Raw genomic sequence first — 127,360 nt, forward strand, 5'->3', positions numbered from 1 at the left:
AAAAAGAGGAAGACAGATAACACAATCAAAAAAATGACAAAGGTTCTGAATAGGCATTTCTCCAAGGAAGATATACAATGTTCAAACAAGCATATGCCAAAGTGATTAACATCCTTAAGCAACAGGGAAAGGTAAGAAAAAACCACAATGAGGTGTGATTCCACTGTGAGATATGACTTCACCCCTGCTATCTTGGCTATAATCAAAGAGAAAGATAATACTGTGCTGGCAAGGATATGGATAAATTGAGACCATGATAAATTGCTAGGGGGAATGGAAAATGGTGCAGTCACTTTGGAGAAGAGTCGGCCAATTTGTCAATGATGAAGCATAGAGTTACCATATGATGCAGTAGTTCCACTTCTAGGTACATACCCAAGAGAAAGGAAAACATGTTCATTCATAGCTTACACATGAATGTTAATAAACATTATTCATAAAAGCCAAAAAATTTTTAAAAACACAAATGTCCATCAACTGCTGGACATATAAATAAAGTGTAGTGCATCCATATTATGAACTATTATCTGGTAATAAAATAGAATGAAGCCCTGATATATGCTACAATATGGATGAATCTTTAAAATATTATGTGAAGATTACAGGAAATACTCAGAAAAGACAAATCTATAGAGACAGAAACTAGATTAATGATTGGATAGGATTTGAGGAGTCAGAGATTAGACTGTTCTATCTAAAGGGTAAAGGTTTCTTTCAGTGTAAGAAAATGATCTTCATTTGATCCTCATGGTGGTAGCACAATTCTTCAAATATACCATGAATCATTGAATCATACATTTCAAACTCATCAATTGAATGTTATGAGAATTACATATGGAACAAAGTTTTATAAAAAAAAATAACATCTATTGAACCATCATCCAGGAAATTTTGAGTCATATATATGTATAATACATACATTTTGTCTAATACATGTCTATACATGTATAATAACTTTCTCTATTTCTTCAGAGACTTACAGACACAGTTAACCTCTTGCTTCCTATAGTTCTCAACTCATCTACAGTATATTACATTACATAGGTGTCTTGCACATGCAAGGTCACCATCTCTTAGCTGGATGACAGCACTTGTAGACAATAAACACATTTGTATAAAAATAAGGTCATTTACTTTTTGTTTTTTCAACTTGCCAAAAAAATGCTCTGACTGTTCGTGTAATATATTTACTTTGAGGTGGAGGGTCATATGTTAAGTTCCTGATTGATATCTCCTTGGATAGAAGTGTGAACAATGGTAGAAAGGCTTACCAATTTTTAAAAAAGCATTGCATTCCACCAGCATGTCTATGAAATGGATTTCAGTTCTTCTGCTGCTACAGCTGAGCTGTTACTTTAGCCCTGGGAGTGCTGGAAAGTTGTTGATGTGGCCCACAGAATATAGCCTTTGGATCAATATGAAGACAATCCTGGAAGAGCTAGTCCAGAGTTTGAAGTAGATTAGTTGTTCATAGTTCACTTCATGAAGTGATTGTTCCGAGATCTTCAGTTTCTATTCTTGTTGATTCCAATAAAACATCTGCTATTAAATTTGAGATTAATCCTACATCTTTAACAAAATGTGATCTTAAGTTTTCTTTCAGAAAAGTGATCGACAAATGGACACATGATCTGCCACAAGTTACAATTTGGACATAGGAGTCCAAGAACTCCTTTGGGAATTTTCTGATTGTATTGAAAAGCTCTGTAAAGATGCAGTTTTGCACAAGAAACTTGTAACAAAACTATATGAATCAAGGTTTGATCTCATTCTCTCAGATGCCATTGTACACTGTGGAGAGCTGCTGGCTGAGTTGCTGAAAATATCTTTAGTGTACAGTCTCTGCTTCATTTCAGGCTATATTACTGAAAAGTATAGTGAAAGACTTCCACTCCTACCATCCTACATACTTACTTTGTCTGACTTAAGTGATCAAATGATATTCATGGAGAGAGTACAAAATATGATATATGTGCTATATTTTGACTTTTAGTTCCAAACATTTAATAAGAAGAAGTAGGATCAGATTTACAGTGAACTACTCGGTAAGTCATGCTTTTAGTTGGTAACTTGAAGTCCTGATTCTCTTACTGTCTTAGAAGGTGAGTTTGTATAAATATGAAGCCAGAGAAATGTGTCTCTTATAAGTTAAATAATGAAATGAAATTATAAAATGATCTCTCAATCTGATAAATATTATGGAAATGCTTAAATTTTAGGGTGCTGAGGAATTGTTTCCTCTTGCATAGTTTAGTTTCATTTAAATATTAAACTTTTTTATCATATTACTTGAAGGGTTCCGTTACAATAGAGGCATACAGTGGGTCTATCCCAGATTCAGGAACCTATAATTGGAAGTTTCTAATAATTTCATATTCCTTCACCAAGTACTTATAAATCATCTTTATAAAGACCTAGAATTTTGTTGAAGGGCAAGCATATAAGTTATTAAACTATATTTTTTGAAAACTATCTTTTCATTAAAGACAAAATGAGCCAAAATTGAGTGACCATGTCTATTACCATGGTTTATGAAAAATTTCCAGCTGTTATTTGCAAATATTTTTATTTAATAAACAAATATTATTAAGCTTCTAACATGAACCAAATGCAAGAGTAGCTATATACTCAAACCCCTCACAGTTTGCCCAGAAAATCTAGGATCAAGGGAACAGCTTGCTAAATTGTAGAACCAAGACTGAGTACTCTACAGTAAGGTGTTTCCATGGGTATGGTAGGGCTAACTGATTGAGCAATCGAAGTAGTTGTTTATATTTGCATCTGTTCACTTTGCAACTTATAAAGTAAACAAATGTATGTTTATTCTATAGTGGTTTAGGTTTAATAATTCTTTATGATTGCAAATGTACTGATGTGATGTTAGGGATGAAAGTCTCTAACACTTTATGTTTTATATGTACATAAACAACATATATATAAAACATGTGTGTGAGTGTGTATATATATATATATATATACATATACACATATATACACACATTTGTATTTTCACACCACAGACACGTTTAAACATCTTTGGCTGTGCCATTTCAACTTTCTTCTAGAAAATTACCTAGTATATCCACATTACGATACTCTCATTTCCTCTACTTTTGTTTGCATTTTTGCCTTCAGGAAGATCCACTACATTATCTGAGTTAATAAGGAAAGTTGAAATGTGGCCCATTCGAATCATTGGGATTTTGAATTTCCTTGCCCACTCTTACCACATTTTGAATTTGTTGGAGCACTCCACTGCAAACCTGCCAAAACTCTACCTCACGTAACTTATTCCTGGGATATTTTTGGTTTTGTTTACTTTACATTTTCAATAGAAACGATTCTCTTTCTTCATTTAGAATGTTTGATCACAGTGAGAGAGATATGGAAAGCTGGAGAAAATGGCCTGCCAATTAGAAACTCATATATTTCAATAACATTACACGAATCTGAATTTCATTATCACTGCAGAGCAAAGTATTATACCTGGGAGACTTTTGGAATAGGGTCAGTTAAATTAAGGCCTCATTATGCAACATATAAAAGGTATCAGCCATTCATTCAGAGAACGATTTTAAAGTAACTGGCATAGTCCAGGCATACGTGCTGGATAAGGAGAGAAACAGAGTAGACACAGTTTTTGCCCCAAAACACCAGACACTCTACTTTGAAAGACAGAATATAAGAAAGTAACAACAACTGGGTTAAAAGTATTATAATAAGGACGAAATGTAACGCTACTATAATGCTAGTAAACATCCCATGGGGATGGACCATAGTACCTCAGGTGTGACATAAGCAAGCCGGTGGCATAAGAAATCCCTTGTGTTTGCCCCCCCTTCAACAGCAAAAATTGGCAGCTATCCATGAACGAAAGTGCCTTAGTGGGGGTTTGGGATCCAGCACCATAGCCAGGGCATGCTGGAAAGGTCTCGCTCACCTACGCTTCTGGTAATAGGCAGACAAATTCCAGTACCAGCTGTAGTATCAACAGGAGATTGTGAGTTGGTTCCAGCTCCTTGTAGCCACAGTCCAGGAGCACCTAGAGAACACTGATTTAGGCAGTCACCTATGGATTAGGGAGATTTTGTAGAAGTTCAGATATCCAGAGGGGAAGTCCCAAAGCTCTGCTGGAGCACAAAATATGAGTTTAGATGCATTGGAAAGGGTAAGAGCAGCTGGATTTTGCTAGCATCACCCTCCCCTAAGGCAGCACAATTTAAGGCTAAAAGAAACCCAAGGATTTCCCCTTCAGGGGAAAGGGAGAGCCAGTGAGTGAATACTCAGCTTCTTCACGTGTGCAGGATGCTACCAAAAGACTAATTTCTTTCACAGCATCCAGAGTATTAAATTAGGTGCTCAGTGATTTGTGGAAGGGAGCAGATCAGGAGAGTTGCATATAAGATTTCCAGAGGATATTAAAGGGACTTAGTTCCTCCTGACCGTGTTCTGGACTCTATCCGGAAGCCTGTCCACAAACTTCTCCTGCAGATACTCCAGATGGCCTGTGGGCACCCACAGAACACTGCATTCCAAACCCACAACTCCCCCTCTCTGTGGTAAGCTCCCTGTACATGCTGCCAAGGGCAGTGACAAGAGAAAGATTTGCTAGAAGCCTAAAGAGCAGGAGCAGAAATCAGTTAAGGGTCTGGGATAGGAGGGAAACCACAAACTTGACCTGTAGTGAGAGCTTCAGGAAAACAAAAGGGAAGCTATCAGCCTCTGGTCCTGCCCTTTATAGGATGGAGAGAAGACATACAGACTTAAAAATTCTGCCACAAGAGAGAGCAATAAGCATGAAACAGCTGTATTCACACAAGATCTGACAGAGCCTCATCTATAGAAGGACTGACAAAAGCATTTCTACCCTAAAGGCAGTTAGTAGACTAAGGTAGGTGACTGCAACTTCAAATGTGAAAAACAGCAACACAAAAATCCCAAGAATGTGAACAATCAAGGAAACATGAGATCACTAAAAGTTCACATTAATCCTCCAGTAACCAAACACCTAGACACGGAGATATATGATTTACCTGATAAAGAAGTAAAAATAGTTGTTTTAAGGAAACTCAATGATCTACCAGAAAATACCGAACCCTTGTGTGCTGTCGTGAGGAATATAAGTTGGTGCAGCCACTGTGGAAAACAGTATGGAAGTTCTTCAAGAAGTTAAAAATAGAACTTATATATGACCTAGCAATCCCACTTCTGAGTATATATCCAAAAAAACAGGATATCAAAAATATATCCACAATACCATGTTTATTGCAGCATCATTCACAATAGCCAACATATGGGAAAAATTTAAGTGTCTGTCAATGGATGGAATGAGTAAAGAAGATGTGATACAAACAACACACACACACACAATTGAATATTATTCAGCCATGATAAAGAAGGAAATCCTGCCATTTGGGACCACATAGATGGGCCTTGAGGGCATTATGCTAAGTGAGATAACTCAGACTGAAAAAGAAAAATAATGCATGATATCACTTATATGTGGAATGCAAAAAAGCCAAACTCATAAGAACAGAGAGAAGAATAGTGGTTACATGGGTTGGTGAAGTGAGTGGATTGAGAAGATGTTAGTCAAATGGTACAGACTTGCAACATTAAGATGAATAAGTTGTAGAGATATAATGCACAGCATTGTGATTATAGTCAACAATATTCTATTATATACTTGAAAGATTCTGGAGACTAGATTTAAGTGTTCTCACCACAAAAATGGTAATTATGTGAACTGAGAAAGGTGTTAGCTAATATTATAATGGTAATCATATTGCAATATATAAAGGTATCAAAACAACACATTGGACACCTTAAACTTACGCAATGCTATATGTCAATTATATCCCAATTTATTAAAAAAAAGAGCTTTAAATAATGATTAGGAAGAGACAGTAAACTTTTTATATTGGTAGGGTTCCTTTATAATGTTATATGTCAATTATATCCCAATTTAAAAAGGAGCTTTAAACAATGATTAGGATAAGACAGTAAACTTTTTATGTTGGAAAGGTTAGGTCATTATTTTCCAGGGAGAAAAAGCAAATAATCAATTTAAAACAAAAAGTTGAAAAAAAAGATGACCATGAAGTTTTCACCAGATATCCAGGAAACTTTTGGATTCTTACATTTCTTTTTGTAGGGGGGTGAACTGGAGTAGGAAGTACACTGAGCAATAAGGATTTTATCTAGTATAGAAAGTAATACAATTTGGAAACTGGCAAGGATCTCAATAGTGTTGCTATGATGTTGATCTTTTATGATGGAGCAAATCTTCCTCCACAATAAATGGAAGAGTTTTCCCAGAGTTCTGGAGAAAATGGTATTGTGTTTACTCTGGGGTCAGTGGTCATAAAAATGATAGAAGAAAGGTCCAATGTGATTTTATCAGCCCTTGCTCAGCTTCCACAGTTAGACCAACTACCTTATAGGGGACAACTAAGTAATGAGTCTTTTAACTCTGTATAGAAATTTCTGATGAAAGAAATTTCCTGCATAAAAGGTAAACTCTTATGATCACTTCAGTTTATCTCAGATATCACGTTAAAAACCAAAATATACATGGCTGGAGCTAAAGTAGTACAAAGGGTATCTTTGATTAACAATGACGTTGGCATTAACATTGTGGTCAAAAAGAAATATACTTTAGAGTTGGAGTGGAAAATTTTAACATTATAATGATATTGCAGGCAGGTACAAAAATTACCAAATTCTGCCCTGTCATTTACTTGTTTCTCTTGCAGAACTCCTGAGGGCACTGTACACACTACAAATGTTATCAGAAAGAAATTAACTTTAAAATAAACATTAGGCAGTAATTGATAACAGTCTGAAAGGCATCATGCAGTTTAGGCTTGGCAGGTTTAGGCTTTGCTTCCCCTAAATTTTGAAATAGGCCTATTCAGTGTGCTTTTCAGGAAGCTACTGAGAAAAAGGATGGCCAGGGATGACCAAGCTATCTCCAGGTACCCAAGCCAGTCATTATTATTTAGAGAAAGAGAAAACCAAGCTGAAAAAAAGAAAGAGAATAAATATTCCTGGTGGACTGGACTCTGCTAAACGTCTGAAGCAAGAAGATGAAAGAGAAAGGGTGGAAGTGGCACCAGCCCTTAAGATGACTCTGTGCTTTATAAAATGTGGCCTCAAAAAGACTCTGATCCTAACCTATCAGAATGTTAGCTCCTCCTGATTGAAGAAGGATAAGGGACTATAAAGAGATGTCAATCAGAAGCAGGCCTAGCATCGAAAGGTTTCAGATGCCCCATATTTCATAGAACATGGTAGTAAGTTATTTCTAGTATATATAGAATACACTTTGAGTCTCTGGGTATTCATGAATTACTTTTTAGTCTCCTAACTGATATAGCTTTCTCCTCATCAACTAAGCTAATTTTTAGAGAAACTGAAATTAATGTTCACATAGCAAATAGTAATTAACCACTTGTAAATTAAAATCTAATTTATGAAGATTGCTTTAGAATTGCAAAATAAGTACCTAAATTTGATACTGGACTTGGAAATGATTTAGATATAAGAAACCATATTAATCAAAAGACAACAATACTAGAAATATTTATCTCCATGATAAGAGGTTAAGGAATACACACAAACAAAAAAGAGGTAATATGATATCAAAAACATAAAATATGAGGGGAAGTAAAAGTGTAGGGGTTTTAGTAAGAGGTCAAACCTAAGAGACCATCAACTTAATATAGATTGATACTTATGTCTTAGGTTATTACTGACAAATTGAAACGGCAAGCAATAGGATATATTGGAGTATATGAGGAAGCCATTTGGTATAAACCTAATTAGGCCTGACTTTGTTTTTTCCAAAAGGGCCTGACTGTGGCCATTGAGCATGCATTGTATATCTGCTTAGACATTTTGAGATAAAGGTGCAACTTCCCTCCCCCTCCCAACGTTGGCATCTCCTTAAAGATTAAGCATCTTTCCTTAGGCTGGGAACTGATTGCAGCACTCATCTGTGACCACCCAGCTTGAGGCAACAGACCTGCCAACCTGCTGTGTTCACAGAGACAGCAAACCTATCTGCTGTTTCCATTGATTGCTGTGCCTACAGAGCAGCCTCGTGACTATTGGAAAAGGGACATTTCAATCATATGTGAAACATCCTCTCTGAGGGTATATAACCACCCTGTATACCCCCACTTCTTTGGAGTGCTCTGTTCCTTTGTGGAAAGACTCGCCCAGGTTATAATACTCAGATTTCAGCTCAGAATAAACTCACCCAAATTTTCATTTATAGATTGGTTATGGATTATTTTCATTGAAATTATATATATATGAACTCCATGGTAATCACAAATCAGAAACCCATAATAAATATGCAAAAAATAAACAGAAAGGCCTTCCAACATAATACTAAAGATAGCCATCAAATAAAAAAAGAAGAGAATAAGAGAAGAAAAAGGGAAGAGAAGGAATACTAAAACACCCAGAAAAAAGTAACAAAATGGCAATAAGTACAAACTTATCAATAGCTGCTTTAGAGAGGGGTCAAGATGTCTGATTGAACAGACTCTGAACTCACCACCTCCCACAGAACCAAACAATTTACAACTACAATGGGGACAATTACCCATGAGAGAGAACTGAAAATTGTATAAAAAGAACCTGCACACCAAGGGATAGTCCTGACTGAGGTAGAAGAGGCAGAAATTCATTTCTGGAAAGAAAAAGAGCAACTTTCACAAGCCACAGCACTTCATGGCCAGCCAGGGGCAATCCTAAGCTATGAAGCCTTCCCAGGAAGAGTTGGGGATCTGAGCAGGGGACCATTACTGCTATAAGCATCCTTTGGGCTCAGCACAACTGAGATGAAGCTCATAATATCTGGCTTTGCTATCTAGTAATAACAATAAGGAATACCACAGAAAAGCTATTGAACATAAGGGGACAACAGTCGGCTCTTAAAGGACCCAAACACAAGTTCACCCATTTCAGAAAGCAATCTAAAATCACCAGAAAAAAAGGTTCATGGTCCTTTGGTGAAAAGAGACTTACCTGATAGGCTCTGGGTGAATCTTGGTGAGAGGTGAGACTGCTACAAGGACTGAGACATTGGCAGCAGCCATTATTGTGACTTAGTATAGATGTGCTGACACAGATGCTGACAGACACCATTGGAGTCTTCCCCTGGCCTGTTAGTCCAGAGTCTACTCCAATCACCAGATCACCAACTTAATCCAGCTCACCCAGGGCATGCACCCCACCCTAGGGTATAGGCCACACCCAACAGTAAGCCCTTCAGCAACTTGTGGACCTGAAAACGTGGAGTGCCAGGAACCTCTGTTGCTGGGGCAAGTGAGTCTGCCTCTGCAGAGCAGGGCATGTATGAAGAGCAGGTGGAGCATGTGAGGTGTTAGTGTAGTGTATGGGGCCTCTGCAGTGGGGCAATTGGTTCCACTTCAGGAGGTCATGGCCTGAAAATGGGACAGGACTCTGTTGATGGTGTGTGTGGACAGGTGGGAAGTGTGGCTTGTCAGCTGCAGAAGACTTGTACTTGTCAAACAGCCACATAGAGGATCAGCCCAACCTTCCAAAGCCTGAAACAATTGGGTACCTTTAAGGCCAGAGGCTTATGGAAAGTGTAAGCCCCTGAGCCTAACAACCACCCATGCTGAGGGCCTCTTCACTTAACAGAAAAACTGCAACAAGAAGGTTCTATTAGACATTGCAGCTGACTCTACTGGGCCTCCTCAAGCCTGATAAAGTGACTGAAGAGTCCATAGCAGCCACACACAGCTGAGAATTACAACCAGCCAGACAGTGGACAGCATATCTTCCCTGGACACCTTCAGCAAGAGCAAACCTGCCACAACAGAAGAACACACTTAGCCCACACAGGGGTCAATCCTGGAACATTTGGAACTGGTGATATGATAGAAATACACTGCTGATGCTCATAAGGCATCCCTTACATAAAGCCACCTCTACTAGGTCAGGAGACATAGGTGACCCACCTAATATATAAATACAAGCACATAGAGATAAGCAAAGTGAAGAGGCCAAGTACATTCCAAGTGAGGAAGCATGACAAAATCCCAGAAAAAGGACTAAATGAAACAGAAATAAACAATCTACCTGACAAAGTGTTCAAACAAAGTCATAAAGATGCTCATAGATCTTGGGAGAAGAGTGGATGAACTCAGTAAGAACGTCCATAAAGAATTGGAAAATATAAAAAACAACCAATCAGAAATGAAAAATACAATACTCGAAATGAAAGATTCACTAAAGGGACGCAATAGCAGAATAGATGATATAGGAGAACAGATCAGCAAGCTGGATGAAAGACTAAAGGAAATCACCCAAGTTAAACAGATAAAAGAAAAAAATAAAGAATTAAAGAGAATGAGAACAGTCTAAGGGACATCTGGGACAACATCAAGCACACTAAATTCATGTTGTAGGTGTCCCAGAAGGAGAAAAGAGAGACAAAGGGGCATAGAATCTATTTGAAGAAATGATAGCTGAATATTTTCCTAACCTAAGGAAGGAAATAGACATACAGGTACAGGAAGCACAGAGAGCACCAAACAAGATAAACCCAAAGCAGCCCACACCAAGACACAGTGTAATTAAAATGTCCACAATTAAAGATAAGGAGGGAATCCTAAAAGCCACAAGAGAAAGGAAAAAAGTTGCATACAATGGAATCCCCATAAGGCTATCAGCTGACTTCTCAGCAGAAAATTTACAAGCTAGAAGGGAGTGGCACAACATATTTAAAGTGATGAAAGGAAAAATCCTACAGCCAAGAATATACTACCTGGCAAGGTTATCATTCTGAATGAGAGGAGAGATAAAGAGTTTCCCAGACAAGCAAAAATTAAAGGAGTTTGTCAACAAAAATCTAGTTTTACAAGAAATGCTAAAGGGACTTATTTAAGTGGGAAAGAAAAGACCACAAATAAGAATGAGAAAATTATTTTTAAAAAGGCAATAAAAATACTAATAATGGCAAAAATACAGTAAAGCTACCAGATAAACCACCTATGGTGGTTGAAAGACAAAAGTACTAAAATTACCTATTTCAATGATAAAAGGGTAACAGATTCTCACACACACACAAAGGAGGTCAGACATGATACCAAAACATAAAATGTGGGAGGAAGGGATTAAAAGAGTAGAGCTTTTAGAAAGAGCTCAAACTAAAGGAACCATCAACTAAATATATATTGTTATATACTTAGATTATCATATATGAACTTTATGGTAATCACAAACCAGAAAGCTATAATGAATACACAAAAAATTAAGAGAAAAAAACCCAAACCTAATACTAAAAAAAGCTATCAAACCACAAGGGAAGAGAGTAAGAGAGGAAGAAAGGAACAGAGAAGAACTACTGAAACAGCCAGAAAAAAGTAATAAAATGTCAATAAGTGCATATTTATCAATAGCTAATTCAAGTGTCAATAGATTAAATGCTCCAATCAAAAGGCATAGGGTGGCCAACTTGATAAAAAAAAAATAAGACCAATATATATGCTGCATACAAGTAACATACTTCAGACCTAAAGACACTCACAGACTGAAAATGAAGAGTTGGATAAATGTACTCAAAGCAAATGGCAATGAAAAGAAAACTGAGGTAACAATACTTACGTCAGACAAAATTGGCTTTAAAACAAAAACTATAACAAGAGACAAAGAAGGACACCACATAAAGATAAAGGGAGCAATCCAACAAAAGGATATAAGAATTGTAACTATATATGTATCCAAGATAGGTGCACATAAATATATAAAGCAATGATTAACAGACTTAAAAGGAAAAATAGACAGTAACACAATAATAGTAGGGAACTTTAACTCCCTTCTTACACCAATGGATAAATCATTCAAACAAAAGATCAATAAGGAAACTTTGGCCTTAAAAGCTACATTAGAACAAATGGACTTAGTACATATACACAGAAAATTCAATCCAAAAACCACAAAATACACATTCTTTTCAAATGCAGATGGAGCATTCCCCAGGATTCATTACATATTGGGTCACAAAACAAGTCTCAATAAATTTAAGAAGATTGAAATAACGCCAAGCATCTTTTTTTTTAATTTTATTTTCTTCCTTTTTCTCCCCAAAGCCGCCCCGTACACAGTTGTATATTCTTCATTGTGGGTCCTTCTAGTTGTGGCATGTGGGACGCTGCCTCAGTGTGGTTTGATGAGCAGTGCCATGTCTGCGCCCAGGATTCAAACCAACGAAACACTGGGCCCCCTGCAGTGGAGCACGCGAACTTAACCACTCGGCCACTGGGCCAGCCCCACACCAAGCATCTTTTAAGACAACAAAAGTATGAAACTAGACATCAACTACAGGAAGAAAATCAGAAAAGCCATAAATATGTGGAGATTGGACAAAATACTATTGAACAATGATTGGGTCAATAAGGAAGTAAAAGGGGAAATCAAAAAATACCTGGAGACCAGTGAAAATGAAAACATGACATGCCAAAATTTATAGGATATAGCAAAAACAGTTCTAAAAGGGAAGTTTATAGAAATACTGGCCTACATCAACAAACAAGATAAATCTCAAATAAACTATTTAACAGTGCACCTAAAGGAAATAGACAAAGAAGAAATAAAGCCCAAAGTCAGTAGAAGGAAAGAAATAATAAAAATCAGAGCAGAAGTAAATGAAACAGAGACTAAAAATTAATAGAAAAATTCAATAAAACTAAGAGCTGGTTCTTTGAAAAGATAAACAAAAGTGACAATCTCTTAGCTAGACTCACCAAGAGAAAAGAGAGATGGCCCAAATGAGTAAAATCTGAAATAAATTAAAGAGGACAATTTACAATGGACAACTCAGAAATATGAGATTATAAGAGAAGAGTATGAAAGGTTATACAAAAAAAGTTGGATAATCTAGAAGAAATGGATAAATTCTTAGAATCATACACCCTTCCAAAACTGAATCATGAAGAAACAGAGAATTTGAAAAGATCAATCGCCAGTAAGGGATAAAAACAGTAATCTAAAACTTCCCAAAAAATAAGAGTCCAGGACAGATTGCATCCCTGGTGAGCACCACCAAACATTCAAAAAAGACTTAATACCTATCCTTCTCAAGCTCTTCCAAAAATTTGAAGAAGAGGGTAAGCTTTCTAACTCATTCCCCAAGTCCAGCACTACCCTGATACCACAACCAGACAAGGAGAAGACACACCTCGAAAATTATAAGCCAATATCACTGATGAACATTGATGCAAAAATCCTCAACAAAATACTAGCAAATTGAATACAACAATAAGTTAAAAAGGTCATACACCATGAGCAAGTTGGATTTATTCCAGGGATCCAGGCATGGTTGAACATCCCAAATCAATCAACGTGATAAACCACAGTAGCAAAATAAAGAATAAAAATCACATGATCATCTCAATAGATGCAGAGAAAGTATTTGACAAGATACAGCATCCATTTGTGATAAAAACTCTGAATAAAATGGATATAGAAGGAAAGTACCTCAACATAATAAAGGCCATATATGATAAATCCACAGCTATAACATTCTTAATGGAGAAAAATTGAAAGCTATCCCTCTAAGAACAGGTCTCAGACAAGGATGCCCACTTCCACTTCTCTTATTTAACATAGTATTGGAAGTCCTAGCCAGAGAAATCCAGCAAGAAAAAAAAAATAAAATGGATCCAAATTGGAATGGAAAAAATTAAACTGTCACTATTTGCAGGTGACATGATTTAATTTATAGAAAACCTTGAAGAATCCATCAAAAACATTTTAGAAATAATAAACGAATATGGGGAAGTTCCAGGATACAAAATCCACATACAATGATCAGCTGCATTTCTATACACTAACAATGAAGTAGCAGAAAGAGAAATTAAGACTACAATCCCATTCACAGTTGCAAAAAAAAGAATAAAATACCTAGGAACAAATCTACTCAAAGATCCGTACACTGAAAACCATAAAACATTGCTGAAAGAAATTGAAGAAGACACAAAGAAATGAAAATATATTCCGTGTTTTTGGATCGGAAGAATTAACGTAGTTTTAGTGTCCATACTTCTTAAATCAATCCACAGATTCAACGCAATTCCTATGAAAGTTCCAACAACATTTTTCACAGAAATGCAACAAAGAAACTTAAAATTTGTATGGAACAACAAAAGATCCCAAATAACCAACACAATCCTGAGAAAGAAGAAGAAAGCTGGAGGCATCACAATACTAGATTTCAAAATATACTACAAAGCTATAGTAACCTAAACAGCGTGGTACTGGCACAAAAAGAGACACAAAGATCAATAGCCCAGAATCAAGAGCCCAGAATTAAACCCACACACCTATGGATAGCCAATTTTTGACAAGGGAGCCAAGAACATACAATGGAGATAGGAAATTCTCTTGAATAAATGATGTTGGGGAAACTGGCCAACCACATGCAAAAGAATGAAAGTATACCATTATCTTACACCATACACAAAAATTAATTCAAAATGGATTAAAGACTTGAATGTGAGACATGAAATCACGAAAATTTTACAAGCAAACATAGAAAGTTCCCTCTTTGACATCAGTCTTAGCAGGATACTTTGAATTTCCATGTCTGACCGGGCAAGAGAAATAATAAAAAAAATAAATAGGACTACATCAAACTAAAAATCTTCTGCACAGTAAAGGAAACCATCAAGAAGACGAAAAGGCAATCTAACATTTGGGAGTATATATTTACACACCACATATCTGATAAGGGGTTAATATCCAAAATATGTAAAGAACTTATACATCTCAACAACAACAAAAAACTAACAACCCAATTAAAAAGTGGGCAAAAGTTCCAAACAAACATTTCTCCAAAGAAGATATACAGATGGCCAACAGGTACATGAGAGGATTTTCAACTTCATTAACTATCAGTGAAATGCAAATCAAAACTACAATCAGATATCACCTCACTCTCATCTCAATGGCTATAATTAACAAGACAAGAAACAATAAGTGTCAGAGAGAATGTGGAGAGAAGGGAACTCTCATATCCTGCTGTTGGGAGTTCAAACTGGTGCAGCCACTATGGAAAATAGCATGGAGATTCCTCAAAAAATTAAGAATAGAGCTACCACATGATCCAGGTATTCCATTGCTGCATGTTTAGCCAAAGAATATGAAAACATGAATGTGTAAAGATGCATGCAGCCCTATGTTCACTGCAGCATTATTCACAATAGTGAAGACTGGGAAGCAACCTAGGTACCCATGAAGGGGTGAAAGAATAAAGATGTGGCATATATACACAATGGAATACTACTCAACCATAAGAAATAATGACATCCAGTCATTGTGACAACATGTATGGACCTCAAGAATATTATGCTAAATGAAATAAGTCAGAGGGAAAAAGTCAAGTACCATATGATCTCAGTCATAAGTAGAAGGTAATACAACAAGAAATAGTCACATAAAGACAGAAATTGGATTGCTGATTATCAGAGGAAAGCAGGGAGGGAGGAAGGTGAAAGGGAGTGATTAGGCACATGAGTGTGGTGATGGATTGTAATTAGTTGTGTGGTGAACGTGATGTAATCTACACAGGAATTGAAATATAATTATGTACACCTGACATTTATATAATGTTATAAATAAATGTTACCACAATACAAAAAGAAAAATAAATAAAATAATTTTTAAAAAGCAAAAAAATAGCTACTTTAAATGTAAATGGACTAAATGCTCCAATCAAAAGGCATAGGGTGGCTGACTGGATTAAAATTACAAAACACCTACATGCTGCCAAGAACTCAGCTCAGAACTAAAGGTATTCACAAACAGAAAGTGAAGGGAATAGATACTCCCTGGAAACTAAAGGAAAGTTGGGGTATCAATACATATGTGAGACATATAGATGTTAAAACAGAAACTGTTACAAGAGACAAAGAAGAGCATTACATAATGATAAATAGAACAATCCAAGACAAGGACATAAAATTGGTAAATATCTACGCACCCAAGATAAGAACACCTAAATATATAAAGCAAATATCAACAGACACAAAAGGAGAAATTGACAGTATTACAATAATCGTAGGGGACTTTAACACTCCATTTGCATCAATAAGTAGATCATCCAAACAGTAGATTAACAAGGAAATATTGGCCTTAAATGAAACACTAGACCAGATGGACTTAATAGCTGCATATAGAGAGACAACCTTCCATCCCCAAATTGCAGAGTGCACATTCTTTTCAAGTGCACATAGAACATTCTCAAAGATAGACTGTACGTTGAGAAACAAGGTATGCCTCAATAAATTTAAGAATGAAATCATGTCAAGCATCTTTTCTGACCACAATGCTATGAAACTAGAACTAAACTGCAAGAAAAAAAAACTGGCAAAGGCACAAATGTGGAGATTAAACAGCATGTGACTGAACAACCATTGGATGAATGATGAAATCAAAGGAGAAATCAAAACACCTGGAGACAAATGGAAATGAAAACAAAACATACCAACTCTTATAGCATTCAGCAAAAGTGGTGCTAAGAGGAAAATTTATAGCAATAGAGGCCTACTTCAACAAACAAGAAAAATCACAAATAAATAATCTTAAACTACACCTAACAGAAATAGAAAAAGAAAACAAAGCCCAAAGTAAGGAGGAGGGAAATAATAAAAATTCGAGCAGAAATAAATGAAATTGAGACTAAAACAGCAATAGATAGGATCAATGAAACTAAGAGCTGCTTCTTTCAGAAGATAATCAAAGTTGACAAACCATTAGCCAGACTGTAAATAAAAGAAGAAAGTGAAAAAAATAGTAAAAATTAGAAATGAGACATTACAGTGGATGCCACAGAAATACAAAGGATCATAAGAGAATACTATGAGAAACTATATGTCAACAAATTGGATAAACTAGAAGCAATGGTTAAATTCTAGACTCATACAACCTCCCAAAACTAAATCAAGGAGAAATAGAAAATCTGAATAGACCAATCACAGGTAAAGAGAGAGAAACAGCAATCAAAACCTCCCAAAAAACAAAAGACCAGGACCAGATGATGGCTTCTCTGGAAAATTCTACCAAATATTCAAAGAGTTAATACCTATCCTTCTCAAACTCTTCCAAAAAATTTAAGAAGACATAATGCTTCCTAACTCATTCTATGAAGCTAATATTACTCTGATACCAAAATCAGATAAAGACAACACAAAGAAGGAAAATTACAAGGCAATATTTTTGCTGAACATAGATGAAAAATCCTCAAGAAAATATTGGTAAATCAAATACACCAATACATTAAAAGGATCATACCATGACCATGTGGGATTTATACTAGGAAGACAGGAATGGCTCAATATATGTAAATCAATCAGTATGACACACCACGTTAGAAAATGGGGAATAAAAATCACATGATCATCTTAAGAGATGCAGAGGAAGAATTTGACAGTACCCAACATGGATTTATGATAAAAATTCTCAATAAAATGGGCTTATAAGCAAAGTACCTCAACACAATAAATGCTGTATATTACAAACCCACAGCCAACATCATGCTTAATGGTGAAAAACTGAAAGCCATCCCTCTGAGAACAGGAACAAGAGAAGGGTGTCCATTCTCACCACTCCAATTCAAGATAGCAGTGGAAGTTTTTGCCAGAGCCATTAGGCAAGAGAAAGGAATAAAAGGTGACCAAATTGGAAAGAAAGAAGTAAAACTCTCACTATTTGTGGAAGACACGATTCTATTTATAAATAAACCTGAAGGAATCCACCATAAAAGTATTAGAAATAATCAACAACTACAGAAAAGTATCAGGGTACCAAATCATCCTACAAAAATAAATTTCATTTCTAGAATATATTCAAGAATACAATCTGATTCACTATCACAAAAAATAGAATAAAATATCTAGGAATAAATTTAACCAAGGAAGTGAAAGACTTCTACATTGAAAACTATAAGACATTATTGAAATAAATTGAAGAAGACATAAGGATCTGGAAAGATATTCCATTATCATGGATACAAAGAATAAACATAATTAAAATGTCCATTTTAAATAGAGCTATTTACAGATTCACTGCAATCCCAATCAGAATCCCAATAACATTCTTCACAGAAATAGAACAAAAAACCCTAAAATTTACATGGAACAACAAAAGACTCTGAATAGCCAAAGCAACCCTCAGGGAAAAAAAACAAATCTGGAGGCATCATAGTCCCTGATGTCAAAATATTCTAAAAAGATATAGTAATCAAAACAGCATGGTACTGGAACAAAAACAGACATATAGACCAATGGAAGAGAATTGAAAGCCCATAGGACCACACATTTATGGACAGCTAATCTTCAACAAGGAGCTAAGAACATACAATTGAGAATGGAAATTCTCTTCAATAAATGGTGTTCAGAAAAATGGACAGTCACGTGGAAAAGAATGAAAGTAGACTATTATCTTACACCATACACAAAAATTAACTCAAAATGGATTAAAGATTTGAATTTAAGACTTGAAACTATAAAACTCCTATAATAAAATACAGACAGTACACTCTTTTACATAAATCTTAGCAGCACCTTTTCAAAAACCATGACTACTCAGGCAAGGGAAAAAAGAAAAAAGAAACAAATGGGGCTACATCAGGCTAAAAAGCTTCTTCAAGGCAAACGAAACTATGAATAAAATGAAAAGAGAACTCACTAACTGGGATAAATTATTTCCAAATCATATATCTAACCAAGGGGTTAATTTCCAAAATATATATAAAACTCATACAACTCAACAACAAAAAATAAACAACCTGATTAAAAAAATGAGCAGAGGATATGAACAGACATTTCTCCAAAGAAGTTATACAGGTGTCCAACAGACAAATGAAAAGATGTTCAACATCACTAATTATTAGGGAAATGCAAACCAAAAGTACAATGAGATATCACTTTACACCTGTCAGAATGGATACCAAGATAAAAAATAACAAATGTAGAGCGTGTAGAGAAAAGGGAACCTTCATACACTGCTGGTAGGAATGCAAACTGGTGCAGCCACTATGGAAAACAGTATAGATATTTTTCAAATAATTAAAAATAGAAATACCATATGATCCAGCTATCCCACTACTGGATATTTATCCAGAGAACATGAAATCAACAATATAAAGAGATTTCTGCACTCTCATGTTCATTGCAGCATTATTAACAAGTGCTAAATGTGAAAGCAAACCACATACCCATCAACTGATGAATGGATAAAGGAGAGGTCACACACATATATATATGAAATGGAATACTACTCAGCCATAAAAAAGACAAAGTCATCCCATCTGTAACAATGTAGATGGACCTTGAGGATATTATGTTAAGTGAGATAAGTCAGACAGAGGAAGACAAATACCATATGTGGAAGATAAACAAACATGGGAATAAAGAGAACAGATTAGTAGTTACCAAAGATGAAGCGGGTGGGCAAAGAGGTAAAGCGTCACATATGTATGGTGACAGATACAAGGTAGGCTAATGGTAGTGAGCACTATGTAGTCTATACAGAAACTGTTATATAATAATATACACCTGGGGGCCACCCAGTGGTGTAGTGGTCGAGTTCATGTACTCTGCTTCAGCAGCCTGGTTTGGATCCCGGGTGCAGACTCACACCCTGCTCATCAAGCCATGCCGTGGTGGCATCCCATATACAAAGTAGAGGAAAATTAGCATGGATGTTAACTCAGGAACCATCTTCCTCAAGTGAAAAAGGGAAGATTGGCAACAGTTGCTAGCTCAGGGCCAATCTTCCTCACCAAAAAAAGAAAAAAAAACAGAGAGAGCGAGAGAGAGATAATTATGTACACCTGAAATTATAGAATGTTATAAACCATTATGACCTCAATAAAATATTTTTTTAAAAAACACGTCTGCCAACTGCACAGACTTCACAGGCCCTCCTGGTGTCCTGCAGCCTCAGGCTGGCACCACTCTGAGTTGGCCAAAGGAAACTGGGGGCCTCTTGCTCTAATTTATCCCCCGACTACAGGTCATGTAAGATGGATTCAACATGAACTTCCTGAATGTGTGAATGAATAAATGCAAGTTCTGTCTTAAAAAATACATAAAATTGACAAACCTTTAGCTAGACTCACCAAGAAACAAAAGAGAGACGGCTCAGATAAATAAGATCAGAAATGAAAGAAGATAAATTACAATAAACACCACAGAAGTACAAAGGATTATAAGAGAATACTATGAAAAGCTATATGCCAACAAATTGGATAATGTAGAAGAAATGAATAAATTCCAAGAACAATTCAACCTTCCAAAACTAAATCAAAGCTGCTGGCATTAACTAGGCAGCTTGAGTGTGTAGTGGGCCAGGCTTGCTCTCTGGCTTCAGAAAAGGCAGTGATGAAAAATGATTTGAATGTGGGTGCCCACAGGTTTCAGCAGTGAAACAGCAGAGTGCCTTGTCTGAGCTCTTGCCTGGATTTTAGGCTGAGAGTAAGAGAATATTTATTGATCGCACTCTTTAGCCCCAACCAGGCAGAGGGGAATTGTCATAGGTGACTGCCTCTCAGACTTTAGCTAAAGAGTAGGAAAATGCCCTGTTTTCTCACCCTCCCACCCCAGCCAGAGAGCATGGGAGTGCTGCAACTGCCATATTTCTCCAGGTTCAGCAAAGTGGTGGGATTGTGCCACAACTGCTTGTCCCGACATCTGAGCTCCCCTGTGCATGTCTGGTATGTTAGGTGGGGAGAACAAAAATGATGCCTCCCAGCACTCCCATCCCCAGGGAGTGTTTCCACTGTCCAGTCCTTCCAGCCAGTGCTTTTAGATTCACAAATGACTCTCCTTCACACATAGTCTTAGCACTTTTCACATTGCTATTGTTTTGCTGTGTTTCTGGGAGTGTGAGACCAAACACAGGCCCTTTAAGAAAGGAATCTCAGTTTCTTATAGCACTTTGAGATGCTTGGGTGGTGTCAGCCCCGTTGGCTTTCTACGCCACAAGTTTGGGAGTCTCATGTCTCTGGTGCAGATCCCAGAGGCTGAGGTTCCTACTGCGGGATGCCAACCCCTTGTTCCTCCAGGAGAAGTGCCCATCTGGTGAGATCCTTCCCCATAGTTGTATGTCATTTCAGATGAGGATACATTCTGAGAAATGAATTGTGATGTGGTTTCACCATTGTGTGGTCAACACAGAGCGTACTTAAAAAACCTACATGGTATGGCCTACTGCACACCTGGGCTATATGCTACTAATCATATGGGAACAGCATTATACATGCAGTTTGTTGTTGACCGAAACATCAATATGAGGTACACAACTATTGTGTGCCTCGTTGACAGGAGTGGGGTGTTTGGTAAAAGGCTTTCTCTGCCTCTCCTACCCATCTCAATGTCCTTTTCATCCTTCATCATGGAGAAGGTGTTCCTTTAGCTCTCAGTTTCTCTTCAGGGGGAAAGGATTCAGATGTAGCTGTATATTTGTTATGGCTATAGGAGGAAGTAAGTTCAAACTCTTCCTACACTGTCATCTTGAATCCACCTCATTTAGTGCTCCTCCCCTCTTGTTTTAGCAATCTTCGGGCAATAAAATAGACAACATTTTGTGATGATAAATATAGCATTTGCCACACGGGTCAGCAGGAACCAAATTGAATCCAAGGATTGGTACTGGAATCATGTGAGGTCAGGAGAGGCTGGCTGAAAGTGTTTGGTTTCTTTGTGGCTCATGACAAACCCTCCAGAAAACTGCTTGATCTAGAGGTTTTATTGGTTGATCATGATGAATTTTTGACAATTTAATAGCATTCATTTTATATATAAAAAAGAAGCACAGCAACATCGACTTTAAAGTGAAGTTAATTTGCCCAAGCATATTATTCCCATGAAGGGTTTGAAAAATGTCATACATACGATTTGAAATAAATGGCAAAGAATGAGTATATTTTTTATTTGGGTCTCATAAAAATTTGGCTTTTAAATTTGAGTTTTCTACTTGACAAATATTTTAAAAAGTGAAGATGAAATATATGGTGGGAAAGGTAAATTTTCTTTTAGCAGAGGAAATAGTAGGAGCCATTCTAAGCGCTGTAACTTGGATGGTAGAAATGCATATGAAGGATGGCTCTCTTGAAGTTTTTAAAGAGGAACTGTGTCATCGTAGATGAAATGCCTCCTCATCAGTCCCTGTGCTTCTATACTCCTCTTCACAACTCTACTGTTTATTTTCCGCTCAGTAGCTAGAATGATATTTTTGAAAACACATCAGATCATGACATGGTTGTAGGTTTTTTCTTTGCAGCACTTTATATATATCATGCTACTCACTTCTAGCCTGTAAGGTTTCTGCTGAGAAGTCAGTTTACAGTTTTCTGGGGTTTCCTTTGCATGTAACTTGTTGGCTTTCTCTTGTGGCTTTTAAGATTCTTTCTTTATCTCTAATTTTGGACACTTTAATTATAATGAGTCTTGGTGTGGCCTTCTTTGCATTTATGTTGTTTGCTCCTCTCTTTTCCTCCTGTACTTGTGTGTCTGTTTCCTTCTTTAGGTTAGGAAAGTTTTCGGCTATCATTTCTTCAAATAAATTCTCTTCCCCTCTGTCTCTCTTTTCTCCTTCTGGGACACATATAACATGAATTTAGTGCGCTTGATGATTTCCCAGATGTCTCATAGACTGTTCTTGTTCTTTTAAATTCTTTTTTATTTCATCTGTTCAGCATGGGTGATTTCCTCTAGTCATTCATCCGGCATGCTGATCTGTTCTTCTACATCATCTATACTGTGATTGAGGCCCTCTAGTGAAGTTTTCATTTCCAATATTGTATTCTTCATTTCTGATTCATTCTTTTTTATATTTTCCAATTCTTTGTTGATGTTCTCACTGAATTTATCCATTCTTCTCCCAAGATCAGTGAGCAACCTTATGACTTTTTGTTAGAACTCTCTGTTTGGTAGATTGTTCATTTCTGTTTCATTTAGCTCTTTTTCTGGAGTTTTGTCCTGTTCCCTTGCTTGGAATGTATTCCTTTTCCTCCTCATTTTATCTCTTTCTCTGGGCTTCTATCAATGTTTTAGGTGGGCAGTTATGTCTCCTGATCTTGGAGAACTGGCCTTATGTAAGACATGCATTTTGAGGCTCAGTAGTGTGCTTCTCTCTCATCACCAGTTCCAAATGTTCCAGGAGTGACCCCTGTGTGGACTACATGTATCCTTCTGTTGTGGAAGGGTTGCTTTTCCTACAGGTGCCCATAGAGTCTAGGCCATGCCCCTGTCTGGCGGGTTGTAATACTCAGCTATCTGTGGCAGCTATGGACCCTTTAGTCACTTTATCAGGTTTGAAGGGGGCCCCAGCACAGTACACTGCAAGGTCTAATAGCACATTACTGTTGAAATTTTTCTGTTAAGTGAGTTGGCCCCCAGCGTGGCTGGTTCCTAGGCTCAGTGGCTTACAATTGTTGTAGACAACCAGCCTGTAAGGCTGTTGTCAGCTATCAGGATAGAGGCCGACAGGGGCATGCCCCAGAAGCCAGAGAACCCAATTGTTTCAGGCTATGGAAGGCAGGACTGATCCCCTATGTGACTTTGAGAAACACTGGTATTCTGCCACTGATAAGCCCTGTGGCCCACATGTCCACACACACCATCAACACAGTCCTGGCCCATGCACACATCCTGACCCTCTGGAGTGGTCTCAGTCACCCCACTGCAGAGGCTGACACACACTCCACCCACTCCTCATGCAAGCCCTGCCCTGTAGAGTTGGACCTACTCACCTGCCTGCACAGGACCCAGACACTCAGTCTATGCAGGCCAAAAAGTTGCCTGAGGGCTTGCTGTTTGGTGAGACTAGTCTCCAGAGTGCACTTCCTGCCCTGGCTGAGCTGGATTAAATCAGCACCCTAGTGGGTGTTGCTAACTCTGGGCAAATAGACCAGGGTAAGAGCTCCAATGGCATCTGCCAGAGTCTGTGCCAGCATACCTGCACTAAGCCACAATAATGGCTGCTTGCCATATTTCAGTCCCTGGAGAGGTCTCACCTCTCATGAAAATGTACCCAGAGCCTATCAAGTGAGTCTCTTTTCACCAAAGGACTGTGCATTTTTCTTTCTGCTCATTTTAGGTGGCTTTCCGAAATGGGTGAATTTGCACATGGGCTCTTTAAGAGCTGTTTTGTTTCTGCTTATGTACGATAGCTTTTCTAGGAGTATTCCCTGTTGTAGTTAACAGTTGGCAAGCCAAACATTATCACACTCATCTCAGTTGTGCTGAATCCAAAGGATGCTCATAGTGGTAATGCTCCCCCATTCAGTTCCCCTACTCCTCCACAGAAGGCTGCATACCTTAAGGTTGCTGGGCATGAAGCTCTGAGACTTAGAGGTGACTTTTGTCTCTCCAGAAAGGAATTTATGCCTCTCTAACTCAACAAGCATTGTCCCTTGTTGTGGGGGTTCTCTTTATCCAGTTTTCAGTTGTCTCTCAGGGGTAATTATCCCAAGAAGAGTTGCAACTTGGTTGTGATCATGGGAGGCAGTGAGTTCAGAGTCCAGCTATGCAACTATCTTGATAACAACCTCAATACCATTCATTTTTAAACTATTCCCAAAATGGAAGAGGAAGAAATGCTCCCAAACTCATGTTATGAGACTAGAATTACCATGATATCAAAACCAGATGAAGATATTAAAAAAATTACAGGACAATATTCCTAATGAATATAGATGGAAAAACCAACAAAATATTAGAAAATCAAAGTCTACTATACATTAAAAGGGTAATGCAGCATGGTCAAATAGGATTCATCCCAGATTTGCCGGGATGGTTCAGCACCAACAAATCAATCAACATGATACACTAGGTTATCAAACAAAGGATAAAAATCATATGATCATCCCAGAGATGCAGAAAAAGCATTTGACACAATTCAACATATACTTATGATAAAACCTCTCAAAATAAAGTTGCATAGAGTGAGCATATTTCAACATAATAAAGACCATGTAACAAAAACACAGCTAACATCCTACTTAATGATGAAAGCTGAAACTTTTTTCTCTAAGATAAGCAATAAGACAAGGATTCCCACTATACCCAGTTTTATTCAATAATATATTAAAGGTTCTTGCCACAGCAATAATGCAAGAAAAACAAATAAAAGGAATCCTAATTGGACAGAAAGAAGCCAAGCTGTCATTATTTGAAGATGACATAATAGTATATACAGTCATGTCTGCATAATGATATTTTAGTCAGTGACAAACCACATATATGACAGTGGTCCCATAAGACTAGTGCATAAGATATAATTTAGGTATGTAGTAGGCTATAAATATAGGTTTGTGTAAGTATACTCTATAATGTTTTCACAATGACAAAATAACCTAACATCATATTTCTTGGAACATACCCTTGTTGTTAAGCAATGCGTGATGGGTATAAAAAGGACAGGTTATACAAAATCCTAAAGACTCCATCAAAAATCTATTAGAACTAATAAATGAACTTGTTATACTTGCAGGATATGAAATTAACAAGCAAAAATTGATTGTGTTTCTATACACTAACAATGAACTATCTGAAAGAGGAATTAAGAAAGCAATCTTACTTACAATTGCATCATTAAGAACAAAATACAGGATTGATGCCAGCATCATGGTGTAGTGAGTTATTCTCTTTGTCTCTCCTCTCTAATTTACAATGAGTTGCATATCCATTGACCAACAGAGGATTCCCTATACAGCACAACAGAACACCTAAGAGATTCATGCACCTATATATGTGAAGGTGGGTGGACTGGACCCTGAGGAGGCAGTGGAACTAGGGATGCAGCCCACTCCACCTCACCCAGCAGCAGCAATACGGGACATGGATCCTCACCCTGGCACACATGACTGCAAGGAGATGCTGTGGGAGCAAAAATAATATGCATGACTTGATCTCCACCCAATCCCCTAGCATATCCACCATGCATGCCTGTGAACAGAGACTGTGGGAGCCAAAACAGCAAGCATAACCCTCCACAAGTGGATCCAGTGCATGTGCATCCTCCCACTCCCATGGCAGTGGCACCAATTTTTCCAGCAGTGGAAACTACATCCAAGGTGTGAAATTTCCTGATGGTGGTGAGGTCACCTGATCTGAGGTTCCAAAGCTGATCGTTAGTGTGTGCACATGCCAGCACTGACAATGAGAGGCTGCCCCCAATGCCTCTCCAAGTGATGATGAGTGCTGCACACATCCTGAGGCTCCAGAACACAGAGCAAAGCTGGAAACCCAGCCCCCTCTCCCTCACCTGGCAGTGGCACCAGGCTTTACAGCAGTGGAGAGTACATCAAGGTGTAAATGTCTTCAGCAGGGGCAGAAAGCCTTGATCAGAAGTCTCAAAAAACACACCAGTGTATGCCAGTTACCAGAGACTGCAGGGCAAGAGAAAAACTTGCACCTTAGCCCCAGTCCTCCCCAAACAGTGACAGGTGGTACCTGAGACCCGATGCTTCAGTAACCACAGAACCTCAGATCCAGCCAACACTGGCAGCACCCCTGAAACTGGCTATACCAGAAGTAGGGGCTACATAAAAGAAATACAAGAATCTGGGTCCCCAACAGCATCAGTGACACCTGTGAACCAAGTCCTTCTGGCAACAGTGCTGCCAACAGCCCCCAGATAACACAAAAGCAGCAGCAAGCACAGGTGTGGCATGAGGCAGCAACACCCAAGCCTGTGGAGAGTCCATGGAAAGCAAGTAGGGAAACATGAGACCCAGGTAACCCTGGAAGCAACATAAGTGCTCACAGCTTGATAATCTTGGTGGCAACAGCTGAGACTGATGCAACATCAGAAAGCAGCAAGGTATCAGCAAGCTTAGAGGTACAAGCAGCACAAGGAGGGCACTGATGATGCCTCTAGCAGAGAAAGCAGAGGGTGGAAAGCACATCTTCTCAAATACAACCAGAAACAGCTGAGAACCAAGGTAATCAGGGCCATACACAAATAAGAATGGTAGCTATTACTACAAATTCATGAGAAACTATCTTTTCATCAAGTACCATGAAGAACTACAGTAACACAGAAGAACAGAAAGAGAATAAAAGCTCTCCAGAAACAAAACTTGAAGTCATAAAATATTACAATCTAACCGACTGAGGATTCAAAGTAGGTGTCATAAAGACATTCAACAAGTTAAATGAAAACTCAGAAAGATAGTTCAGTGAGCTCAGGAATGAAGTTAATGAACAGAAGTAGTATTCACCAAAGAGATTGAAACTCTAAGAAAAAGAGACAGGAATTATGGAGACAAAGAACACAATTAATGAGATGAAAAATAAAGTAGAAAGAATTAAAAATAAAGCAGACCATATGGAAGAGAGAAGTAGTGAGCTCAAAGATAGAAATCCAGAAATGATTCAGGTAGGAAAGGAGAGAGAAATAAAATTTAAAGAAATAATTAAGAAATTCTATGAGAAGTATTTGACTCAATCAGGAAAAGTAAGATAAGGATCACACTTATCACAGAAGGAGAAGAGAGGGAGAAAGGAGTAGAGAGCTTATTCTAAGAAACAACAGGTGAGAACTTCTCAAACCTGAGGAAGAAGCTAAACATACAAATACATGAAGCTAATAGAACTCCTAATTACCACAATCAAAAAGACCTTCTCCAAGGCATATGATATTAAAACTGTCAAAACTCAATGAAAAAACATATATATTAAGGGCAGCCAGAGAGAAGAAAGTAACCTACAGGGGAAATTCCATCAAGACTTCAGCTGATTTCTTAGCAGAAACCCTACATTCTTGGAGAGAGTGGAATGATATAGTCAAAATACTGAAAGACAAGGGCTGGGCTCATGGCCGAGGGGTGAAGTTCACATGCTCTGCTTGGGCAGCCCTGGATTTTGCTGCTTTCGGATCCTTGGTGTGGATATGGCACCACTCATCAAGCCATGTTGAGGCAGCATCCTGTATAGCACAACGAGAAGGACCAACAGCTATAATATACAACTATGTACTGGGGGGCTTTGTGGAGAAGAAGAAGAAGGAGAAGAAGAAGGAGGAGGAACAAGAAGAAGAACAAGAAGAAGAAGAAGAAATATAGGCAACAGATGTTAGCTCAGGCACCAATCTTTTTAAAAAAAGACAATAAATATCAGCCAAGTATATTCTATCAAGTGAAATTTTCCTTCAGATATGATGGAGAAATGAAAGCTTTCCCAGAAAAAGAAAAACTGAGGGAGTTCATCACCAATAAACCTGCTTTACAAGAAATGTTGAAAGGAGCCTTCTGAACTGAAACAAAAAAGTGAAGATTTACAAAGCTTTGAGGAACGTGATAAATAGACAGACAGAATCAGAAAATTTCAGTACTACATCAGACTACGTTACAAAACAATTATAACATAAAGGATAAAAGGAATTAAATCATCAAAAATAACTACAACCACTTCAGTTTGGTCACAAACTCACAAAACGTTTCTTTTTAGAAGAATTTGTGACAACAAAAACATACACGAGGAAGAGGAAAAGGACAGAACCTGCATAGGCTAATCTAGATAAGAGACTATCAGAAAAAGGACTAGAACATCTACAATATCTTTTATCCAAACATCATGGTAACCATAAAACAAACAGAGGAGAGTCACAAATAATAAACAATGAAAAAACTAAGAAGAACATAACAGAAAACCACCAAATTGAAATGGACAGACAGGAATACAAAGAAAAAGAAACAATGGAAATATAGAACAATCAAAAAACAAAGTATAAAATGACAGTGTTAAGCCCTTGTATATCAATAATCGCTCTAAATGTAAATGGATTGAATTCACCAATCAAGAGAAACAGAGTGTCTAGATAGACGAAAAATCACTACCCAAAAATATGCTGCCTCCTAGAAACATGTGGCAGGTCTAAAGACACATATAGGCTCAGAAGCAAGAGATAGAAGATGATACTGCAAGCAAATGTCAACTGAAAGAAAGCAGGTGTAGGCATACTTAGACAAAATAGACTTCAAGACAGAAGAGCTAATAAGAAACGAAGATGACATTATATAATGGAGAAAGGGACATTCCACCAAGAAGACATAATACTTATTAATATATATGTACCTAATACAGGAGCATCAACTTATATAAGGTGACTATTAACAGACCTAAAATGAGAAATTGACAGCAATTGTAGAGGACTAAAACACCCCCCTTATGTCAATTAATAGATAATGCAGACAAGAAGTGAACTAGGAAACAGTGGCCTTAAATGAAACAATATACCAGATGGATTAATAGATATCTATAGAACATTCCATTCAAAAGCAGCAAAATATGCATTCTTCTCAAGTGCACATGGAACATTCTCAAAGATACGCCATATGTTGGGAAACAAAGCAAGCCTCAAAATATGTAAGAAAGTTGAAATCATATCAACCAACTTTTCTGACCACAATACTATGAAACTAGAAATCAACTGCAAGAAGAAAGCTGGAAAAAAATCACAAATAAATAGCAAATGAAGACTAAACAACAGACTACTGAATAGTTATTGGAGCAATGGAAAAATCAAAAGAGAAATCAAAATATACCAGGAGACAAGTGAAAATGAAAACACAACATACCACAACTTGTGGGATGCAGCAAAAGCAAGACTTCTGTGGTATCTGTTGTAATTTCTCCTTTTTCCTTTCTGATTTTATTTATATGAGTCTTCCTTCTTTTGTGTCTTCTTTTCTTGTTTGTCTTTTTTGTCTTTTCTTTTTTATCTTTTTCAGTCTTAGCCTAGGTAAAGGTTTTCAATTTTGTCTGTCTTTTCAAAGAACCAGCTCTTAGTTTCATTGATCCTTTCTGTTGTCTTTTTAGTTTCTATTTCATTTATCTCTACATCAATTTCTTTACTTTTATTGACTTTGGGCTTCATTTGTTCTGCTTTTTCTAGTTCCTTAGGTGTAGTGTCAGATTTTTTATTTGACTAAGAGGGAAATTTATAGCAGTAGAGGCCTACCTTAACAAACAAGAAAAATCTCAAATAAACAACCTTACACTATACTAAAAAAGAGCTAGAAAAATAAGAACAAGTCCAAAAACCAGCAGAAGGAAGGAAAGAATAAAAATCAACTAGAAATAAATGAAATAGAGATTAAAGAAAACAATGGATAGAATCAATGAAACCAAGAGCTGGTTCTTTGAGAAGATAAACAAAATTGACACGCATTAGCCAGACTCAGTAAGAAAAAAAGAAAATACTCAAATAAATAAAATCAGAAATGAAAGAAAAGAAATTTACAACAAATATCACAGAAATACAAACTATTATAAGAGAATATTGTGAAAATACAACAAACTGTATTACCTGGAAGAAATTTATATTCTTAGAATTGAGTAACCTCTCAAAACTGAGCCAAGAAGAAATAGAGAATCTGAATATTCTAATGACAAAAAAAGAGATTGAAACAGTAATCAAAAATCTCCCAAACAGTAAAAGTCCAGGATCAGATAGCTTGTATGAGAATTCTACCAACATGCAGAGATTCGATTCCTATCCTCAAACTTTTCCAAAAATATGAAGAGGATGGAATTCTTCCTAAATTATTTAATGAGGCCAACATTACCTTCATACCAAACCTAGACAAGAACAACACATAAAAGGTAAATTACAGGCCAGTATTGCTGATGAACATAGATGCAAAAATCATCAACAAAATATTAGCAAATCAAATTCAACAAGACATTAAAAGGATCAAACACCGCAGTCAAGTGGGATTTATTCCATGGATGCAGGGATGGTTCAACATCCACAAATCAGTAAACCTGATACACCACATCAACAAAATGAAGGATAAAAATTACACGATCATCTCAATAGATGTAGAGAAAGCATTGGACAGATGCAATACCGATTTATGACAAAAATGCTAACAAAATGGGTATAGAAGGAAAGTACCTCAATATGATAAAGCCCATATATGACAAACACACAGCCAACATCATAGTCAATGGAAAAAAATGAAAGCCATAACTCTGAGAACAGGAGCAAGAGAAGGATGACCACTTGCACCACTCTTATTCAGCATAGTATTGGAAGTTTTAGCCTAAACAATTAGGCAAAAAAGGGAAGTGATAATTATCCAAATTGGAAAGAAAGAAGGAAAACTGTCACTATTTGCAAATGAAAAGTTTCTATAAATAGAAAATCCTATAGATTCCACCAAAAAACTACTGGAAATAATTAACAAATACAATAAATTTGCAGGATACAAAACCAACATACAAAAATCAGTTGCATGTCCACACATTAATAATGAATTAGCCAAAAGAGAAATCAAGAATGCAATTCCATTTACAATGGCAAAAAAGGAATGAAATAGATAGGAATAATTTTAACCAAGGAGGTGAAAGATCTATATGCTAAAAACTATGAGACATTATTTAAAGAAATAGAAGACATAACGAAATAGAAAGATATTCCATGCTCACTAATTGGAAGAATAAACATGGTTAAAACGTTCATTTTACCTAAGGCCATCTACTGATTTAATTCAATCCCAATCAGAATACCAGTAACATTCTTTATGGAAATAGAACAAAGAATCTTAAAATTTATATGGAACAAAAAAAGACCCTGAATGGCCAAACCGATCCTAAGAAAAATAGAACAAAGCTGGGATTATCACACTACCTGAATTCAAATTATACTACAAATCCATACGAATCAAAACATCATGTTACTGGCATAAAAACAGAAACACAGATCAATGGAATACAATAGAGAGCCAAGAAACAAAATAACACATCTATGGACAGATAATCTTTGCCAAAGAAGTCAAGAACATAGAATGGAAAAAGGAAATATCTTCAATAAATATTGCTGGGAAAACTGGACAGCCAAATGCAAAAGAAAAAAGTAGACCATAATCTTATACCATACAAAAAAATTACTTCAAAATGGATTAAAGACTTGAATGGAGGACCTGAAACCATAAAACTCCTAGAACAAAACAGTCAGTATGCTCTTTGACATCAGTCTTAGTGGCATTTTCCCTTTACCCTGTATACCCAGGAAAGGAGATCAAAAGAAAAAATAAACAAGTGGGACTATATTAGATTAAAAAGCTTCTGCAAGGCAAAAGAAACTATTAATAAAGAGAAAATACAACTCACCAACTAGGAGAAAATATTTGCAAATCATAAATCCAATAAGGAGTTAATTTTGAAAATATTTAAAGAAATCATACAATTCAACAATAAAAACATAAACAACCTGATCAAAAAATGGGCACAGGAGAGCCAGCCCCAGTGGCTTAGTCATTAAGTTTGGTGCAGTCTGCTTCAGTGACCCAGGCTCAGTCTCCAGGCATGGACCTACACCACTCATCTATCAGTGGCCATGTAGCAGCTCACATACAAAAAGAGGAAGATTGGCAGCAGATGTTAGCTCAGGGCTAATCTTCAGCAAAGTAAAAAAAAAAAAATGGGCACAGGATATGAATAGACATTTCTCCAAAGAAGATATACAGATGACCAACAGACACGTGAAAAGATATAAAGCATCACCAATTACTAGGGAAACGCGAATCACAATTACAATTAAATATCACCTCACACTCATCAGAATGGCTCTAATTAACAAGACAGAGAATGACAAGTGTTGAAGAGGATATGGAGAAAAGGGAACACTCATACACTGCTGGTGGAATGCAAACTAGAGCAACCACTATCTAAAATAGTATGGAGATTTCTCAAAAAATTAAAAATAAAACTACAATATGATCCAGCTATTCCACTACCAAGTATTTATCCAAAGAACAAGAAATTGATAATTCAAAAGATATATGTACCCCTATGTTCATTGCAGCATTGTTCACAATAGCCAAGATGTGGCAGCAACGCAAGCGCCCATCAATGAAAGAATAGATAAAGAAGATGTGGTATATATATATATACACACACACAATGGAATACTACTCAGCCATAAAAAGGACACAATCATGCCATTTGCAACAAAATGGATGGACCTGGAGGGGATTATGCTAAGGGTACTATGTGAAATAAGTCACACAGACAAAGACAAATGCCATATAATTTCACTCATAAGTGGAAGATAGAAAAACAAATGCATAGATAAAGAGAACAAATTGGTTGTTACCAGAGGGGGAGGGGGGGGTGAAAGGGGTAAAAGGGGCACATATGTATGGTGATGGATAAAAACAAAACTGTTAGTGATGCACAAGTTCAGTCTATACAGAAACTGAAATACATTAACGTACATCTGAAATTTACCCAATGTTATAACCTAATATGAACTCAATAAAATATTTTTTTAAAAAAGAATAAAATATCTAGGAGTAAATTTAACTAAGAGCTGTACTTGGAAAATTATAAGACATTGTTAAAATAGGAGATGACACAAATAAATGGAAGAAGATACTGTACTCATAGATTTGAAGAATTAATACCATTAAAATTCCCATACCACACAAAGCAATCTACAGATTCAATGCAATCCCACCAAAATACCAATGGAATTTTCACAGAACTACAGCAAAGAATCCTAAAATTTGTAAGGAATTACAAATGACCTGAAATAGCCATAGCAATCTTGAGAAAGAATAATAAAGCTGGAGATATCATACTGCCTGATTCAAACTATATTCCAAGACTATAGTAATAAAAAGTATGGCACTGGCACAAAAGCAAACACATAGATCAATGGAACAAAATAGAGGGCCCAGAAATAAACTCAAGCCTTCATGGTCACTAAATCAACGACAAAGGAGGCAAGAATAACAATGAAAAAAAGACAGTTGTTTCAATAAATGGTGTTAGGAAAACCAGACAACTACATGCAAAAGAATGAAAGTAGATCATAATCTTACACCATACACAAAAACGAATTCAAAGTGGGTTAAAGAGTTGAATGTAAGACCTGAAACCATAAAACTCCTAGAAGAAAACATAGGCAGTACATTCTTTGACATTGGTCTTAGTAATAGTTTTTTGGACCTGTCTCCTTAGGCAATAGCAACGAAAGAAAAAATATACAAACAGAAATAGTCAAACTAAAAAGCTCTTTCACAGTGAAGAAAATCAACAATAAAACAAAGAGACAAACTACTGAATGAGAAAATAGTTTTGCAAATCATATATTTGATATGGGATTAATATTCAAAATAGATAAAGAATATATACAAATTAACATCAAAAAAACAAACAGCTCTAGCAAAAAATTCGCAGAGGACCTAAATAGACATTTTTCCAAAGAAGACATACAGACAGCCAACAAGCACTTGAAAACATACTCAACAGCTCTAATGATCAGGGAAATCAAATGAAAACCACAATGAGATGTCAACTCACACCAATAAGAATGGCTATTAGCAAAAAGACAAACAGTAACTAGTGTTAGTGAGGATGTGGAGAGATGGGAACCCTTGTTCACTGTTGTGGGAGTGTAAATTAGTGCAGGCACTATGGAAAACAGTAGGAAGTTTCCTCAAAAATTTCGAAGTAGAACTGGTATATGATCCAGCAATAATACTTCTAGATTTTATGCAAAAGAAATGAAAACATTAACTTGAAAAGATATATACACTCTTATGTTCATGGCAGCATTATTTACAGTAGCCAAAATATAGAAGAAATCAACATATCCTTCAAAAGATGAATGGATAGAGATGTGAGAGAGATAAATATACAAATAATATTATTCAGCCATAAAAAAGAATAAAATCTTTCCATTTGCAACAACATGGATGGAAAAAAGTGTATTAATGTAAATGAAATAAGTCAGAGAAAGACAACTACTGTATGGCTTCACTAATCTGTGAAATCTAAAACACAAAACAAATGAACAAACAAAACAAAACAAAACAAACTCATAGATACAGAAAACAAATGGGTGATTGTCAGAGGGGAGGGGGCTTGGCGGGCAGGCAAAATTGGTGAAGTGGATTAAGAGGTACAAACTTGTAGTTATAAAATAAGCCATGGGGATGTAATGAACAGTGTAGGAAATATAATCAATAATATTGTATTAACTTATATGATAAAAGATGGTAACTAGACTTATCGTGGTGATCATTTTTTATATATATATAAATAAATATCAAATCACTATGATGTATGGCTGAAACTAATATGACACTGTATGTGAATTATACTTCGATTTTAAAAAAAGAAACTCCAGTACTAGTAGGTGAAGACAAGATCAACTATTAAACTCAAAAAGAAAGAGAAAATCTGTATAGAACTGTAACCAAAAAAAGATTGAATTAGTAATCAAAAACCTATCTACCAAGAAATCTCAAGCCAAGATGGCTTCACTGATGAAATTGACCAAGAATTAACATCAATTCTTCAAAAAGATGCTCCAAAAAATAGAAAAGGGGGAAACACTTGTCAACATATTCAATAAGGCCTTGATGTTGAAAATACACGAAGCCATCACAAGAAAAGAAAACTATAGACCAATATCTCCTATGAATGTAGGCAGAAAAGTCCTCAACATTATGTGAGCAAACCAAAATCAGGAATATACAAAAGGGGTGATACACCTAGGAAAACTGGAATTTATCCCAGAAATGCAAAGTTGCTCTAGCAACTAAAATTCATTAATGTAATATACCATTATCAATAAAATGAAGGACAAAAATTGCATGATTAGATCAATAAATGCAGAAAAATCATTTGGCAAAATTCAATACCTTTGATGACAAAAATACTCAGTAAAGTAGGAATAGGGGGAAACATCCTCATGTAGGTAAACCATATCTACAAAAAATCCACAGCTGACATCACACTTGATGGTGAAAGAGTAAATTTTTTTCTAAGATAAGGAACAAAATAAAGAGATCCACTCCCATCACTTGTATTCAACATTTTATTGGAGGATCAAGCCAAGACATTTGGCAAGAACATAAAATAGAGATATCCACATCAGAAAGGAAGGCATAAAACTACCTCTATTGGCAGCTAAAATGATTTTAAACAAAGAAAACATTTGGCAATTCACTAATAAATATACAATATACAATTGAAATAAACAACCCAAAATGAAATTAAGAAAACAATTCCACCACAGTCATAACGTCACTTAATAATAGGGATACATTCTGAGAAATGCATCATTAAGAAATTTCAGCATTGTACACACATCATAGAGTGCACTTACACAAACCTAGGTTGTATAGCCTATTAAACACCTAGGCTGTATGGTAACACGTTATGGGATCACCATCATGTAAGCAGTTCATCATTGACTGAAATGTCAATATGCAGCACATGACTATACAGTAGCACCAAAAGAATAACATTCATAGGAATAAGTTTAACAAGAAAATTGCAAAACTTATACTGCAGGAACTAGAAAACATTGTGGAAATGTATTCAAAAAGATCTGAATAAAAGGAAAGACAGCTCATATTCTGGGATCAAAACACTTGATATTGTTGTAATGGTAGTTGTCCTCAAACTGATACTCAGATTCATCACAATCTCTATCAAAATCCCAGCTGACTTCTTCACATGAATTGATAAACCAATCCTAAAATTCATATGGATATTCAAGGGACCTCAAAACTGTCAATCTTGAAAAAAAAGAACAAAGTGGGAGGAATAATCCTAATTGATTTCAAAGCCAACTACAAACTACTCTCTTCCAGAGACTATGATATAGATGTGCAGAAAAGCAAATAAGTCAATAAAATATTACTAGAATCCAGAAATATAGTCACACATTGATGGTCAATTGATTTTCTCTTTTTTTGAGGAAGATTAGCCCTGAACTAACATCTGCCACCAATACTCCTCTTTTTGCTGGAGAAGACTGGCCCTGAGCTAACATTCATGCCTATCTTCCTCTACTTTATATGTGGGACACCTGCCACTGCATGGCTTGACAAGCAGTGCATAGGTCCGCACCTCGGATCCAAACCAGTGAATCTTAGGACGCCAAAGAGGAACGTGAGAACTTAACTGCTGGCCACTGGGCTAGCCATCATGGTCAATTGATTATTGACAAAGGAATGAACACTCTCTTAAATAAATTATTCGGAAGAAACTGATTACCCATGTATAAAAAATGAAGTTGGACTGCTTACTTCAAACCATATGCAAAAATCACTCAAAATGGATCAAAAACCTAATTTACAAATAGAACGATAAGTCTCAAGGAAAAAGACAGGTAAAACTTTGTGATAATGGGTTTGGCAATGGTTTCTTAGACATGACACCAAGAGCACAGCAATCAAATTAAAAATTGAGAAACTGGACTTCATCAAAATTTAAAACTTTTCTTCTATAAAGGACACCGCCAAGAAACTGAAGACAACCCACATAACTGAATAATATATTAAGTAACCATGTATTTCATAAGGGATTTATATCCAAAATATATTTTTGAAAACACTTATGATGAGTAAGGAGACAAATAATTCGATTAAAAATCAACAAAATTTCTGAATAGATATTTTTCCAAGGAAGATATACAAGTGTTAACAAGCATATGCCAAGATGATGAACACTAATAAGATCAGAGAAAAACAACTCAAACTACAATGAGATACGACTTCACTCCCACTTACGTACCTATCATTACAGAGACAAATAATATAATAAGTGTTGGCAAGACTACGTTGCTAGAAGGAATGGAAAATGGTGCAGCCATTTTGGAAAATGGTACACCATATCCTCAAAGGTGAAAGAGACTTACCCTATGACCCAGCAATTGTACGTCTAGGTATATAAGCAAGAGAAGGAAAACATGTCCACCCAAACATTTTATATGAATATTAATAAATAACATTATATATAATAGCAAAAAAAGGCAAAAACAAATGTCACTCAACCAATGAATGAATAAACAAAATATGTGATATCCATTACTATGGAATATTATTTGCCAATAAAAAGGAATCAAGCCCTGACATGTTACAGCATGGATGAACCTTTAAAACACTATGCTAAATAAAAGGAGCCAGTCACAAAAGATCACATGTCTCATGATTCTGTTTAAAGAAAATGCTCAGAATAGGCATTCTAAACACAGAATAGTTTCTAAACACAGAAACTAGATTAATGGTTGAATGAGGCTTGAGGGCAGCAAAGATTAGGGAGTTCCACCTAAAGCGTAAAGGTGTATTTATAGATGATGAAAATGCTCTTCATTTGATCATTGTGGTGGTTGCACAATTCTGTAAATATACTATGAACTATTGAACTGTATACTTTAAAGTTCAAAAACACTGCGCTCACAGTTGCCTCTCATTTGCCACTGTTCTTGACAATCTTCCAAATACAGCTAACTTACATATAGAAGGACATCACCTGTTAGCACCTTTATTCTTAAAAGTTATTAAACGCATGTATACAAACAAAGTCATCTAACTTGCTTTTTCCACTTCCCATCCAAATGCTCTGAGTATTCATATAATGCATTTACTTTGGGCTGTAGGAGTTATATTTTAACTTCCTGATTGATTTTTCTATGATTTTAAGCCTGAACAATGGTAGGAGAGATCACCAATCTCAAAAGAAGCATTGCATTCCACCAAGATGTCTCTGAAATGGATTTCAGTTCTTCTGCTGCTACAGCTGAGTTGTTACTTTAGCCCTGGGAGTGCTGGAAAGGTGCTGGTGTGGCCCACAGAATACAGCCATTGGATAAATATGAAGACAATCCTGGATGAACTTGTCCAGAGAGGTCATGAAGTGAGCGTTCTGACGTCTTCAGCTTCCATTCTTGTTGATCCCAACAAACCCTCTGCTATTAAATTTGAGATGTACCCTACATATTTAAAAAAACATGATTTTGAGATTTTTTTTGGGAAAGTGATTGATAAATGGACGTATGATCTGCCAAAATCCACATTTTGGACATATTTTTCACAATTGCAAGAATTATTTTGGGAATATTCTGATTGTATTGAAAAGCTCTGTAAAGATGCAGTTTTGAACAAGAAACTTATAACAAAACTACAAGATTCCAGGTTTGATGTTGTTCTTGCAGATGCCGTTGGGCCCTGTGGTGAACTGCTGGCTGAGATACTGAAAATACCTTTAGTGTACAGTCTCCGCTTCATTCCAGGCCATAAAACTGAAAAATATAGTGGAGGACTTCCATTCCCACCTTCCTATGTACCTGTTGTTATGTCAGAATTAAGTGATCAAATGACATTCATGGAGAGGGTAAAAAATATGATATATGTGATTTATTTTGACTTTTGGTTCCAAACATTTAATGAGAAGAAGTGGGATCAGTTCTACAGCAAAGTACTAGGTAAGTCATGCTTTCAGTTGCTAGCTTGAAGTCAAAACTTCTTACTGTATATTTGTACAAAGTCACCTTGAGTTTGTATAAAGTCTTCTATAAGTGAAATGTTGAAATGAAAATATAAAATCTCTCAATTTCACAAATATTATGGAAATGCTTAAATTATAGGGTCAGATAGAATCCTGTGCTCCATTACTAATACAGGACACTCCAGGGAATCATTAACCAAAAGTTGAAGCAATGTGGAGTTCATTAAGTAATCACATATCTATTCTTGTTTATTTGTTTGTTTGTAATAGGCCCTATTTCACAGAGGAGTTTTAGGTTTACAGCAGTATTGAGTAGAGATTTTCCCTATATACCTTGCTCCTTCACATGCATTACCTCCTCTGTTATCAACATTCCCCACCAGAGAAGTATATTTCTTGCAACTGGTGAAACTATATTGACACATCATTATCATCCAAAGTCCATATTTTATATTAGGGTTCTATCTTGGTTGTGTACATGCTATGAGTTTGGACAAAAGTATAATATCATGTCTCCACCATTATAATATCATAATTGTAGTTTCACTTCCCTCAAAATCCTCTGTGCTCTGCCTAATCATCCTACACATCAGTTTTACTTTAAATTTTCTTCATCTTCAAAAAACGTCATTAGAAATTTCACTGAATATCTTGATCAAAGCAGACATATAGAGTAAGGAGTAACATATTTTTAACACAACAGTGTATGGAGCTGTGAGGAAATTGTTTCCTCTTATTTAATGCAGATTCATTTAAAGAATAAACTATTTTGCCATATGACCTAAAGTATTCCTGCACAACTGAAAGATATAATGGCTCTATCTCAGACACATGAAACTAAAATTTGAATTTCTAGTGATTACATATTCCTTCACTAAGTACATACAAATCATCTGTTTTAAAGGCCTAAAATTTTGTTAAAAAGTAGACACACAAGTTACTAGTCTATATTTTTTGAAAACAATGTCTCTCTATTAAATTTAAAATGAGCCAAAATTGAGTGAGCACATCTATTTCCATACTTTATGAAAACTTTCAAGGTGTTTTTTAGAAAGACATTTATTTAATATTCAAATATCATTAAGCTCCTATCATGAACCAAACACAAGAGTAGCCATACTTTCAAAAACTCACAGTTTACTCGGAAAAATCTAGGGTCGTGGAAATAGCTTGGTAAACTGTAGAAACTAGACTGAGTACTCTGGGGAAACGTGTTTCTATGGGTATGATAGGGTTAACTGATTGAGCAGTTGACATCATTGTTAACATTTGCATTTGTTACTTTTACAGCTTTACAGAGCAAACAAATGCTTAATTCTTTACTGGCTTATGTTTAATATTGTGAAACTACAGACACATTTAAAGATGTTTGCATACGTCATTCCAAGGTCTTTTCAGAAAATTGCCTTCTATATTCACATTACAATACTCTCATTTCCTTTACTTTTATTTGCCTTTTTCCTTTCAGGAAGACCCACTACATTATTTGAGTTAATGGGGAAAGCTGAAATGTGGCTCATTCGAACCTATTGGGATTTTGAATTTCCTCGCCCTCTCTTACCAAATTTTGAATTTGTTGGAGGACTTCACTGCAAACCTACCAAACCTCTGCCTAAGGTGAACTATTCCTGTTTGTTTGTTTTGTTAACTTAGCATTTTCTGTAGAAATGATTCTGTGTTCTTCAACTAGAATGTATGATTACAGTGAGAGAGATATGGGAAGCTGGGTAAAGTGAGCTGCTAATTATATATTTCAATACCATTATAAGAATCTGAATTTCATTATCATTACAGAATAAAGTATTACACCAGGAAGATTTTACGTTATCATTATCATTACAGAATAAAGTATTACACCAGGAATGGGGTGGGTTAAATTAAGTCCTCACTATTCAACACATAAGAAAGTATCAGTCACTCATTCAAGGAATATTCTTAAATTGACCAGCATACTCCAGAGATAAATGCTAGATATGCAGAGAAGCAGTGTAGACACTTTCTCCCCATACACACTTGACATTCTACTTGGAAAGATATGTTATAAGCATGTAATACAAACTATGTGAAAAGTATTATAATAAGAAAAGACTACAACGCTAAAAAATATCGAGCAGAGATTGTCAAAAAACAATGATTGGGATCAGAAAGTATACTCTTAATATTGGAAAAGTTATGTCATTATTTTCCAGAGACAAGGACAAATAATGAATTTAAAACAGAAGTACTGAAAAATAAAATGATAATTATGCAGTTATGAAGATATATTTGAGGAACTATTGGCACTTCTACATTTGTTTTTTTGTTGTTAAGTACACTGAGTAATAAGGAATTATTCCAGAACAGAAGGTAATAAATTGTTTTTAAATTAGCAAGAATATGGGACTACAAGTCAGAATAATTCTGAAACAATTCTAGACAAGAGGGTGACCAGCTCTCTGCTGCAGCAAGCCTGCTGTATCTCTCCCACGGTGGGCCAGCTGCTCCCTGGGGACCTCAGGGAGGTGATGATGAGGGCCCCTCACAGCCAGTTACACAAAGCACATTCTACTAGGACATCCATTTTACAATATAAGTTCAGGGCAAAAGTTGTCATACATAAACAAACCAGAAATATGGTCACTCAGATAAGTAACTATGCATGTATATTGCTGGATTGTAAATAGGAATCTTAGGTTTACTTCATCGATATTCCAAACAGTATTACCACATATATGAATGAGAATAATTCTTCAGCCTTTAAAGAGTGATTTAGGGGGAGCTTGGGAAATACCCACAAAGGTAAAGGTGAGGTATTAATTATTATAGAGCTGAGAGAAAAACATGTTAAGTCATCCCAATCATAACAAAATTTTCATAGTGCTCATAGTCAGAGAAAGGAAATACTAATGACTAAACTAATATTTCTCCAGAAAACCTGCCTTGAATAAAAACAAGTGATTTAGTAGAATGATAATAATAAAGAATCAAAGGTGAGTTAATAGCCTGCTGTGTGGCCTCCTTCCAAGAATCTATATTAGTAATTAATAACAGTGTAAATGAAGAGTCTAGGTATAACTGTGTAAGAGCATTTCCTCTACACTACTGTATACTGGCTCTATTTCATTTCTTGCTTATACACACACAAATACGTACACAAATATACACAATAAAGGAAATCAACCTCACATCAATTGTATCTTTCCAAAGGAACTGAGGGATTAGATCTATTATAAACAGCCACTGAGGAAAACAGAATGGAAGTCCCTCACATAATTAAAAACAGAATTACCATAAGATCCAGCAATTCCATTTCTTGGTATTTATCAAGCACAATTGACATTAGGATCCCACTGAGATATATGCACACCCTTCTTCATAGCAACATTTATTCACAAGAGCCAAAACATGGAAGCAACCCAAGTGTCCATCGACAGCTGAATTAATAAACAAAATGTGGTATTTACACACAATGGAATATGACTCAGCCTTAAAATTGAAGGAAATTCTAACACCTGCTACAATGTGACTGAACCTTAAGGAAGTTATTCAAAGTTAAATGAGCCACTCAAAAACTGAAAAATATTATATGATTCACTTACATAAATTATCTAGACTAGTCAAATTCATAGAAATAGAAAGTAGAATGACAGTTGCCAGGGAATTATTGTATAATGGGTATAGTTTCAATTTGCAAAATGAAAAGTTCCGAAGATTGGTTGAACAACAACGAGAATATACGTGCTACTGAATTGTACACCTAAGAATGGTTAAAACAGTAAAATTTGTGTTACGTATATTTTACCACAATTAAAAGTAAAGAGAAAACACTATAATAATTCCAGATAATAGATAATTTTCTATCTTTAGTTGTTTGCAGCAATCCTTTCAATAATGTTTGCTATGCTGTTCTTTTGTGATGGAACAAATTATTTCTTCACAGGAAATGGAAGAGTTTGCCCAGAGCTCCGGAGAAAATGGTATTGTGGTGTTTACTCTGGGGTCGATGGTCAGGAACATGACAGAAGAAAGAGCCAATGTAATTGCATCAGCCCTTGCCCAGATTCCACAAAAGGTTAGATAAAGTACCTTATAGGGGACAACTATTTACTGCATCTGTTAAAATTTTAAAAAGATCTGATTACAGAAATTTCGTTCATGAAAGGTAAATTACACTGTATTATGATAGATCCCATTTATCCCAGATAGTTTAAAAACCAAAGTATACATGGAAGGTGCCAACAGTACAGAGGGTGTTTTTGGTTGACAATACTTTTGGCATTAACATTGAGATCAGAGATAAATATATTTAAGAGCTGCAGTGTGAATTTTTGGTATTATAGTGGCATTGAGGAAAGGTACAGATGTCATCAACTACTGCCCTCTCATTTGCTTCTTTTCCTTGCAGGATTCATAAGGGCACTGTACATGCTACAGATGTTCTCAGACAGAGATTAAATTTTAAGAGTAACATTAAGCAAGAAATGATAACAATCTGAAAAGCATCCTGAAGTTTAGGCTTGCCAGTTAATCCAGACCTGTTTTACTTCCCCTAGATTCCAGAATAGGCATATTCAGGTGTGCTTTTCAGGGAGCTATACAGAGAAAGGATGGCCAAGGCTCACCAAGCTGCATCTGGGTACCTATCCGGCCACAATGATTTAAAGGAACAGAAAAACCAACCTGAAAAAAATGAAGAGGAAAAACTGCCCTTGTGGACTGGGCTGTGCTAAAGCCTGAGGCGGAAAGATGAAAGAGAAAGGGTGGAGATAGGTCCAGCCTTCACGTTGACCCTGTGCTTTATAAAATGTGTCCCCATAGGCACTCTGCTTCAAATCCATCCAAATAATAACTCCCCTGATTGAAGAAGGAGAAGGGAATATAAAAATGAGTCAACTAGAAGCAAGCATAGCACGGGAAAGTTTCAGATGTTTTCTTCTCCATAAAATATAGTTTAAATTATTTCTAATATATAGAACAAACCTAGAGTCTCTGTGTATTTGTGAACTACTCTTTGGTTTCATAACTGATACAGTTTTCTGCTTATAATCTATATTAATTTGCTGAGAAATGAAGTTACTTTAAGGTTCACATAGCAAATAGATGTTAACCACTGGTAAATTAGAAGCTAGCATGTAAGGATAGCTTGGGAATTCCAAAATCTGCACCTAATTTTGGTACTAGACTTGGAAATGGCTTGCCTATAAGAAATCATATTAATCAATGCTGTCAATGTTTGGAGTGCATCCTTAAAGTGTTAACAGTCATTTGAATAAAATTTAGCATCATCATGATATTTGATTTTTTTCCATAGCTATACTGTTATTTATGAAGTACCAACAGGCTCTTCTTTTCAACATTTAAAGAATTTTCAAACCTAGGAATAGTGGTAATACTCTGGAGTCATACAAAAAAATTACTACTTGAAATTTTTCTTGGAAGTATTGATTAATAATTAGTATTTTAAAAGAAGCTAAATATACTTACCAAGCATAAATTGTTTATTATTAATAACAAATTACTAATAATCAGAATTATTTTGTCCTCCCAAATAGCTGATTGCATATGTTTCCCTTTTTGTAAATCAAAAGATGTAAAACTCTACTAAAATAACAGAACAAGTGGATATAAGTAAGCCACTTCTCCCAATGCTCAAAAAGAAATAAATACACTAATATTAAATTTGGAAGCTGACAGCTAGTATAATAAATAGTTAAAATAAATTAGCATATCAATAATACTTTGAAATTTTTGCAAGAGAATTATAATGACTGCCTAAAAAATTTGTATGAATTTGAATTGGTCATCGAAAAACTCATTTGTCTAATCCAAGTGTGAATCATTAGGATTGCATTCATACTTTATGAAATACAAAATAAGTACATGAATGATGAGTATTCCTGTTGTATCAGTGGTTTAGTAGTTCTTATTACTTAGCATCTCTTCTCCTCATTTACTCATCCATCATAACAAATGGGTTTAACTAGCTGCTTCGTAATCTATTCAGATTCTGACGTGCTATTTCTTAGAAGTTAAGAAATAACTTCTTAACCTACTCTAACAGGTTATATGGAGATTTGATGGCAAGAAACCTGATGCCTTAGGGCCAAATATTCGGCTCTATAAGTGGATTCCCCAAAATGATCTTCTTGGTAAGACTCTGAAAAACAAACACTGAAATGATAGTAACTCCAACCAGATGATAATAGTTCACCAGGAAACAAATTTATTGTACATTTATTATTGGAACCTTCAAAAATAAAACTTAACTTTCTTGTATTTATTTCCCAGTCCTATGGAGAAAGGATAAGTATAACCTTTCCTTTCTCTGATTCCTGCACCACCGCCATCAACTTACTGCTGCCTTGACATGTTACTTGTGAGACTCAGTGACTCCATTATTTCATTAAGAGAATATATTCTAACATATCCTCTCCCCCTTTTTCCCTACATATTCTTTTTTTATCCAGCAAGTTCTCTTTTTTATTTTTCTCTTTAAGACTGGCACTGAGCTAACATCTTTTACCAATCTTGTTTTTTTTTCTTCTTCTCCCCAAAGCCCCCCCAGTACAGTTGTATATTCCAATTGTAGGCCTTTCTAGTTCTGCTACGTGTAATGCTGCTTCAGCATGGCTTGATGAGCGGTGCTAGGTCTGCGCCCAGTATTCAAACCATCAAAAGTCTGGGCCACCGAAGCAGGGCATGCAAACTTAACCACTCTGCCACAGGATCAGCCTCCAGCATGTTCTCTTTCAATTTTGCCCACCTGGTAATCTTCTATTCATTTTTCTAGTCTCAAGTCATATACCAATCTTCTATGTAGCTTTCACTTACCTCTATAGCAAATTTAAGTGCTTCTTCAAGTTGAAAGATATTTTAATGTAGTTTCATGTGTATAATAATCTATCTAGAATACTATGCCTCTTTCATGTCTTATATTGCCCTACTCTCATTTTATTCTAAGACTTATACTTAACAGTTTGCTGAAATTCACTCAATCCTAGGTCATCCAAAAACCAAAGCCTTTATAACTCATGGTGGAACCAATGGCATCTATGAGGCGATCTACCATGGGATCCCTATGGTGGGCATTCCTTTGTTTGCGGATCAACCTGATAACATTGTTCACATGAAGGCCAAGGGAGCAGCTGTTAGCTTGGACTTCAGTACAATGTCAAGTACAGATTTGCTCAATGCTTTGAAGACAGTCATTAATGACCCATCGTAAGTACCACAATTATTTTAATAAATAATATTTACAGATAGGTTCTTTTGCCAAAGGTGAGTATGAGTTTCAACCCATTTTTAAGAAGCTATTTATGAAATTATTAGCATAATTTAACCATTCTTAAATCTTCTTTTATTTTCACTAGGATATTTATTTCAAAGCTGTGTTTTAACCACATAGATTTAATAGGTGACCAGCTGGTGCAACAATTTTCTCCTCAAATAATGTAAAGGAGCATAGATAATTGTGAGAAGGACACATTTTTAAAAATACAATAGAACCTGAGAAGAAAAAAATGGTAAACTAGAAGAAATGTCATAAATTCTTTCAGTTCAGTAGCTAAAATTCCTCAAACTGTAAGTCTCTTTTTATCAAAAATTGATTTCATCCTTGTTAACACGTTTTATGAGATATAACTTACATACTATGATTCATCATCATAATTATAAAATATAAATATATGTAAAATGTTTACAGAGCTATGAAACCATCACAATAACCCAAATTTCGGACATTTTCATCACCATGAAAAGAAGCCTGACGTGGCTTGGAAGTCACTTCTCATTTCCCCATGCCCAATTAACCATTAGTCAGCTTTCAGTCTCTATAGATTAGCTCTTCTAGACATTTCATATACATGGAATCATACAATATATGGTCTTTTGCAATTGGCCTCTTTCATATAGGATAAAGTTTTTGACTTTCTTCCCTATTGTAGCTTTGTATTGCTGAGTAATATTCTTTGATAAGGACATAGCATATTTTATTTACCCATTTATCAGTTCATGGATATTTTGGTTCTTCCACATTTGGCTACTATAAATATTGCTATATATGCTTTTGTGTGAATATATGTAAAGATATCAGTACTTACAGTAAATTTAAACAAACTAAATCATTTAAAGAAAAAGATCATCAGAATGGATTTTAAAAACTAACTGTATAAACTATTTACAAGACATGCTTAAAAAGAAGAGTACAAGAAAATTCTGAGTACAAAGATAGGAAAATATCTATTGCAATAGTAACCAGAGGAAGATGTATGTAGCTATACTAATGTCAGACACAGTAGACGAGAAACACTACTAAAATAAAAGATAAATACTTCATAATAATAAATAGGTTAATCTGTGGTATTGTCAGACATTGGATACTATACAGAAATGGAATTCATCAACAACTGCTACAGAAAAGACAAAAACTAATGAGGATTACCACATGAATCCATAGATAAACCAGAAAAACTAATCTACAATGTTAAAAGTAATGATAGCAGTTAATTTGTAGAAGGGATTAGTGACTAAAAGGTCCAGAAGAATTGGGGACTTCTAGTAGCTTGTGGTTTCCAATTCCAATACATAGGTGGTAGGTACATTTTGTATTCACTTTAGGACAATTTTCTGGCTGATTATAAATTTTGAGCTGTTCACTTATGATGTGTGCATTTTTCTTATGTATTTCATACTTAAAGATATACTTTACAAAATGTATTTAGAAATCTAGAAATCAAATAGGAAAAAAATGAAAAATATAGAGGAAATGCCATGAGTTCCATTAGTTTGGCCAGGAAAAGCCTCTCTAAGATGTGACAGTGAAGTCAAAGCCCCCATCAGAATTTAGAAGCAAGCCTTGGGGTGTTGCAGGGAAGAGTGCTCCAGGAGAGAGACAGAAGGGACAGAAATGCAAAGGTGCTGAGGTAGGAACACATTTGGGAGCTTCAACAAACACCTAGAAGGTGTCCACAACAGAGTGTGCAAGGGGTAAAGTGATAGGAAAAGAGGTTGTCAAGGGTCTACTCAAGTCAGTCCTGCAGGCCAAAGCACAGACTTGGAATTTGATAAAAATGGGATGAGAAGGCAGATGGAAATGAGCAAGAAGGCGTCATAATCGGATATATACTTGAAAAAAATCATTCTGCCTACCAGGTAGAAAATAGAGAGTACAGTTAAGAAGAGAGGTGTAGAAGCATAGGGAAGGTAAGGAGGCATTTCATTCACAATGACACAATTGTTCTTTAAAAATTTCGAGAGCATCAACCTGAAATTGCCGTCACAATCTGACTTAAAGCCCTTAGAATGACTCTTATCATCACCTCTGCTGGAAAACATTTACCTCTCCCACCTTATGTTCATCTTCACTTTTTAAAATATTGGTCGTCATAAAATTCCAATTTAAAAAGCAAAATATCTATGAAGATCCAAAAAGGTACATATCTTCTGCAATCCTGTGACATTTATTTTGAAACATGTGTGACACTTCAAAAACCTTTCAAGGGAATGATACACTTAAGCAAATTAACCTCCTTTCAATGTTGCTATCTTTGTGCTTCTCCTTTAGATATAAAGAGAATGCCATGAAATTATCAAGAATTCATCATGATCAACCAGTGAAGCCTCTAGATCGAGCAGTCTTCTGGATCGAGTTTGTCATGCGCCACAAAGGAGCCAAACACCTGCGGCCAGCCTCCCATGACCTCAACTGGTTCCAGTACCACTCTTTGGATGTGATTGGGTTCCTGCTGGCCTGTGTGGCAACTGCTATATTTACCATCACAAAATGTTGTCTGATTTGTTGCCAGAAGTTTTCTAGAACAGAAAAGAAGGAAAAAAGGGAGTAGCTATACCCGAGGCCTAAAATTGGTATGCCTCATAGGTGGGACTCCTCCAGTTTATTCCAGCAAGAGGTTGTGATGTAAGGGTCCCTTTTTCTTGTGACGAAACAACTTTTCACAATTTACCTTCTCAGATTAAAATTTGTTTTCGAGTAATTTACTGCCTCTTTAAGAGTTAGAAATATGTTAAGCCAAAGAGAAAAAGAGGTGGAAAATAAAATAAAACTATATGGGTATATTGATATTTATTATTCTAAAGCAAAAGTTATACCAAAATGAATTTATTGAGCTATCTCTGTTTCAAACATTGCATATAGACACAAGAACATTAAGTAGTTTATTCACAATATCAATATTATTGTGTGAATACTCAGAATATTTTAAATTTCATGTTGGTGCAGATTTTGTAGTTTTATCTTCTGCTAAAGAAACTATTACATAGTTAGGACTGTGTAAAAAGATTCACCCTTCCAGTTCCTTTTGAGAGACCACTAATGCTGCTCGGCTTTAACCGTGCGTCTAGTCTCAGCATCACATCTCGCCTAAAGACATGGAAAGATGTCTGCCTTCATTCAGTTTAACTTCTTTCCCAGTGGAATGTATGTGGATTTAGAAATATAACAACTGCTACCCACTTACTATTATACAACTGAGCTATTTAAGAAGGACTTTGGTTTCACTAGCTTATTCTCTTTGCCTCACAGCCATTTAAAAAGATTCACCTTGTTGCTTTCACTCTCATTTTAGCCTTTGGTAAAGAAGGTAAGGTCCCCATTGTAGGTTTGATAATATAGAAACTGTACTCTAAAGGAATTCTTATTATTTTCAATTTTTTTTTAGGAAGATTATCCCTGAGCAAACATCTGCTGCCAAATCCTCCTCTTTTTACTGAGGAAGACTGGCCCTGAGCTAACATCCGTGCCCATCTTCCTCTACTTTATATGTGGGACGCCTACCACAGCATGGCTTGCCAAGTGTTGCCATGTCTGCACCCGGAATCTGAAACAGGGAACCCTGGGCTGCCAAAGTGGAACGTGCAAAATTAACCTTTGCACCACCGGGCCAGCCCCTCTAAAGGAATTCTTGAATTTTCATTCTCTCCAAATGTATGTGTACATTCTCTCCAAATGTAGATATAGATATATCTATATGTATCTATAGATATATGTCCACTCTTCAAAACAACCCACAACATCACTCAGTTACTTACTGATATGGCGAGCAATTCAATGTATTTGTTGAAGGCAGTTTGAAACGATGATTCTTATTCTATATAACCACACCAGGTCAGCATGTCTCATTTCTTCTCTCTTTCCTCAGAAGCCTAGTGTTTCAACTCTCTCATTAACCTAATATGGAAACATTAAATCCTTTGGCATGAAAACAGGAGAATACAATCACCAATTTCTGTTAAGCCTAGCCACACTATGACTGATCAGAATCAGCAACAATGCAAAGAATACAAAATTATGTAAATTTTTGAAAACACGTAAATCAAACCACAAGGATGCTCAAGGCCTTCCTGAAACATACACATCAGGGAATCAATTTAGGACTCAAGCGGACCATGGGAGAAAAACATACCTACCTTTATTGGTCAAGAAGTCCATCATCAAAGTCTCACAACAAACGTAATCCAGCATCAGGCATGAATTTATTTTAAAAACACACTAAAACTTTGAAGCTAGGAGATCTACAGGAAGAGTCCACCATACGTATTTCCATACCACTCATATAGATAATTGACACATATTTATAGAAATAATATGGTGCCATGGTGGATAATATTGTCAAATCATGCATATAGGCTTAATTACTTTTCCTCATATCTATCCTGTATTATACATAACAGATAAAAGTTAGTAATCATTATATAGTGAGAAACATCAGAAACCACAAACAGAAAGACGAACAGTCCAACATGAAAATAGATGGAACATGTGAACAGGCAATTCACAGAAGTAAAAATGCCCACTAACATACAAAAGATGGCAAAAGGCACTGATTTTAGGAGAAGATAAATTAAGTCAATAAATCGATTCCCACTGAATATATATCAAACATAAGAATCTGAGAGGACAGTGGCCAGCATGGCTGCCAAGGAGGAAGTCCTGGCCTTGCAGGCTGAAACTGCCCAGCATGAGGAGGAGCTGAGCTCCCTGAAGCAGAGGCTGGTGGCAGCTCTTCTGGTGGAGCAGGAGCCACAGCAGCTGGTCGTGTTGTCAACCTGCCCCGGAAAGCCACTCAGTCCAGAGATGAGTTTCTGCGGAGAGCTGGCAAGTGGTGCTCGGACAGCTGTGCCTGGCGACTGTGTCCGTGCTGCTAGTGGGCTGTGGTGGGCTCGGCTGCCCTGTGCTCTTCCCCTGGCGGCAGCTGATGTAGCTGCCCTGGCCTCGTGGACCACGAGCTAGTAGAAATGAGCAACCTGGCGCACCAAGCGCTGCATGGGGATGCACTGGCTGCCCAGGCCAAAGTGTTTTTGGCTGCTGCCTCGCTGCTCTGGCCTTGATTCGGCCCTGGATTGCCTGCGCTACTCTCAGGCACTCACATCACCCAAGGCCCTGGACCTGGTTCGCTGCTGTCACTTAGTGGCTGATTGCTGGGATAACAAGGTGCCCACTCGCTACCCGGTTAACCAGGCCTGTGTGCTGGCCAGCCGGCCTCCAGTATTGGCCAGCGCCATGAATTTCCAAGGCCAAATCACAATCTACCACTATGACATTGGGCCTGGCATTCGCTGTGTTTTCCCCAACCACCCGCAGGGGAGATGGTGACCAACTGCACAGAGGACAGGGTGCTCGGTGTACTAACTGGAGTCCTGTGTGGCCTGCGGAGGCTGGAAGTGTTGAATATCGCTGCAGGACTGGGCCTGTGTTACAGTGGCAGTGGCAGCCTGCTGCTCTTTGATGCCTTCGGAGGACTTTCTGCTGTATTAGGCTGAGAAGCCTGTTACCGGGCATCAGGCCTAAGGGAATGTGCACATCAGGCCTCAAGTGAATGTAGACACTTGTCATGTGCCTCATGCCTTACACTTCCTTTTGAAATATTTGGAAGGGAGGGATGCAGAGAAGCTGAAATTCTTAGGAGAGACAATCCAGAGAGGGAAGCAGGGCACACAGGAAGGGGCAGCAATCCCCATTTATATCATTTGCAATCCAGGCAATGACCCCTAGAAAGCCTTGAAGATCCTTCAGTCCTTGACAGCAGCCCAAGAGTTAGTCTCTTTAACACTCCTGGGTGTTGTTGGGCACCTCACGCTAAAATGGATGGCACATTTCTGAACTTCTGAGGTGGCTGGTATAATCTGACCTGAGAAATCTGTGGATTGTCATATAATGCACGATTTAGATAATTTTTTATTTGGGGAAGTTGGGAAAAAAGCAGGAGAGGTAAATTATCTGCAGTTTAAAACAAAATCTTGTCAGTATCGTGATAGCTCAGATGTTTGACACATCTTCAAGTGTCGAAAACTCGAGGCAGTTCTAATAAACAATATTAGAGATACATTTACTTGCTTTTTTTTCAGTAATGTACAGAAGAGCCTGGAATTCTAAAATATCTGTGAATACCTGTACTCCTTTTTACAAGGGGTTTTTTATTGTAATTTGTTGGCTGATGTAGTTATGAATGGTTTATAATACTGCCTCTGAGAAGTGCCTTCTGATTCATCATTTGAAAAGTTGTCTTGAACATGTGAGATATAACGTAAGTGACAGAACTTTGTGTTTTACTAGGAGTGGAATTGCTGGGTTACATGGTAACAGTTAGTTTAACATTTGAGGACTGCCAGACTGTATTCCAAAGTGGTCATACCATTTTATGTTCTTAGCAGCAACTTGTGAGATTTCCAATTTCTTCATATCTTTGCCGAATTTGGATTTTTCTACTTTTCTAATTATCACCATCCTAGTGGTTGCAAAGTGATATCTCATTGTGGTTTTGACTTACATTTCACTGATGCTTAATGATATTGAACACCTTTTCATTTGTTTTTTGACAACTTTATCTTCCTTGGAGAAATGTGTATTCAGAATCTTTGCTCACCTTTTCATTGGGTTGTTTTGTCTTTTTATTGTTGAGTTGTAAGAGTTCCTCATATATTCATGACACATTCCCTTATCGGATACATGATTTGCAAATATATTCTCTAGTTCTGTGGGTTCTCTTTTCACTTTCTTGATAGTGTCCTTTGATGCAGAAATTTTTTAATCTTCATGAGTTCTAATTATAACTATTTCTACTTTGGTTGCTTGTGCTTTTGTGTCATAGCCAAGAAACTGTTGTCAAAGGCAAGATCCAGGTTTACTCCTACGTTCCACTTTAGCAAAAAGGCCATTGGAATTTTGATAAGGATTGCATTGAATCTGTGGATTGTGTGGAGGTTATTGTCATCTTAACAATATTAAACCTTCTAGTCTGTGAATATGGGATGTCTTTCCATTTATTTGTCTTCTTTAATTACTTTCAGCAATATTTTTAAGTTTTATGATACAAGAATTGAACCTCCATAGTTTAATCCTAAATATTTTATTCTTTTTTAAGCTCATGTAAATGGAATTATTTTATTTTTGTAATTTTCATTGCTAGTGTAGAGAAATACATGGACTTTTGTGTGTTACCAGTGTAGCCAGAAAATTTTTGAATCTCTATATTAACTCTATTACTGTTTTTTGTGGATTCTTCAGGATTTTCTCTATATAAGATCATATCCTCTGTGAACAGACAAAGTTTTAGTTCTTCGTTTCCACCCTGGATGACTTTTGTTTCTTTCTCTTGTCTAATTGCTTGGGCTAGAACTTCCAGTACAATTGTAGAGTAGAAGTAATGAAAGCAGCTATCATTGTTTCATTCCTCATCTTAGGGAGAAAGTTGTCAGTCTTTTCTAATTAAGTATGATGTTAGCTATGACGTGGCTCTCATATATACCCTAATCATGTTGAAGAAATTACCTTTAATAATAGTTTGTTGACTATTTTCACAATGACAGGATGTTGGATATTGTTAAGTGTTTTTCTGTGTCTATTGAGATGACCATGTGCTTTTTTTCTCTTCATTCTCTTTATGTGGTGTATTACATGGATATTTTCTCTTGAACTCCCCTTGCATTTCTGAGATAAATCCCATTTTAAAATTTTGTATAATTTTTATATGCTGCTAGATTCAGTTGGCTAGTATTTTGTTGAGTACTTTTGCATTATAATCATTCGTCTATGTTACTTGGAGGAAAGTCTGTTTCAATTCTTTGCCAATTTATTAATTGGATTATTTGTCTTCTCATTATTGGACTTAAAAATTTTTATGGATACAAGTAAATTATCAGACATTTGATTTGCAAATATATTTTCCCATTCTCTGGGTTGATTTCTCACTCACTGGTGTACTTTCAAGAACAAAACTTTTTAATTTTGATAAAATAAATCTTTAATAATTAATTTTTTTCATATTCCACAGGAAAATAATGTGGAATTTGTAGTTCCTAGCATAGAGACCATCAAATCAGCATTTATTACTAGCATCAGCATTATTATTTTATCAGGAGGGTATTCCCCAGGAATATTTTTAATATGTATTATCAAGAAGAAAACAGTAGTAAAACTGAATTTGAAAATACATTTAATGGAACTAAGAAAGAATAGGAAAAAAAACTATAAAGCAGATTGGGCAAATAGAGAAGAAATTACAGGATAAAGTAGTGAATGAAAATGTACAGATGTCAGTACTTACAGTAAATTTAAAAAGACCAAATCATTTAAACACAAATTACCAAACAAGATTTCAAAAACTAACTCTATATACTGTTTACAAGACATGCTTACACAAAGGCGTATAAGAAAATTGTAAGAACAAAGGAAGGAAAAGATCTATTTCAACCATAGCCATAGAAAGATGCTTCACCTATACTACTATCAGACACAGTTGGACAGAAGCACTACTACAAATACAGATAGATACTTATAATGACAAATAGGTTAGTCTTGCAAAACAATTCAAATTATTAATTGGTAACATCTACAAATAAATCCTTCAAATAAGCAAAGCAAAAGTAGACAAAAAGAAAAACCAAAATATACAAATCTATAGTCATAATAGGATATTTTTAAAGACTTTTCTCAATAATATAGAAAAAATTGACAAAATAATGAATAGAAATGAAGAACACATAAAAAACGTTATGAAGAACACATTTGTAAAATGTAACCTATGTTATTTATAGGACAATGAGGAAAGCACATTTTTAAAGAGCATACAGAATTATTAATGGAATTGGCCATATATGCTGTGGCATAAACCAAAATGCAGTACTTGAAAATTTTCATATCATATGGAGTATATTGTCTGGACAGATTAGAATTGTTAGAAGTGATCAAAAGAAAAATAACTGAAAGATCTCTAAATTTTGGAAATCAAGCAATACTTTTCTAAATAATTCAGAGTCCACAAATAAATCATAATCACACATGCACTTTCTCATCAAATCTACTTCTACGTATTATGCAATAGAAATGAATAAATATATAAACTAAAAGACATACAAGAATGCTTATGACAGCATTAGCAGTAATGGCCAATAAATTAATAACAATCTAAATGGTCATCAATCATTAAATGAAGAGATAATTTGTGGTGTTGTCATACAATCAAATATAATGCAACAAAGTTATTAACCAAAACCTGCTACAGAAAAGACAAAAACAAATGAGTACATACTATGATTCCAATATGTAAACAAGAAAAACTAAACTATTGTATTAAAAGTTAAGAGGTAGTTAATTCAGGAAAAGGAGTAGTGAAAGGCTCCAGGAAACTGAGGTGCTTCTATGTAGCTTGTGGAATCCTATATCAATATCTGAGAGTGCGGACATTGTTTGTATGCATTTCAAAACAATTTTCTAGCTACGTTGGAAATTTTAAGCTGATTGCTTAGGTTATGTGCATTTTTCTTATGTATCTCATATTTAAAATGAATATTTTACAAAATGTTTTGTATTTAGAAAGTCTAGGAATCAAGTAGTGAAAAAAAAAAACCCCAAAACTCAAAGAAATGAGGGGGATGCTATAATAGCATGGCCAGGAAAAGTCCCTCTGAGATTTGACTACCTCTACTATAAGGAGGTTGAAGCAAGCCTTGGTGTGTTGCAGGGAATAGTGCTCCAGGAAAGGGACAGAGGAGACAGAAAACGTAAAGGTGCTGAGGTGAGAACATGTTTGGCAGCTTCAACGAACAGCTAGAAGGCCAAGGTACATACAGCAAGTTCTGCATGGGACATATGATACAAGATGTTGCCAGGGATATAAATGTGTAGGATGATGTAGGGCAAAGAATAGATTTGGAATTTATTCTAAATGAAATGAGAAGCCAGATGGAAATTTTGAGCAGACGAGTGTCATAATCTCATGTCTGTGTCAAAATGATTCTGGCCACAGAAGAAAAGTAAATAGTAGAGGGTAGAAGAGAAGAGTAGAAGTACAGGGACTGGTGAGGAGGCATTTCACCCATGATGAGACCATTTCTCTTTGAATACTTCGTGAGGACGATTTGAAAACTGCATTTCCACCATCTCATATATAGCTCTTACAATGACTCATCATTTCCTCTGCTGGGAAAGATTAAACTAGGCTAGGAAGGTATGCCAACTTACCTTCACTTTTTAAAATATTTGTCATTAAGAAAATTCCAATTTAAAAGCCAAACCGTCTATGAACAGCCAAATAAAAATATATTATTACTTCTACAATTCTATGACATTTATTTTAGAACATATGTATGACACATTTTAAAAGACTTTCTTGGGAATGATATGCATAGGTAATATAACTTCCTTTCAGGGCTGCTATCTTTGTATTTCTCCTTTCAACATAAAGAGAATGCTATGAAATGATCAAAAATTCACCACAATCAGCCAATGAAGCCGTTAGATTGAGCAGTCTTCTGAATGAAGTTTGTCATGCTCTACAAAGGAGTCAAACACCTGCAACCAGCCTCCCACAAACTCATCTGCTTTCCAGTACCACTCTGTGGATGTGATTGGGTTCCTACTGGCCTGTGTGGCAACAGCTGTATTTGTCATCTCAAAATGTCTGCTTTGTTGCTGGAAGTTTGCTAAAACAGGAAAGAAGGAATAAAGGGAGTAGTTGTATGTGAGGTCTGGAGCTGGTATGCCTAATAGATGGGACTCCTCCAGTTTCTTCCAGAAAGAAATTCTGATGTAAAGATCTCTTCCTCTTATGACAAAACAACCTTTCACAATTTACCTCCTCAGACAAAAACTTGTTTTCAAGGAATTTACTCCCTGTTTAAGAGTTAGAAGTACGTCATTCAAGGACAAAAAGTTTTGAGAAAAATAAAATAGAAATAAAACTAAATGAGTACCTACTGAAGTTTATTATTCCAATTCAAAAGTTATACCAAAAAAATTATTGAGATTAATTGTGTTTCAAACTTCACATACAGACACAAGTACATTAAGTAGTCCATTGACAATATCAATATTATTGTGCAAATACTCAGAATATTTTAACTTCATTTTGAGGCATAATTTTGTAGTTCTATCTTTTGCTAAAGAAAGTATTTCATAGTTAGAATTGTGTAAAAAATATTCAGCCTTGCATTTCCTTTTGGGAGACCACTAATGCTGCTTGGTTTTTACTGTGCATCCAGCTTCAGCATCACACCTTGCCTAAAGACATGCCAAGATGTTTGCCTTCATCCAGTTTAACTCCTTTCCCAGTGGAATGCATGTGGATTCAGAAGTATAAAAACTGCTAATTGCTTCCTGTTATACAATTGAGTTATTTATGAAACATTGTGCTTTCACTAGCTTATTCTCTTCAAATCACAGCCCTTTAAAAAACATTCACCTAGTTGCTTTTTCTTTCATTTTAGCCTTTGATAACGCATGTAAGGTCCTAATTGTAGGTTTGCTAATATAAAACCTGTACTCTAAAGGAATTCTTGAATTTTCATTCTCTCCAAATGTATGTGAATGTGTGTGAGTGTGCGTGTGTGTGTGTGTGTGTGTCTCCACTTCTTCAAAAGAAGGCACATCACTTGGCTAATTACAAATATGTTGAGCAATTCAATGTGTTTGTTGAAGGCAGTTTGAAATAATGATTCTTATTCTATATAATCATATTAGATCAGTATGTTTCATTCTTTCTCTCTTTCCTCAGAAGCTTTCTCTCATCTCTCCCATTAACCTAATATGGAAACATTAAATCCTTTGTCATGACAAGAAATGAATACAATCACCAACTTCTTTTAAACCTAGGAACACTATGACACCCCATAATCAACGACAATGCAAAGAATATGAAATTACGTACATTTTTGAAAATATCTAAATCAAAAACAAGGATTCTCAAGGGCTTTCTGAACTCATACAACAAGGATTCACTTTATGATCAAAATGATCCAGGTTGAGAAATATATCTCCGTACTCCCTCATCAAGAGGCCATCATCAAAGTCTCAAAACAAATATTCCTCAGTGTATTGCATGAATTTATTTTAAAAGCAAGTTAAAACTTTGATTCTGAGGGAATAATTGGATAAATTTATCACAGATTTTCCCATATGACTCCTCTACATGATCAGCATATTTAAAAAATATAAAGTTCCATAATAAATAAATTAATAAAGAATAAATTGCCATAGTGAATAATATTGTTCAATCATGCATAGGGCCAAATCAGTTTTTCCTCAAATCTATCATGCAGCACGTATAATAGGAAAATGATTTTTTGGTATCCGTTTTATGATGGAAATCTTACAAATCACAAACAGAAAGACAAACAGTCCAATATGAAAATATGAAGAGTTGAACAGGCGATTCATAGGAGTAAAAATGACCTATAATGTATTAGAAACAGCATTAGCACTGACACTTCAGGAAATATAAATTAAATCAATAAAATATTTTCACAGAGAACATTTATGAAACATGAGTCTGAAAAAAATATTTTTTTAGGGAGTACAATGTGGAATAACCCTTTCAAATAAAATTAAAACATACTGTTTAAACTTGTGATTCTATATCTGGGAAACTGTCTGCAGATACACTTGCACCTCCACATATTATGTGCAGAATTCCCTCCAGCACTTAAATAGCTATCCATCAAGGAACATATTCACTTTCTATGAAAGTTATATCATATACAGCAATTATAGAGAAGAGGTAGATTATAAGCATTATTGTTGAGTGCTCTCCACCTCACACGGATAAATAAAAATTAGTTCCAGCTTAAAAAAAAAAAGCATTATGTTCTTCTCTGGAAATAAAATTAAATACATGTAAATCTCTATATACACAAAGGAAATCATTTGGATAAAATAGAGAATTTCCAATGATGAGAATTTAAATGTTTACTCTATGTATGTCTTCATTGCTGACTTTCACAATATTGTCTTCGAGTGTTAATTATGTAGTATAAAAATGATTAGTTAAATAAATATATTGTTTCAAGGTAAGTTCCAAGATTCTGATATTATGTTAAAATTCATTAGTGTCATACAGAATACTTGAATTGACCAGAAATCTGATGTACTATTTTATTGAATTGGAGCCCTATTTAGGACACCTATTTTATGTTTCAAATATCTAGAAATAAATATAATACAATGTTTGTTAAAAATATCAACAGTTGTAAAAATATAACACAATTCTTAATGATTTTACTGTTTTTATAGTAGATATTTAATAAATCTTATAGTAGCTTTCTGACCCAGGCTGGCTTATTTCAAAAGGTTATATTTATGGTGATTGAAGATATGACTATAGGAGTTGTCCAAGATGGCAGCATAGGAAGACACTGAACTCACCTCCACCCACAGATACATTGAATCTACACTTATGCATAGAGCAATTCCCGCTGAAGAAGAACTGAGGTCTGACAATTGCTGCTGCATAGAAAACAGAGAAAAGACATATAAAAGTATAGGAAAGAAGGAGATATAGCATCAAGGGGAAACCACCTCCAATGTGGCAACTAGCAGCAGGGAGGGATATCACAGGAGAGTTGCACAGGCTTTCCTGCCCTAGGGTACAGCAAAATAACAGTGAGTTAGAGAGCATATAGACTATATGAGAAGGAAGTGCAATTTACTAGCCCCAAAGCATCTATAAAATAGGCAGGTTGCTGTCGGAACTCTCTCCAGGGTGGGAGCTTCCAATAAGTCTCATTTTTCACATTCCTTTCCACCAGATAACACTTAGGACAGCAGGATACATATGCTCTAGCCAGGTTAGTAAGGCTGCCCCACTGAGCCATGAGACCCTGGTCAACACCAGCTTCAGCTGGCCCTCAAAGGCAATCCCAGCAAGGTGAGTCCTGAACTCACTAAGACAGTCCCCACTCTGCCTCTAGCCATCTCTAGGTGCAGTCTTGAGGCAAGGTACCTCTCCCAGTTCCAGGCATCCCCCAAAGCCAGGCCAGCATGGCTCACCCCAAGAAACACCCAACTACATACAATCATACCACAGCTATCTTGCCAATATGGCCGAGGAACAGTGCTCTAAGACTCTTCCAGCCTGTGCCCACTCAAGCTTCAGCTGGTATATGAAGGCAGCTGAGACTCAGCATGCTTCAGGAATCCCTTGGACTTTGACCCTGCCAGCTACAGCCTGCCTACCAAGCTCATCTGGCACACGCAGTCTACAAGGGGATGTTCCAATACAGGACCACTGCTTCAAGACTAGGAGAGGGAGCTGTTTCACCTAATATGTAGAAAAAAATCATTGAAAGGCAAACAAAATGAAGAAAAAAGAATAATATTCCAAAAACAAGATAAATCTCAAGAAAAAAATCCTAATGAAATGGAGAAAAGTAATTTACTTTATCATGAGTTCAAAAGAATGATGATAAAAATGGTCACTAAACTCATCGGAAGCATTGAGGAGCACAGTGAGAACTTCAAGAAAGAGTTAGAAAATATAAGAAAGAACTAATCTGAGCTGAAGAATACAATAACTGAAATGAAAAATACACTAGAAGGAATCAATGGCAGATTAGATGATACAGAAGAACAGATCAGCAATCTGAAAGATAAAATAGTGAAGATCACGGTAGCAGACAGAAAAAGGAAAAGAGAATTTGAAAAAACATAATAGCTTAAGGATTTCTTGGACAACATAAATCATACTAACATTTGCATTATATGTGGCCCAGAAGGAGAAGGGAGAGAGAAAGAGATAGAAAACTTATTTGAATAATTAATGACTGAAAACTTCCTGAACCAGAGGAAGGAAATGGAGATCCAGGTTCAGGAAGCACAGAGACTCCCAAATAAGATGACTTCTTGGAGATCTACAGTAAGACATATTATAATTAAAATGACAAAATTTAAAGAGATAATGTTAAAAGCAGCAAGAGAAAGACAGGAGCCCACATACAAGAAAATACCCAGAAGACTATAAGATGATTCATCAGCAGAAACTTTTCTGGTTAGAAAGATTTGGCAGGATTTAATTAAGTGCTGAAGGAAAACACTTACATCCAAGAATATTCTACCCAGCAGGTTATTATTCAGAATTGACAGAGAAATAAAGAATTTCTCAGAAAATCAAAAGCTGAAGGAGACCATCACCACTAATGTAAACCAGCCTTGCAAATCAGCCTTACAAGAAATGTTAAAACACCTTCTTTAAGGAAGGGATTCACTAGAAATAGGAAAATATATGAAAAATAAATCTCAGTGGTAAAGACAAATATTTAGTAAAGGCAATGGATGAGCCACTTAAAATGCTATAATTGGGGGGCAAACTGGTGGTGTAGTGGTGAAGTTCATGCACTTCACTCTGGCAGCCTGAGATTCACAGGGTCAGATCCTGGGCACTGACCTACACACCAACTGTCAAGCCATGCTGTGGAAGTGTCCCATGTGCAAGACAAAGGAGTTTTACCACTGATGCTACCACAGGGTCAATTTTCCTCAAACAAAAAACAAAAGAGGAAGATTGGCAATGGATGTTAGCTCCAGGCCTATCTTCTTCACACATAGAGATAAAAGCCATTATGAACATTAAAAGGCAAAAGTAGTAAAAATTAAGTATAACTAGTCTAAGTAGTTGAAGGACACACAGAATAGAAAGATGTGAAATATGTGGTCAAATCTTAAGACATGTGAAGTCATAAAATGGTAGAATTTTCAGAAAGCACTAAACATTAAGCAATTAGCCCCTGAAAATACATTGCCATGTATAAACAGATTGATATATAGGAACCTCATGGTAATCACAAATCAGAAACCTACCATACTTTGAAAAAATATAAATAGAAAGAAACACAAACATAGCAATATAAAAATGAATCAAAACACAAGGGAAGAGACAAAGCTGAGAAGAAAGAAGAAGAATTACAAAGACAACTGGAAAACAATTAACAAAATGGAAATCAGTACATACCTATTAAATATTACTTTAAATTTAAATGGACAAAATGCTTCAATCCGAAGACATGGGGAGAAAACCAAGAATTATCAATAGGCTGCCTCTAAGAACTCACTTTGGATTTAAAAATGCACACAGACTGAAAGCAAAGGGATGGAAAAAGATCTTCCATGCAAATGGAAATGAAAAGAAAGCGGGAGTAGGAATACTCACATCAGAAAAAAATAGACTTCAAAACAAAGAGTGTAACAAAAGACAGAGGACACTACATAGTAATTAGAAGGCAATCCAGGAAGAAATATAAAGTTTGCAAATATTTATGCACCCGTGTAGGAGTACATAAATATATAAAGAAAATATTAACAGATATAAATGGAGAAATTGACAGTAATACAACAGTATTAGGAATATTTCATATCCCACTTATATCAACACATAGGTAATCCAGACAGAAAATCAGTAAGGAGACATTGGCCTTAAATGAAACACTAGGCCAGATGGGCGTAATAGATAGAAATAGAATATTCCATCCATAAGCTGCAGAATACACATTCTTTTCAAGTGAACATGGAACATTCCCCACAATAGACCACAGATTAGGCCACCAAATAAGTCTCCATAAATATAAGAAGACTGAAATTATATAAAGCATCATTTCTGACCACAACAGTATGAAACTAGATATCACTTTAAGAAAACTGGAAAAAGCAAAAACATGTGGAGACTAAGCAACTTTCCAATAAACAACTGATGAGTGAATGAAGAAATCAAAGAGGAAATTAAAAAATAGCAGGAGAAAAAGTAAAATATGCCATATAAAAATCTATAGGATACACAAAGTGGTACTAACAGGGAAGTTTATAGCAATAGAAGCTAAACTCAAGCAAGAAGAAAAATTTCAACTAAACCATCTAACAATAAATCTAAAGGAACTAAAAATAGAAGAACAAAGACCAAAATGTGTAGAAGTAGAGAAATAATACAAATCAGAGTGGAAATAAATGAAATAAAGATTAAGAAAAGCCATAGAAAAAACTAATGAAGTGAAGACCTAATTCCTTGAAAAGATTAACAAAATTGACAAACTTTTAAGCTAGATGCACCAAGAAAAAAAGAGACAAGGTGCAAATAGATAAAATCAGAAATGAAAGAGGAGAAATTCCAACAAAGGCCACAAAGATAAAAGGATTATAAGAACTGCTAAAAGCTATATGCCAACAAATTGAATAATCTAGAAATGGATAAATTTTTGGAACCATAAAATCTTCCCAAACTGAATCGAGAAGAGATAAAGAATGTGAATAGACTGATCACTAGTAAGGAGATGGAAACACTGATCAAAAACCTCCTAAAAAACTAAAGCCCAGAACCAGACAGCTTCCCTGGTGAATGCTACCAAAGAAAGAAGACTTAACACCTAGCCTTCTAAAACTCTTCCAAACAAAGAGGAATGGAAACTTCCTAACTCATTCTACAACTCAATGTTCCCCTGATACCAAAACAAGACAAGGACAACATAACAAATGAAAATTACAGGCTAATGTTGCTGATGAACATAGAGGGAAAAATCCTCAACAAAATACTGGAAAATCTAATACAACGATCCATTAAAAAGATCATACGCCATGGTTAAGTGGGATTTATTCCAGGGATGCAAAGATGTTTCAGCTTATGGATATCAATCAATGTGATACATCACATTGTAAAAATTAAGGTAAAAATCATATGATCATCTCAAGAGCTGCAGAGAAAGCATTCAACAAGATATAGCATCCATTTGTGATAAAATCTCTGAATAAAATAGGTCTAGAAAAAAGTAATCCAACATAATAAAGGCCATATATGACAAACTCATGGCTAACATCATACTCAATGGTGAAAAAGTAAAAGCTATCCCATGATGAACAGGAACCAGACAAGGATGCCTACTGTCACCACTCTTATTTAACATAGTATTGGACATTCTAGCCAAAGCAATCAGGAAAGACAAATAAATAAAACAGATACAAATTGGAAAGAAAGAAGCAAAACTATCACAATTTGCACAGGGTATGATTTTTATAGAGAAAGCCCTAAAGAATCCACAAAAAATTAATAGAAATGATGAAAGAATATGGTAAAGTGACAGGGTACAAAATCAGCACACAAAAATCGGTTATGTTTCCATACATTAAGAACAAAATAGCACAAACATAAATTAAGAATACAATTCCATTTACAATTGCAACAAAAGTGTAAAACCCCTAGAAATAAATTTCACCAGAATATGTGAAAGATCTGTACACTGAAAACCAGAAGATGTTGTTCAAGGAAATCGAAGAAGACATAAAGAAATGGAAAAATGTTCCATGCATATGGATTAACATAGCTAAAATGTCCATACTTCCTAAAGCAATCTGCAGATTCAATGTAATCCCTATGAAAAGCCCAATGACATTGTTCACAAAAAAAGAACAAAGAATCCTAAAATTTATATGGAACTAAAAAAGGCCCCAACTAGCCAAAAGAATCTTGAGAAAAAAGAACAAAGCTGGAGGTATCACATTCCCTGATTTTCAATTATACTGCAAATCTATAGTAATCAGACAGCATTGTAGTGGCACAAAAACAGACACGTGGATCAATAAAACAGAATCAAGAGCCCAGAAATAAACCCCTGCATCTATGGGCAGCTAACTTTCCACAAGGGAAGGGAGCCAAGAACACAAAATGGAGGAAGAAAAGTCTGTTCAATAAATCATGCTGGGAAAACTGGATGGTCACATGCAAAAGAATGAAAGTAGACCACTATCTTACAGCATACACAAAAATTGACTCAAAATGGATTAAAAACTTGAGTGTAAGACTTGAAATGATAAAACTTCTAGAAGAAAGCATAGGCAATATGCTCTTTGACATGAGTCTTAGCAGCATCTTTTTGAATACAATGTCTCACCGGGCAAAGGAAGCAAAAGAAAGAATAAACAAATGGGACTACACCACCTAAAAACTTCTGCACATCAAAGAAAACCCTCAACAAAACAAACAGACAATTTAATAATTGGGAGAATATATTTTCAAATAATATACATGATAAAGGATTAATATCCAAAATATGTAAAGAACTCATACAACTCAACAAGAACCAAAAAATGAACAACCCAATAAAAGAATGAGCAGAGGGAGGCCGGCCCAGTGGCACAGCAATTAAGTTCGCATGATCTGTTTTGGAGGCCCAGGTGTGGACCTCTGCACCACTTGTCAAGCCATGCTATGGTAGGTGTCCTACACATAAAGTAGAGTAGCAGGAGAACAGATGTTAGCTCAGGCTCAGTCTTCCTCAGCAAAAAAGAGGAGGATTGGCTGCAGATGTTAGTTCAGGGTTAATTTTCCTTAAAAAAAAAAAAAAACATAGATGAGTAGAGGATTTGAAAAGACATTTTTCCAAAGAAGATATACAGATGGCCAACAGACACATGAAAAGATGTTCAACATCACTAATTATTAGGGAAATACAAATCAAAATTACCATGTGATATCATCTTGTGCCCATCAGAATGGCTACAATTAACAAGACATGAAATAACCAATATTGGATTGGATGTGGAGAAAAGAGAACCCTCATATGCTGCTGATGGGAATATAAACTGGTGCAGTCACTATGGAAAACAATATGGAGATTCTTCAAAAATTCAGAATAGAACTACCACATGTTCCAGCTATTCCACTTCTAGTTATTCATCCAAACAATACAAAACACTGTGTCAAAAAGATATTTGCACTCCTATGTTCATTGCAGCACTATTTATAGTAGCCAAGATTTACAACCTAAGTGCCCATCAATGAGTGAATGGATAAAAGAGATGTGGTGTACGTATACAATGGAATACTACTCAGCCATAACAAACAACGAAATCCAGTCATTGGTGACAACATGGATGGACCCTCAGGGTATTATTCTAAGTGAAATAAGTTAGATGGTGAAAGCCAAATGTCATACGATTTCATTCATAAGTGGAAGATAAAAACAATAACAACAACAGCAAACAAACACATAAATACTGAGATTAGATTGGTGCGTACCAGAGGGGAAGGTGGGAGAGGACACAGCCAAAAGGGTAATAGGACACATGGGTATGCTGAAGGATGGCAATTAGGCTTTGAGTGGTGAAAACAATTTAAACTACAACGAAGTTGAAATACAATACTGTACACCTAAAACTTATATCATATTATAAACCAATGTTACCTCAATAAAAAGAAGAAAGAAATAATAGAAATTAATGATATCAATTTTTGGTGTGCATCCTTTAGGTGTTAATCAACAGTTAAATAACATTTAACATCCCCATGATATTTTAATTTTATAAAAACCTTATACTATTATTCATAACGTCCCAAGAGCCTCTTCCTTTCTACATTTAAAGACTTTTCCAATCTAGCAAGAGTGATAATACTCGAGAGACAGGCCATAAATTACCGGTTTAAAATTCTCTTGGAAGTAGCAGTTAAGACTTAGTAATCAAAAACAAAGTAAAAGTCCTTATCAAGCAGGAATCATTTACTATTATTAAATAAATAATTACATATCAAAATTACTTAATTTTCACAGATATCTGATTGCATACATTTCCTTTTCCTAAATCGAAGTTGAAAAACTCTAATAAAATAACTTATAGGATAGCAGATATAAGTAAATCTTTTTCCATGTCACTCATAAGGAGATAAACAGGTTAGTAGTTAATTTGGAAGATGATGGCTAGTATAATAAATAGGAGAAAATAAATATGCAGACCATTAGTAATTTGCTGCTGTTTTATGCACTATATTTATAATCACTGCCTGAAAAAACTTATATATACTTGAATTGGTCATTCATAAGCTCATTTGTCTAATCCAAGAGTGAAACATAAAGATTGCATTCATACAAGATTGAATATGACAAAAGTACAGGAAATATGAGAGTTCCTATTACATCACTGTTTTAGTAGTTCTCAGTACTTAGTATCTTTTATCCTCATTTCCTTGTCAGTCATAATGAACAAGTTTAACTAGATGCCTCTTAATCGATTCAGATTCTGACATATTATATGTAGAAGTCTGATTCATGGAATAAGGCATTTTCTTTACTCCATTAGTTTATGTGGAGATAATATGGCAAGAAAGCAGATACCTTAAAGCCAAATACTCAGCTCTATAAGTAGATCCCCCAGAATGACCATCTTGGTAAGATTCTGGAAAACAAACACTGAATGAGAGTAACTCTAACCAGATGATAATAGTTCAGCAGGAAAAAAAAATTATTAAACATATAAATGTTTAACCTCAAAATCAAAAATTAACTTTCTGATATTTATTTCCCAGTCCTAGGGGGGAAAGATAAGTGTAACTTTTCCTTCTGATTCCTGTACCACCACCATCCACTTCCTGCTGCCTTGACATGTTACTTGTCTGACTCAGTGACTTTACTATTTCATTAAGAGAATATATTCTAGCATAACCCTTCTGCCCTTTTTTCTCATGCATTCCTTTTTTTTCCAGCATGTTCTTGTTCTGTTTTTTCCACCTGCTAATCTTGTATTCATTCTCCAAATCTCAAGTCATACACTAATCTTCTATGTACTTTCAATTACCTCTACAGCAGACTTAGGTGCTTCTTCTTTTGCGCTCTGAAAGACATTTTAATGTACTTTCATCTGTATAATAGTATGTTACATACAATGCAATGCCTCTTTCAGTGTCGTATATTTCCCTACTCTCATTTTATTCTAAAACTGATGCTTAACAGTTTGCTGAAATCCGCCTAATCCCAGGTCATCCAAAATCAAAGGCTTTACAACTAATGGTGGAACCAACAGCATCCACGAGGTGATCTACCCTGGGATCCCCTTCCTTTGTTGGCAGTTCAAATTAGTAATATTGCTCATACAAAGACCAAAAGAACAGCTGTTAGATTAGTCTTCAACAAAGCGTCAAGTACAGATTTTATCAATCCTTTGAAGACAGTCATTAATTATCCTTTGTGAGTATTACAATTTTAACTTAATAGTATTTACACATTGCTTTTTTCGATGGTGGGAATGACTTTCATCCCATTTTAAGAGGCTAATTTAGAAATTATTAACATGCCTTAATCCACCTCAAATCTACTTTTATTTTCATTCAGACATTTATTTCACAGTTGTATTTTAGTCACATAGAAACAGTGGGTAGCCAACTGGTGCAAAAACTTTCTACAAAAAAAAATGGAAAGTTATACGAGTAATGGTAAGAAAGACACATTTTTAAAACTATGATAGAACACATAAGGGAAAGAATGATGAACTAGAAGAAATACCATATAAAGATGTCAATACTTACAGTAAATCTAAACAAACTAAATCATAGAAACAGATTGTCAGAATGGATTTTAAAAATTGGCTGTATGTACTATTTACCAGACATGTTTAAATATAAGTGTACAAGAATATTGTAAGTGCAGAGGTAGGAAAAGATCTATTTCAACAGTAACCATAGAAAGAGGTATGTGGCTATATTAATATGAGACATGGAAGATGAGAAGCACTACTAAAAATAAAGAAAAAGGCTTCACCGTGATAAATAGCTTAATCTTTCACAACAATACAAGTTATTAAAATGTAACACCTACTGATAAATCCTACACATAAAGTAAAAGCAGGCAAAAAGGAAATCCAAAGTATGCAAATCTATTGCCATCATAGGATATTTTTAAAGATCTATTTCTATATTATGAAAAAGATGACAACATAGATAATGAGTATATAAATGATCTGAAGATCACTATTTTAAAATCTAACTAGTTATACATTTACATATATATATAATATATTTGTATGGTATGTATACATATATAAAACAATGGGGAATACACATTTTTCCAGTTTATATAGAATAGTTAATGAAATTGATCATATAAGCTGGGGAAGAAACTCAGACTTAGTATGTGAAAACATTCAAATCATGAAGAGTATATTAGCAGGTTTGGCTAGAATAATGCTAGAAATCATCAACTAATATGTATAACTAACTAAAAATACTCTAAATTTTGAAAATTAAGCAATACAGTTCTAAATGATTCAGAGTCAACTAATAATCATACATACACTTTCTTCTCAAAAATTCCAATTTTTAGGTATATATGCCACAAAAATGTATAAAATGTAAACCAAATGGCATATACAAGAATATTTATGACAGCACTAGTAGAAATGGCCAAATAATTATGAACAATCCAAATGTCCATCAATCATTAAGTAAAAAGATAATCAGCAGTACTGTCATGCAATGGATACTATACAGCAATGGAAATAACAAAAAACTGCTACTTAAAAGACAAAAGCAAATTAATACTCGCTATATGATTTTGATAGAGAAACAAGAAAAACTAATCTTAGGTGAAAAGAAGTAAGGATAGTAGTTCATTCAGTAGGGGAAACTCACTAAAAGGTTAGGAAATTGAATTTCTTCCTTGTAACCTGTGATATTCTATATCAATATCTAGGTAGTAGGTACATTGGTAAATTCACTTTGTGACAATTTTCTGGCTAATTATGAAATTTTGATCTGTTCTTTCAGGATATATGCATTTTTCTCACCCATTTCATACTTAAATTAAAAGTATGTTTTACAAAAGATATTTATAAATTCTAGGAATCAAATAGGGGGAAAAAAACAGAAGAAATGCCCAGAGGTGCTATAACAGTGTGGCAAGGAAAAGCATCTCTGAGACATGACACTGAAGACAAAGTCTCCATCAGGAGTGAGAAGCAAGCCTTAGGGTGTCACAGGGAATGGTGCTCCAGGAGAGGAACAGAGGTGACACAAAGTAGAAAGGTGCTGAGGTGGGAACACATTTGGCAGCATCAAAAAATGCCTGAAGGCCAATGTACTACAACAGAGTGTGCATGGAACAAAGTGATAGGAGCAAAGGTCAGCAGCAGTATGAACTTGCATGGTCCTATGGGGCAAACAACAGATTAGGATTTATTCTAAATGGGATGAAAAGCCAGAGAGAAATTTTTAACAAGGAGGTGTCATAATCTGATGTGTTTCAAAAAACAAATCACTCTGGCTACTGAGTGGACAATAGACAAAAGAGTTATGAAAAGAAGAGTAGAAGCACATAGACTGATGAGGAGGTATTTCATCCACAATGACACATTTCCTCTTTAAAACTTCAAGAGCACCATCCTAAATATGCATTTCTACCATCCAAGTTATTTCACTTAGAATGTCCCCTATCATTTCCTCTGCTAAAGAAAATTTAACTTACCCACCAAAGCTTCCATCTTCAGTTTTTAAAATATTTGTCAAACAGAAAACTCAAATTTAAAAGCCAGATTTCTATGAGGCCCAAATAAAAACTATACTACTTCTTCTTCAATTTTATGTCATTTCTTTTATAAAATATGTATGACACTTGTCAAAACCTTCATGGGAATAATATGCCTGGGCAAATTAACTTCCTTTCAATGTTGATATCATTGTGTTTCTTTTTTAGATATAAAGCTAATATTACAAAATTATCAAGAATTCATCATGACCAACCAATGAAACCTCTAGATCCAACAGTCTTCTGGATCAAGTTTGTCATGAACCACCAAGAAACCAAACACCTGTAGCCAGCCTCTCCTGACCTCACCTGGTTCCAATACCAATCTCTGCATGTGTTTGGGTTCCTGTTGACTTGTGTGGCAAGTGCTATATTTATCATCACAAAATCTTGTCTGTTTTATTTCCAGAAGTTATCCAAAACAAGAAGGAGCACTAATGAGGGGTATTCAAGATGACAGTGTAGGAAGAATCTGAATTTATCGCCTCCCATAAAGACAACAAGTATACAGTTACATCTGGATCAATTACCCCTGAAAAGAAACTGAGAGCCAAAGGAACATCTCCACAATGAAGGATGAAAAGGAGTGCATCGTGATGGGTAGGAGAGATAGAGAAATGCTTTCACCAAATACCCCAAACCTGGCAATGTGGCACACAATACAGTCATGCACCACATATCAATGTTTAGTCAACAGCAGACTGCATGTACTATGATATTCCCATGAGATTAGTACCATATAGCTGAGGGTGTAGTAGGCTATGCCATCTAGGTTTTTTAAGTACACTTTACAATGTTCTCACAACAACAAAATTACCTAAAGAATTATTTTTTAGAATTTATCCTCATCTGAAGTGACACAAAATTATAGGGAGGGATATTAACAAGATGGGCACGTCCCCTGGAGGAGCAAGCATTTTTGCATCCCACAGCAGGAACCTCAGCCCCTGGTATGTGCATCAGAGAAATGAGCTCCCAAATCTTCTGGCTTAGAAAGCTAATGGGGCTGACAACCAAGTGGAATGGAGAGTCCTCTCTTAATAAGATTGTGTAGGATCTCACTATCACAGACACCCAGCAAAATAACAGTAGTTTGATAAGTGCTAATAGCCTATGTGAAGGAGAGTCATTTGTGAATCTAAAAGCATTGGTTGGAGGGGCTTGACAGACAAATCCTCCCTGGGATCGGAGATGCTAGCACACACCATTGTTGTGCTCCCATATAACAAAACAGAATAGATGGCAGTGATCAGATTCAGGAGCAAGAAGTTGTGGCATATCTCACAGGCTTGCTGAATCCAGAGAGATATGGCAGTTGCAGCACTCCCTTACTGTCTTTCTGGTGTTGGAAGGTGTGAACACAAGGCATTCTCCTTCTCCCTACCTCAAGTCTAAGAGAAAGGCAGCTGTGCTGCCCTCTCTGCCTGGCTGGGGCTGGAGAGTGTGATCAGTCAAAATTCTCCCACTCCTAAACTAAAACCATTCTCCCACTCCTAACCTAAAACTGAAGCAAGAGCTCTGACAAGGCACTTTCCTGTTGTACTGTGGTCACCTGCATACAAGTCATTTTTCCTCACTGCTTTTTCTGAAGCAAGAGAGCAAGCCCCTGTTAACTACACTCTCAAGCTGCCTAGTGAATGCCAACAGAATCGTGCAATCCACATAGGGGACACACCTTGATTGCCTGGCCCTGGACATGTAGTGGGCTGGAGTTACTGAACTCCATGGCACTGTAACAATTGGAATGACAATTCTTGGCAGGTCACCAGCCCCAGGGCACTGTACAGAAAGCAGACTGAAACACAAGCCCAAACTTCCTGTGGAAAAGGCTTATTTACCTAGTTTGGAGCATCACCTTGAGGGACAGGCTTCAGGTTTCCAACACATCTAGATGCTAAGGAGGCACTTCCTGGGAACTCCAACAGAGAGACACCAAGCCTGTGCACATCCTTGACCTCACTACACTTTAAGGAGACTCCCCAAAAAGGAGCTAATACACTCATCAGGAGCCCCACTATTTGCAGCTATTGCGAGGGGGCCACTTCAAGGTCTCCTAGTCTGGAGGCCAGCAGGCATTATGACTGTGGCTCCATAGGACTTTATATAATTTGCATTCTTTCAAAGCTGCTGCCTGAAGGTCTGGCTTCTAATCATCCTGAAACTAGATGCTCAATGAGATTCTACCCCTTGGAACACTGAACGTCTAGGCACACCCTCAACAAGAGGGGCTTATGAAGTATAAGTCAGGAGGTTTACATAACCATAGAAGTTTGAGGGATGCCAAGAGCTAGTGTAAAGTTAAACAAGAAAGAGCATCACCTACACAAGGACACTCCATCAAGACTGAGAGATGTAGCAGTTTCCCCTAATACATAGAAACAAATACAGAAAGCCAAACAAAATGAAAAATCAAAGACACATGCTCCAAACAAAGAAATAAAACAAACTCTCAGAAAAAAAGATCTTAATGGTACAAGATAGGTAATCTACCTGATAAAGAATGAAAAGTAATGGTCATTAGGATGCTCACTAAACTCAGGAGAACAATGGATGAACACAGCAAAGATATCAACAATGAACTAGAAAATAATAGAAAGAACCAATCAGAGCTGAATAATATCATAAGTGAAATGAAAAATACACTACAGGGATCCAACAATAGATTAAATGATCCTAAAACAGAAGTCAGTGGGCTGAAAAACAGCATTGTGAAAATCACCTATTGAAAACAGCAAAATGAAAAAAGAATTTAAGGTACTTCTGGGGCAATATCCAACATACTACTATTTGCTTAAAGTGGTCACAAAATGAGAAGAAAGACAGAAAGGGACAGAAAAATTGTGTAAGAAAATAATGCCTGAAAACTTCCCTAACCTGGAAATGACAGCAAAATCCAGGAAGCAGAGTCTTAAATGAGAAAAACCCAAAGACATCCACAAGACACATTATCATTAAAATGTCAAAACATAAAGAAAGAGAGAAGCTTAAAAGCAACAAGAACAACACAACTAGTCATATACAAGGGAACTCCCATAAGATTCTCAGCTTATTGTTAAGCAGAAACTTTACAGGCTGGAAGAGATTGGCGTGATATATTCAAAGTACTGAAAAGAAAAAGCTTACAACCAAGAATATTTTAATGATGAAGTTTTCATTCAGAATTGAAGGAGAGGTAAAGAGTTTCTCAGACAAGGCAAAACTAAGAGTTCACCACCACAAAACCAGCCTTACAAGAAATGTTAAAGAGGCTTCTTTAACAGTAAAGAAAATCTCATAGCTATAAATTGTATATATATATACACACACACATATATATATATACAGATATGTACACACACACATATATATATATACATGTAGATATACATATACAGGAAAGGAAAAACATCACTGGTAAAAGCAATTACATAGTAAAAGTAGTGGATATACCAGCTATAAAACTACTGAGAAGGTTAAAAGACAAAAGTAGTAATATAAATAATAAGCACACTAAGTAGGTAAGGGATGCACAAAATAAAAATGGTAAAAAATGATAACAAAAACATAAACCATGGGTTGGATGAGTAAGAATGTGGAAGTTTTAGACTGCACTTGAAATTAAGTGACTCTCAACTTAAAATAAACTGCTGTATATATAGATTATTATATATAAACCTCCTGGTAACCATAAGCAAAATCATATAATAGATACACACAAAATAGAGAGGAAGCTCAACATAAAACTAAAAAAATGTATCAAAACACAGGGGAAGAGATCGAGAAAAAGGGAAAAGAATACAGAAGAACTGCAAAAACAACCAGAAAACAATTAACAAAACGTCAATAAGTATATATCTATCAATAATGACTTTAAATGTCAATTGGCCAAATTTTCCAATCAACAGACATGGGGTGGCTGAATGGATAAAAACACAAGACCCATCTTTATGCTATTTACAAGACACTGACTTCAGATCTAGAGAAAAACACAAACTGAAGGGAAAAGGATGGCAAATGATATTCTATGCAAAGGGAAAAGAAAGGAAACCTGGAATATCAATATTTATGTTAGACAAAAGGGATTTTAAACAAAGATTGGAACAAAAGATAAAGGATGGCATTACATAATGACACAGGGGTCAATCCAACAAGATAGTATAACATTTGTAAATATTTATGGACCCAAATAACTGCATTTATATATGTAAGTTATCAGAAATAAAGAGAAAAATTGACAGTAAAACAATAATAGTAAGGGACATTAATACCCCACTTACATCAAAAGATGAACCATCCAGACAGAAAATCAATCAGGAAATATTGACCTTAAACAACACACTATACCAGATTGAGATATAGAGATATAGAACATTCTATTCAAAAACTGCAGAATACGCATTATTTTCAAGTGTACATAGAACATTCTCCAGGATAGATCACCTGTTAGATCACAAAACAAGTCTCAGTAAATTTAAGATTTAAATCTTATGAAGTAGTTTTTCTGATCACAATGGTAGGAATCTAGAAGTCAATTGCAAGAAGAAACTAGAAAAACACAGATCTATGAGGACTAAACAATATGCTACTAAACAAATAATGCATCAATCAAGAAATCAAAGAGAAAATAAAAATATACCTTGAGACAAATGAAAACAGAAGCACAATTCTCCAAAATCTATGGGACACAGCAAAAGCAATTATATGATAGAAGTTCATAGCAATTCAGGCCTACCTCAAGAAATAAGAAAAATCTCAAATAAACAACCTAAATTTACACCTAAAAGAGGTAGAAAATGGATAACTAACAAACCCCAAAGTTGGTAAAAGGAAGGACACAATGAAAGATCAGAACATAAATAGATAAAATAAAGATGAAAAAACAATAGAAAAGATCAATGAAAGAAGAGATGTTTTTTTGATGAGAGGAACAAGATTGACAAACGTTTGTAGAGACTCATCAAGTAAAAAAGAAAGGACACAAATAAATAAAATTAAAAATAAAAGAGTTGAAGTTACCACCACTGATGCCATAATAAATACATAAATAAATAAAAAGAAACATAAAGACTACTACAAACAATTATACCCCCCAAAATCAAAAGACCTAGAATAAGTTGATAATTACCAAGAAATTCAGAGTTTTCCAAGATTGAATCAAGAAGATATAGAAAATCTGAGTAGAATGATTGCTAGTAAGGGAATTTAATTACTAAGTCACATCTTCCAAAAAATAAAAGTCAAGGTTTTACTGTTCAATTCTTCCAAACATTTAAAGAAGCATTAATACCAATCCTTTTCAAATTATTCACAAAAGATGAAGAGGAAGAAATGCTTCCAAGCTCATTATACAAGACCAAATTACCCTGACATCCAAACTAGACAAATACACAAAAAAATTACAGGCCAAAATCTCTAATAAACAGACACAAAAATCTCCAGCAAAATATTAGCAAATCAAGTTCAACAAGATATTAAAGAGATCATACACCATGATCAAATAGGATTCATGCAAAGATGGTTCACCATCCGCATATCAATCAACATGATACACCACATTTTCAAAGGATAAAAATCATATGATCTTCCCAGTAAGGATGAAGTCCCCTGATCTGAGGTTTCAGAGTATATCAATAGCACACACGTGCCAGTGCCAGCAAACAGAAGCTGTAACATACACTCTGCCATTAGTGGCAGGTGGCTCACACATTCTGAGGCCTCAGTACACAGAGTGAAGCAAGTTACCTGGTCCCCTCCCTCTGTTCTGGAAGTGGCACCAGTCTTTCCAGCAACTGGGACTACATCCAAGGTGTAAATTTCCTCAGTATATGTGGCATGCCCCAACTTGAGGTCTCAAAAAGCACATCAGCTGGCACAAGTGACCAGAGACAACAGGGCAAGGTCCTGCAACCTGAGGCTTCAGAAACCACAGCAAAATCTGAAATTGAGACCTAAGTGGAAGCATCTGACACTGGCTCTACAACAAGTGGGGACTTTGTAAAAGAACCTGGGCCCCTAACAGCAACAGCAAGACCTCTGAACACAGGGCCCCTAGCAACAGTGCTTCCAGAACACCCAGGAAACCCAGGAGCAGCAGGGAAGATAGTGCATAGGGCAGTGGCACCTGAGCCTGTGGAGAGCCTGCAGAGGGTAAGAGGGGGACCACAAGACCCAAGTGACTCTGGAAGCCAGAGAAGTGCTCACAGCCTGGTGACCCAAGTGGCAACACCTGAGATTTCAGCAATATTGAAAACAGCAAGGGATCAACAACCTCAGAGACACAAGCTACACAAGGAGTGTATTGATGATGCCTTGAGCAGAGGCAGAGGAGTGTGCAAAGCGCAGACTGTCAAATGCAACCAGAAGCAACTCAGAATGAAGGTTGCCAGAGCTGTACACAAATAAGAAAGGTGGTTACTACCACAAATGCACAGGCAGAGGATCAATTAATTAAACACCATGAAGGAACTACTGTAACAGAACAGAACAGAAGGAAAATGACAGCTCTCCAGAAATCAAACTCGAAGTCACAGAAAATTACAATCTGAATGAGAGAGAATTCAAAATGGCTGTCATAAAGAAACTCAATGAGTTACAAGAAAACTCTGAAAGACAGTTCAATTAGCTTAGGAATAATGTTAATAAACAGAAGGAATAGTTCACCAAAGAGACTGAAACTCTAAAACAAAGAAAATCAGACAGAAATTCTGGAGATGAAGAATGCAATTAATGAAATAAAAAATAAGGTATAAAGCACAAAAAATCGAGCAGACCTTATGGAACAGAGAATCAGTGAGGTGGAAGATAGAGACTTCTTAATGACCTAGGGAGAAGAGGAGAGAGAACTAAGATTTTTTACAAAATGAAGAAAGTAAATAAGAAATATTTGACTCAGGAAAATTAACAAGAGGATTATAGGTATCCCAGAGGGGGAAAAGAAGGAGAAAGGAAGAGAGAGCTTATTTGAAGAAATAATAGCTGAGAACTTCCCAAACTTGGCGGGGGGGGGGGGGGAATTGATATACAAGTATAGGAAGCTAATAGAACTCCTAACTAACATCACTGCAAAAATGCTTCTCCAAGGCATATAATAGCAAAGCTGTCAAAAGTCAATGAAAATGAAAAAATATTATGGGCAGCAAGAGAGAAGAAAAAATCCCACAACAAACCCCATTAAGCTCTTTGCACATTTCTCAGCAGAAACACTAGAGGCTAGGAGAGAATGGAATGAAATATTCAAAGTACTGAAGGATAAAATCTATCAGCCAAGAATACTTTATCCAGCAACTGGCCTGGTGACATAGTGATTAAGTTTGTGCACTCTGCTTCAGAGGCCCAAACTATGCCAGTTCATATCCTAGGCCAGGCATATGCACCATATATTGGGTTGCACTATGGCAGGTGACCCACATGTAAAGTAGAGGAAGATGAGCACAGATGTTAGCTCAGTGCTAAGCTTCCTCAAAATAAATAAATAAATAAATAAGATAGTCTATCCAGTGAAATTATTCTTCAAATATGTTGGAGAAATAAAAGCTTTAACAGACAATAAAAAGCTAAGTAAATTCATCACCAGTGATCTGTGTTACAAAAAAAAATGTTTAAGGGAGCTTTCCTACCTGAAACAAAAGGCAAAGAATTACAAGCTTTGAGCAAGGAGAAAAATAGACAGACAAAATCAGAAAAATTGCAGCTCTATATCAGAAGAAGTTAGAAAGAACTTCATTATAGAAAACGATAAAGGGAAAAAAGCATAAAATAATGATAAACTTTTCAATTTGGTCACAAACACAACACAAAAAGAATAATTTATGACAACAAAAACATCGAATAGGAAGAGGAAGGGGATAGACTCTGCATAAGCTAATAGAGATAAGAAGCTATCAGAAAAGGGACTATGTCATCTATAAGATCTTTTATACAAGCTGCATGGTAAACAGAATTCAGAGGAGAACACAAATCATAAATAGAGATAAAATTCAGAAAATCATCAGAGAAAACCACCACACTGAAATGGCAATGAGAAATACAAGGGAAAAGAAACAACGGAAAAATAGTACAACCAGAAAACAAGATATAAAATAGCAGGATAAAACCCTCATATAACAATAATCACTCTAAATGGAAATGGATTGAATTCACCAATCAAAAGATAAAGAGTGGCTCAATTGATTAAAAAACAAGACTCAACATTATGCTGCCTCCAGGAAACTCATCTTGGCTCTAAAGACAAACATAGGCTTAGAGTTAAGGGATGGAAAATGATATTCTAGGTCAATAGCAAGCAAAAGAAAGCAGGTGTAGTCATACCTATATCAGACAAAGCAAACTTCAAGATAAAAAAAGCAAAACAAGTGACAAAGATGACTATTATATATTGATAAAAGGGGCATTTCACCAAGAAGACATAACACTTATTAAGATATACACACCTAATACAGGAGGACCAAATCATATAAAGCAACAATTAACAGATCTAAAGGGATAAACTGACAACAACACATTAGTAGTAGGGGACTGCAACACCCCACTTATTTCAATGGATAGGTCACCCAGACCAAAAGTCCACATGGAAACACTGGCCTTAACTGAAACACTAGACTAGGTGAAATTAAGAGAGATATATAGAACATTCTATCCAAAAACAGAAGAATACACATTATTCTCAAGTGCATATGGAACTTTCTCACAGATAGACCATATGATGGTAAACAAAGCAAGCCTCAATAAATTTAAGGTAATTGAAATTGTATTCACCATCTTTTCTGACCACAGTGCTATGAAACCAGAAATCAACCACAAGAAAAAAGCTGAGAAGGTCACAAATATATGAAGCATAAGCAACATGCTCCTTAACAACTGTTGGAATAATGAAAAAACAAAAGGCTAAATCAAAAAAATGCCTACAGACTATTGAAAATGAAAATACAATGGACCAAAATATATGAAATGCGTTGAAGTAATTCTAAGAGGGAAATTTATAGCAATACAAGCATACCCCAATAACAAAGTAAAATCTTAAATCAACAAGCCTACCCTATAGCTAAAAGAACTAGAAAAAGAAAAACAAAGTCCAAAGTTAGTAGAAAGAAAGAAATAATAAAAATCAGAGCAGAAATAAACAAAATAGAGATTAAGAAACAATAGAAAGGGTCAATGAAACTAAGAGCTGGTTCTTTGAGAAGATAAACAGAATTGACAAACCTTTAGCCAGACTCACTATGAAAAAAAGACAGAAGACTCAAATAAATAAAATCAGAAATGAAAGAGGAGATACTACAATGGACACCACAGAAAAACACAGGATTATAAAAGAATACTATGAAAAACTACATGCTAACAAACAGGATAACTTGGAAGAAAAGGATAAATTCCAAGAATAATACAACCTACCCAAACTGAATTAAGAGGAAATATAAAATCTGAAAAGACCAAAAATAAGCAAACTGATTGAAATAGTAAAAAACTTCCAAAAAACAAAAATCAAGGAGAAGACTCCTCTGGTGAATTCTACCAAACATTCAAAGATTTAATTCCAATCTTTGTCAAACTATTCTGAAAAATTAAAGAGGTTGAGGCACTTTGTAACTCATTTTACAAGGACAACAATACCGTGATATACAAACACAAAAGGATAACACAAAAAAGGAAATTACCTGGCAATACTGATGAGCAACATAGACGCAAAAATTCTCAACAAAATATTTACAAATCAAATACAACAACATATTACACAAATCATGAATTACAATCAAGGGGAGTGTATTCTATGGATGCAGGGATGGTTCAACCTCTGCAAATCAGTCAATGTGATAAATCACATTAGCCAAATGAAGAATAAAAATCACATGATCATCTTAATAGATACAGAGAAAGCATTTGACAAGATCCAACACCCATATATGATAAAAACTCTGAATAAAATGGACATAGAAGTCAAGCATTAACATAATAAAGGTGAGATGTGAAAAATCCCCAGCCAACAGCATAGTAAATGCAGAAAAACTGAAGACTATTTCTCTGAGAACAGAAGCAAAATGAAGATGTCCACACTTGTCATTTTTATTCAAAATAATATTGGAAGTTCTAGCCAGAGCGATTAGGCAAGAAAAAGAAATAAAAGGGATCCAAATTAGAAATGTAGAAGTGAAACTGTCACTATTTGCTAATGAAATGATTTTATATATAGAAAACACTAAAGAATCTACCAGAAAAATTATTAGGGATAATCAACAAATACAGGAAAGTTGCAGCATACAAAATCAACATAAAATAACCAGTTGTGTTTCTACACACTAACACTAAACTATCAGAAAGAGTAGTCAAGGATACAATACCATTTACAATTGCAACAAAAGAATAAAATACCTAGAAATAAATGTAACCAAGGATGTGAAAGATCTATACTCTGAAGACTGTAAGGCACTGTTGAAAGAAATTGAAAAAGACATAAAGAAATGGAAAGATATTTTGTGCTCATGGACTAGAAGAATAAACATAGTTAAAGCATCCATATTACCTAAGGCACACTGTAGATTCAATGAAATCCCAATCAGAATCCCAATGACATTCTTCATGAAATTAAAAGAAAGAATCCTAAAATTTATACACAACAACAAAAGACCCCAAATAGCCAAAACAAACCTGAGAGAAAAGAACTAGGCTGGAAGTATTATCCTCTGGAATTCAAAGTATGCTACAAAGCTACAATAATGTAACCAGCATGGCAGTGGAAGAACAACAGACAGATAAGTGGAAAAGAATTGACAGCGCAGAAAGAAACCACACATCCATGGACAGCTAATCTTTGTCAAAGATGCAAGGACATACAACACAGAAAGGAAAGACTCCTCAACAAATGGTGCTGGGAAAATTGGACAGCTACATGTGAAAGAATGAAACTGGACCACTATCTTACAATATATACAAAATAAATTCAAAGTGGATTAAATACTTGAAGGTATGTCCTGAAACTAAACAGCTCCTAGAAGAACACATAGGCAGCACCTTCTTTGACATCAGTCTTAGTAATGATTTTTGGACCTGACTCCTTAGGCAATAGCAATAAGAGAAAAACATAAACAAAAGGAACCACATCAAACTAAAAAGATTTGGAAACTTAAAGAAACCATCAACAAAACAAAAAGGCAACCTACTGAATGGGAGAAGATATTTGTAAATCACGTATTTGATATGGAATTAAAGTTCAAAATATATAAGGAACTTATACAACTTAACATCAAAAAAAAAAAAAAAAAACATGAGGTGATGCCAACATCAAAGTGGAGTGCACTTGCCTGGGACTCTCTCCCCTCCAACACAGAAAGAAAATGGGCATCCATATCCATACTCCAACAGAGGATATCCTAACACAACACAAAAATGTCAAAGAGACACGCAGCCACATGATGGAGGGCAGAGAGCCTGGAACCCCCCTCAGAGGATCTGGAAAGGGGTAAGAGAGAACTGCTCTCCCTCCCCTAAAGTCTGCGATCACTGACTGTGGGAGGATCTGTGAAGAAAGGAACAGAAAGAGGACGTTCATTTGCAGGAAGACCAAGGACTACCTAGGGCCCTTGCAGCCTAGAGGGAAGTCCTCTATTGGGGGCAAATGCTTTTGTGGGGGGTGACCTTATCAAACCCACACCCCAGGAGAACAGATAGTGAGAGTGAGAAAATCTGGAGAGCACACAGGAGAAAGTGCCCCTCCCCGCAACTGCCCAGTGCCTGCTCCACTGCCTGGGATCGAGCACAAGGTGGAGGACTCAGAATACATAACTCTCGACTCCCATCCACTGGTGATATGTGGTAATTGCAACCAAATCATATCCGAATGTGAAAGACCTAACCCACCTCCTCTAACAACATCAGACACTACATCAAATCTCAAGACCAGAGAGACAATGATAAGTACACAAAATTAAGTTCAGAGGATACAAAAATATGTAATCTAAATGACAAAGAATTCAAAATTGCCATCATCGAAAAATTCAATGAGGTCAAAGAGAATGTAGAGAAACAATTCAACGAGCTCAGGAGCTACTTCCCAAAACAGATTGAAACTATAAAGAAGAATCAATCAGAAATATTAGAGATGGAAGAGAAATAATAAAACATAGATTCTCTGAATGCTCAAGTTGACATCAGAGAGGAGTGTATCAGCATAATCAAAGATAGACATGTTGAAATACTCCAAACAGAGGAGGAGAGAGAAAGAAGACTAAAGAGAAATGAAGAAAGTCTCTGAGAACTATCCAACTCAATGAGGAAATGCAACATCAGAATTATAGATATTCAAGAAAGATAAGAAGACAATGGAGCAGAAAGCATGTTCAAAGAAATAATAACAGAGAACTTCCAAAACTTAAGGAAAGAGAGGGAAATCTGTGTGGAAGAGGGTCTCAGAGCTCCTAGATTTGTCAATGTAAAAACACCTACTGCAAGGCATATAGTAGTAAAACTGGCAAAAATGAATGACACAGAAAGAATACTAAGGGCAGAAAGGCAGAAGAAAATAACCTACAAAGGATCCCTCATCAGGCTTTCAGTGGATTTCTCTGCAGAAACTTTACAAGCTAGGAGAGAATGGAACAACATATTCAAACCTTTAAAAAGACAAAGATCTTCAGCCAAGAATACTCTATCCAGCAAAAATATCCTTCAGATATTAGGGAGAAATAAAAACTTTCCCAGACAAACAAAAGCTAAGGGAGTTTGTAGCCATGAGACCCCCACCTACAATACATCCTCAAGAAGGCCCTTATACATGAAAAAAAAAAAAAAGGAAGAAAGAGGTCACAAAACACAGAGTAGTGAGATAAATAGGTAGACAGAATCAGAATAGGATAGCAAATACTCAACTATAGTGTTAAACTAAAGGGAAGAAAAACACAAGAAACAAAGATAATCCTGTCATTTTAACCACAAACTCACAAAACAAGATAGAATAAGATATGAGAAAAACAACTTAGGAGAGAAGGAGGAAAGGGACTGATTCTCTTTGGACTAAGGAAATAAAAGGCCATTGAGAAAAGGGGCTATCTTATACACAAGATTCCGAATAGAAACCTCAGGGTAACCACTAAACAAAAAAAGCAGAACAGAGACACAAAGAATAAATAAGGAGAAAACAAAGAAACACGTCATAAAAGACTACATAATTCAATGGGTAGACCAAAACACATAGCACAAGAAACAAAGGAAATGCAGGAGAACTGGAAGACAAGTGATAAAATGACAGCATTAAGCCCTCATACATCAATAATCACACTAAATGTAAATTGATTGAATTCTCCAATAAAAAGACACAGAGTGTCTAGATGGATTAAAGAACAAGACCCAACAATATGCTGCCTCTAGGAAACACATTTCATCTCCAATGACAAACATAGACTCAGAGTGAAGGAGTAGAAGATGACACTCCAAGCTAATGGCAAACAAAAGAAAGCAAGCGTCACAATACTTGTATCAGACAAAGTAGACTTCAAGATAAGACACATAAAGAGAGCTAAAGAGGAACAGTATATAATGATCAAAGGGATACTCCACCAAGAAGAAATAACACATAAATCTCTATGCACCCAACATAGGAACACCAAAGTTCATAAAGCAACTATTAACAAACCTAAAAGAAGATATTAATAACAGAATAATAGCAGGGGACCTCAACACCCCCTTATAGCAATGGATAGATCATTCAGATAGAAAATTAACAAGGAAACAGTGGAATTCAGTGAAAAGCTAAACCAGTTGGACTTGATAGACAAATATAGAACACTCCATCCAAAAACAGTAAAATACGCATTCTTCTCAAGTGCGCGCGAAACATTCTCAAGGATAGACCATATGCTGGGAAACAAGGCAAGCCTCAATAAATTTAAGAAAATTGAAATAATTAAGAGCATCTCTTCTGATCATAATGCTATAAAGCTAGAAATTAATTACAAGAAAAAAGATGAGAAAGGGACAAAGATGTGGAGACTAAACAACATGCTATCGAACAAGCAATGGATCATTGAAGAAATTAAAGGAGAAATCAAAAAATATCTGAAGACAAGTGAAAATGATAACATACCATACCAACACATATAGGATGCAGCAAAAGCTATATTAAGATAGAAATTAATCGCAATATAGGCACACCTTAACAAAAAAGAAATATCCCAAATAAGCAACCTCAAATTACACCTAGTTAAATTAGAAAAAGAAGAACAAACAAAGCCTAAAGTCTGCAGAAGGAGAGAAATAATAAAAATCAGAGAAGAAATAAATGGTATTGAAACAAAAAAGGCAGTAGAAAGGATCAATGAAACAAAGAGCGAGTTCTTTGAGAAGATAAATAAAATATTAGTCAAATTTACAAAGAAAAGAGAGAATACTAAGATAAACAAAATGAGAAATGAAAGAGGAGAAATAACAGACATAACAGAAATACAACAGATTATAAGAGAACACTACAAAAAACTACATGCCAACAAAATGGATAATCTAGAGCAAATGGATAAATTCTTAGACTCTTAGAACCTCCCAAAGCTGAATCAAGAAGAAACAGACAATCTGAATAGACCAATCACAAGGAAAGAGATTGAAACAGGAATCAAAAGCATCTCAAAGAATAAAAGCCCAGGGCCAGACAGTTTCCCTGAGGAATTCTACCAAACTTTCAGAGAGGATTTAATACCTACCCTTCTCAAGCTATTGCAAAACTTAAGAAGGATGGAATACTTCCTAACACATTCTATGAGGCCAACATCACTCTGATACCAAAGCCTGAGAAGGACAACACAAAAAAGGAAAACTACAAGCCAATATCACTGATGAACATAGATGCAAAAATCCTCAACAAAATTTTGGCAACCCAAATTCAGCAACACAACAAAAGGATCACACATCACGATCAAGTTGGATTTACACCAGGGACACAGGGATGGTTCAGCATCCTCAAATCAATCAATGTGATACACCACATAAACAAATTGAAGAATAAAAACCACGTGATCATCTCAATGGATACAGAGAAAGCATTTGACAAGATCCAACAGCCATTTATGATAAAAACTATTAACAAAATTGGGATGGAAGGAAATTACCTCAACATAATGAAGGCCATATAAGACAAACTCACAGCCAACATCAGACTCAGTGGGCAGGAACTGAATTCCATCCCCCTGAGAACAGGAACAAGACAGGGATGCTCACTATCACCATTCTTATCCAACGTAGTACTGAAGGTTTTGGCCAGAGCAATTAGGCAAGAGAAAAGAATAAAAGGAATCCAAATAGGGAGTGAAGGGAGTGAAGAAGAGAAATTCTCACTGTTTGCAGACAACATGATCTTATATAGACAAAACCACAAAGAGTCCATCAGAAAACTATTAGAAATAATTAACAACTACAGTAAAGTTGCAGGGAACAGAATCAACTTACAAAAATCAGTTGTTTTTTTATACTCCAATAACAAACTTACAGAAAGAGAATTTAAGAATGCAGTTCCACTTACAGTCACAACTAAAAGAATATAGTACCTAGGAATAAATTTAACCAAGGAGGTGAAGGACTTATACAATGATGACTATAAGACATTACTGAAAGAAATTGATAATGACATAAAGAGATGGAAAGAGATTCCATGCACATGGATTGCAAGAATAAACATAGTTAAAAAGTCCATACTACGCAAAGTAATCTACAGATTCAATGCAATCCCAATCAGAATCCCAATGACATTCTTCACAGAAATAGAGAGAAAAATCCTAAAATTCATTTTGGGCAACAAAAAACCCTGAATTGCTAAGGCAATCCTGAGAAAAAGGAACAAAGCTGGAAGCATCACAATCCCTGACTTCAAAATGTACTACAAAACCATAGTGATCAAAATATCATGGTACTGGTATCTAAACTGGCCTACAGGTTAATGGAACAGAACTGAAAGCCCATAAGTAAAACTGCACATCTACTGACAGCTAATCTTCGAGAAAGTGGCCAAGAACATATAAGGGAGAAAAGATAATATCTTCAAAAAATGGTGTTGTTAAAACTTGACAGCCATATGCAAAAGAATTAAGGTAGACCGTTATCTCACACCATACACAAAAACAAACTCAAAATGGATCAAAGACTTGAAGATAAGTCCTGAAACTATAAAAGTCCTGGAAGATAATAGAGTTAGTACACTCTGACATGGTTCTTAAAAGGAGCTTTCTGAATACTATGTCTTCTCAGACAAGGGAAACAAAAGAAAAAATAAACAAGTGAGAGTTCATCAGACTAAAGAGCTCCTGCAAGTCAAAAGAAACTAGGATCAAAACAAAGGGACAACACAACAATTGGGAGAAAATATTTGCAAATAATTTATCTGACAAGGGGTCAATCTCCATAATATGTGAGGAACTCACACAACTGAACAATAAAAAAAAAACCACTCTATCCAAAAATGGGCAGAGGATATGAAGAGACATTTTTCCAAAGAAGATATACAGATGGTCAATAAACACATGAAAAGATGTTCAACATCACTAATCATCAGGGAAATGCAAATCAAAACTACATTAAGATGACACCTTCTGCCTGTAAAAATGGCTATAATTACTAGAACTAAAAATAACAAAAATTGGAGATGGTGTGGAGAAAAGGGAACCCTCATACACTGCTGGTGGGAATGCAAACTGGTTCAGCCACTATGGAAAACATATGGAGATTTCTCAAAAACCTAAAAATAAAACTACCATAGGACCCAGCTATCCCACTGCTTGGTATCTACCCCCAAAATTTGACATCAACAATCCAAAGTAACATATGCACCCCTATGTTCATTTCAGCATTATTCACAATGGCCAAGACACGGAAACAATCCTAGTGACCATTGTCTGATGATTGGATAAAGAATTTGTGGTATATAAATATACAATGGAATACTACTCAGCCATAAACAAGACAAATTCATCTCATTTGCAACAACATGGAAGGACCTGGAGGGAGTTATGCTAAGCGAAATAAGCCAGACTGAGAAAGAAAAACACCAGATGATTTCATTCATATGTGGAACATAAACAAACACATGGACAAAGAAAATAGTTAAGTGGTTACCAGGGAAAAGCAGGTCGGGGGAGGTCACAGCGGGTGATGGGGAGCACTTATGTGGTGACAGTCAAGAAATAATATATAGGGACCTGCTCCGTGGCCGAGTGGTTAAGTTTGCGCGCTCCGCTGTGTCCCAGGATTCAGATCCTGGGCGCGGACATGGTACCAGTCATCAGGCCACGTTGAGGCAGCGTCCCACATGCCACAACTAGAAGGACCTGCAACTAAAATATACAACTATGTACAGGGGGTTTGGAGAGATAAAGCAGAAAAAAAAAAAAAGATTGGCAACAGTTGTTAGCTAAGGTGCCAATCTTTAAAAGAAATAATATATATAACTGAAATCTCACATTGATGTAAACTATTATGAACTCAATTCAAATAAAAAATATTGAAAGTAAAAAATAATCTAGATATTTATCAAGTAGGGTTAACTAAATTGAGATACTTTTACCTAATTGAAATATTGGGCAGATGTGAAAAAGTGTGCTTACTACATTTAGTAATAATGCAGAAAATATTTGTTATGCTGCTAAGGGAAAACAAATAGAATCTATGCTACAAAAAATAAAAACAAATAAAAAATTGGCAGAGGACCTAAATAGACATTTTTCCAAAGAAAACATACAGACAGCTAATAGGCACTTGAAAAGATGCTCAACATCACTAATCATCATGCAAATAAGATCAAAACCATAATGAAATATCACATCACACTGATAAGAATGGCTACTATCAAAAAGACAGAAAGTAACAAGTGTTAGTGAGCATGGGGAAAACAGGGAATGCTTGTGCACTGTTGGTGGGAAGGTAAATTAGCGCAGGCACTATGGAAAAAAGTATGAAGGTTCCTCAAAAAATTAAAAATAGAACTACCATACAATTCAGTAATTCCACTTTTGAGTATTTATAGAAAACAAATGAAAACATTAACTTGAAAAGATATATGCACGCCTATCTTCATTGCAGCATTATTTGCAATAGCCAAAATAGGGAAGCAACCAAAGTGTTAATCAATAGATGAATGGATAAAGATGTGAGAGATATATATGCATACATTGAATATTATTCATTCTTTGAAAAGAATTCATTCTTTAAAAAGAATAAAATCTTGCCATTTTCAATAACATGGACAGAAAAGTGTATTATTACAAAAGAAATGAGTCAGACAGAAAAAGACAATGACTATATGATTTACTAATATTGTGGAATCTAAAACACAAAACAAATGAACAAACAAAACAAAACAGAAACATACTGATAGATACAAAAAACAAACTGGTGGTTGCTAGAAAGAAGGGTGTTGGGGGGGGATGTAAGATAGGTGAAATGGATCAAGAGTTACAAATTGCTAGTTATAAAATAAGTCATGGGGATGTAATAAGCAGGGAATATAGTCAAAAATATTGTATTAACTTTGTATGATGACAAATGAGAAAGACACTCATCGTGGTGATTACTTCATAATATATGCAAATATCAAATCACTATGATGTATACCTGTAACTAATATGATATTGTATATCAACTGCACTTCAATTAAAAGAAAAGAAGCTCCAGTACTAGTGGGTGCAGACAAGATCAACTATTAAATAAACTCAAACAGAAAGAGAAAATCTGAATAGAACAATAACAAACAAAAAAGATTGAATTTGTAATAAAAAAATACCTGCAAAGAAATCTCAGGCCAACATGGTTTCACCAATGCCTTTAACCAAGAATTAATATCAATTCCTCAAAAACATCCTCCAAAAAATAGAACATTTGCCAACATATTCAGTTAGGCCCTGATGTTGAAAACACACAAAGACATCACAAGAAAAGAACACTACAGACCAATATCTCTTACAAATGTTGGCACAAATGTCCTTGACAATATATGAGAAAACTAAAATCAGGAATATACAAAAGGGCTTCTATGCTAAGAAAAACTGGAATGTATTCCAGGATGCAAAGTTGTTGTAACAACTGAAAAGTCATTAATATAATACACCACTATCAATAAAATGAAGGACACAAACTGTGTGATCATATTAATAAATGTATAAAAATCATTCAACAAATTCTAATACTTTTCATGATGAAAATACAAAGTAAACTAGGGATAGAGAGAAAGTTCCTCAAATAGGTAAAAAGTTTTTCCAAAGGCCAAAGCTGATGTCATACTTGATGGTGAAACACTAAATGTTTTTTTTGCTAATATGAGGGAACAAGATGAGGAGGTCCACTCTCATCATTTCTATTCGACATTTTATTGGAGGTTGAAGCCAAGACACTTGGCAAGAACATAAAATAAAGAAATCCACATTAGAAAGGAGGCGTTAAACTACCTCTGTTGGCAGATGAAATTATTTTATATGGAGAAAATGTTTTGCAATTCACTAGAAAATATACAATAGACAATTGCAATAAACAATCTAAAATGAAATTAAGAAAACAATTCTACCACAGTCATAGTCCCTTAATAACAGGGATACCTTCTGAGAAATGCATCATTAGGCAATATTGACATTGTAAGAACATCATAGAGTGTACTGACAGAAACTTAAACTGTATAGCCTACCACACACATAGGCTATATGGTAAAATCTTATGGGATCTTATCTTATGAGATCACTGTCATACACGCAGTCCGTCATTGACTGAAATGTCAATATGCAGCTCATGACAGTACAATAGCACCAAAAGAATAAAATACTTAGGAATAAATTTGACAAAAAAATTGCCAAATTTTTACTGTGGAAATCATGAAACATTGTTGAAATATATTTTAAAAGATCTATATAAAAGGAAAGACATCTCATATTCAGGCTCAAAACACTTACTATTGCTGTAAAGGCAATTCTTCACAAATTGACATAGATTCAACACAATCTCTATCAAAATCCCAGATGACTTCTCTGCATAAACTAACAAACTAACCCTAAAATTCACATAGATATTCAAGGGAGCTAAAACTCATCAAACAATCTTGAAAAAGAGAACGTAGTTGGAGGAATTCTACTAATTAATTTCAAAGCCAACTACACATTAAACTACTCGAGAGAGTGTGAAACAGGCATACAGAAAATCAAATAAAGCAAAGAACTAGATACTAGAAGCCAGAAATATACCCACACATTGATGGTTAATTTATTTTTGACAAAGGAATGAGCACCGTTCTAAATAAATTCTTCAATAGAAACTCGTTAGCCACATGTAAGACAATGAAGTTGGACGGTCTACCTCAAACCATATAGAAAAGTTACTCAAAATGGGTCAAAAGCCTAAACGTAAAAATAAAACTATAATACTCTCATGGACAAACATAGGTAAAACTTTGTGATAGTGGATTTGGCAATGATTTCTTATGTGACACCAAAGCACAGCAACCAAATTATAAATGGAGAAACTAGACTTCATCACAATTTGAAACCTTTGTTCTATAAAGGACAACATCAAGAAAGGGAAAAGACAACCTGCATAATTGAAGATATATTTATAAATCATATATCTCATAAGGGTTTTATATTCAAAATATATTTTGAAGGGCTCTTATGATTAAATAATAAGAAGACAAATAATCCTATTAGAAACTTAACAAAGGTTCTGAATAGATTTCTCCAAGAATAATATACAAGTGTTGAAAAAGCATATGTGAAGGGTTTAACATTATTAACATCAGGGAAAACTAACACAAACCACAATGAGATATGACTTCACTAGTACTAGTATACCTATATTAGACAAAATAACAAGGGTTGTCAAGGATATGCAGAAACTGGAACAGTCATATGTTGCTAGCGTAAATGAAAAATGCTGCAGTCACTTTGGAAAATAGTATGCCACATCCTTAAAGGTGAAACATTGAGTTACCATATGACCTAGCAATTCTACTTCTAGTATAGTTGTATACGCAACAGAAAGGAAAACGTGGTCATTCAAAACGTTCATGTCAATGTTAATGACATTATTCATAACAGCCAGAAAATGCAAAAAAAGTTGATCAAGTTATGAATGAACAAAATATGGGATATCCAAATTATGGAATATTATTTGCCAATAAAAAGGAATGAAGCCCTGACATGTTACAAGGTAGATGAACTTTTAAAACGTTATGCTAAATGAAAGGAGTCACAAAAGTCCCCATATTGTAGGATTCCACTTATGGAAAATGTTCAGAATATTCAAATTTAAAGACAGAAACTAGATAGATTTTTGAATGAGGCTTTGGGGACGCTGAGATTAGGGAGTTACATCTAAAGGGTAAAAGTTTATTCATATATGATGAAAATGTTCTTCAATTGATTGTTGTGGTGGTTGCACAATTCTGTGAATATACTATGAACTATTGAATTGTGTACTTTAAAGTTCAAGAAGACTGCAGACACAATTGCCTCTCATTTGCCACTGTTCTTGACAATCTTCCAAATATAGCTGACTTACACATACAACGGCATCACCTCTTAGCAGATAACAGCACTTTTACTCTTAAAACATATATTAAACACATGTATACAAAGTCATCTATCTTTTGCTTTTTCAACTTGCTATCCAAATGCTCTGATTGTCCATATCATATATTTACTTTGAGCTGTCGGAGTTATATTTTAACTTCCTGATTGATTTCTCCTTGAAGATAAGCCTGAGCAACAGTACAAGGGATCAGCAATTTGAAAAGAAGCATTGTGTTCCATCAGGATGTCTATGAAATGGATTTCAGTTCTTATGCTGCTACTGCTGAGTTGTTACTTTAGTCCTGGAAGTGCCGGAAAGGTGCTGGTGTGGCCCACAGAATACAGCCATTGGATCAATATGAAGACAATTCTGGATGAACTTGTCCAGAGAGGTCATGAAGTGAGTGTTCTGACATCTTCCGCTTCCATTCTTGTTGATCCCAACAAACCATCTGCTATTAAATTTACAATTTATCCTGCATCTTTAACAGAACTTGAATTTGAGGGTATTTTCAGAAAACTAGCTGATGAATGGACATATCTGCTAAAAGATTCATTTTGGACACATTTTTCACTAATGCAAGAAGACTTTTGGGAACTTTCTGATTGTATCAAAAAGCTCTATAGAGGTGCAGTTTTGAACGAGAAACTTATAAGAAAACTACAAGAATCAAAGTTTGATCTTGTTTTCGCAGATGCCATTGGACTGTGTAATGTGCTGCTGGCTGAGCTACTGAAAATACTGTTAGCATACAGTCTCCGCTTCATTCCAGGCTATACAATTGAAAGGTATAGCGGAGGACTTCCATTCCCACCATCTTATGTACCTATGGTTATGTCAGAATTAAGTGATCAAACGACATTCATGGAGAAGGTAAAAAATATGATATATGTGCTTTATTTTGACTTTTGGTTCCAAACATTTAATGAGAAGAACTTGGATCAGTTTTACAGTGAAGTACTAGGTAAGTCGTGCTTTTAGTTGGTAGCTTGAAGTGCTAATTTTCTTAGTGCCTTGGGAGGTGAGTTTCTATAAAGGCAGAGGAATTTGTCTTTTATAATTGAAATGTTGAAATAAAAATACACAATTATCTCCCAAACTAACAAATTTTATGGAAATGCTTAAATTATAGGGTCAGTTAGAATGCCGTGGTCCATTACTAGTACAGTGATTACTAGTCCATTACTAGTACCCTCCAGGAAATCATTAACCAACAGTTAAAGCACTGAGTTGTTTGGCAATCACATATGCATACCTCTGTATTTGTTTGCTTGTAATAGACTTTATTTCGTAGAGGAGATTTGAGTCCATAGAAATATTGACTAGAGATTTTCCATATATGCCTTGCTCCCTCACATGCATTGCCTCTCTTATTATCAACATCCCCCACTAGAGAAGTACATTTGTTACAGTTGATGAAACTATATTGACACATGATTATCATCTAATAGACCATATTTTATATGAGTTCTTTCTTAGTGATGTACATTCTTTGAGTTTGAATGAAATTCTAACGTGATATGCTCACCATTATAATATCATAAGTGTAGTTTCACTGCCCTAAAAACCCTCTGGGCTCTGCATAACCCTCCTACAAATGAATTTTACTATAATTTTTTTCATCTTCAGTAAAAGTCATTAGAAATTTCACTAAATATTTTGATCAAAGCAGACATATAGATTAAAGAATAACATATTTCTAGCACAACAGTTATGGACCTATGAGGAAATTGTTTCCTCTTATTTAGTTTAGATTCCTTTAAAAAATAAACTATTTTGCCATATTATCTGAAGGATCCCCTCACAATTGAAAGATATAATGACTCTATCTCAGACACATGAACCTATGATTTGAGTTTCTAATGATTACACATTCCTTCACTAAGTACTTACAAATCATCTATTTTAAAGGCCTAAAATTTTGTTGAAAGGTAGACATAGAAGTTACTAGTCTATATTTTTCAAAAACAATGTCTCTCCATTAAAGATAATATGAGCCACAGTTAGGAGTGAGCACATTTATTTCCATAACTTTCCAGTTATTTTTTGCAAAGCCATTTATTTAGTACACATATGTTACCAAGCTCCTGACATGAGCCAAATGCAGGAGTAGCCATACTTTCAAAAACCTCCCAGTTTACTTGGAAAATCCAGGATCGAGGGAACAGCTTGCTAAACTGTAGAAACTAGACTGAGTGCTCTAGGGAAACACCTTCCACGGGTATGGTAGGGTGAGTTGATGGAGCAGTTGAAATCATTGTTTACATTTGCATCAATTGCTTCTGCAGCTTTACAGAGTAAGCAAATGCATGTTTAATTCTTTAGTGGCTTAAGTTTAATAATTGTTCATGATTATGAATGCACTGATGTGATATTATAGATGACAGTCTCTTACATTTTGTCATATATATATATATATAAACAACATATATAAAACATATATATTATATATGTACTCACATATCTTTATTATAAAACCACAGACACTTTTTAACATCTTTGGCTATGTCATTCCAAGGTCTTTTCAGAAAATTACCTGGTATATTCACAATACAAAAGTCTCCTTTCCTTTACTTTTGTTTGCTTTTTCCCTTCAGGAAGACCCACTAAATTATATGAGTTAGGGAGGAAAGGTGAAATATGGCTCATTTGAAACTACTGGGATTTTGAATTTCCTCGCCCATTCTTACTGCATCTTCAATTTATTGGAGGATATCACTGAAAATCTGCTAATCCCCTGCCTAAGGTGACCCATTCCTGTTTATTTGGTTGGTTTATTTTGAATTTTCAGTAGAAATGATTCTCTGTTCTTAATTTAGAACGTTTGATTACAGTGAGAGTGACACGGGAAGCTGGGTAAAGTGACCTACCAATTAGAAATTCATATATTTCAGTACCATCACAAGACTCTGAATTTCATTATGATTGTACAATAAAGTACTAGATGTGTAAAACTTTGGGAATAGGGTTACTTAAGTTAAGCCCTCATTATTCAACACATAAGAAAGTATCTGTCACTCATTCAAAGATACTATTCGTTTTGTTTTTTTGCTGAGGAAGATTCTCCCTGAGATAATGTCTGTTGCCAATCTTCCTTTTTTTGCATGTGGTCTGCTGCCACAGCGTGGCCATTGACAGGCAAGTGGTTTGGGTCCATGCCCAGGAACCAGGCCCAGGCCATAGATGCATAGTTCACCACAATTAACCACTAGGTTGCTGGAGCCTGCCCTCAAAGAATATTTTTAAAGTGACTAGTATAGTCCAGAGATATGTGCTGGATATGCAGAGAGCAGTGTAGACACAATTTTACCTCATACACACTAACTTTCTACTTGGAAAGATAGAATATAAGCATGTAATAAAACCTGTGTGAGAAGTATTATAATAAGGAAAGATCACAATGCTAAAGAACATCCAGTGGGGATCACAGAACAACAATGATTAGGATCAGAAAGTATACTATTTATATTGGAAGGGTTATGTCATTAATTTACAGAGAGAAAAGAAGTAATTACGAATTTAAAACACAGGGACTGAGAAAAAAAATTATGAATTGTTTGACAAGATACTGGAAACTTTGGGCTCTTCTACATTTGTTTTTTGGTACAACAGTACACTGAGCAATAAGGAACTATTCTAGAACAGAAGGTAATAAATTGATTTTAAATTGGCAAGAATGTAGGAATACCAGTCAGAATAATTCTAAAACAATTCCAGGCAGGAGGGTGACCAGCTCTCTGCTGCAGAAAGCCTGCTGTACCTCTCCCACTGTGGGCCAGCTGCTCCTTGGAAGATTCAGGGAAGTGAGGATGAGGGTCCCCCACTGTCAGTTACACATAGAATATTCTACAAAGACATCCATTTTACAATATGATTTCAAGACAAATGTCATACATAAACAAACCAGAAATATGGTCAATCAAATAAGTAAATATACATGTATATTTCTGGATTATAAATAGGAATCTTAGGGCTATTTCATGGAAAATCCAAACAGTAACATCAGACTGATTTGTCTGATGAATCTGATATGACTCATCACCAATTTCCAGCCTTTAAAGAGTGATTTAGGAGGAGCTTGGGAAATAGTGACAAAGGTTAAGGTGAGGTATAAATTATAGAGCTGAGAGGAAAAAGATGTAAAGTCATCGCACTCATACAAAATTTTCATGGTGCTCATAGTCAGAGAAAGAAAATACTAATGACTAAACTAAAATAATTCTCCAGAAAACCTACCTGGAATAAACACAGTGATTTAGAAGAACTATAACAATAAAGAATCAAAGATGAGTTGAGATTTTGTTCTGTGACCTCCTTTTAAGAATCTGTTTTAGTAATTAATAACAGTGTAAATGAACAGAGTAGGTATAATACTGTCTAAGAGCATTTCCTCCAAGCTACTGTATACTGGTTCTATTTCATTTCTTGCTTAAACACACACACATATCTGTAGAAATATACAAATAAAAGCAATCAATCTCATATCAATTGTATCATTCCAAAGGAACTGAGGGATTAGATCTGTTATAAGCAGTCACTGAGGAAAACAGAATGGAGGTTCCTCAAAAAGTCAAAAATAAAATTTCCATAAGGTCCAGCAATTCCACTCTGGGTATTTATCAAACACAACTAACTTCAGGATCCCACTGAGATATATGCACAACCATCATCAGAGCAGCACTATTCACAAGAGCCAAAACGTGGAAACAACCCAAGTGTCTACCAACAGACGAATGAATAAACAAAATGTGGTATTTGCACACAATGGAATATGACTCTGCCTTAAAATTGAAGGAAACTCTAACACATGCTACAACATGGCTGAACCTTAAGGACGTTATTCTAGGTGAAATGGGGCATTAAAAAATGACAAAAGCATATGATTCACTTATATAAATTATCTAGACTAGTCAAATTCATAGAGAAAGTAGGATGACAGTTTCCATGGAATTCTTGCATAATGGGTATAGTTTCAATTTGCAAGATGAAAAGTTCTGAATATTGCTTGTACAACGAGAGTGTACATACTACAAAACTATCCACTTAGGAATGGTTAAGATGGTAAATTTTATGTTATGTACATTTTACCACAATTAAAAATAAACAGGCACTACTCTAGTAATTCCTGATAATAGATGATTTCTTCTTATCAGTTGTTTGCAGCAATCCTTTCAATAGTGTTTACTATGCTATTGTTCTTTTGTGATGGTGCAAATTATTTCTTCACAGGAAATGGAAGAGTTTGCCCAGAGGTCTGGAGAAAATGGTATTGTGGTACTTAGCTTAGGGTCAGTAGTCAGCAACATGACTGAAGAAAGAGCCAATATAGTTGCATCAGCCCTTGCCCAGAGTCCACAAAAGGTTAGATAAAGTAGCTTATAGTGGAAAGTTATTTAATGCATCTGTTAAACTTTGAAAAGGATCTGATTGCAAAAATTTCCTGCATAAAAGGTAAACTACATTGTATTATGGTAGATCAGATTTACCTAAAAAATGAGTTTAAAACCCAAAGTATACATGGCAGTTGCCAACAGTGCAGGAAGTGTTTTCTACTGACAATAATTTTGACAATAACATTGGGATGAGATATAAATATATTTAACAGATACAGCGTAAAGTATTAGTATTATAAAGATATTGCAGGCAGGTACAGATATCATCAAATTCTGCCCTGTCATTTGCTCCTTTTCCTTCCAGGATTCCTGCAGGCACTACATGTCCTACAGATGTTCTCAGAAAGGAGTTATATTCTAACTCTTTCAGCAGCCGGGATCCTCAGTTTTGGATCCCGGGCATGGACACACAACACTCATCAGCTATGGTGTGGTGGTGACCCACATACAAAGTAAAGGAAGACTGGCAGATGTTAGCTCAGGGATAATCCTCCTCAGGAAAAAAAAAAAAAAAGAAAGAAAGAAAGCAGATAAATTTTACCAGTAACATTAAGCAAGAAATGATAACAATCTGAAAGGCATTCTGAAGTTTAGGCTTGCCAGGTAATCCAGGCCTCTTTTATTTCTGCTTAATTTCTGAACAGGCCTATTCAATGTGCTGTTCAGGGAGCTATACAAAGAAAGGATGGCCAGGGCTCATCAACCTGCATTAGGTACTTATCGAGCCATGAGATTTAAAGAGAAAGAAAAAACAACTGGAAAAAAAAGAAAGAAAAAACTGCCCTTGTGGTCTGGGCCCTGCTAAAGTTTGAAACAGGAAAACATAGAAGAAAGGGTAGAGGTGGGTTACCCCTTAAGATGACCCTGTGTTTCATAAAATGTGGATTTAAAAGGACTCTGCTTCTAATCCATCTGAACAATAACTTCTCTCAATTGAAGAAGGACAAGGGAATATAAAAAGGAGTCAATTAGAAGCCAGGCCAGCATGGAAAAGTATTAGGTGTTCTCTTCTCCATAAACTATGGCAGTAAATTATTTCTAATGTATACAACATACCTGAAGTCTCTGTGTATTTGTGAACTACTTTTTAGTTTCCTAAATGATACAGCTTTCTGCTTATCATCTATGCTAATTTGCTGAGAACTGAAGTTGCGTTAAGACTCTCATAGCAAATAGGCATTGACTGCTGGCAATTTAGAATCTAGCTTATGAGCACTGATTGGGAATTCCAAAATCTGTACTTAATCTTGGTACTGGAATTGGAAATGCTTTGGCTGTAAGAAATCATATTAATCAATGCTATCAATGTTGGGAGCTCATCCTCAAAATGTTAACAGTCACTTGAATAAAATTTACCACCATCACGATATTCAATTTTTTTCAACAGCTACACTTTTATTTACGAAATACTAAGAGCCTCTTCTTTTCAACATTTAAAGAATTGTCAAGCCTAGCAATAGCGTTAATTCTCTGGATTCATGTAAAAAAATTACCACTTGAAATTTCTCTTGGAACTACTGGGATTAATAATTAGTAATTTAAAAGAAGTTAAATGTACTTACCAAGCAGAAATTATGTATGATTAACAAGAAATTGTCAATAAATAGAATTATTTTATTCGAACCAATAGCTGTCTTCATACATTTCTGTTTTTGTAAGTCAAAAGATGTAAAACTCTAAAGAAATAATTTATGGAACAAGCAGATATAAATAAGTCACTTCTCCCAACACTTAAAAAGAAATAATCAGGGGAATATTAAATTTGGAAGCTGACAGCTAGTATAATACATAGCTAAAATGAATTAGCAGATCATTCATAATTTGCCATTTTTTTCACTAGAATTATGACGGTCTCAAAATTTTTTATGTGCTTGAATTGGTCATTGAAAAATCTCATTCATCTAATGCAAGTGTGAAACATCATGATTGCATTCATACTTGAATGAATATAAAATAAGTACATAAAAGATGAGTATTCCTATTAGATCAGTGTTTTATTGGTTCTCATTACTCAGTATCTCTTCTCCTCATTTCCTCATCTGTCATAATGAACGGGTTTAACTAGATGCTTCTTAATCTATTTAGATTCTAACATGCTATACCTTAGAAGTTTGACTCATGGAATAAAGCATTTTCTTTACTCTAACAGGTTATATGAAGATTTGATGGCAAGAAACCACATACCTTAGGCCCAAATACTTGACTCTATAAGTGGATCCCCCAGAATGACCTTCTTGGTAAGACTCTGGAAAACAAACACTGAAATGAAAGGAACTCCAACCTGATGATAACAGTTCAACAGGAAACAAATTTATTTAATATTTATTAATGGAAATCTCAAAAGTAAAAATTAACTTTCTTATATTTATTTCCCAGTCCTAGGGGGAAAGCAGAAGTGAAAGCTTTCCTTGTGCTGATTCCTGCATAACCACCATCCACTTCCTCCTGCCCTGACACACTACTTATCAACTCAGTGACTTCACTATTTCATCAAGAGAATATATTCTAACATATCCTCTCCCCCTTTTTTCATATGCATTCTTTTTGTGCAACATGTTGTCTTTCCATTTTCTCCACCTGGCAATCTTGTATTCGTTTTTCAAGTCTCAAAGTCATACACTAATCTTCTATGTAGACTTCACTTACCTCCACAGTGGACCTAGATGCTTCTTCCTCTGAGCTCTGAAAGACATTTTAATGTACTTTCATATGTATAGTAATCTGTTATCTAGAACACAAGGCCTCTTTCAGTGTCTTATATTGCCCTATTCTCAATTTAATCGAAGGCTTATTCTTAATAATTTACTGACAGTCACCCAATGCTAGGTCAAGTGAAACCAAAGCGTTTATAACTCATGGTCGAGCCAATGGCATCTATGAGGTGATCTACAAAGGGGATCCCTATGATGGGCATTCCTATGTTTGTGGATCAACCTGATAATGTCGTTCACATGAAGACCAAAGGAGCAGCTGTTAGATTGGACTTCAGTAAAATGTCAAGTACAGATTTGCTCAATGCATTGAAGACAGTCATTAATGACCCATCGTAAGTATCACTATTTTTTAATAGGCAGTATTTACAGATAAATTATTTTGCCAATGATGAGTATGAGTTTCATCCCACTTTTAAGAGGCTAATCATGAAATTATTAACATGATTTAACCATTCTTAAATCTACTTTTATTTTCACCCAGACATTTATTTAAAGTTGTATCATAATACCATAGATTTAATAGGCAACCAACTGGGGTAACAATTTTTTCCTCAAATAATGTAAAGTTACATAAGTAATTGTAAGAAGGACACATTTTTTAAAATACCATAGAATCCCAGAAGGGAAGAATGATGAACTAGAAGAAATATCATTAATTCTTTTAATTCAGTAGCTAACATCTCTGAAACTATAGATCTCTTTATATCAAAAATTGCTTTTATTATTATTATTTTAGAGGATTTTATAATGAGATATAATTTGCATACTATAAAATTCACCATTAAAATTATAACACTCAAATATATGTAGTATGTTTACAGAGCTACAAAACCATCACAGTAATATAAATTTAGGACCTTTTCATCACCGCAAAAAGAAACCTGACATGCCTTAGAAGTCACATCCTATTCCCCCCTGCCCAAGCAACCATTAATCTACTTTCTGTCCCTACAGATTAGCACTTCTGGACATTTCATGTACACGCAATATACGGTCTTCTGCAATTGGCTTCTTTCACATAGGATAAGGTTTTTGACCTTCTTCCCTGTTGTAGCTTTGTATTGCTGAGTAATATTCTATGATAAGGACATAGCACATTTTATTTACCCACTCATCACTTTATGGCCATTTTGCTTGTTTCACGTTTGGCTATTACAAATATTGCTATATATGCTTTTGTGTGACTATATGTAAAGGTATCAGTACTTACAGCAAATCTAAGCAGACTCAATCATTTAAAGACAAAGACTGTCAGAATGGATTTTAAAAACTAACTATACATACTATTTACAAGACATGCTTAAATAGAAGACTACAAGAAAATTCTAAGCACAAAAGTAAGAAAAGATCTATTTCAAAAATAACCATATAAAGATGTATAGCTACACTAGTATCAGAAACATTAGACGAGAAATACAACTAAAATAAAAAAGAAATGCTTCATAATGATAAATAGGTTAATCGTTGAAAACAATACAAATTATTAATTCGTAACTCCTACTAATAAATTCTCCAAATAACAAAATAAAAGTAGACAAAAAGATAAAACAAAACACACCAATCTATAGTCATAATAAGACGTTTTTAAAGACCTTTTCTATAATATAGTAAAATGTGACAAAATAAATAAGTACATAAAAGATTTTAAGAATTCAATTTTAAAATGTAACCTATTTGATACATATGATCAAATATTAAATTTATATATTGATATATATATTATATATAATACATATATATCGATGGTGAAAACACATTTTTCAACAGCATATAGAATGATTAATGAAATTGACCACGCATTTTGGGCCACACTAAGACTTAGTATTTGAAAATTTTCAAATTATAAATAGTATATTGTCTGCAGCAAATCACTTGAAAACAAATTGTGATCTGAGATGCTAAATTATGAACGGTTGTTTTGTTGTAAGAGGTAGGGATCTTTATTATCACAACTTCTTGCTGGAATTAACTGAGGGAGTCCCATCTGTCAGGCATACTAGCTTCAGGCCTCAAATACAACTATTCACTTTTTTCCTTCTTTCCTGTTTTAGCAAACTTCCAGAAATAAAACTGACATTTTGAGATGACAAATACAGCAGTCCCCAGACAGACCAGCAGGAACCCAATCACATCCAAAGAGTGGTACTAGACCCAGTTGAGGTCGTGGGAGGCTGGTCGCAGGTCTTTGGTTCCTTTCTGGCGCATAACAAACTCGATCCAGAAGACTGCTTGATCTAGAGACTTCATTGGTTGATCATGTTGAATTCTTGATAATCTCATAGCATTCTTTTTATATCTAAAGGAGAAACACAAAGATAGTAACATTGAAAGGAAGTTAATTTGCTGAAGCATATCATTCCCATGAAAAGCTTTTGAAGTGCCATACCTAGGGTTCAAAATAAATGTCATAGAGTTGTGGAAGAAGTATATTTTTACTTGAAACTTCATCCACAGTTTGATTTTTAAATTGCAATTTTCTGATGACGAATATTTTACAAAGTGAAGATCAAGATAAGGTGGTAAATTTAAATCCTTTCTAGCAGGGGAAACATTAGGAACCTTTCTAAGGACTATAAGTCAGATGACGAATGCAATTTTAGGATGATGCTCTTGAAGTTTCTAAAAAGGAATTGTGTCATTGAGCTGTGTTTCCATCTCAGCACCTTTGCACTTTGTGTCCCCTCTGTCCCTCTCCTCGAGCACTCTTCCCTGCAACACCCCAAGGTTTGCTTCTAACTCCTGATGGAGGCATTAGATTCAGTGTCACTTCTCAGAGAGGCTTTTCCTGCCCACACTAATAGTACCCCAAGGTACGTAATCTACATTTTTCATTTTTTTCTTTTTGATTTCTATATATCTAAATACAATACAGTTTATAATGTATACTTTTAATTTAAGTAAAAAATACAGATGAAAAATGCACATATACTAAGTGAAGAACTCATAAACTGCTAGACTGCTAAACTGTGAGAAAAGCATCCTGAAGTGAATATAAAATGTACCTACTAGCTACATATTGGTATCGGGTACCACAAGCTATGAGAAGCTCCTCATTCTCTTGGACTTTTTACTTACTAATCCCTTCTGCTAATTAACTGCTGTCATTATTTTTAACCTCATAGATTAGTTTTTCTAGTTCCTATATTGGAATTCGATAGTAATACTCATTTGTTTTTGTCCTTTCTGTTGCAGTTGCTGGTGAATTCCATTTCTGTATAGTATCCAATGTCTGACAATACCACAGATTATCTCTTCAGAATGATCGTTGGACATGTGGTTTGTTAATAAAATGTTGGCCATTCCTACTAATGCTGATGTAAATATTCTTGTAAGTGTCTTTTGGTTTACATATTTATACATTTCTGTTGTATAATTGTTAGAAGGGAATTGCAGAGAAGATGATGCATGTATGATTATGATTTGTTTGTTGATTCTGAATTATTTAAAAATGTATTGCTTAATTTTCCAAATTTATTGGTTTTTTTAGTTGGGTTTGTTTTGATGATTTCTAGCTTAATTAGAAATATGTCATACCAAAGAGAAGAAGAGGAGAAAATTAAATAAAAATGAAACTGTATGGATATATTGAAATAGATTATTCTAATACAAAAGTTATAGAAAAAGAAAATTATTGAGTTTAATTGTGTTTCAAACATTACATATGGACACAAGAACATTAAGCAGTGTATTCACAATATCAGTATTATTGTGCAAGTGCTCAGAATATTTTAACTTCATGTTGTTGCAAATTTCTTAGTTCTACCTTTTGCTAAAGTAACTATTCCATAGTTAGAATTGGGTAAAATGATTCACTCTTTCATTTCCTTTTAAGACACCCCTAATGCTACTTGGCTTTTATTGCACATCCAGCCTCAGCATCACTCCTTGCCAAAGACATGGCAAGAAGCTTGCCTTCATCCAGTTTAACTCTTTTCCCAGTGGAATGTATGTGGGTTTAGAAAGATAACAACTGCTACCTGCTTCCTATTATATAACTGTCTATTTAAGAAAGACTGGTTTCACTAGCTTGTTCTCTTTACCTCACAGCCCTTTAAAACAATTCACCTGGTTCCTTTCACTCTTATTTTACCATTTCATAATGGATATACGATATCAATTGTAGCTTTGATAATATAGAGCCTGTACCCTAAAGGAATTCTGGAATTTTCATTCTCTCAAATGTATGTGTACATATATGCCCACTTCTTCAAAGCAAGGCACACCACCACTTACCTACTTTCACATATTGTAAGCAATTCAATGTGTTTATTGAACACAATTTTAAATAATAATTCTTATTCTATATAACCATACTAGAGCAACATGTCTCATTCTTTCTCTCTTTCCTCAGAAGTATGTTTTTCTCATCTCTCTCATTACCTTAATATGGAAACATTAAATCCTTTGGAATGACAGAAACAGAATACATCATCATTTTCCTAAACCTAGGCACACTATGACTGATCATAATCAATAACAATGCAAAGAATATAGAAGTTATGTAAAGTTTATGGAAATAGCAAAATCAAAGCACTAGGATGCTCATGGCCCTCCTGAGACACACAAATCCAGGATTCCCTTTAGGATCGAAGTGGCCCAGGTGAGAAAAACATACCTATCTTTATTGGTTAAGAAGGCCGACATCAAAGTTGCATAACAAACATTCTCCAGGATTAGGCATGAATTTATTTTCAAAACATCTTAAAACTTTGATGCTAGAGGATCTACAGGAAAAGTTCATCACACCTTTTTCCATATGATTCCTCTAGATAATTGACACATTTGTAGAAATAACATAGTGTCATGGTAGATAATATTGTTAAATCACGCATATAGGTCCAATTAATTTTCCTCAAACATCCTGTATCACATCTAACAGATAAAGGTTGGTAATCATTGTACAGTGAGAAATATTACAAATCACAAACAGAAACACAGTCTAATATCAAAATAGATGGCACATGTGAACAGACACTTAGAGAAGTAGAAAGGACCACTAACATACAAAAGATGGCAAAAGGCACTGATTTTAGGAGAAGATAAATTCAGTCAATAAATCATTTCCCACAGAACACATATCAAACATAAGAATCTGAGAGGACAGAGTCCACCACGGCTGCCAGGGAGGACGTCCTGGCACTGCAGGCTGAAGGTGCCCAGCATGAAGAGGAGCTAAGCTCCCTGAAGCAGAGGCTGGCAGCGGCTCTTCTGGTGGAGCAGGAGCCAAGGAGCTGGTTGTGGTGTCACCCTGCCCCGGAAGGCGGCCCTGTCCGGAGAAGAGGTTCTGCGCAGAGCCAGCAGCTAGTGCTACTTGCGCTGGCCGTGTCTGGACAGCTGTGCCTGGAAACCGTGTCCGTGCTGGGCGTGGGCTGCAGTGGGCTAGGGTCCCCACGACTCAGTACCTGGCAGTAGCTGGTGTAGCCTCCCTGGCCTTGAGGACCACAAGCTAGTAGAAAAGAGCTACCTGGCTCGCCAAGTGCTGCACGGGAGGCACTGGCTGGCAAGGCAAGTTTTTTGGCCGACGCCTGGCTGCCCTGCCTTGATTCGGCCCTGTCCTGCGCGTGCTACTGTTAGGCGCTCATAACACTCGCGGTGCTGGACCTAGTCCACCGTTGTCACTTGGTGGCTGATTGCTGGGACAGCGTGCTCACTCGCTATCTGCCTAACGACGCCTGTGTGCTGGCCAGTGTACATCAGGCCTCGAGTGGACCTGGACATCTGTCCTGTGCCTCATACCCTACACATCCCTTTGAAATATTTGGAACAAAGGGGTGCAGAGAGCCTGAAACTCTTAGGAGAGACAATACAGGAAGGGAAGCAGGGTACATAGAAGGGGCAGTTCTCCCCATTTATGCGATTTGCAATCCAGGCAGTGACTCCCAGAAAACCTTGAAGATCCTGCAGTCCTTGACAGCAGCCCAAGAGTTAGTCTCTTTAACAGTCCAGGGTGTTGTGGGGGCCCTCATGCTAAAATGGATGGCACATCTCTGAAGTACTGAGGTGGCTGGTATAATCTGGCCTGAAAAAGGTGTGGATTGTCATATAATGCACAATTTAGAGAGCTTTTTGATTAAGGTGGGAAAAAAAGCAGGAAAGGCAAATAACCTGCAGTTTAAAGCACAAAATCCTGTCACTCTCATGATATGTCAGGTGTTTGACACCCCTTCAAGTGTTAAAAATACCAGGTAGTTCTCAGAAACAGTATTAAAGAAGCATTTACTTGCATTTTTTTTCAGTAATGTGTAGAATAGCCTGGGATTCTACAATATGTGTGATTACATGGACTCCTTTTTACAAGGTGCTTTTTATTGTAATTTGTTGGCTGATGTAGTTATGAATGGATTATAATACTGTTTCTCAGAACTGTTTTCTGTTTTTAGTACTTGAAAGGTGTCTTGAACATGTGAAATATAATGCAAGTGACAGGATTTTGTGTTTCACTAGGAGTGGAATTGCCGGGTTACATGATAAAACTAGGTTTAATGTTTGAAGATTGTCAGGCTGTATTCCACAGTGGCCGTACCATTTTATGTTCTTAGCAGCAACATATGTGAAGAAATTTCCAGTTTCTTCACATCTTTGCTAAACTTGTGTTTTCCCATCTTTTTTTTTTTTTAAAGATTGGCACCTGAGCTAACAACTGTTGCCAATCTTCTTTTTTTTTTCTTCATCTCCCCAAAGCCCCCAGTACATAATTGTATATTTAAGTTGTGAGTGCCTCTGGTTGTGCTATGTAGGACGCCGCCTCAACATGGCCTGATGAGTAGTGCCATGTCCGCGTCCAAGATCCCGAACCAGCAAAACCCTGGGCTGCCCAGGCAGAACACGCGAACTCCACCACTCTGCCACGGGGTCAGCCCCTTTTTCCACTTTTTAATTTTAGCCATCCTAGTAGTTGCAAGGTGATATCTCATTGTGGTTTTGACTTACATTTCAATGATGCCTAATGAAATTGAGCACATTTTCATTTGGTTATTGACAACTTGTATATCTTCCTTGGAGAAATGTTTTTTCAGAATCTTTGCCCACCTTTTAATTGGGTTGTTTTATCTTTCTGTTGTTCAGTTTAAGAGTTTCTTATATATTCATGACACATTCCCTTATCGGATACATGATTTGCAAATATATTCTCTAGTTCTGTGGGTTGTCTTTTTTCACTTTCTTGATAATATCCTTTGATGTATGCAAGTTTTTAATTTTCATGAATTCTAGTTATAACTATTTCTACTTTGGTTTCTTGTGCTTTTGTGTCATAGCCAAGAAACTATTGTCAAAGGCGGGATCAAGCTTTACTCCTGCTTTCTGCTAACAGTTTTATAATTCTGCCTCCTACTTTGAGGTTTTGATTCACATTGAGTTAATTTTTGTAAATGATGTAAGAATCCAGCTTCATTTTTTTGGCATTAGATAAGGATATCCTTTATTCTCAGCACCATATTCGAAAAGGCAGCCGTTTCCTCATTGATTACTTTTGGCATCCCTGTCAAAAATCAATTGACCATAAGGTGAAAGCTTCTTTCTGGATTCTCACATCTGTTTGATTGATATCAACACCTATGCAAAGCAGTGTTGATTACTGTGGGCTTATAGTAGGTTTTGAAGTCAGGAAGTTTGAGTCCACCATCTTTGCTCTTCTTTTTCAAGATTGTTTTGGCTGTTCAGGACCCCTTGGAAATCCATATGCATTTCAGGATCAATTTTTCCACTTTAGCAAAAAAGCCATTGGACTTTTGATAAGGATTGCATTAAATCTGTGGATTGTGTGGAGGTTATTTTCATTTTTACAATATTAAATCTTCCAGTCTGTGGATATGGGATGTCTTTACATTTATTTGTCTTCTTTAATTGCTTTCAGCAATATTTTTCAGTTTTATGATACAAGAACTGCACCTCCATAGTTTAATCCTAATGTTTTGTTGTTTTTGAAGGTATTGTAAATAGAGTTATTTTCTTTTTGCATTTTTCATGGCTAGTGTAGAGAAATACATGGACTTTTGTGTGTTCATACTATATCTGCAAATTTTCTGAATATCTATATCAGCTCTGGTACTTTTGTTTGTGGGTTCTTTAGGATTTTGTATATATAAGATCATATCATCTGTGAACAGAGATAGTTTTCCTTCTTGTTTCCAATCTGGATGACTTTTATTTCTTTCACTTGTCTAACTGCTCTGGCTAGAACTTCCTGTACAGTGTAGAGTAGAAACGATGAAAGCAGACATCATTGTTTCATTCCTCATTTTATGGGGAAAGCTTTGAGTCTTTTTTAATTAAGTATGATGTTAGCTATGGGCTCTCGTATATACCCTTATCATGTTGAAGAAATTGCCTCAAATATATTGTTGACTATTTTCACAATGACAGGATGTTGGATTTTGTTAAATGTTTTTCTGTGTCTATTGAGTTGACCGTGTACTCTTTTTCTCTTCATTCTCTTTATGTGGTGTATTACATGTATTTTTTCTGTTGAACCACCCTCACATTTCTGGGATAAATCCCATTTTAAAATGTCATATAATTTTTTATATGTTGCTGGATTCAATGGGCTAATATTTTGTTCAGGAGTTTTCACTGTATTCATTCATCTATTTACTTGGAAAAATATCTGCTTCAATCCTTTGCCAATTTATTAATTGGGTTGTCTTCTCATTATTTGATTGTAAAATATTTTTATGGATACAAATACATTATCAGACATTTGATTTGCAAATATATTTTCCCATTCTGGGGATTGATTTCCCACTCTCTAATGGGTGATCTTTCAAGCAGAAAACTTCTTAATTTTGATAAAATAAATCTTTAATAATTAAATGTTTTCATATTCCCAAGGAAAATATTGTGGAATTTGTAGTGTCTAGTATGGAGACCATGAATTCAGCATTTATTACCACCATCAGCATTATTATTTTATTAGAAGGTTATCCCCTATGAATACTCTTAGTATGTATTATGAAGAAGAAAACAGTAGTGCAATTGAATTTAAAAATACTTTTAAAGGAAGAGAAAAAGAATGGAAAAAGAAACATAAAGCAGGTTAGACAAGTAGAAAAGAAAATACAAGGTAAAGTAGTAGCTGCAAATGTAAAGATGTCAGTACTTACAGTAAATCTAAACAGACTAAATCATTTAAACACAAAGATTATTAGAAAATATTTCAAAATTCACTATATATACTGTTTACAAAATCATGCTTACACAAAATGTATAAGATTGTAAGTACAAAGGAAGTAAAAGATCTATTTCAACAGTAACCATAGAAAGATGCTGTACCTATAACTATCAGATACAGTAGACCAGAAGCACTATTAAAAATAAAGATAAATACTTCATAATGACAAATAGGTTAATCTTTCAAAATAACTCAAATTATTAATTGGTAACATTTAGAAATAAATTCTCCAAATAAACAAAAGTAGACAAAAGGAAGAACAAAAATATAGAAATCTATAGTCATAATATTTTTAAATACCTTTCTCAATAATATAGAAAAAGTTGACAAAATAATGAGTAGATATAAATAACATATAAAAAAGGTTATTTATATGACAATGAAGAAAACACATTTTTAAAGAGCATATAGAATTATTAATGGAATTGATCATATATGCTGTGGTGTAAACCAAAATGCAGTACTTGAAAATCTTCATATCATATGGAGTGTATTGTCTGGACAGACTAGAATTGTTAGAAATCATCAAAAGAAAGATAACTAAAATAACCTCTAAGTTTTGGAAATTAAGCAATACTTTTCTAAATAATTCAGAGTCAACAAATAAATCATAATCACACATACATTTTCTTCTCATCAAATCCACTTCTAGATATTAAGCAACAGAAATGCATGAATATGTAAACTAAAAGAACTTATGTAAAAAAAAGGCATTGTATCACTTAGCTACTTACAGATATGGTGAGCAATTCAGTGTGTTTGTTGAAGGCAGTTTGAAATAATGATTTTATTCTGTGAAACCATACTAGGTCAGCATGTCTCATTCCTTATTTCTTTTCTCAGAAGCCTATTGTCTCATCCCTCCCATTAAACTAATATGGAAACATTAAAGCCTTTGGCATGACAAGAAATGAATACAATCACCATTTTCTTTTAAACCTAGGCACACTGCAACACATCATAATCCAAGAAAAATGTAAATAATACAAAAATTATGTACATTTTTGAAAATATGTAAATCAAACCACACGGATTCTCAAGGCCTTCCTGAATTCTACACGTCAGGGATTCACTTTATGATCAAAGTGGTCCTGGTTGAGAAATATATATCGTACTCACTGGTCAAGAGACGATCATCCAAGTCTCAAAACAAATATTTCTCAGGCTATGGCATGAATTTATTTTTGAGACAAGTTAAATCTTTGATGCTGATGGAATTATAGGATAAATTTATCACAGATCTTTCCATATGACTCCTCTACATCATCGACACATTTAAAAAGCATGAAGTGCCAAAATAAGTAAATTAATAAAAAATAAAGTGCCATAGTAAATAATAGTGTTGAATCATGCATATGGGCCAAATGATTTTTCCTCAAATCTGTCTTACAATCTATATAAGAGGAAAAAATTGGTAGCCATTCTATGATGAGAAATCTTACATCACAATCAAAAGGACAGCCCAATATGAAAATATGGAAGATTGAACCGGCGATTCACAAAAGTACAAATGACTTATAATGTATAACAAATAGCAAAAGCACTAACACTTCAGGAAATACAAATTAAATCAATAAATTATTTTACCAGAGAAGACTTATCAAACATAAGAATCTGAGAAAGTTATTTTTTGGGGAGTACAATGTGGAATAACACTTTCAAATAAAATTTAAACATTTAACCCTGTGACTCTATATCTAGAAAACTGTCTGCAGAAATGCTTGCACATCCACATATGTGCAGGAATTTCTCTCAGGTACTTAAATAGCATCCATCAAGGAACATTTTCACCTCCTATGAAAGTTATACCATACACAGCAATTATAGAGAACAAGTGGATAACAAGTATTATTGTTGGGTGCTCTCCACCTCACATGGCTAAATAAAAAACTAGTTCCAGGTTAAAGAAAACTAAGCCTTATTATCTTCTTTGAAAATAAAATTAAGTCTATGAAAATCTGCGTATACACAAAGGGAATCATTTGGAAAAATACAAAATTTCCAGTGATGAGAATTTAAATGTTTACTCTGTATGTGTCTTCATTGCTGACTTTTCACAATACCATTTTCAAGTTTTAATTATGTGGTTTAAAAAATTAGTTAATTAAATAAATGTATTGATGCAATATAAGTTCTCTGATTCTGATATTATGGTATCAATTTGTTAGTGCTGTACAGAATACTTGAATTGACTAGAAATCTGGTGTATTCTCTATTTTCCTGAATTGGAGTCCTATTTAGCATATCTGTTTTATGTTTCAAATTTTAGAAATAAATATAATACAATGTTTATTAAAACTATAGATAGTTGTAAAAAATCTAACAAAATTCTTAATGATTTTACTGTTTTTATTGTTGATATTTAATGAATCTTGTAGTAATTTACTGACCCCTACTGGCTTACTTCAAAAGATTATATTTACAGTGATTTAAGATATGACTATAAGAGTGGTCCAAGATGACAGCATAGGAAGACCCTGAACTCACCTCCTCCCACAGACACATGAATCTACACCTATATGTAGAGCAATTCCTGCTGAAGAAGAACTGAGGTCTGACTGATAGCTGCTGCACAGCAAACAGGAAAGACATAGAAAAAGATAGGAAAGATGGAGACATAGCGTGGAGGGGATCCCCACCTCTGATGTGGTAACTGACAGCAGGGAGGGATATCACAAGAGCGTTTCACCAGCTTGCATGCTCTGGGGAATGGCAATAAAAACCGAAAAAACAATGGTGTAGAGAGCACCTAGACTACATGGAAAGGAAATCCAATTTTCTAGCCCCAGAGCATCTGCAAAACAGGCAGAGAGCTTCTGGAACTGTCACTGGAGTGGGAGATGAAGCAAGTACCATTTTTTGCATTTCTCTCCACCAGATAACATAGGAGGCAATGGGATCCAGAGGAACAAACCAGCTTGTTAAGGCTGCCCAAGCAAGCCATGAGATCTTGGTCCACATGAGTTTCAGCCGACTCTAAAGGCAGTCCTAGCAAGGACTCTCAGTGCCCATTCTAGTTCCAGTCATCCCCAGGTGTAGCCTTAGTGCAGGGTGCCTCTAACAATTCCAGGCATCCCCCAAAGGAGGCCAAGTATAGCTCACCCCAAGAAACACCCAGCCACACACAATCACACAGCATCCATTCTGCCAAGTTGGCCCAGGTGCAGTGCTCCAAGACTCTTCCAGCCTGTGCCTACTCCAGCTCCAGCTGTCATGCCATGGCAGCCCAGATTCTGTGTGCTTCAGGAATTCCTCAGCCTGTAACCCTGCCAGCTCCAGCCTGCCTACCAAAGCCATCTGGCACATGCCGTCTACACAGGGGATACTCCAATACAGGGCCACTCCTTAAAAACTAGGAGAGGGAGCTATTTCACCTAACATACAGAAACAATTTTAGAAAGGCAAAAATATGAAGAGAAAATGTATTATATTCCAAAAAAAGAACAAGGTAAACCTCCTGAAAAAAAATACTAATGAAACGGAAAAAAAATAATTTACTGAGACTTAGAGTTAATAGTTTGCTGAAATTCACCTAATCCTAGGTCATCCAAAACCAAAGACTTTATAACTCATGATGGAACCAGCAGCATCCATGAGGTGATCTACCATGGGATCCCTATAGTGGTCCTTCCTTCATTTTCAGATCAACCTGATAATATTGCTCATGGGAAAACCAAGAGAGCAGCTGTTAAATTGGACTTCAACAAAACGTCAGGTACAGATTTGCCCAATTCTTTGAAGGTAGTCGTTAATGGCCCTTTGTGAGGATAACAATTTTTATTCAATAGATATTATTTACACATAAGCTTTTTTTGTCAATGGTGAGAGTAAGTTTCATCCCATTCTAAGAAGCTAACTTAGAAATTATTAACATGACTTAACCCAACTTAAATCTATTTTTATTTTCATCCAGACATTTATTTCAAAGTTGCATTGTAGCCCCATAGGCATAGTGGGTAACTAACTGGTGCAACAACTTTCTACACAAAAAATGGAAAGTTATTCTACACAAAAAAACTGTAGGAAAAACACATTTTTAAAACTATGATAGAACACATACGAGTAAAGAATGATAAGCCAGGAGAAATATAATAAAATATATCAATTCAGTACCTAAAAGTTCTGAAACTATAAATTTCATTGTGCTCAAAAACTGATTTCATTATTATCATTTTTAAACAGGTTTTATAATGAGGTACAATTTATATAACATAAATTCACCTGCTCAAGTACTATATTGAAATATATGTAGTATGTTTACAGAGCTATGAAACGATTACCATAATATAAATTCAAGACATTTTCATCACCACAAAAAGAAGTTTGACATGCCTTAGAAAACATTTCCCATTCCATACTGTCCAAGTAACCATTCATCAACTTTCTGTCTCTATAGATTAGCCCTTCTGGATATTTCTTATACACAGAATCAAACAGTAAATGGGCATTTGTAACTGGCTCCTTTCACATGGGATAATGCTTTTGAGTTTCTTCCCTGTTGTAGCTTTCTAAGGCTGAATAATATTCTATGGAAAGGGCATAGGACAACTTATTCACCCATTCATCACTTCATGTCTATTTTAGTTGTTCCACATTTGACTACTATGAATATTGCTATATATGCTTTCATGTGAATATATATAAAGATATCAGTACTTACAGTAAATCTAAACACTAAATCATTTAAAGACAAAGATTGTCAGAATGGATTTCAAAAACTAAATATGTGTGCTATTTATAACACATGCTTAAATAGAAGAGTACAGGAAAATTGTAAGTGCAGAGGTAGAAAAAGGTCTATTTCAACAGTAGCCACAGAAAGAGGTATGTAGCTCTACTAATATCTGACACAAAAGATGAGAAACACTACTAAAAATAAATACTTCACAGTGATAAATAGGTTATCTTTCACAGCAATACAAATTATTAATTTGTAGCACCTACTAATAAATCTTACACATGAAATTAGACAAATGGAAAAACCAAAATACATAAATCTATTCTCATAAGAGGATATTTTAAAAGGCCTTTTTCTATATTATAAAAAAGATGACAAAATAAATAAGTACATGAAAGATTTGAAGATCACATTTTAAAATGTAACCTCTTATATATATACAATATTTTTATTTTATATTTATACATATAGAAAACAATGGGGAAAACACATTTTTCCAGTTCATATAGAATAGTTAATGGAATTGACCTGAGATGCTGGGGAATAAACCAAGACCTAGTAATTGAAAATATTTGAACTATAAAGAGTATATTATCTGACGTGACTAGAATAATGCTAGAAACCATCAAAAAATATGTATAACTAAAAACACTCTAAATTTTGAAAATTAAGCAGTACATTTTTACACAATTCAGAGTCAACAAAGAAATCATAATCATACACGCACATTCTTCTCAACAATTCCAATTTCAGATATGCAACAGCAATGGATAAAATGTAAACCAAAAGACATATTCAAGAATATTTATAACAGAACTAGCAGAAATGGCCAAAGAATTGGGAACAATCCAAATGCCCATCAATCACTAAGAAAAAGACAAGCTGTGGTACTGTCATACAATGGATGCTATACAACAATGGAATTAACCAAAAACTGCTAAAGAAAAGACAAAAACAAATAACTACTTACTATATGATTTCAATATAGAAACAAGAAAAACTAATCTTAGGTGATAAGAAGTAAGGATAGTAGTTCATTCAGAAGGGAAAGCTGCCTAAAAGGTTAGCAAAATGAGGTTCTTCCTTATAACCTGTGGAAATCTATGTCAATATCTAGGTAGTAGGCACTTTGGTATATTCACTTTGTGACAACTTTCCAGCTAATTATGAAATTTCGATCTGTTCTTTTAGGATATGTGCATTTTTCTTACATATTTCAAACAAATTAAAACTATGTTTTAAAAAATATATTTATAAATTTTAGGACTCAAATATGAAGCAAAACGTAAGCAAGGCTTAGAGTTGCTATCACAGTGTGGCCAGAAACAGCCTCACTGAGATGTGACACTGAAGCCAAACCCTACATCAAGAGTTAATAGCAAGCCTTAGGATGTCATGGGGAATGTGCTCTAGGAGAGGAACAGAGGGGACACAAAGAGCAAAGGTGCTAAGGTGGAAACACCTTTAGCAGCATCAACCTAGAAGGCCTATGTGCTTACAACAGAGTGTGCATGGGACAAAAGTGATAGGAGAAGTGGCTGCCAGGAGAATGAACTTGAAAGATCCTGTAAGGCAAACAATAGACTGGAATTTCTTCTAAATGGCATGAGAAGCAAGATGAAAATTTTGAACAGGGAGGTGTCATCATCTGCTGTGTTCCAAAAAAATCACTCTGGCTACTGAGTGGAAAATAGCAGAGTTATGAAGAGAAGAATAGAAGCAAGGGACTGGTGAAGAGGCATTTCATCCATGATGACACAATTCCTCTTTAAAAACTTCAACAGCAGCACCCTAAATATGCATTTCTACCGTCCGAGTTACAGCGTTTGAAATGGCTCCTATCATTTCCTCTGCTAAAGAAAAATTAACTTACCCACCCTAACTTCCATCTGCATCTTTTAAAATATTTGTCACAGAGAAAACTGAAATTTAAAAGCCAAACATCTATGATACTCAAAGAAAAAATATACTACTTCTTCAATTCTGTCATTTATTTTAAATCGTATGTACGACACTTTTGAAACTCTTCATGAGAATAATATGCTTGGGCAAATTATCAGCCTTTCTATGTGGATATCATTGTCTTTCTTTTTTAGATACAAAGTGATTATTAAAAAGTTATCAAGATTTCATGATGATGAATCAAGGAAACCTCTACATCAGTCTTCTGGATCAGTTTTTTCATGCACCACAAAGAAACCAAACACCTGCAACCAGCCTCTCCTGACCTCACCTGGTTCTGGTACTGCTCTGTGGATGTGGTTGGGCTCCTGCTGACCTGTATGACAAGTGCTATATTTCTCATCAAAAAAATGTTATCTGTTTTATTTGTGGAAGTTTTCTAAAAGAAGAAAGAAGGAGCACTAAATTAGGTGGATTCAAGATCACAGTGTTGGAAGAGTCTCAATTTATGTCCTTCCATAGACACAGCAAATATACAGCTACATCTGGATCAATTCCTCCTGAAGAGAAACTAGAGTGAAAGGAACACCTTCTCCACAACGAAGGATGAAAAGGACCACAACAAGATGGGTAGGAGAGGCAGAGAATGGCTTTCACCAAATACTCCTACCCTGGCAATACGACACACAATACCGTCATGTACCACATATCGATGGATTGTCAGCAACACACTGCATGTACCATGGTGTTCCCATAAGATTATTACCACATAGGCAGTTTTGCAGTAGGCTCTACCATCCCAATTTTTAAGTACACTCTTTGGTATTTTCACAATGACAAAATTGCCAAATGACTCATTTTTCAAAATGTATCCTCATCTGAAGTGACACACAATTATAGGGAAGGATTTTACCAGGATGGGCACTTCTTATGGAGTAGCAAGCAGTTGGCATCCCACTGCAGGAAACTCAGACCCTGGGATCTGCATCAGAGAGGTTAGCACCCAAAACTTCTGGCTTAGAAAGCCATTGGTGCTGACAGCCAGGTGACCCCAAGTGCTATGAGAAACAGAGATTCCTCTCTTAAAGGGTTTGTGTGGGGTCTCAATCTCACAGACTCCAAGCAAAACAACAGTAGTTTGAAAAATGCCAATACTATATGTGAAGGAGACTCATTTGTGAATGTAAAACCATTGGCTGGATGGGCTGGATAGTTGAAACACTCCCCAGGGACTGAGAGGCTGGTAGACACCATTGTTGTTCTCCCGCCTCAGGTTACAGAACACGTGGTGGTGCTCAGACACAATGGCAAGGACTTGTGGCACTAATTCACCACCTTGCTGAATCCAGGGAGATATGGCAGTTGCAGCACTCCCCTACTCTCTGGCTGGCATGGGAAGGTGTGAACTCAAGGCATTCTCCTGCTCCCTAGCTAAAGTCTGAGATGCAGGCAGCTATGACATTCCCCCTCTGCCTGGTTGGGGCTGAGGGTGTGATCAGTCAACACTCTCCCACTCCCAGCATAAAACCATTCTCTCACTCCTAACCTAAAAGGAAGGCAAGAGCTCAGACAAGGCACTCTTTTGTTGTACTGCTGGAACCTGTGGGCGCACACATTCAAGTCATTTTTGCTCACTGCCTTTTCTGAAGCCAGAGAGCAAGCCCTCGATGCTAAACTCTCAAGCTGCCCAGTTAATGACAGTAGGCTTGCTCAGTCCACAATCAGGACTCTGCTTGATTTTCTGGCCCTTGTTTTGAGGGAAGCTGGAGTTCTAGAACTCCATGGCACTGTAATAATTGGAAAGACAGTTCTTGGCAGGCCACCACACACTGGGCACTGTACAGACAATAGACTGAAACAATCCCAATTTCCTGTGAAAAAGGCCTATTAGCACAGCCTGGAGCTTCACCTTCAGGGACAGGCCTCAGGTTTCCAACACATCTAGAGGCTAAGGTGGCACTTCCAGGGAACTCAAACAGAGAGACATGAACCCTGTGCACATCCTTGACCTCATTACACCTCAATGAGACTCCCTTAAAAGGAGAAAATACATTCAACATGAGCCCCAATATTTGCAACTACTTCTCAGGGGACATCTCTAGATCTCCTAGTCTGGAGGCCAGCAGGCATTATGTCTGTGGCACCACAGTCCTATATATAGATTTGCCTACTTTCAAAGCTGCTGCCTGAAGGTATGGCTTCTAATCAGACTGAAATTGCATGCTAAATGAGATTCTACCACCTGGAACACTGAAGGTCTGGGCACATACTCAACAACAGGGGTTTGTTAATCAGGAGGTTTACATAACCACAGATATTTGAGAGACAACCAAGAACTAGGATAAGGTTGAATAAGAAGGCTGATCACAGATACAAGGCCACTCCATCAAGACTGAGTGAGGTAGCAGTTTCTAATAACATAGAAACTACAGGGAGAGCCAAGAAAAATGAAAAAAAACAAAGAATATGCTTCCAAAAAAGAAATAAGACAAACCCTCAGAAAAAAAGACCTCAATGATACAAATATAAATAATCTACCTGACAAAGAATGAAAAGTAGTGGTCATTAGGACACTCATTGAACTCAATAGACCAATGGATGAACACAGCAAAAACATCAACAAAGAGGTAGAAAATATTTGAAAGAACCAATCAGATCTGAAGAATACAATAACTGAAATGAAAAATACACTAGAGGGATCCAACAGCAGGTAAGATGATACAGAAGTAGAAATTAGTGGGCTGGAAAATAGGATAGAAAAAATCATCCCATGAAAACAGCAAAAAGAATGAATTTTTTAAAAATGAGAAAAGTTTAAGGGACTTCTGGGACAATTTCAAGCATACTGACATTTGCATTATAGTTGTCCTAAAGGGAGAAAAAAGAAAGAAAGCTACAGAAAATTTATTTGAAGAAATAATGGCTGAAAACTTCCCTAACCTGGAGAAGGAAACAGACATGAATATTCAGGAAGCACAGAGAGTCTCAAACAAGGCAAAGCCAAAGAGATCCGCACACCAAGATACACATAATTAGAATGCCAAAACTTAAAGAGAGAAGTTTAATAGCAGCAAGAAAAACACAACTAGTTACATACAAGGGAACACCCATAAGGCTCTCAGCTGATGTTTCAGCAGAAACTTCACAGCCCAGAAGGGAGTAGCATGATATAGCCAAAGTGCTGAAAGGAAAAATCTTACAACCAAGAATCCTCTAATTGGTGAGGTTATCATTCAGAATTGAAGGAGAGATAAAGAGTTTCTCAGACAAGCCAAAACTAAGAGTTCACCACCACTAAAGCAGCCCTACAAGAAATATTAAAGAGACTTCTTTAACAGAAAAGAAAAGGACATAACTAGAAATAAAAACAATATATATGAAAAGAAAAAACCTTACTGGTAAAAGCAATTGCATATTAAAGGTAGTGGATCAACTACTTATAAAACTACTGTGAAGGCTAAAAGACAAAAGTAGTAGACTCAACCCTAACTACATTAAATTACACAAAATAAAAAGATATAAATTACACAAAATAAAAAGATATAAAATATGACATCAAAAGCATAAACCTTGAGTGGTATGAGTAAGAATGTGGAGCTTTTTGACTACACTCTAACTTGAATGACATTAAAGCTGAAATGGACTGCTATATATGTGGATTGCTGTATATAAAACTCATGTAGGGGCTGGCCCGGTGGCACAACAGTTAAGTTCGCACATTCCGCTTCTCAGCAGCCCGGGATTCACCAGTTCAGAGCCTGGGTGTGAACATGACACTGCTTGGCAAGCCATGCTGCAGTAGGCATCCCACATATAAAGTGGAGGAAGATGGGCATGGATGTTAGCTCAGGGCCAGTCTTCCTCAGCAAAAAGAGGAGGACTGGCAGTAGTTAGCTCAGGGCTAATCTTCCTCAAAAAAAAAAAAAAAAAAAAACAAGAAAAAGCCTCATGATAACCACAAACCAAAAACATATAATAGATGCCCAAAAAATAAAGAGAGAGGAATCCAAACATAAGACTAAAAAGTGCATCAAGACACAAGGTAAGAGATCAAGAAGAAAATAAAAGAATACAGAAGAACTTCAAAAACAACCAGAAAAAAACATTAAGTAAATGGCAATCAGTACATATCTATTAATAATGACTTTAAATGTCAGTTGATTAAATGATCCAATCAAAAGACATATCTCCAAAAACAAAAGTCATGTCTTCAATGGTGAATTCTTCTGAACATTTAAAGAAGAGTTGAGACTTATCACTTTCAGATTATTCCCAAAAGTTGAAGAGGAAGAAATGCTTCCAAGCTCATTTTACAAGGCCAAAATTACCCTATCAAAACTAGACAAAAATGACATGAAATAAATTACAGGCCAATATCTCTAATAAACATAGATTCAAAAATCTTCAACAAAATATTAGCAAATCCAATTCACAATACATTAAAAGAATCATACACCATGATCAGATAGGATGCATCCCAGGGAAGCAAGGATGATTCAGCATCCACGAATCAGTCAACATGATACACCACATTATCAAAGGATAAAAATCTTACAATCTCCTCTAAGATGCAGAGAAAGTATTTGACAAAATTTAACATCCATTTACAATAAAACCCTTCAAATAGTCAGCATAGAGGGGACAAATCTCAACATGATAAAGGCCATATATGACAAACACACAGCTAACATCATACTCAATGATGAAAGCTGAAAGTTTTTCCTCAGATCACGAACAAGACAAGGATGCCCAATATACTCACTTTGTCTCAGTAATGTATTAGCAGTCCTTGCCATAGCAATAAGGCAAGAAAAAGGAATAAAAGCCATTCAGATTGGACAGGAAGAAGTAAAACTGTCACTATTTGCACGTGACATGATACTATATACTATATGCAGTCATATGCCACATAACCTTGCTTTGGTCAAAAATAGATCATGTAGATGACAGTGATTTCATAAGATTATGATTGGGAATAATAAGATTAAGATAAGATTGGAAAGGAAGAAGTAAAACGGTCACTGTGTGCAGGTGACATGATAATATATACAGCAATGTGCTGCATAACACCAACTTAGCTTTGCGTAAGTACACTCCATGATGTTTGTACAATAATGAAATAACCTAATAGCGCAAATCTTAGACCATACCATTGCTGTTAAGCAATTCAGGACAGGTATAAAAAAGGTACAGTACAGAAGCCACCAAAGACTCTGCCAAAAAAACTATTAGAACTAATAAATGCATTTGGTAAAATTGCAAGACACAAAATTAATACACAAAAATTAGTTGTATTTCTATATACTAACAATAAATTATCTGAAAGAGAAATTAAGAAAGTAATCACATTTAAAATTGCATCAAAAAGAATAGCATAAGCAGTGATATCAGCATGATGATGTAGTGAGTTATTCCCTGTCACTTCCCTCTAAGTTACAATCAATTGGATATCCAGTGACCAACAGAGGATGTCTGACACAACACAACAGGACACCTAAGAGATCCATGCATCTATACCTCTGAAGGGAGGTGGACTGGACACCTGGAAGGGACTGCAACTAGGAAAGCAGACCCTCCTCCCCCAGCAGTAGCAATACAGAACAATTCCACTAGCACATATGCCTGTGAGCAGACACTGTGGGAGTAAAAACAAGAGATATGGCTTAGTATCTGCCCTTGTCCCAGTGGTTCGAGCATGCATGCCTGTGAATACAGACTGCAGGAGCCTAAACAGAATGTGTGACCAAGTCCATAACTTTGCCCTGTGGATGCAGTGTGTGTGCCCTCTCTCCCTACTCTTGCAATGGACAGGTCTTTCCAACAGTGTGAGCAATATACAAAACACTGATATTCCTGGGGCAGGGCCCACTGACCTGAAACTTCAAAACACAACAGCTGGCAACAGAGACCAGAGTCTGCATGAGTGAGCAGCAACAACAACCTCTCCCACTTTAGCCTCTGCTCTTGCCCAGAAGTAGCAAGTAGAACCTACAACCAGAGGCTTCAGGACCCACTGCAGAACTGGTGACACATCCTCCAGTGGCAGCACCCTGACACTGAGTCCACCAGAAAGGGGAGCAGTATACAAGTCCCCAGAACCCCAGACCCCAAGCAGTGACAGCCACATGCATGAACCACACATTCCTAAATGGTATAGCCCAAACCCCAAAGTCTGGGAGCAGCAGCACAGATGGTGCATGGAGGAGCATTATCCGAGCCTGTGGAGAGGCCCTGGAGAGCCTGTGGAGTAATATGAGACCCAAGAGACCCCAGAAGCAGCAGAAGTGCTTACAGCCTTTTGATCTCACTGGGGACCACTGAGGCTGCAGTAACATCATAAGTAGCAATGCACCAGCAACCTCAGAGGAACAAGAAGCACAAAAAGGACAATGATCATGTCTCTAGCAGAGGCAGAGGAGAGTGGAAAGTGCAGGCTCTCAAATACAATCAGAAGCAGCGCAGAACCAAAGTAACCAAAGCATTACCCAAATAAGAAAGGTGGCTACTGAGGAAGTGACATCAGCATCATGGTGGAGTAAGACATTCCCTTGGTCTCTCCCCTCTAAGTTACACCAGTCAGACATCAAGTGACCAACAAAGGACTCCCCACACAGCACATCAGAAAGCCTGAGTCATTCATGCATCTATACACCTGAAATTGGGTGGACTGGACCTCCAGGAGGCAGTGGCACTAGGGGGGCATCCCCCTTTCCCCCAGCAGCCGTGATCTGTAACGTGGATGCGCACACTGTTGTGCACCTTAGTGACGACAGGCTGCAAGGGCCAATACGGCACTTGTGGCTTGGCCCCTGCACTGTACCCAGTGGGGATTGGTTGCTAGTGCATGCATCCTGAGGCTCTAGGACACAGAGTAGGACCAGTTATCAGCTCCCTTTTCCCGGAAGTGTCACCAGTTTTTCCAACAATAGGGCCTATATCCAAGGAGTGAATTCCTACAAGCAGGGGCAGAGTCTCCTGATCTGAAGTTTCAGAGCAGATCATGAGCTTGCATGTGCAAGCGATGGTACCCAGAGGCTGTGGCTCCTGCCTCTCCCAGTAGTGGTAGGTGGCAAAAACATCCTGAGGCTTCAGAACACACAGTGGAGCTGGTGACAAAGCCCCATCCTCCAATGGTGGGGCCAGCCTGTCTAGTAGTTGGGACTCCATTCAAGGATTAAATTTCCCCAGCAGGGGTGAGATCTTCTGATCTGAGTTTTTAGAGCAGATCATTGGTGATCGTGTGCCAGTGCAAACAACCAAAAGCTGTGCCCCTCCCAACAGTGGCAGGTGGCTCGCACATCCTGAGGATTCAGGACACAGAGAGAAGTAGGCTACGTGGTCCCCTCCCTCTCCCATTGCAGTAACACCAGTCTTTTAGCAATGGGGACTACATCCAAGGTGTAAATTTCCTCAGCAGGCATGGGGTGCCCCAACTTGATGTGTCAAAAAGCACACCAGTGGGCTGCATTGACAGGAGACTACATGACCAGCAGCTTCAACCTGAGCAGAACCTGAAATCCAGCCCCCAGTGGCAGCACTCGACACTGGATCTAACACCAACATGCACTTCATTAAAATAGTTGGGCCCCTGACAACAATAATGAAACCTGTGAACACAGAGCCCCTGAAAGTGCTTCTGCCAGCAACCCCAGATAATCAAGGAGCAGCAAGGCCAGTGATGCATGGGACTGCAGCACCTGAGCCTGTGGGAAACCCCTGGAGGATGACCAGGGCAACATGAGACCCAGGTGGCCCCAGAAGCAACAGTAGTGCCCACAGCCTGGTGAGCCCAGTGGCAACAACTGAGATTATAGCAATATTGAAACCAGCAAGACATTGGCCACCTCAGAGGCACAAGTAACACAAGGACAATGCCTCTAGCAGAAGCAGTGGAGTGTAGAAAGTGAAGGCTGTCAAATACAACCAGAAGCAGCTCACAACAAAAGTTACCAGAGCTATACACAAATGAGAAAGATGGTTACTACCACAAAAGTGCAGGCAGAGGATAAATTTATCAAATATCATGCAGAACTACAGTAACATGACAGAACAGATGAGGAATGACAGCTCTTCAAAAATCAAATTTGAAGTCACAGAAGATTGCAATCTGAATGGGAAAGAATTCAAAATGGCTGTCATAAAGAAACTCAAGGAAGTACAAGAAAATCCTGAAAGACAATTCAATGAGTTTAGACATAATGTTAATGAACAGAAGGAATAGTGCACCAAAGAGATTGAAGCTCTAAAACAAACAAACAAACAAAACAAACAAAAGTTCTGGAGATGAAGAACACAATTAGTGAAATATAAAATAGTGTAGCAAGCATAAAAAATAGAGGACACATTATGGAGGAGAGGTCCATTCAGCTAGACAATAGAAACCTAGAAATGATCCAGGTAGAAGAGGAGAGAAAACAAAGATGTTTTTCAAATGAAGAAATTAAACAAGAAATATCTGACTCAGTTAGGAAAAGAAAGATAAAGATTAAAGGTATCCCAGAGGAAGAGAGGGAGAATGGAACAGAGAGCTTATTCAAATAAATAATAGCAGAGAACTACCCAAACTTGGGGAAAAAAATGAATATACAAGTAAGCAAGCTAATAGAACTCCTACGTCTGTCAATGCAACAAGACCTTCTCCAAGGCATATAATAGTGGAACTGTCAAAAGTTAACGACAATGAAGAAATATTAAGGGAAATTAGAGAGAAGAAAATAACCTTCAAGGAACCCCCATTAGACTACTGACATACCTAAAAGGAGAAATTGATGACAACACAATGGTAGTAGGGGACCGTAACACCCCACCTATATCAATGTATAGGTCATCCAGACAAGAAAACAAGGAAATAGTGACCTTAAATGAAACACTACATGAGATGGACTGAATAGATATATATAGAACATTGCATGAAAAATAGCAGAATTCAGGTTATCCTGAAGTGCATATGGAACATTCTCAAAGATAGACCATATGATGGGAAACTATTAAATCCAATAAATTTAAGAGGATTGAAAGCATATCCATGATCTTTTCTAATCACACTGATGTGAAAGTAGGAATCAACCACAAGAAAAACTCTGGGAAAGTCACAAATATATGAACACTAAGCAACATGCTACTGAACAACTGTTGGACAATGAAGAAACAAAAGGAGAAATCAAAAAATACCTAGAGACAAATGAAAATGAAAACAACACATACCAATATTTATGATAAGCAACAAAAGCAGTACTGAGAGGGAAATTTATAGCAATCCAAGCCTACCTCAACAAACAAGATAAATCTGAAATAAACAAGCCTACCCTACACCTAAAAGAACTGGGAAAAGAAAAAAGTGCAGAGTTAGTAGAAGGAAGGAAATAATAGAAAGAGCAGAAATAAACAAAATAAAAAATAGAAAAATAATAGAAAGGATCAATGAAACTAAGAGCTGGTTCTTTTTGAGAAGATAAACAAAATTGACAAACCCTTAGCCAGACTCCCTAAGAAAAGTAGAGAGAAGACTCAAATAAGCAAAATTATAAATGAATGAGGTGTTCACTATAATGGACACCACAGAATTACAAAGGATTATAAGAGAATAGTACAAAAAGCCATATGCCAACAAACTGGATAACCTGAAGGAAATGAGTAACTTCTCAGAACTGTTCAACCTCCCAAAACTGAATTGAGAAGAAATAGAGAATCTGAATAGACCAAAAACAAGCAAAGATATTGAAACAATAATCAAAAACCTGCCAAAAAAAAGTCCAGGACCAGAGAACTTCTCTGGTGAATTCTACCAAACATTCAAAGATGATTTAATTCCTACCTTTCTCAACTATTCTGAAAAATTGAAGAGGATGAGAGAATTCCAAACTCATTTTAAAGGCCAACATTACTCTGACACGAAAAACAGACAAGGACAACACAAGACAAGGGCAAAAAATAGAAATTACAGGCCAATATCACTGACGAACATAGACGCGAACATTCTGAACAAAACATCAGCAAATTGGATACAACAGTACATTACAAGGATCATACATCATGATCAAGGGGAATTTATTCCAGGGATGCAGGGATGGTTCGGCATCCACAGTTAATGTGATACACCACATTAACAAAATGAAGCATAAAAATCACATGATCATCTTAATAGATGCAGAGAAACATTTGACAAGATCCAACACTAATTTATGATAAAAACTCTAAAGAAAATTGATATAGAAGGAAGAAATAACATAATAAAGGACATAAATTGAAAATCCATAGCCAACATCAAAGTCAACAGAGAAAAACTGAATATGGCTTCTCTGAGAACAGGAACAATATAAGGATGCCAACTCTTGTCATTTTGTATTTAAAGTAGTATTGGAAGTTCTAGCAAGAGTCATTACACAAGAAAAAGAAATAAAACGTATCCAAATTAGAAAGGTAGATGTGAAACTGTCACAATTTGCAGATGAAATGATTCTATAAAGAGAAAACCCTAAAGAATCCTCCAAAAAACTATTAGGAATAATCGAAAAAAACAGTAAAGTTGCAGGATACAAAATCAACATAAAAAAATCAGTTACATTTCTATACACTTACACTGAACTGGCAGAAAGAGAAGTCAAGAATACAATACCATTTACAATTGAAAAAAGAGAACAAAATACCTTGGAATAAATATAACCAACGATATGAAAGACCTATACAGTGAAGAGCATAAGACATTGTTGAGAGAAATCTTAGAAGACATAAAGAAATGGAAAGATATTCTGTGCTCATGGATTGGAAGAATAAACATAGTTAAAGCACCTAAAGCAAATTACAGATTCAATGCAATATCAATCAGAATCCCCATGACATTCTCCATGGAAATAGAACAAAGAATACTAAAATTTATATCGAACAACTAAAGGCCCTGAATAGCCAAAGCAATCCTGAGAAAAAATATCGAAGCTGAAGGTAATACCCTCTTGAGTTCAAAGTATGCTACAAAGGTGTAGTAATCAAACAGTATTCCAGCAGTAGAAAAACAGACACACAGATCAGTGCAGAAGAACTGAGAGCCCAGAAATAAAACCACATATATATGGACAGCTAATCTTTGTCAAAGAAGCCAAGAACATACAACGGAGAAAGGAAAGTCTCTACAATAAATGGTGTTGGGGAAGTGGACAACCACATGCAAAAGAATGAAGGTAGGC

General features: G+C 35.9%; 1 protein-coding gene and 4 pseudogenes across 1 annotated transcript; all 5 read left to right on the top strand.

The window, feature by feature from the left end:
- Positions 1-1,303: 1,303 nt before the first annotated feature.
- Positions 1,304-6,480, top strand: LOC106840165 (UDP-glucuronosyltransferase 2B31-like; annotated as a pseudogene).
- Positions 6,481-38,513: 32,033 nt separating this feature from the next.
- On the top strand, positions 38,514-49,273 carry LOC106840157 (UDP-glucuronosyltransferase 2B31-like). The gene is made up of 6 exons (XM_014855362.3): positions 38,514-39,279; positions 40,771-40,919; positions 43,222-43,353; positions 45,343-45,430; positions 46,283-46,502; positions 48,844-49,273. The coding sequence occupies exons 1-6, from the start codon at positions 38,556-38,558 to the stop codon at positions 49,121-49,123; spliced, it is 1,593 nt and encodes a 530-aa protein (XP_014710848.2). The 5' UTR covers positions 38,514-38,555; the 3' UTR covers positions 49,124-49,273.
- A 129-nt stretch (positions 49,274-49,402) lies between these two features.
- Positions 49,403-54,444, top strand: LOC106840163 (adenylyltransferase and sulfurtransferase MOCS3-like; annotated as a pseudogene).
- A 38,108-nt stretch (positions 54,445-92,552) lies between these two features.
- On the top strand, positions 92,553-116,645 carry LOC106843212 (UDP-glucuronosyltransferase 2B31-like; annotated as a pseudogene).
- LOC123284142 (adenylyltransferase and sulfurtransferase MOCS3-like) lies at positions 103,174-107,024 on the top strand (annotated as a pseudogene).
- Positions 116,646-127,360: the final 10,715 nt, after the last annotated feature.

The sequence above is a fragment of the Equus asinus genome, chromosome 3 (assembly GCF_041296235.1).
Source record: "Equus asinus isolate D_3611 breed Donkey chromosome 3, EquAss-T2T_v2, whole genome shotgun sequence".
Lineage (NCBI taxonomy): Eukaryota > Metazoa > Chordata > Mammalia > Perissodactyla > Equidae > Equus > Equus asinus.

Excerpts from the sequence above, each read along its gene's own strand:
- LOC106840157 (XM_014855362.3), top strand. The coding sequence starts at position 38,556 with ATGTCTCTGAAATGGATTTCAGTTCTTCTGCTGCTACAGCTGAGTTGT. Across the intron at positions 39,280-40,770 it reads GTTCTACAGCAAAGTACTAG|GAAGACCCACTACATTATTT; the intron begins GTAAGTCATGCT and ends TTTTCCTTTCAG. Across the intron at positions 45,431-46,282 it reads TCCCCAAAATGATCTTCTTG|GTCATCCAAAAACCAAAGCC; the intron begins GTAAGACTCTGA and ends ACTCAATCCTAG.